Source organism: Desmodus rotundus, chromosome 3 (genome assembly GCF_022682495.2).
Source record: "Desmodus rotundus isolate HL8 chromosome 3, HLdesRot8A.1, whole genome shotgun sequence".
NCBI lineage: Eukaryota > Metazoa > Chordata > Mammalia > Chiroptera > Phyllostomidae > Desmodus > Desmodus rotundus.
In genome coordinates, this window is record NC_071389.1 from 95,094,251 (window position 1) to 95,238,429 (window position 144,179).

At 40.2% G+C, this 144,179-nt stretch overlaps 1 protein-coding gene across 1 annotated transcript; it reads left to right on the plus strand.

Moving 5' to 3' along the window:
* Positions 1-16,888: 16,888 nt before the first annotated feature.
* Positions 16,889-104,006, plus strand: ST6GAL2 (ST6 beta-galactoside alpha-2,6-sialyltransferase 2). Its single transcript, XM_053920817.1, has 6 exons — positions 16,889-16,941; positions 61,039-62,000; positions 72,476-72,573; positions 73,983-74,084; positions 77,647-77,821; positions 103,293-104,006. The coding sequence occupies exons 2-6, from the start codon at positions 61,094-61,096 to the stop codon at positions 103,547-103,549; spliced, it is 1,539 nt and encodes a 512-aa protein (XP_053776792.1). The 5' UTR covers positions 16,889-16,941; positions 61,039-61,093; the 3' UTR covers positions 103,550-104,006.
* Positions 104,007-144,179: the final 40,173 nt, after the last annotated feature.

Sequence of the window (144,179 nt, forward strand, 5' to 3'; positions counted from 1 at the left end):
GAGGGGAAGAATGGGGAGAAAAGGTATAAGGAATAAGAAGCATAATTGGTAGGTACAAAATAGACACGGAGAGGTTAAGAATAGTATAAGAAATGGAGAAACCAAAGAACTTATATTTGTGACCCATGGACATTAACTAAGGGAGAGGCAGAATGTTGGAGGGAAGGGTGCAGGGGGGAAGGGAATAAAGGGGAGAAAACAATGGACAACTATAATAACATAATCAATAAAATATACTAAAAAAGAATCTTAAAAACAGCCAGAGAGAAATGACATGTTACTAACAGGGTAAAAATAAATTCAAATAACAGAATTTCTGACCAGAAATCACGGTGGTCAGGAGGAAGTGAGACAACATCATTCAAAAGCTTAAAGAAAAGAAATTGATAGTTCTTTTCTTTAATAATTCAATTCCATAATTCAATATCTAGTGAAAATATCCTTTAGAAATAATGGGGAAATCCAGACATTCTCAGATGAAGGAAGAGTAAGAGAATTTATCACCAACAGATCTACCCTTTAAAAAAATGGTTAACAGAAGTTCTCTAAAGAGAAAGAAAATTATATGTAAAAGATAATCTTGGAACATCAGCATGGACAAAAGAAAGTGTAAGAGCAAAAATATAGATAAATACAATAGAATTTCTTTCCTTGCATTTTTTAAATTATATTGGCTAGTGGAAGCAAAACTTGTAACAATGTCTACAGTATGGTGTTCTAGTATGTAAAGGAAATGTTTAAGACAATTATAAATGGGGAAATACATGGATATAAAGGGAAATAAAGGTTATATACTTCATTCAATCTGATAAAATATCAATACCAGTATAGATAAATATGTACCTGTAATATAATATCTAAAGCAATCACTAAATAAGCTATGAGATACACTCAAAAACACTATATACAAGTAAAAATAAAATTCTAAAAAAGCACTGTAGTAGCTTTTTAGTAGTGAAAAAATGAAAGAGAAACAGAAATGAAAAACAGATAACAGAAAACAAAATATAAAATACCATACTTAAGCCTTCATGTATTAATAACTACACTAAATGAAAATAATCTAAAAACACCAGTTAAAAGTCAGAGATTGGCAGAGTGGATTAAAATGTGATGCAAAAATACATTGTCTATAAGAAACTCACTTCAAATATAATGACATACACAGTTTGAAAGTAAAAGGATGAATGTTTATATGCCCTGCCAACATTAAACAAAAGAAAGTAAAGGTGACTATATTAATATCAAATAAAGTAGCTTTCAGAGAAAAAAATTTATCAGAGAAAAAGAGGGCTATAAGATAATAAGAAAAAAGTCAACACATCAAGAATATACGATAATCCTAAAAGTCTGTGAATCAAACAAAAGAGCTCCAAAGTAAATGAGGTTAAGTGAAAGGAGAAACAGACAAATACACAATTATCACTGGAAATTTAAACAACTTTCTGTAATTGATAAACCTCTAAACAGAAAGTCAAAAAGGATTTGGAAGAATTCAACTATTCCATTAATCAACAGACTCTAACTGACATTTATAATACACTTTGCCTAACAATAGCAGAAAATATTATTTACAAGTACCCAAAGATCATATGTCAAGACGGATCATATCCTGGGCCATAAAACCAACTGCAACAAATTTAAAAGTATTAAAACCATGAGGAACATGTTCCCTGAATATAATGAAATCAAACTAGAAATCAATAACAGAGATATAACAGAAATAGTGTCAAATCCTAGAAACTAAATGAAATACTTCTAATAATCCACTAGCCAAAGAAGTCTCAAAAAATAAAATGAATACATAGAACTGAAAGAAAATGAACATACAACTTACCAAAAGTCATGACACGCAGCAAAAGCAATAGCAACATTAGTATAGACAAGACCAACATCCAAAAATCTGTTGTATTGCTCCATACTAGCAATGAACACATGGAATTTAAAAAATGAATGCATGATATTTAAAAAATAAAATTCTTAGAAATAAACCTAAAACAAAACCTGTCCTGAAAAACTTTATAATGTTGATTATAAAGCATTATGAACCAGATTCATAGATTAATGAAAGCTTCAACATGGTAAAGGAGTCATTTCAAAACGATGTACAGGTTTAACAAAATTCCTACCAAAATTTCAGGAATAATTTACGAGATATAAGTAAAATTATTTTAAAATGTATATGGAAATATGAAGGAGCTGGATTAACTAAAGTGATTCCGAAAATGGAAGCTAAAGTCGGAGGGACCACTAAATGCAATTTTAATGCTTGTAGAGCTGCAGAAATCCAAAGTGTGTGTGATTGGGGGTGGTCAAGACACACAGGCCGATGGCCTCAGTTAGAAAACCCAGAGATAACCCCACTCATTTATGACCAAATATTTGACAAAAGTGTAAAAAACAATTCGATAGAGGAAGGGCAGTTTTTCAACAGATTGTTGAAATAACTGGATAAAACAGGCAAAAACATGAACCTAGACCTAAACCTCACGATTTATACAAAAAATTAAGAGAGATTTAAATGTACAGCACAAAATTATTAAATTTTTAAAAACATAGGAGAAAATCTTTAGGACCTATGACTCAGTATAGAATTCTAAGATGACATTAAACCATAATCCATAAAAGAAAATAAATGTAAATTCAAATAAATCAAAATTTGAAAGTTTTGCTCAGTAAAAGACCCTGTCAAAATGATTTTTATAAAACAAGACAGTACTTGCAAATCATATGTGTGACAAAGGATTCAAATCTAGACTACATGAAGAAGCTTCAAATATCAATATTGAAAACATAATATGATTTAAAAATGGCTAAGGACTGGAGAGATAAACCCTCATATTGACAGCAAATAAGCACATGAAAAGTTGTTCAATATCATTAATCATATGAAAATGCAAATTAAGACCAGTATGTGATGTCCCTACACATTTATTCAAGCAGCTAAAATAAAAAATGATGACAATGTTGGCAAGGGTATGGAGAAACTGGATCACTTATACATTGCTGTTGGGAATAGCAAGTTGTAGAACAATCCTCAAACAGCATATGTTGTTTTTTTCTTTGCTTTTTTAAAGTCTTGGCCAGCATTTTTTTTACTTATTTTTAAAAATTTATTTATTTTTTTAAATTTTATTTATTTATTTTTATTCAGTTACGATTGTCTGCATTTTCTCCCCATCCCTCCACTCCACTCCAGCCAGTCCCACCTCCCTCCCCCACCCCTACCCTCCCCCTTGATTTTGTCCTTGTGTCCTTTATAGTAGCTCCTATAAACCCCTCTCCCCACTATGCCCTCCCCACTCCCCTCTGGCTATTGTTACAATGTTCTTAATTTCAATGACTTTTTTTTTTATTGTTGTTCAAGTACAATGGAATTGGAGAGCATTATGCTAAGTGAAGTGAGTCAGGCAGTGAAAGACAAATACCATATGATCTTACCTGTAAGTGGAACCTAATCAACAAAACAAACAAGTGAGCAAAATATAACAAGAGACACGGAAATAAAGAACAAACTGACAGTAAATGTGCTTTTGCATCTGAACTATTTATGTTATTATGCTGATTATAATTATTAATTAGTTAACAGTATATATAATTACTATTATTATATTAGTATGGTTGAAGAAGTTTGGAATGCTTCCAGATTAGGGTAATAAACATAATACTGCTACAAATATTCTTAATTTATTTGTTATTGGTACTTTCAGCCATTCTGGTATAGAGAATAATTACAGATTTAATTTGCATTTCTGTGATTACAGAGGAGGTTAAACACTTTTTCAGATATATTGGTCATTTGTATGTACTCTTTTACAAAGTATCTGTTTGATTCTCTTGTTTGTTTTCTACAGGGTTGCTATCTACTTATTACTCACTTGTAAGTGCATTGTACTTTCATTCTCTTAATAATGTCTTTGAATGAACCTCTTTTCATACAGCACACAGAAATTTCTTATGCCAAGGTTAGAGAGAGGCCAATAAGCTGTCTTGTTCCCATACAAAGGCATAGTCTGGGGTGAAGAATGAAGCCCATAAGGTAAGGAGCTGAGGTGCAGCTTAGGTGCACAGAAGCAGCAACAAGCAGTGGCCTCAAATTGTGCCAGCCCTGGATCCCGCAGCAGGCACCCAGCACTTGAGACACAAATAGTACTATACTCAGCAAGGACTGAAGCAAAGGAAAGATTTATTTTTTAATACAAATGAGATCTCACCCCTTCCTCCATTCCTCCAAATGTAGAAATCCTGGATATAAAATGTGAAAGACCATGAGACAATTTAGAGTGCCTAGCAATGGAGAACTAGAAAAAGAGCTGGCAAAATTCTAGTTGTTACTGTTGGTGGAACAAAGATATTGTGACTTGAGAAAAAAAGAAGGTAGGCAAAGAATAAAGTACTCCCCTGGATTTCAGTCACCAATCTCATCATTGAGGTGCATCCCTTTGTCCTGTGATGAGTAGCATTGTTACTGGACAGCAACCAGCCTGTAGTGGGTCTGCCTCAGGACAGCCTGTAGTGTGTGGCTTCTTGACCTCATGTAGGAAAGATAATACAACACAATTGCAGGTGATCTTCAGGCTGGAGACAGTGAAACAAAGCAAGGCCTTAGGGTAGAAGAAGCAACAGGAGAGAGCCTAGGTGGTGCTTGGCTTTGGCTTCCTGGAAATGTTACAGGAATGGAGTGAGCCAAGTCAGAGCTGCTTTGGCTCACTGGAAAGTCAGAGAAGAAAGGGTGCCTTGGAGACAAGATCAGGTGGTAAGCCCGGGGTGGAGCTGTCACTGCCTGCTGTCCCCCTGGCTGCAAGTCTTGTGGGGACCCTTAAACTTTAGGAGGAAGTAAAAAGTTCATGCCCTGGCAGGAGCATGGGCGAGCTCTATAGTGAGCCTGTCCTGATCTTGCCCTGAGTTTTGTCCTGAGGGCTTTTTATCTTTCTCCTGAGGGTGAGAATCTTAGGGGATGGTTTCAACAGAAGATCCATCTATTTTCTAGGTGCATTTTTAATATGCTGATGCATCAAGAGGAGTGCAAAGGTGTGTTTGGGAATATTCTTTGGTCTGCTGTACTGGTTTAGTTTTATTTTGGGTCTGTCTAGCTTTTAATGGGGTTTTTGTTATTTGCTCTCCTGACTTCATTTGTTCTTGGGTTTAGCTAACACAAATGACATTAATTGGGTCTCTGTTCTCCATTTCCCGGGCCAGGGAGATTTAAGCTATATATTCTCTGGTTAGAGAAGAGAGGTATGAACAATTTGCTCTTAAGTGTCCTTGTTTGACCTTGTTTAATTTCCTTGTCTCAGTTTTCCCATTTCACTTGCTTAGGGACTTTCCTAGCTTCTTATATCCTGTCACAGCATCAGGGTGTCACTAACACTTGGGATGTAGGAGCCAAAAGAGGAAGTGGCTAATGTTGGCTGGAGACACAAAGGAGGTATCAGAAAAGAAAAGATCACCAAATTGAGGTAGGAAAGAAAACTAAGATATCAATAACTTAGAGAGGAAAGAAGAGTAAAAACTGAAGATTCTGCTTTAGTTTATGGCATCCTCAGTGTCTCAGAAATTTTTCAAGGGCCTCTAAGCTAAAACAAATGTCTAATAGTTTAGTCCATTTATTAATTAATTGGGTCTAAATAACTTTAAAAGTAGGTGTGTTATAACAGCTTAATACAGCCCATCTTCATCACTCCTGGATTCCAAATTTGCAAATTCTGCCGGCTAAGATGTGTTTGTAACCCGGAAAGTAACACCCATGGCACTTTCATGGTCATTTGCAGATACACAGTTTTGAAAATTTTGAGTTATGTGATGAATACAGTTCCACTCGAGGTCAAACAAGGGGAAATTCTGCCTTCTTGTTTTAACTTTCATACTATAAACAAATGTCTTTTTGTGTTATATTAAATGCCATATTTCTCACACTTTTGTGCTTTTTGCTGGTGATTTCACTGTTTAGGACACCCTCAAGCATGGCGGTGAAAAGCTGTCTGTGTTCCTGAGCAGAGGAGGAAATTGTGCGTTAGATCAGCCTCCTTCAGGCATGTGTTACATACGATGCTGCCAGCTGTGAGTTCAGTGTTAATAAGCAACAGTTACATTAAGTAAGATGTCTTTAAACAGAAACACTATTAAAACAAGATTGTGACTTGGATAGTTGATGAAAATATGTGTCAGGAGCTTGCAAGATCCAATTCATTATTTTTCCTAGGAGCAATGATTCCATATTGCTAATTCACACTTTGAGGGAACATTCCAGAACATAACTGTTGCAAATAATGAGTTGACTGTAACTATTTTAAATACAAAATAACAAATTGAAGGAACAAAATACTATTACTTTGCTCTTAAATAACCAAAATTATTTAATAATGTGTGTGCCTGGCAAACATTGTACAATTTCTCAAACTCTGAATCAGATTGAACACTGCTGCCTTCATTCCTTGGCTCCACTTTGAGTTTCACATGGTGCTTTCAATCACAGCAGCTATCAGAAACACAATTTCAAAGAGATATGCTATAATCAATAATAATGTGGCATAGTCTAATGTTAAGACAGTCACACTACATTATTTCACAGGTATCAAGTACACTGTGTTTCCCTTGAAAACTTAAAATATCCTAGAGCATTTCAGTGAGTTTGCTGTGGCATCCTGGGCACTTTCACACACTGTCTGAGAACTATGGAGATAATTAAAGAAAGAAGAAAGGCAAAGTAAAAAAAAATTAAAGATATAACCAATTTGGTAATTTTTCTAATAGGGAAAAATTTCATGTTTTCTTTTTCTTCAGAAAATAAGGCTGGAAAATGAGGTTGAACTAGCAGGTGAATACTTTAAACACCAATTTAAAAGTGTTTAGCTTTTATTCTGAAGGCATTAAAGAGCCAGAGGCTTTAAAAAGGAGAAGGCAGACTGGCAAATCTGTATATAGATATGTTTATATGATTTGCAGATATATCTATGAACAGAGATAAACTCATTATATATTTACATTTATTTATCAATAACATATAGTATGTTGTAAATAAGTATATAAACAAATATATATAGGTGAATATGTATGTATGTACAAGTAGGTTTACACGTGTCCCTGTGGAAAATAATAGAATAAATAATAATAATAAACTCTGTGTTTCACATATTCACAACTGTAAATCTACTCTTTGCTGACCCTGTATTATGAACATATGTCTACATGTATGCATCTGTGTATTTATTTATTTATTTTTGGAATACAATATGGTGGCCATGATGGGTGGCTTGAATTGGGGAGAAATAGAGGTAGGAAGACCAAACTGTACAATAGTATTGGTGAGAGATAATAAGAATCTGACCCAAAGTGATACAAGTAGAAAGAAAGATTTTTAAGAGTTGGTGCAAGTATAGGAGTTAAGGAATATAATTAGCTATTCAGGATCAGGTGTGTATGTGCCTTTTTGACTTCCAGCTTCCTAGCAAGGGTAACCAGGTAGAAGGTAATGCTATTAAAAAAGCTCTATTCAAATTTGAGTTTAAAATTATTTTCAGTAGTGTTAGGTGAGAATAAAGCTCCACTGAAGTGCATGCCCCAGTTAATGTACAAGACTATGTTAGTGTGCATCACTGTTTCATTTTTCTGTCAACGCCAAACCATGTTGGGTCCTGATGGCCTGAAATGTTGCTGCTTTAGAACCTGAGAGTTCTACACCTGTACATTCCAGTCTATTTTCAGATTTTCTTTCTAAGTCAAGCTCTAATAAGTCAGACCTATGCCCCTTGGTAAATGTACCCAGGCAACACAAAGGTTACAATTATTATCTGTTTTCCCTTAGAACCACAAACACTGCCCATTAAACTAAAATAGTAGATAGGGCTTCTTAGGGAAGAAGTAGGCTAAGGGAATGGGGGTGATAGTTATACACTGAACATTTGTGTCGCCCCAAATCCATACGTCGAAACCCCTAATCCCCAGTGTGATCATGTTTGGTGGTTGGGTCATGTGGAAGAAATTAGGTTTAGATAAAGTCATGGGGGTACAGCCCCCATGAGGGGATTAGGTAAGGTCCATCTAAGAAGAGGAAGAGTCACCAGAGCTTCCTCACTCCACCATGTGAGGACACAGCAAGAAGGCCACTATTTGGAAGCCAGGGAGAGAGTCTTTATCAGGAACTGAATCTTCCAGCATGCTGATTTTAGACTTGAAGGCTCCAGAACTGTGAAAAATAAATTTCTTTTGCTAAGCCCCCAGTCTATGGTATTTGTGTGCCTTCTGAGTTGGTGCCTTCTGAGGATGAGGTTTGGTTTGCAGATGGCCGTCTTCTGGCTGTGTCCTCATACTCCTTTTTCTGTGAGAGTATTTCTGCTGTCTCCCTGTGTCCTAATCTCAACTTCTTATAGGGATACCAGTTGTGTTAGGGCCCACTTTAATGATTTCATTTTAACTTAATCATCCCTCAAAAAGTTCTAACTCTAAATAGTTATATTCTCAGGTAGAAGGTGTTAGGGCTTCAATATATGAATTTTAGGGGCATAATTTATCCCCTATCCATGGGCTAACTGGAAATGGTGCAGACTTTGTGGTTGGTCAGGGACTATATTTGAATTCATATGTATGGTTTTAGGTTGGAAGTGGGGCCAATTATACATAGACAGTGGTTTGGCTTCCTGTTCTGCTTGCTGTAGATTGTGGATCAGAATTTTATTGTCATATGTGGTCTGGCTGTTGCTGTTGATTTGTATATTCAGTCTCACCTGGGAAAAGTAGAAGGTGGTAGGAGCAAGGACCTGTTCTCTCATTGACTTCTATATCTTTAGATCCTAGAACTGAACCGCACAGGTAGCTGGCACTCAACAAATAGTTGATGAAGGAATGAATTCAGGGTCATAATGGTCCTCAGTAATAAATAGTCTTATGACCTCTCTTACCCTATATAAGTAGATTTTCTTATGTACAAATGGGCATACTCCAATTTTTTTAGTAACATATTATTTGTTGAATAATTACTATAGTTATGTGCCAATTAACAATAAGAAGCTGAGAAATTAGTCCTTAAGTGATTCCGTCATTGTGGGAACATAACAGACTGCACATACATAAACCTACATGGCATAGCCTATTGTTTGTAGGCTACAAGCCTGTGCAGCGTGTTACTGTACAAAACAACATGAGATTAAATCAAGCGCGACACAAAATGATACAATCAAGCCAGGCAGCAAACATAAGATGTATGAGGCTGCTGTCAGCACACTGTTTTACAGCAAACATTTTCTTATAAGTAGAAAAAGTATACTCCAAAATAATGATAAAAGTATAGTAAACACATAAACCAGTAACATAGTCATTTAGTATTATCAAGTATTATGTGCTGTACATAAGTGTATGTGCTATACTTTCATACAACTGGCAGCACAGTAGGTTACACAGTAGTTTACACCAGCATCAACACAGACACATGGGTAATGTCTTGCACTATAACATTAGGACAGCTACAGTGTCACTAGGTTTCAGCTCCATCATAACGTGTGGGACCACTGTCATACACAAGGTCAGTCATTCACTGAAACATCTTTATTTGGCACATTACTGTATGTTCAATTGGAGTAAACACTTTGAATTCACTTCCTCATTTAAGCCTGTGAAGTGCACTGTGACATGGATCATTGCTCTCATTTTACAGATGAAGAAACAGATTCTGAGTTATTATCTTGCCCAACTTACTTACAATTACTAGATGTGTGATCCAGGACAATTTGCTTCCTTTCTCTGTGACCCTACAGTTTCGTCTTCTTTAGAAAAAGGGTGATGAAAAGATTTGCATCAAGATCTTGTTATGAAATCAATAAATGGGGAAAAAGAAAAGGCCCTTTCTATGACAAAAGGCCAACCACTAAGTGTGAAGGAATAATGGGACTAGAAAATCATTATGATGAGAGCCATGGATGGAGGCTCAAACTAGGGAGTAAAGTTTCAGGAGAAACAGTATTCACATGGCTTCCAGGTATCTCCACACAGCTTACTATTTCATTATAAAGGAAGGAATATTAACTTCCTTTGTGGAGCAACTGGCAGACACCACCTTCACCAAGTAATAAAAGCTTACCAGTACTGAAAGAAAATAAACATAATGTATTATTTTGAAGTGATATACTGAGAAGGACATACAGCTGTGGTACTCCTAGCTAAAGGAAAAATGAAAAAAAGCATAACCAGAACCTAATCTGAATTTAATCACGAGGAAACAACAGACAAGCCCAAATTGTGGGCATTTAAGAAAATAAATAGTCTGAACTAATTAACAGTGTTAAGGTTATAGAAACTCTTTTTAATTCCAGATTAAAGAGACCAAAGAAACATGACAACTAAATATAACAGACAACCCGGGACTGGATCTGTAGCCTTATTATTTATTATCATCTTCTGTAATGGCCATTAGTGGAACAACTGGTGAAATTTAAGTAAAGTCTGAGATTTTAGATACTGGTATAACCAATGTTGTTTTCCTAATCATGGTAGTTGTATTCTGGTTATGCAAGAGAATGTCCCTGTTCTGAGGAAAATACAGTAAATTATTTAGGGGAGAAAGGGCTTGACATATGCAGCTCCAACAATTCAGGAAAAATCATAAACAGAGGGTAAAGGAATGATAAAGCGAACACAATAAAGGGTTAATATTTGTGGAATCTGGAGGAAGGAATTATTTATCCAATTCTTCTGTGAGTCTGAATCTATGTCAAATAAAAAAAAAGTTTAAAAAAACCCTTGTTATAAAGATTGAGTTAATACTTACAGAGGATTTAGAACTTGGGCCATAAAATATTGGTGTCAGGTATTATTATTAATACCACGCAATTAAGAAATAGCAGGACCACCTTTATATGGTGTTAATCCCCTCAAACCTTCACTTCATGATTCAGAGTTGGAGCAAATCCAATGAGATAGCAGACAGCAAAGCCTTTACATAAACTGTGAAGTGTTGTGCCTTGTGATTGTAAGCTTGTGATGTGAGCTCAGATTTTTGGAACTTACTATAAAATGGATTTATTTCATATATAAATTCACTAGGGGAACAAGGTCAGAACTAAATCCTAGTTCTCCTTGACTTCAGTCCTATCCTTAACATTAGATTATGAACTACAAGGAAGAGTTGAGAAAAGGAAATTTTCTCTCCTACCCTGACATGTTTTTGTCATGGTTGCCAATCTAAAGGTCAGGCTGTGATCCCCTGACCATTCCCTGAGATAGCTCTGTCTCACTGAGGGGCCGAGGGATGAGGTGTAAGACTGTGGGTCTCAGCAAGCTGAAGAGCAACTGATCACATCTGTGTCCTCTCTTCTGTATTTGATGCCAAAATGGCATCTTTCTTATATTTGATGCTAAAACTATTTCTTCTCTCCATTTGGAAATATTAAAGGAATAAAAGGGAGGTGGGAGGTCCTTACCTAGAATTCCAAATAGCTGAGGTTGTTGTTTCTCAATAATGATCTGTTTCCTTATTAACATTTCAAAAAACTAAATGGATTAATTTTTGTTGGGAACCATCCTGCCTGGTTTCAGAAGCTGTAACCTTGCTGGCAGGCAAAAAGGCCCCACAGCTAGGGGACTTTGAGACCATAAGCCACTAAGGAGACAAAGCTTATCCTCCTGGCAGGGGTGTAGCCTCTGCCACCTTTACTTCACCCTGGTTGGGCCCTGGGGGATGGCTGGGTAATCAATGACAAGTAAGATTCCTCAAGGAAGGAACAACCTAAGACAGGCACAGTCATGAAGGGACCATCAGGGAAGAATTTAGGGGATTACAGAGAAGGGGCAAAAGACCCGCAACCCTTGACTTTGACATGGCCTGAGTCCTCATGCTGTCTGTAAAATGTCTCCTAATCTCTTGGCTGCCTTGTTTCCCCCATCTGATTCAGGCTTGGAACAATGCTGAAGGGGGGTGCAGCCCTGTGTAGGGACAGCAGTTTCCAGGGGCAATCAGACCTGAGAAAGAATGCATAAAATCCTGTGAAACCTGCTTTGTTAAGAATGACCTCAATTTAAATGTTAAAGGTCCAAACACAAAATAAGTTTGTTTCCCCAGGTTTTATGCCCAATTGGCGTCTTTCTACCAGACACTGACTCAAAAGGATCCCCATGATCCCAGAAATATTATCTGTTAATCTTACCTCCTGTCTTTGATCATTAGTGTATGACATTGATTGATGAAGTTTATATGCATGCTATGTATATCTATGCAAATTAAACTCAATGAAAGTCCATTCAGAAAGAAGCTCAAGGCCCTTCTCCTCTGAGAGACTGGCCACTTTTCCTACCCAACCAGATCATGTCTTGGTAGATTTATTCTCATCTACAGTGGCCAGGAGAGCTCTGCTGAACAGAGTTCACCCACAAAATTTTTTAAATATCTATGAGTTAACCAGGAAACATACATTTCTTCCTAATCTTAGCATTGTATAATGAGTTCCAAACAAGGGAGTATTGGAAATTCACTTTTTACACTGACCTCATGCAAATATGTTTCACTGATTAATTAAGAAAAACACATCTATAAGTTATTTCCTTCCAGAAGATGCGAATTTCATTTACACAATGGCAATCTTAGGTAAATAGCACCAGAAGACATTATGCGTAGAGAATATAGTGCTAAAGACAGGAGCCCAGCAAAAAGAACACCCCCTTTTTTATTACAAAATCTTTTATTACAAAATCATAAGCATGTAATTCTGTAACATAACAATATCACACTCAAGCATACCATATGACATTTTAGGTGAAATGTTCAAATTAATACTATAAATTATTATATCCATATTATTACCCTACCAACCACACTTAAGCAGGTGTTACTTCTGCCAGAACCTGTATATCTGTTATCCTTAGTTTCCCTATCTATAAAATAAACTATGGATTTGTTATGAGAGTTGAAAGGCATAATAAAGAGTAGAGAAATATTTTCTATAAACAGTAGTTAAGTGAAAACAAATCCCCCAGATTCAACCATGGTACAGTTAGAAAGTGTTTTCTCTTCATTCCCTACCCAAACCCAAACACTTTTCAGCTGGAAGACTCACTGAGTTTTACCAATGATAAATTCCTGAAAATGGAAAGAATGTTCCCTGTGAAACATAGCCCACTGGTCAACAATGAACATGAGAAAGGACAAGGAAGAATCTCAAGTTTAAAAACAGAAAAGGAAGTTCATGTTACCCTGAACAAATGGATAACTGCAACCACATTGTGGTGTTTTCTATTTCTAGGAATGCTTATTCTGTTTTGTTTTGTTTTGTTTAAGGTAAGTGCCAGAAGAGCCCAGGAAGTTTTCACAAATCTGTAGACTAATAAAAAAAAGTAAATAACATGCTCCTATCTGGATTGCCTCGAAGCAGTTAAAGTAAAGGATGTCAAATATTTTATTTATCATTATACTTTGACAGAAATAATCATCAGGTGATAGCTTTATGCATGTCAACTGGCTCTCTGATTTCTTTAGGAAGCAAGAGATTAAGTCAGTTTAGCCCCACTTTATGTGTTACCCCAACCATAAATAATAAACGCAATCCACTTAAAATCTTACAACAATGGCTTGCATATTTACCTTCAGGTGGTAATATTTTTACAAGCGTAAAGTTAATTGTTATTTGGTCACTCATTTAATTTCCTATTAAATCTTCTAGGGTTGTCAAGACATCAACTTTTGCAACGCTTATACAAAAGAAACAAAAAGTGTATAAAATACAAATATACTATAAGAAATGTCTAAAAATTATTTTTATTTCACAGTTAAAGTGTTTAAATAATAGCTACTATTATTTATTAATTACTACAATTTATTAAGTGTCACATTCCAGGCACTAGGGCAGAGGCTTTTAACGTGTGAACTCTACTTTTTAAGACGAACTCTAACGGTAGGTAGTGTTATATACAGGAGAAAAACAAAGCCAATTGTGTTTGCAACCTGCTCAGGGCTCCTCAGCTACCATGGGAGCAAATTTTTCTGCATATCTTTGTGGAGGAAAAAGGAACTACATACTAAACCTGACAAACTCAGAGACCTAAAGTAACTACATAGGTTGGTGTAGGACTTCTTAACTAAAAGAGAATTGTGGCAGGGAGACATGTCCTAGGCCTCTATCTTCCTTGACAAAAGTCAGTCTTACCTTACCTGAGCCTGTCTGTTGTCTTTTTGCACCTCCGGTAACATGCTTTTGGAATGTCAGAGTAATCCCCTTTTTCCAGACCCCTCAGGACACAGACTCCTGCCACAGCAGAGACCACAAAGACCCTTACTGTTACCTTGTTCCCGGTACACCATCTCTATGTGCTGTAAATGTTAACTGTTGACTATCCTATACCCACCAATGTAAAAGTATGTGTCTATCCGTTTTATTTTTTATTCAATTTCAGAGATTTCCCTGCTTTGTTTTCTCCCACCTCCTTAATCTACCACAAATGCATTTCATGTAACCCCTCTTATGTATTCTCCTTGGATTCTAATGTATAAAATAAGGTGCAAAACTGCCATTCTCCAGAGCATTTTCTTAATGCATTGAGATTTTGCTTCCTGGCCATTGTTGTCAGTTTGGCTCAAATAAACTCATAAAAATTCTTAGAGGTTTGAACATTCTTATAGCGACAGCTTCCTTCTCCTAACCCTACTAGCCCTGGGACTCTAACATGTCATTTCTTTAGAAACTTATTGTACTTTTAGCAACTAAACATATTTCACATTTCTGAAGTACAGTTGTTTTTTTAAACAGGTATGACACATTGTCCCTTCATGCAGTTCTGCAGAATTCTGGGTGTCAGATGCAGTTAACAGGATTGGGGAAACAGAGTAAGCAGTAAGTGTTTCTGGCCCACAAGTAATTGAGGACAGTGAATTTTACCAGATCAGTTTTAGTTGAGCCCCTCTGATATTGGTTTAGCATTTAAATCTAAATAAAACAGATTAATAAGAGGAAAGAACCACATTTAATTACATACGTAGTATGGGAACTCACATACACGAGACCGTCAGAGATCTCAGAAAGAAAGAGAAAATGAGGTATATATGGCATTCTGACTTGAGGATGAGGTCCTTACCTCATCACTTTGGGGCTTTAGAGGGGTGGAAGGTTGGTTGCAGGGTGAAAAGAAGAACAGATGTTCAGTAATTAGTATTTTGCCCTGCCCTGTGGCTAGGCCATAAGACGTTATTTCTGGTGATAGCTCTTACTATGGGCAAGGTCTCTAATTTAAATTCTTTAAGGGAGGGGGAAATTTTCTCATGAGCCAATAGGGTCTCCATTGCCTTCAGCTCAAAATACTACACATACCAAGTGGCCCATCTTGGAGAGGCCTGGTCTGAATCCCTTCACATATTTACCGTAGAACCCAGAGTCCCCAGAACACAGATATCTAGTGAATCGGGTATTCAGTTATTTTTTTTCCTTAAAAGCCTCAATTAGTTAAATGAACTTATATTCGAATTTTAAAATATAGATTTAGTGAACGGTTTGTGTCTCCAAAATTTTAGACACTGGGATGATTGGGGCTGGGGACAGGAGGCAGGTAACTTCTTTCCCCTCTGAGATGGGCACTACTCAACCTTGCTCCACTTGGGGGCTCCCCCTACACCTGAGTTCTCTGTGATCCTAAGGACCACCCGGTAGGGAGACAAGGTCCCACCCCACCGCCACCTTAGCACACGCTGGGAGCGATGTTAAACTTAAAAGGAGCGTGTTTATCTGCAAAAGGCAGCGTGGTCTCGGGCCCAGGACCAGCTGTGGCCGCCTGGGAAGAGCAAGAGAGAGCCACATTGACAAATGGACATTCACTCTAGCAGACAGAAACCCCTTGTGCGGCCCCTGGCGGCCGCTACCGCCAGCTCCAGCTATCCTCGCGCAGCTGGTTCTCTCCAAGCTACCGGAGAGCAGCCTCCGACAGCACCATCCCGAGAATTTTCCCGTCTCTCTGGAGCTAGGGGCGGGCAGGTGGGGGCCTCTGTGGAATTTTTTCACTCGGTTCGGCGAGAGACCTTCCCCAAATGGAAGGTGGCCCCTCTCAAGTCCAACCCTGACCATCTGCCGCCTCGGAGAAGCTCCCGGGAACGAAGGCCAGGGGGCAGCGCGGAGCCTGAGGAGGTGGACGAACAAAGAGAACCAGCGGGCCTGGTTGGATGCTGCGCTCCCCTGCGCCCACCCGGCAAGCTCGCGGGCGCTGCCTCGTGGGCGCTGCCTCGCGAGCAGGTAGCTCGGTCTTGAGCGCTGCAGAAGAGTGTTGAATGAGGTACACAAAGACTCACTTTCTCTGGGCCAGGCGTCCAGTCTCCCCTTCTCGTCACCCACAGTACATTTATATTTCTGCATCCCTGCCGCCTCTGAGACCTGAGTGCCCGCTGCGCCCAGCTGCTAGGCGCGGTGCCAGGCGGGGCCCGTGCAGGTAACCTTTGGGGAAACAAGGGCGGGCTGCCAGCAGCGGCTGGGAGAGGCATGCCTTTATAGGCAGCAACGCAACCCCACGCAGCCTAAGTCTGCAATCACTCTGTGCCAGAGGCAGGGCTCAGAGCGCCGCCGGGGAGTGCCTCGCCGTGCACCCCGCCTGTGCTGGCCAGCTGCTGGCCAGCAGGGAGCCGGTCTCCAAGAGCTGACAGCGGATAACGCAACTTCCTGGTGCCCTGCGCTCGCCAGCTTAGGTGAACCCAGGCAAGTGAGGTGAGGATGTCGGCGATGGCGTAGAGAGAGGGAGTCCGCGCTGGGCGGAGGGAACGCAAGGAGCTCCGGGCAGGGCGGAGCGCGCAGGCTCTGCTTGGGGATTTAAAGCCCCTCTGCCTAGCCCCGCCGCTTCCTTTCGCCGCTCGCACCATCCCGCGCTGCTGGGAACAATGAGGCTCGCGGTGCGGTGTGGACTGCAGCCCGCGATCGGTCCAGAGGCGGCGCGAACCCGCGACCCAGCGGCTGGCGCCAGGCTCCAAGCAGCTCTGGCCCCTAGGAGGTGATCCCGCACGCCGCTCGAGACGCGAGCGCGGTCGCTCAGGGCTCGGGAGGTAGCACTAGGAGGCTCTCCGAGCGGGAAGGGGCGGCCTCCAGAAGGAGAATCTCAGCAGCTCCCTGGCGTCCGCGGCCTCCAGGTTCCGAGGCGCGCGTCCAGCGACCTGGGGCCGGCGTCCCCAGCTCCAGTGGTGTTCGTGTGAGTGTGAGAGCGCGTGGCGCGCGCGCGCCCGAGCGGCTGCCAGAGAATAAAATGTGACACACACATCCGGGATTGCAGCGCCGCGCGCCAGGGAGCGCCTAGCTCCGCTGTGCCGGGCGCTTCGAGGCACCGTTTCGGGAGAAGGTTGGTGAGGGAGGGCACAGGGGTCGCAAGGTTGGGCGACGTCTTCCTCGGTGTCGCCGCAGTCTGTGTGGTGTTCAATATGGAGTTAGACTCGGTGACGAGGAGCCTGACCTGTGTGTATGGAGAGAATGTTCAAGGTGATTTGGGGGGAGAAAAAGGAATTCGCAAAGGGTGAGCTAACTGGAGGGTGTGCACTATGGGAAGGGGCTGTTTTGCCCCTGTGGCTCATTCATGGTGATTTTTATTTTATTTTGGCTCTGGAAAGGAATCTAGATTTTTAATTGTATTTCTCGACCCCACAGCCTTGCGAAAGGGCACTTCGTAAAAAAGCTTAAAGTGCGTTCTATGATTTCTTGTTTTCTTTCAGCTCTACGGGTTTAGGGACAGAAGGGGCCTTGAGGATCCTAAACACCAGGTTTTTCATTTTTACGCATTTGCACGGGGACACTCCTGCTTTTGAGATGTTTTACTTTCCACCGTTGTAGAGAGAGGACCGTTAAGGCATTTGGGTAAGGAGAGGAACATCCACCACCTTCCCATTTGACGGTGCCAGGGAACCAAGTGAAGTGCAAGCCGCGGCTCCCAGCAAGTGCTGCCTTCCAGAGCCAGCGGCGTGCTTTCTAGGAATTCAAGTGAGACTTTTATGACTGCCTCCCAGGTCTCTCTAGCACCCTGTTTGGTCAGGCCAAACTTTCAAAACTGTTTTGTAATTTGAGAAACATTGTAAGAGAAAATTAGTGCCTGGCCGGATTTTCGTGAGCTTATTTTTGTTGGTCACGCTGAAAATCGGGCGAGAGGCAAATGGTATTTTGAAATCTTTGTTTTCCGCCGTGCTGTTGTCATTCTAACCCAGAAGGTGCTCGCGGAGACTCAGGGCACTGGAGGACTCTGCTGGCGTGAGGGTGGCGTTGGTGAGCAAGAAACATGTTGGGTGTTTTAAGTACTTTCTGCAGGTTTAAAAAGCTTTGGGCAAATGACTGGATACTTAAATATTTTTTAAGCTTTGATCAACGTATTTTGCCCTTTTGAAATAAAATTTGTGACTAATAAGAATTTCAGTAAGTTAAAATGCTATATGTCATTCACTTGTTGTGAAGTTAATATCAACACTTCTTTTAAAAGAAAAAGAATGGTCTTGAAACTATTTTTTACCTACTCTCCTTTCCGCATTATTTTCTGCAATGCAACCCATAACCCAAATGTTTACACCTGAAGATTTCCATTCCCTACCAATGAATTAGAAAAAACTGTTGACAATAGTACATGGATATTGTGATCAAAATGGAGATAAACCAAAGATATTCAATAATGGTGAATTGCCTTGAATTTTATAGCTAGGTTTTAAAAAGGCACTCAGACATGTTGAATTCTTGATTCAGTTTGTATTGCGATTGATAAAATTGTAGCATTTTACCTTTTGCTTGGTGCACTAGAAGCTTCTGGAGTTTGGAGCTCAGTCTCTTGTAGAGATTGTGATAATATAAGCCTCAGCTCCTAATGGAGTTGTGAACCCCAGAGAGGAGGTGGAGACTGTGGAGAGTTCAGAGCTCAGACCAGCAGTGGGTGAGTCTATTATGTGTTGTACACAATCCAAGAAGTCTTGATAAAGAAAGGATACTGAGACTGGAGGGTTCAAGACTGAGATAATTTAATATTTGAAAATATATAAATGGATCTATTATGCAGAGAAGAGTAATCAACCATGCTTGGTTTCTGATGAGGGTAACTAAGAGGGAAAGAGTTTCCTCTAGGGTGAAGACTTAAATTGTGTCTGGGGAGGATTTGTAGCCAGCCAGGGAGATTAGTTAATTCGGGAAGTGGTTGCTGAGAAATTCCTGTAGATACTTGTTCCTGAATTTTTTTCTACGATTCTTTTCTTTCTAAGATGTTTTAAGTATGTGAGTCTCTGATCATGTTTACAGTAACTGAAATTTTATACTCTTGGCCTAGAATTTATACAAGCATTTCTCAAGTGCTTAAGTCTTCTCTAAAGTGACTATCTTATTCCTAGGCTTCTTCAACTTCTGTTTAGGGTTCCTTTCCAAATAATGAGTTTCTTCCCAAAAGTTAGAGATATGTGTCCTTTGAGACATTTTTAATTACTTTGCAGATTTGGTATCTCACTTGATATTTCTGAATAAAAATATCTTACACATGATGATAGTCTTTTTTTAACATATGCATCTTCTCTTTAAGTATGCTTGTTCCTCCCACTCCCAGATCTTCTGTTTCATGATCCTAAATTTAATTGTTTAAATTAAATGAAGTACTTTATTTGACTTGCTTAAATGTCTAAGCAAAAGATATTGTCCTCATGGTAGGTGTTTGTTAGGTTTTGAGTTTTTAAGCCCTGAAAGCTTCTCCTTAAAAAGATCTATGAGGTGAAATTCACAACTGACTATAAGAAAAATAATTACATAGACTCAGATACTAATTTTGGAACCCAGAAGGTACACATTTACACAGAAATTTTAAATGTTCTTAGGTTGATGCCAAGGTCCAGGACAGTGTGTGGTGCAGATGGCCAGCTCTGTTAGCGAATAAACATCAGACTTTCAATTTAACACATCTACCATTTTTCTGAAAGCCCTCCTTTCTCTTTTTGAGATATCTGTTCATAAACATCATTAAGTACATAAGGCACAGACAGAAGCATCAGAAAAACATGGACTTATTTTGCCTCTTACTAAATCCCATCCTGACCTGAAATTACAAGTGGCTGGGGCTCCCCCACCCCAGAATTGATAGGGAGCAGTAGTAATTCAAATGCTTGGAACCCACCTAGCCTGTGACAAAATGGCAGCCATACCTTTAAAGGGTGTGAGGTAGGAATTGGGCCATCATAAGGTTTTGCAGAAGCTGGTGGTTTGATCCTAGTATTTGTCCTAGACCTGACACTTGGGAAAAGCTGGGCCCCAGCAGTAACCCAGCAACTGTCTTCATTTGGCCACCCGCAGGCTCCACAATATCAAGTGCCTCCTGCTGCTTCGTGTGTGGAAATACCATCAAAGAAATGCATCTCATTCTTGGGGAGTTTGTTTGCACAGAACTGTGCATGGCCCTTCTGGTTTCTGCTGCTCCTGTGGTCTTCTCTAGGAAAGAATTCTGAACTCAAGGCAGACATTGGCTTTCATAAGCTAAGAGGTATGGAGGGTAGGTTTGCAGTTTGCACTGGGCTTTCTCATAGAACACAGCATCAAGGAAAGCTCCTGGCAGGCCTGAGTCCCAGGGAGTGTGGCTCCTGCAGGAACCAGTGCTGAAGAAGTCTAGGCCTCACCAGGGCTCAACTTCAGGGCTATAAAATGAGGACTTCAATTATATTCTCTCCAATGGTGGTGGGGTGCCATGAAACATATAATTATATAATCTGACACAATGCAAAGCTAATTTCTATACTCAAAAAAGAATTAACCTTTAGTTAACATGCTGGACATCCCTTCAAACACCATACAGTACAGGTAAGAGTAGTAGCTCAGAGAACAATAGCAACTGATTCAAACTTCCTATGCACTGCACCCTGCCATTTGCTCAACTAATTTATCCAAGTACATCTTAGCCACAACCCTGGGACATATTATCATCCCCTTTTTACAGGTGAGGAGACAGCCTTAGTAAGGTGAAGTGCCTTCCTTAAAAGCCTCATGGTAAGAAAGTGGCAAAGCTGTGATTTGAACCTGGGTTCCTTTGTCTCCAAAGTCCATGCTGTCAGACTGAGACCTGAGTCTACAGAGAACAGGAATGACTACTCCTGTCTTTATGTCAGAGCCAGAGAACAACTGTAACTGTGAGCTTTCACTTGTTCATAGCATGGCCAAGCCTACTGGATCAGGAAGATTGTACAGGATGGAAGGGGATGGCAGGGGGGCCATGTAGACAGAATGCCTACATATCTACCAGAAACTGGAAGCTGAAAGAGGCTTGAGTAGCAACTTAAAAATGGCCCCTGAAATTTGGAATATCCAGGCAGTCAGTACTAGAATGAAATTCAGGTTCATATGAATGGTCTCATAGCAAGTGAAATTTCCAAGGAAAAATTTAAGGTAAGATTTGAGAAAACTATCCTTATGCTTTGACTTATTGGATTGGCAAAGAGAGCAAACTCAGAAAGTAGTCTCTTTGGACACTGAGAAATACATTGGCTAAATCATTGGGGAAAACACTGCAAAGAAAAGTCCCGAATATCTTGATTACAAGTCTCTGTTTTCAGAAGTTTATAATTCACACATTAAATTCTACTCTAGGCTGCTTCTAGTGTTTGAACCTGAGGGAAAAAAATTAAAACAATTGGTTTTCTATGTTCAAATTATACAAATTTTTCAAGTGGAGGTATTTGCATGTTGGTAATTGTCATGGTTTCCAAAATTACTTAGCTTTAAATTAAACTTGGGAAAGAGTAAATGTCTTAGATAATCAAGTAGCTTTCACTATTCAGTAATATTTAAGAAATAGTTTCCTTGAAAGTATGTGATGCTTTTTCTGAAATATAAGTCTATATTTAACATATGACTATTCTATATGTTAAAAACGTCTATTTGTACCTCTGACCACAAATAGGTAGAAAAAAATACAGTTAATGTGGGCTGTTTTCTAAATGAAACAGTTAACCCATTTACAATATGAAACTATAGGTGCATGATTAAATGAATGAATTTGATTCTACAATTAGAAATAAGGATCTGGCTATGTGAATTATATTTTAAAATCATAAAAACTATATCTCATAAGAAATCCCAATATGAAAAGGAAGACTGTCTTTAAAAATAACATGTATTCTATCTCTCTCTCTCTTATACACACACACACACACACTCACAAATACAAGAGGGATATGCACTAATATGTTTTTACATTCGTGATTAGGAGTAAGAACTTGAATTATGATACCAAAACATTAGCTGTTGGGGTTCCCATTTGTTTGTAACAAAATCAAAACCAGACCACTGACCTCTGAGAGAATTATATGTTCTATATTATATGTGGTTTGTGAGAAGATAATCGAAGATATTTGGGGCTTAAACTTAAATCTTAATTTAATATAAATAGGAGATATATATATATAGAGAGAGAGAACACTTTTATTAATGTGTGTATCTATGTGTGTGTATTTATCAATGTTCTTTATAACAGCAGCATTTTCAGGATACCTTCGGCGGTTTCCAGAATGACTGAATCCAGTATTAGTTAGCTATTCAGTGGAATTGAGAGAGGTTGAGTCTTCCTAGATGTTTCAAGTCAACCTGAATTTGACCAAATACTGTAGGTGAATCAATATCTCTGATGGAGAACAGTTTACTATTTGAAGTTGCCCTGAATTATGGGGTTCTCAAATCACTTTATTCTTTAGGTAAAAGAATTAAGACAATAAGCTCCAGAGTTTTATTTTATTATACCTTCTAATTCCCAAGAAATTTTTTTAGTAATTTATGACTAAATGGGAACCTGACAAGTACAACATGGTTTACTTTATTTATGTGTGTATATAAATATGCATATAATGTGTGTAGGTACAATATATAATTTCCATTTTACGAAGGGCAGTTTTCCCTCTTTGAGTCCCTGTGTAGTTACAAACTATATTCCTCTGCCCGGTGTTCAAAATTAGTAGCTAGGAGAATTGAACTAATTAATTAATTGGCCTGGCTCAATACTTGGTGCTTTATAGTAACATTCAGAGGTGCCACTAAATAGATTATATCATTATTTCAGGTGGGAGAGTTTCAGAAACTGCCTGGATGGGAATAGGAAAATGTCTGTAAGGTGTGGCTTTAAAATAATGTGATTGCTTCCATAAGTTAAACCCAAATATTTTTTGTACTTTTTTCACCCTACACTTTCCACCACTTAATTAAAACATATCATACTGTATTACAGTCATGCCCCAGTCATACCCCACGTATCACCGTTTGATACATATGAAAAAAGAGCATGATGAATCTTTTTGGTTTGTGGTTTATTTGGGGTTTGTTGTTGCTGCTGTTGTTCATGACTGATAAGCATAGTATTAGATTTAAAACTAGAAGTGGTCAAAAGAAAAGCTTCAGATTACATTAAATGATGTGCCTTTTAAGGGCTATCACAAGGATCCTAGACTAAGGAGCCTTCGTTGTTCCTACAAGGTCTGTCTATAAACCAATTATAATTGAAGTTTTGTGCATATAATCAAAGCATGATGTGCATGGTTTACTGGCAAAACTAAACTCACCTGAGATCTCCTCCCTGGGACCTGCTGCCTTCCAGATGTCCAATTTAAATCTATCTTAAACTTACCACACCATATTTGAAGATGAAAGGTGAGTTTAGAGTGTAAATATATATAAACTGATCCTGCATAATGGCCAGCACTTTTGGTCCAGATGGTGCACAGCTGACCCCTAAATGCTCCATGTGATCCTTGTAGAAGGCAGCAGGAGGCGCTGTCTGCCAGGTGCCTGCTCCACTCAGACCCTAGCAGCTTGGTAGGAGGGCCATTCCTTAGAATTCCTTCCTTCTTGGCTGGACTGAAATGCATACCTAGATTGGTTAATTTGCCCACCTATTCTTTTCTTGGAAGTAAAAATTCAAGTCATGTGAGGGGATGGGGGCAAGGGAGAGGTGAGCATAGGACAGGATTATAGGAGGAATGTCATGTGTGTTTTTGTTTCCTTTATATATTTTTTTGTATTGTGCATAAGAAACAAGGACTGGTCATGCAATTCTGTATTTAAACAGTCCCGTGGTTTATCCTGTGTAGTTTGTAAGCTCATCTATTTTTTTGGAGATAAGGTGAAAAATCCCTTGGGAGTTGATTTGCCTGCATACACCAGAATGACCTCTTTATTTGGTGTAGATTGTTTATAGGGTAGAGGAAAAGCAGGGATGAGTCGTGGACTCCACTGTTTCTCCTGGTAGAATGTTGGGAGGTAGATGTTCAAATTTACCAAAAGAAACTCCTGCCACAGCATTTGTTGAACTCCAGGTGCTTGGAGGAGGGATATCATTGAACAAAATAAGTCTGGAGCATGTCTTTTGTTTTCAACTGTATTTTTTTTTAATTCACAAAACTGTATTTACCTTCATGTAACATAATTCTTTTCAGTTACATGTATGCTCACATAATAGATTTCATCAACCTCAAATACAAAAGATAGAGGTAGAACAAAGCCCCCAAACCACCTTCTGGAATCTCAGAAGGATGCAGAGAAGCAAACTTAGCTATCCCCAGCCTGCTAATCAAAGATGCTGTATGAGGATTTACTAACTCATCTCAGGCTGGTGCACAAGTCAGGAAGATAGGCAGGCCTGTGTCCTGCCTTTCCCCGGTAGTCCACCAACTAGAAGCGAATGATGTCCAAGGGAATCTGAGAGGAGAAAAGAGGTGCATGGGAACAGGCCATCCTCACCCTCCCTACCCTACACGCCCCCCCCCAGCCTCCAGTTCTTTTTCCCACCAGCAAGTCTATAAATTTTAGTGTCTTCTTCATTCTCTCTAAACATGTCTGTATCAATTATGGGCGTCTTGTGTCCATGTATATAGAGAGGAAGTAGTGTCACTCTATCCAAGGTTCAGTTTTACTCTGGTTTTTGGGCAACTACTTTAGGTATCCTGTTTCCTTCAACTATATTTCTAAACCAGACGATTGCTACACTAGATCCTTCTCTAATGACAACTGTGCACAGATCGTATGTGTAAAGTTTGATGAATTTTTATAAACCAAATATACCTGTGTAACTAGCTAGGGTCAAAAAACAAATATTACCATCATCTCAGAAGTCCCTTCTGGTCAGTTTTCCTCCAAAGGTAACTGCTGACTGATTTCTAATAGAATACATTAGTTCTGTTTCACTTGCTTCCGTTCAAGTTCAAACAAAATAAGGGTTAAGGCAGAATTAGTCAGGTATGAAAACGACTGTGCTCTTAAAGTAGAAAAGTTTGATATTTATTCACCATTGGAACTTTCATGCTGCATGTGCTGTATGAAAACTAAACGTAAGTGCTTAGTTTTGCCAATGGTTGGATGCGATAGCACTCCCTTTCAGTTCACTACAGCCACAGAATCAAAAATAAATTTTAAAATGTACTAAAAGCTAGTACATTATGCTGTAAATCTTGAAGACATATTTTAATATATTCCAGTTTATTTAAAAAAGTAGACTGAACATACAACATTTATATGAAAAATATACACTTTAAATTTTCTTTACTAATGGAATTTATTTTCACTTTGCAACTTCTATCTTTTGGATTATGAATTTAGAATATATTAATATTGCAAGTGGACACTGATACATAAATAGTTCTACAAGATATATTATATAGTTGGGTTTTCTTAGGAGATGTTTTTAAGGAACTAGCTGCTAGAAAAATTCAGCAGAACATGGAAGATTAAAGTCATGTGTATTCTTTAGAGTTTCCATCCTCATAGAGAATTTCTGCATTGCAATTTGGAAGTAATGAATAAAAATGTAAAAGCTAAAATCTAAAACGTCAGTCTAGGCTATCAGTTGCCTGGTAGTTGGAGTACACTAACCAGCTTTGAGGGAGATTTCCACTGTATCAAAAACTAAAGTTCAAAAGGACATAATGAAAAGCTGGAAAGTATTTAAAATTTAGTAGATAGGAGGAAAGTAAGAAATGGAAATGTGATTTAAAAAATAAAAAGGATAACAGCCAGATTACTTAATAAAGATACAATGTACTCAGATTATTTGTATAAATTCAGAATTTTACTAAAATCAAAGAAGTTGGCTTAAACCCAAAGCCAGACACAAATGGAACCAAGTGGTACGGAGCTGCAGGCTTGACAGACGTGGTTCACACATAGCATTGAGAGTATCATGACTCAGTTTCTGTATCCTCACAAGGAAACTGTATCTCTCAGCTACCCCTAACAAAGTGTCTTTTCTGCAACATACCCTTGCCGGATGCTATGTAAGTGGCTTTAAAATATGCATTTATACTTCCTGTGCCTGTCCAGGCTCTTTCCTGATGGAGACAAGGACAGTTACAGTTCTTGGAGGGCAAGTTGTTGCTTGGGCTTCAGCTACTAGTGTTTATCATATACTTAACAGAAAAAAAATGGAGGGAAGCCCTGCACCATTAGAAGCCAGAGGGACATTTTATACAAGAAATTTGTCTTCTAGATGTCTCCATCTACTCTTGTTCACCTCCTGAAACCCCACCCATTCTCCCTACTGGCAGACAGTCATCATCCCACACCTTGAGCTTGTTCATCTGACGTGTGTTCCCCTTGGATGATCCAGCCACCCTCCACTACATACAGGACACAGTCTGGCCGTAGAACATCATGCGATTCTGCACTGGGCCTCAGTTTATTGTTTCTACTTTCCCATATTCAAGCTCTTTTCTGACCATATCAGACTGAATCTAAGGATGAACCTGGTTCCTTTTCCCTCTGTCAGCAACACTCTTCTGCTCAAACACACACGCACACATGCACGCACACACACACACACGTGCGCACGTGGTAAGTTAATGGTCTTCTTCTGTGCCAAAACATCATACCTCCATTGTTGCACTTACTACTGTATATTGTAACGGACTGTTTGCTTCTCTCTCATCCCTGTGCCTTAGCTCCTTAGCATACCTCAAGACACTAGAGGCTTGATGAGTGTTGAATCAATGAAGCTAAGAGTACTATGAGACTTAAATGACTATTCCACTCCCCAAATAAAGGGAGAGGGAAGGTCTTTTCTGCATTTCTGTTGACTTGAATTCCCATCTATACATTTCCCCCAATTCTAGTGATCCATTTATAAACAGGACATTCTAAAGACCAGGGAGCATGGACCAGATGACCTACTCTGTAGCTATGTTACCTTTAGAATTGTGAACAATCACTTTGGAGAAACATATTTATAGCAGGTCCTCTAATATCCTCATTTCATTCAACGTGCTTTGTTATAACATTGATGGGATGCTGTAAGAAATGAACTCTTGTTCATATAATTCACCTGTGGTAAAATTGGCTGCACATTTAACTTTGACTACCTAACTGCTAGTACAGTAAATCCTCAGTGTCATCCGTAGGTTCTGCAGTTTGAAGTGCTTGAAGTCACAGAATCTATCAAATCAAAGTTAAACAATTCATTGTCATTTGTGAATCTCACCAAGAAAACCTAAAATTCACATTTCCTATCATAATTATTACAAATGTGGTTGGGCATCTTTGTTCATGTCTTAAAGCATTCAGAAGTGAGGTGTACATGTAATTGGTAAGTAATTAGTAAGTAAATTAGGTAGGATCTGTCTTGGGAGAGTTTATAAAAACACTTTGTCTTGGGTTCATAAAAGTTTATCAAATTCTAATAGTTAGAGATACATACATTGTCAGCACAAGTGTGATAATTAAGACCCGTCCACAGTGAATAGTCTCAGCAGCATTTTGTTGTGCTGCCTTCTTTTCTGCCTGCCCACAAATCACCTATGAATAGACACTAAAATTTAGAAAGGCGCTTGTAGACCAGGGAGAATACGAAATATTAACTCTGCAGGAAGAATTGTAAATGCAATGCCTTGGCCCAACGTGCAGGTGGGGAAGCTCACACACACCGTCAGTTGAAAGCCTAGGGAAGGAGCTGTGCCTCCCTTCAGTGTGGTGTCTTGATATGACAGTGACCTCCTTCTCCCAGTGCTTTCTGCAGCAGACAGTTTTCAGGGCTGAGATGGACCTTCCAAGGACAGAGGAGGGTCAGCTTGTGTTTGGGGTCATCAGACTTTATGTGGAACTTTGTGCATTTTCAAGTACCTTCCTGGATTCACATCCTCTGGAGTGCTAAATGCTGTGTATATCTCCCCACAATCTAAGAGAGTTTTCTTTTAATGTTGTGGTCTTCCAAAAAGGTTGAGTTAGAGATAGGGACATGTCTGGGTTGTGTCTATAACTAAAGGGACTTTTGCCCTTGCTCTGAATCCATAGTAGAATAGAATTTTTTTAAATGTTACCCGTGGTTGAAGTTAGGGAACTTTAGTGATTCTCAGTGGTAAATAGAACATTGCAGGAATTTAATGAAAGCACGCCAAGTTCAAATACATATCAAACAGTTTTATAAAAGATTTTGTTTATTTACTTTCAGAGAGAGTGAAAGGGAGAGAGAAAGAGAGAGAGAGAAATATCAGTGTGTGAGATAAATACATCGATCCGTCACCTCATCCCCAACCAGGGACCCGGCCACAACCCAAACATGTGCACTGACCGGGAACTGAACCCACGACCTTTCTGTTCACAGGCCAGAGTTTAATCCACTGAGCCACACCAGCCAGGGCTGTATCAAACAATTTTATTGCTCTGTTTACATATGCATAAGATACCAGGGACAGCTTGGGAGTGAAGAGAGAACCTAACTGGATTTCTTCTTACCCATGGAAATAATTTTAAATCACTGTCATAATCAAGTTAAGTGGATTTTAATGACTTTGTGTGTGTGGCTATTCACAGTTGTGCTGCTGACAGTGATGCTCTGGCAGTTCTGTCCCATGACCCACTGCCTCCCAGGTTGTGGGGGGTCTCCACATCAGCACTGGCTCACCTGCATCGCTGGGTCACACACTAGGCAAAGGAACCTCTTTAAGTCAGAAAACTCAGTCTACTGTGACAAGTCAGGCTTGGGTCCCAGGGCATCAGGGTATTGTTGGTACTTATACTACATTTTGAAAATCTGTGAAAATTATTTCATTTTTTTTTAATTACTGTAGATCTCTGCATGCCCTCAAGCCCTTTTAATTTTCCTTATGAGTCCTGCTATGTTAGCTTAATAAGGTTTGTATTGTCCATTGGTTTTTCTGTACTTTTTAATTATGTTGTCCTGGACAAGGTTTTTGATAACTGGATGTGGTTAGAAAATTCCATTATTATGTTTTAGAATTCTCTTGCCAGCCAGGAAGGCCTAATTCTGTGATAAAACCAACCCACCAATTTATGCTGTACTTTTCAGGAAACTCATAATCCTCAGGTATAGGAACTGGTTTCAAATGGATCCCAAGCTTTTGGGAGGGAGGTAAATTTGGTCTGGGCCTACAGTAATAGTGTTGGTGTTTTGCTTGTTTATTTGTTTGGTTTTCTTTTCTTTGACTGCTTTAGACTCTTTGAAGGTTTACTCTCTGGCAATTCTGTGATTTCCCAGAAACCGGTAACAAATAATAAGGATCTAATAAGAAATCTTACAGTTACCTTTTTTACATGTCATGAATGTCTGAAGTAGTTAGAAGTTTTAACATTTCAGGCCATGCTGGTGAATTACTACCAAGCATTCAGTTTTCACACCAAAATAATTGTCCTTATTCTTACTTTGGAAAGAAAGCCCTTCTCTTGGGGCCCCTAAGAAGGGAGACTACCATCCTTCAAGGTGATATGCCTAATGCCTTCAACTGTCCCAACCAAATGAAAAGTAGGGAAGATCTCACTATGTGCTGATGGGAAAAGTCCCTTGTGCAAACAATGGCTGAGAACAGTGCCCCCCCCCATGTGACTGTCTATACAGAGCTCGCTCTCCCTGCCTTCCTTTCACTGGCTGTTTTGCAGACAGGCCTCCCCGCAGTCACTCCAGGACCCTGTATTGGTCAGCCCAGTAAAAGTGAGACATGGCTCAACACACACGTCTGCTTGAGTATAGTCTCACAAATGAATAACGAAAGGAAAATTTGTCCCCCAGGCTCAAAGGTGAGCGGCCTCCTGCCTGGGCCCTCAACCTCAGCCTGGGATTCCTTCATTGCTGAATGCAGTGTGCACGTCAGCTATCAGTTAAGTTAATGAGAAGGACTTAAAACCAAATTCTTTCTTACCTCCCCAGGGTTCTTCATCGTTCTGGAAAATCCTGATGGACAGTGTTGAAGACCCCACTTTTGACCAGAGATCCAAGACACTGGGAAGTGAGATCTTCCCACCTTTCACTTGGAGGGAAGAGTTGAAGGCATTATGCCTGTCACCATGAAGGGTGGTAGTATGCACTTTGTGTCTGTCTGACCCATCCCTCCCAGACCTGGAAAACAGGATGGGGGTCCGTCTGCTCCTAATCTCAGCAGGATTTCTAGGACAGGAACAGTTCCTCTTGAGTTCAAAAGGCAGTTGTTGTTTGGGGACTTCTGGAGGAAAGATGAAATGATGTTTTCTGCTTGCTGGAGGAAATTAACAAAGTCCTCCAAGTTTCATTTTTCCTGCAATATCTGAGTGAAAGAGGTAAAGCTCTGTACCATAGGAACCAGCCAGAGTCCGATGCCTTTCCCCTTGTTCACTGGCTGCACTTGGTGAAAGGTGCCCTTCCAGATGGCTCAATCTGTTGAGTCTGGAGATCCCTCACCTGGACCTCCTCAGTGCTGTTTTTATCTCCTAGGATACCTGTCTTGTATTTGTGAATATTCTGGTTATCACCCCTAAATCCTCTCCAACACTTCTTCCCAAATTCTTACATCTGGGAGCTTATCTAATTCACCTTTGTGTCCCCATAGGCTAGCAGATTCCTTCCTTAGATATTTGTTGAATGAAAGAAACTTATTGCATGGTAGTCACAGATTTGTGGCAACCTAGCAATGGGTTACCAGCCATCTACTTTTTTGTCTGACTACTAACTATCGCAGAATGTAATGGAACTCCTTCAACAAACAGTGTATTTAATAGGGCTTTTTAATTGCACTTTCTTTTCGTGTTCTTACGCCATAACTAACATACATAGAACCAGAAATTTATAGAAGGAACATTCTGAGATTAGAAATTTCCTTCTTAAGAATGAAAGCAAGTTGGCTTATTATAATTGTCACATAAGCTCCCAAACTCTACATTGATACTAGATTGATGACATTTTTTTAAAACATTGGATTCTCTCCTCACCTTTCTTTCTTCAGCATCCAGTCTCCCATCCCTTTCTCTGCACATGTATGCATGTGACCATTAGCAGCAAGTACTAGTGAAGCACTGCCCAAGGTTTTCAGGACAGTTCTTTTTCCTTTAGGAATTGTACACAGATGTTTATTTTATTATTTCAGATGCTAAAAATTTATGACCTATGCAAAGTTTATTTTCAGTGTAACTGAGGTCAGAATTAGAAATTTAATCTGAAGTCCATATGGCTCTGAGTTGTACAACAGGTGAAAACTCTTTGTAAACTGCAAAAGGCAGCCTGAGAAGAGACATGGGCTCCAGAGTCAACAGACTGGAATTTCAGGGCCTCCACTTTGAGAAGATTTGTGTGACTTATTCTTTCTCTCTTTTTCTTCCCTTTTTTTAATTAAAACTTTTAGAGGGATTTTAGGTTCATAGCAAAATTGAGCAAAGCATGTAGAGATTTCCCACATACCTTCTGCCCCCACACATGGACAGTTTTCCATCTAACAACATCCCCACCAGAAAGTGGTGCATTTGTTACAAAGCCCATGGTTTACCTTAGGGTTCACTTATTGTTCCATATTCTCTGGGTTTGGACAAATGTCTAATGACTTGTGTCCATCATTATAATATCATACAGAGTATTTCCACTTGCCTAAACATCGTCTGTGCTCAACTATTCATCCCTTCCCTCCACGGCTCCCCCAACCACTGATCTCTCACTGTCTCTATAGTTTTCCTTTTCCAGAATGTCATATAGTTGGAATCATGCAATATGTAAGCTTTTAGATGGGCTTCTTTCACTTAGTGATATGCACTTAAGTTTCCTCCATGTCTTTTCATGGCTTGATAGCTAGCTCTTTTCTTTTTAGCATGAATAATATTCCATTCTCTTGATTTGGTCTCTTGATACACTCTAGTTTATTTATGCATCCACCTACTTAAAGACATCCTGATTGCTTCCAAGGTTTGGCAATAATGAATAAGGTTTCTATAAATACCTGTGTGCAAACTTTTGTGTGACATGAATTTTCAACTCCTTTGGATGAATACCAAGGAGTATGACTGGTGGATTAGAGTTTTATAAGAGGATGTTTAGTTTTGTAAGAAACCAACAAACTATCTTCCAAAGTAGCTTTACCATTTTGCATTCCCTCTAGCACTGAAAGAGGAGAGCTCCTTTAGCATCACAATTTGGCTGCCTTTGGTGTTGTCAATGTTCTGAATTTAAGTAATTCTAATAGGTGTGTAGTGATATTGCATTGTTTTCATTCGCATTTCCCTAATGAAGTATGATGTGGAATGCCTTTTCTATGTGCTTATTTGCCACTCATTTATTTTCTTTGATGAGGTGTCTGTTGAGATCTTGGCCATTTTTCAATCAGGTTGTTTTCTGATTGTTGAGTTTTAAGAGGTCTTTACACATTTTTGATAACAGTCCTTTACCAGATGTGTCTTTTCCAAACTTTTTTTCCAGTCTGTGGCTTGTCTTCTCATTCTCTTGACATTGTCTTTCAGAGGGCAGAAGTTTTTAGTTTTAATGAAGTCCAAGTTATCAGTTATTTCTTTCATGGATCATGCCTTTAGTGTTGTATCTAAAAAGTGTTCCCAAAGTCATCTAGGTTTTCTACTATGTTATCTTTGTTAAACATAAATTTTAACTTCCAGGACTGAAAGTATTTTTAAAAGAAAGGATTTATTAGGACATTGCTAGCAAGAAAATGACTTGGGACATAAAGTCTAAGCCACCAGCACATGGCAAGGTGAAAAGACAAGCATGCCGCTATCCTGGAGTTGGAGAGAACTCTTATACATCAAGTAAGTAAAGGGAAAGAGTTGTAAGTTATTTAGAAAGAATTTATATTATCAATAAATAACGGAGTGGGTGAAGGTGCAGCAGAGCTAGTTCTGGGGTAGGTGCACTCTGTAAGGAAGAGTGCTTGCTTGCTCCTTAGGATTTGTTGTGGGCAACAGTCTGGACAGTTTGAGTGTAAGCAAGAAGCAGAAGCACCTGGGATGCAATGGTGTCTGGTCATTCTCTTTAGATAATTTTGGAAGTAGCCACCTGGGAGTTAATCCAAAGTTCTACAGTAGGAATGTGAGTACCTCTTGCCAGTTTGCGCAGAGCTGTTAACAGGCTAACTGTTCTTTCTCTCACTTTCCAGCAGGCATCATTTAATGTTAAACATCTCAGACATTTTTCTTGTCATCTTCTAGAAGTTTTATAGTTTTGCATTTTACATTTAGGTCTGTGATTTTTTTTCCTTCTTTTTGCTTTAACAAAATGAGAAAAAGTTAACCATATTCTAGGTTTCAGTTTCCTCCTCTGTAAAATGAGAGTAAATGATCTGGTTCTTTTTTTTTTTTTGACAAACTATTTTTATGTACTAAGCACATCTGTGCTTGGCTCAACGGTGGCATTTGTATTCAATAGCTATTATTATTAGAACACAACACAGTCATTGAAGGAAATGGACTTGCTACATTTCTAGCAATGTTTTTTGGCCCTTCTTTTTAGTGGTCCTTATAAATGCTTGTTTGTTACTGCTTACCTTCTTCTATAATACCGTGTTCCTTGAAGTGACTTATTGTTGATATAAACCACACAGAATTTTAATCTGTTGCTTCTAGTCCATGGCTTGGCATTCAACTGCAAGCCCTCTTTGAAATAGAATGCCTGCTTAGCGGCCACATGCTCATTTTATCCCTCTTTTTTTCTTCCTAGAGAGTCCACACTTTCAAAGATTACACCTACTATATATGGTTATAGAGGTAATTAAGCATTGCGGAAAGAAGCTGAAAACTTTCAATTTACATAAAACTCATCATTTATTTGTTATTATTAAGGATTTTAGAAATAACTTAGCCACTTGTTGTCTCTCAAATTGTAGGCTTTGCCGATATACTGTTGGGTAACAGAGTTACATATTTCTGGCACCAAGGAAGAATACTTAGTGAATGGAGACAATACAGCTTAAATGATTAAGAGAAAGCAAAAAAAAAAAAAACAAGAAAAGTCAAAGGGAATAAACAATTAATTGTCAGGTATCTAGATTGCTGACAGCAGAATAATGACAAAATTGTTCTGAAACTATGTGAACCCTGTTGCTTTAAAAGGGAGGCTGAATCAGATGGTGTCAAAGCAAAGGCACTTTGCAGTCAGCCTGGGTTCAGGTGCTGATTCTGCCACTAACAAGCTGTGTGGCACCCAGGACTGGTTGAAGGACCCTAGGCAAAACTAAAATAGGCCTAGTGTTCAAAAAGCAGGAATAAAAATACTCTTAGTGGTAATAAACAAAATGCTTTTCCCTTTCTTTTTTTTTTCTTGATTATGTTGTTTTCAACGTTGTCCTAAGAAAATAAAAAAGAAAAATTAATTATTAGCATGCATTTTACTGTTCATCCTTATATTGGGCTAAGCTGGTTATAAAAACAAATATAAGAGCACTTAACTCCCATGAAGAATCACCAAAGTTACACAATATGCACTTCATAGCTGGCACATGCCTATGTATTTTGTTCTCAGCAGAACAGTGGAACGACGGCTCAAAACTAACTCAGCTCTTTTTATCATATTTCATGATATATGCGCATTCTACAGACACTCGATCTTCATCTTCTGATAAGGAGGGACTTTCCTTCTAAGTCATCATTTTCAAGCATATGTGGATCGCTAACAGGGAAATGAAAAAAGACACCATCGGGATCCTTCGTTGAGTGTATTTATGAAAACACCATTGCCCTCTTTTTTCTTTTTCTTTTTTATTTATTTATTTATTTGCTGGCTTTGGAAGCAAGTTCTGGTCCTAACAGAAAGCATGGCCCCTGGGGGCTATCAGATCTCCCACTTGGCTGCAGAGGAATATGCTCAGTGTCCTCACGCTGACTCCTGCTGAACTCCCATGCACTATGGGTTCACTGGAATTCTATTCTCATGGACTATCCCAAATGCTGTAGCTATATGTGGACGGGGCATTAAAGAGTGGTGGACACCATACTGCATATATATCATACATATCTGCTGTGCTTACACACAGGCTTCATTGTCCCATAGGACTTCACTTATAACACAGACTCAAAGAGCGGCAGGAAAGCCTTAAACCAAGAGTGTCCCTGCTGACTGTGGGGTCCTGTGAGACTGTGTAAGTCACATGCACCTGCTGGCCCTAGCGATGTCTAATGGCTTCTTACCTCAGGGAGCCTCTGTTTCTCATCATTAAATTCAGGCAACACTGTTACCAGACTCACAGGTTGTTCTTATGTTTAAATGAACCCCTAAAACGTCCTTCCTACACTTCCACTACTGAGCAAGTCTTCAAACGAGGCACCTCTGTTGTTGGAAAGACAACCTAGTGCAGATGCAAGCCAGAGTCATTAAATCTCACTTCCAGAATTGAGCAGGATGCAAACCAAATTTTGTAAGTCACAAATATCTTACTATCTTTTGGAAATCAGTCTGTGTCTGTACAAGTGAGTAAGCTAATAAAATACTGTATAGTATTTTAAGGGCTTTGAAGAGCAAAGTGGTTTCTTAAAAGTATAAGTCATAGCATCCGGTCCGCGTCTCTTTACTTACAGCCAACTTAATGTCTTCCTCTCAATCTCAATTTCTTCATGTGTAAAGTGGGAGTGTCAGATGTCTGACATGGATACTCGACATTGTCACATCTTAGCCTGATGTCTTATAACTAGAATGAACCTAAAATAAAAAACAAAGACATGCAAATGTATACGATAATGGCATCCCGGAGAGGAGAGCTGCAATAAATCAGTTTCACTGTCGCCGCTCACTTGGCTGGGTGTGGGTAGCACACGGAGCACTACGGACCTTGCACTCCACAGCCAAGGCTGTTGTCGAGCAGGACTGTGCACACACGTGCTGTGTGCTATGTGCCATGCAGACGTGGGCTGTTCTATTTTCATAGAACTTTCATAGACTTTCACCCTTGTAGAAAGTCTGAGTACATACTTTCTGCATCTTTTCAAAGGGTCCTGCAGAAGAATTTCTCTAATCAGGCCGGAAAACCATAGGCCCTCAAATTATACCCTTGTATAGTCAGCATTTTCTCAATGGGGTGAGATATAGTGATGTGTTGAGCTGGCTTGTAAGTTTTCAGGAATTTTGTGGGCCAATTATCAAATTATATTAAGAATCAAGGCAGTAAATTCTCAAAAAACATAACTACGTAATTATTTTATTACATTTTGTTCTGTTGTCTTCATATTGTCCCCATATACTGTGTCTGTGTGGTGCAAATATGGTGGTATGATGGGCTTCTGCTCATCTCTCCCCAATTAATTCTGTGTTTAGCTTCATCACATTGGTAGTTTGAACTGGCCTGGATGGAACTATTTACACCATGGAAATGCATAAAGGCTAAAAATCAGTTCTCCTCCCCCCACCCCCTTCCCTGAGAGCCAATTGTAAAACATTTATCAACAAAGAACCGAGTAGGAATGAAATTTCATGTAGAGGTTCCTTTTGGAAGATTTGTTACAAGCTGTGGCTATTGTAGGCCGTTACAGAACTCATTAGAATGTATGAAAAAAGAAAAACAGAAGAGAATGAACGTTCTTCATATCTGTGGCTGGCAATACATTAATTGACTTTCATGTACAGGTTAATGAAAATTCTCTTAAAGTCTGGCTAAGCAGCATGATATTACCTCAGTCTTGCAGTGAAACTTATCTGTGGTTTAATAACTTGCCCACTTTGCTACAGCTAAAAAATGAAGAAACTTATGTTTAAGTTTCTTAAACATAAACTTATGTGATACTATATTTTTTCTTTCACTCATTTTTTTGTACATCAAGCATTTAAAGTCAAATACGTGCCAGTCATTGGTCATTTAAAGGTTCTACCTGAAGGAGGGATAGGTATGTAAGCAGTGATGAGACAGTCTAGGAAATGACCAGGGAATGCCAGAGGAGGATACTAAGCTGGTTCTTTTTTTTTTCCTTATTTATTTATTTATTTATTTATTTATTTATTTATTTATTTATTTTAGAGAGGGGGAAGGGAGGAGAAAGAGAAGAAGAGAAACATCAATCAGTTGCCTCTCCCAAGGCCCCAACCAGGGACCTGGCCTGCAAACCAAGAATGTGCCCTGACCGGGAAACAAACCAGCAACATTTTGGTTTGCAGGATGATGTCCAACCTACTGAGCCACACCAGGGCTAAGCTGGTTCATCATGAGCGATAGCTCCAGTTTTTGCATAGAGAACACAGCCCTGGCAGGGCTTGTCCACATGTGCCCAGCATTGCGTGCGCTCTCAAGAGAGTAACGTGTGGTGGAGATTGGCTCGGTAGAGGTGACAGGAATGAGGACGTTATGGTCAGATGGCATCTGTGGCCAGTCTGAGGGTTCCTGCCACACTGCTACCTGAGGCACATGTTGAAGGCAGTGTCCGTTCTCACTAATGTCTGCTTTTTACTCATTTAGTAGCAGCCCTTTCAAGGCCACACAGTCAGAAGGAAGCTTCTATGGTGCTTGCTTATGGGCCCTGCCCCTCAGGTTTTGTTCAGCATGTCTGGGGTAGACCCCAGGAAGTTGCATTTTTCATACATCCGTAAAGGTTCAGAGGCAACACCAGATACCACACACTGAAAAATGTTATTGTTCTCTAGCTTCTGTGCTATCTTCACCAGTGGGAAGAAAGGACACATACATAATCATACTAGCTATTCCGAGCTGTACACCACCTTATACTCAGTGTCTCTCCTTCCCCACAATTACCCTGTGAGATGTTCAGAGTAATTACTTTTCTCATTTTACAGTCGAGGGAACTGAGGATGGCAGAGGTTAATTAAGTAGCACCAGGTCCCAGTGCTGGCAAATGGAGGACCCAGATTTCCGGCATTTGCCAGTGTATTTCCTGTGCATGCACAGTGCCCATGGGGAGTGCTGCCCACATGTCCAGGATGCCAATCATGGTGATCTGCCCTGGGGCCACCCTCAGCAACATTGTGCTTTAAACAGAGAACCACCTATGCTCCTCAAATTTTTTAACTTTATTGGAATAATTCTATATACTCTACAATGGAAAATAATAATTTTATTCTTAAGGCCTCCCATTCTTAATTTCTACAGGGTTTTGTTCAGCTACAGAACTTTAAAATACAAGTAAAATCCATGATCTAATCTAGTTAGTATCATTAGATAACAAGGAGGATATTGCCAGTAAACTATGTTTCTATAAGATTTTAAATATTCAGTCTCTTTCCATCACTGAATGAGGAAAACAAGACAGAACCAGAGAGGGAGCTTTGGCCAGGAAACCTATATTCTCATTCTGTGTCTGTCTCTAACCAGTCTCATAAGCACAGTAGCACACTTTCATTCCCCAGACTCTGGGCTCTTCATTGGTCTGTCCCAGCTCTGACTAGGGCTCCCAAGTCTCCAGGGTGGAGGGAGGAAATGTTACCACTGATTTCATGTCTTTGGCTTTTCAAAGACAAATAGAACATGTTTACATTGTGAGCAATGAACATATGACTCTAGTATTATATCCCTTTATTTCAGGTTTAGAGAAATAGATTTTACCCAACAAATTAGTTAGATTTAAAATAGTTCAACTTCGTGTTTTCTCTAGTGTTCAGTCACTTCTCCCAAATGCTGAGCATCTAGAAATGTGTTTTTCATATATAACCTGCCTGCGTTGAATGCTAGGGTCAAAAAGTAACACATAGTAAAATTACATTCATCTTGGCACGTGCTTCTCAGTTGTTTTCCTTTAGAAGTGATATCTTGGGTCATTGTAGAATTGGTGCTAAAAGTTTTACTAAAATGAGAAGGGCAACAGTGTCAGAAATGCTTCTTTAGGCCACAGTGCAGTGGAAACACAGTAACTGTATATGGCTTAACTTCAAAACAGAACATATGGTAGAGTGTATTCTTTTCTTTTGACTTCAAAGTAATAACTGCACTGTTCAGAAATAAATTCCAGCTAGATATTTTTAATCAAACCCATCTGACATTTTAAATAATTTTAGACTAATGAATTTAGTGTTTCTGAGATAGAGATCATAAACATTTTCTTCATTCAAAATGCAGTGTGGAGAGTGTATATTTGTACTGTAGTTAATGCTGTGCTAAGTCAGTGTGATGTAGCTGCTGCAAACATTTGTAGAGCAAAGGGAAAAAAGCTTTTATTTAAATTTACCAGGAGCAGAAATAAAGTGAGCAAATGCACACTGGAGTGAGAGGCAACATAAAGATGAGCACTATTTTACCACTGCGGTACGATAGCCTGTCATTAACAGCATGTAATAAATAAATGGCGTGGTCACTAATATATTTAGGTCTGAACGTGTGCCTCATGAGAGATGTTTGGTGAGTGAATAAATATGGGATCAGTGATTTTTTTCTGTTACAGGATTTTCACTTACTGAGCATGAAAATGAGATACAGATACTTTAATTATAATATTTGAATATTTACATGACTAAGAAATATGAATAATGAATATCAATTTGATTTAATTATAGAGTATTCCTGGCTGACACAATTACCACAAAGACAACTTTAATAGGTATTTCCACTGCTAAATATTAGAATCATGAAAGATAAGATTGTTGTATTGTTCTTTTAAATCACTCCATCTGACACAGTGCCTGGACATTTAGCAAATGCTTGATACATATGTTTTATGTGTGTGTGTGTGTGTGTGTGTGTATATACCCATCAAGGGGAAGTGAGCATTTTATATGCCCTGACTCATTTACAAATTAGACAGAAGAGCTTTTTGCAGTCCAGATAGAAATTAGAGCAGTAAGGAAAAGGGGATGGGGTCAGCTGGGCTGGGGAGGTAAACAGAGAGTTGTGTAATATAGATTTTTTTATTGTTTATTATAGATGCACCCATTTCCCCCACCCTTTTCCTTCCTCCAACAAGCCACCTCCTCCCTAGCCCTCATCACATTGTTATTTGTGTCCTGGACCGTGTGTGTGTGTGTGTGTGTGTGTATGCATATGTGTTCTTTGGCTTAACTCTTCCAGTCTCCCACACCTGCCTTTCCTCTGAGATCTGTCAGTCTGTTCCATGTTTCCATTCCTCTGGTTTTATTTTGTTCTTCAGTTTATCTTTTTATTATATTCTACATATGTATGAGATCATATGGAATTTGTCTTTCTCTGGCTTACTTTGCTTGGCATAGTATTCTACAGGTACATCCTTGCTGTTGCAAAAGGTAAGAGTTCCTTCCTTCTTTTTTACAGATGCATAGAATTTCATTGTGTAAATGCACCACAGCTTTTTTATCCAGTCATCTACTGATGGGCACTTGGGCTGTTTCCAAATCTTGGATATTGTAAATAATGCTGCAATGAACATAATGTGTATATATTCTTTCTAATTAGTGCTTTAGGATTATTAGAATACATTCCCATAAGTGAAATCACTAGGTCAAAAGGCAGTTCTATTTTTAATTTTTTGAGGAAATTCTACAGTTTTCCACAGTGGCTGCACCAGTCTGCATTCCCACCAATAGTACAAAAGGGTTCCCTTTTCTCCACCACCTCGCCAGCACTTGTTGTTTGTTAATTTATTGATGGCACAGCCATGCTGACAGTTGTGGAGTGATATCTCATCTGGTTTTAGTTTTCACGTCTCCGATGATTTGTGACACTGAGCATTTTTTCATGTCTGTTGGCCATCTGAATGTCCTCTTTGGAAAAGTGTCTGCTTAGAATTGTTTATCTTCCTAGTATTAAGTTGTATAAGTTCTTTATATATTTTGGAAATGAACCCCTTATCAGAAGTATCATTGACACATATGTCCTCCTATAGAGTGGATTCCCTTCTATTTTGTTGATGGTTTATTTCATTGTGAAGTTTTTTAGTTTGATACAGTCTCATCTGTTTATCTTTTCCTTTATTTCCCTTGCCCTAGGAGATGTCTCAGCAAAGAAATTGCTACAAGAGATGTCTGAGATTTTATGGCCTACGATTTCTTCTGGGATGTTTGTGGTTTTGCAACTTAACTTAAGTCTTTTACCTATTTTGAGTTTATCTTTGTTTGTGGTGTAAGTTGGTGGTCTAGTTTCATTTTTTTACATGTAGCTGTCCAATTTTCCCAACACCATTTATTGAAGAAACTGTCTTTACTCCATGGTATGCTCTTGCCTTCCTTGTCAAATATTAATTATCATAAAGATGTGGGTTGATTTCTGGACTCTCTATTCTCTCCATTCACCTATATGTCTAGTTTTAATGCCACTACCAGCCCGTTCTGATTACAGTGGCCTTGTAGTCAATTTTGATATCAGGCATTTCCATACCTTTAACTTTGTTCTTCTTTCTCAAGATTGCTGAAATTATTTGGGGTCTTCTTGGTTCCCAACTTTGGAATATTTGTTCTAAGTCTATGAAATATGTCAAATGTATTTTAATAGGAATGATGTTGTATCTATAGATTGCTATGGGCAATATGAACATTTTAATGATGTTAATTCTTCCAATCCATGAACACAATATATGCTTCCACTTCTTTATATCTTTTTCAATATCTTTAATGTTCTTTAATGTTCTATAATTTTCCAAGAACAGGTCTTTTACCTTGTTGGTTAAATTTATTCCTATGTAACTTATTGTTACTTTTGTTGTTGCAATAGCAAATGTGATGGTTTTTAGTTTCTCTTTCTAATAGTTCATTATTAGTGTATAAATACCACTGATTTCTGAATATTAACTTTGTATCTTGCTACTTTGATAAATTCATTTATTAGATCTAATAGTTTTTTGGTGGAATCTTCAGGGTTTTTTTATGTACACTATCATGTCATTTGTAAATAATGACAGTTTTACTTCTGCCTTTCCAATTTGGATGCTTTTTATTTCTTCTTCTTGTCTGACTGCTATGGCGAGAGTTCCCAGTACTGTGTTGAATAAGAGTGGTAAAAGTAGACATCCCTGTCTTGTTCCTGATCTTAAGGGAAATGTTTTTTAGTTTTTTCCCATTAAGCATGATGTTGACTGTATGTTTTTCATATATGGCCTTTATTATGTTGAGGAATAATCCCTCTATTCCCACTTTTCTGAGATTTTTTATCATGAACAGGTACTGAATTTTATCAAATGTTCTTTCTGCATGTATCGATATGATCATGTGATTTTTATTTTTCATTTCCTTTCTGTGATGTATCATATTTATTGATTTCAGAATAGTGTAACAGTCTTGCATCCCCCAAATAAATTCTACTTGTCATGGTGTATGATCTTTCCAATGTATTATTGGATCCGATTTGCTAATATTTTGTTGAGGATTTTAGTATCTATGTTCATCAGGGATATTGGTCTATAATTTTCTTTCTTTATAGTGTCTTTATCTAGTTATGGAATAGGATAATGCTCACCTCATAAAAAATAGTTTAGAAGTCTTCCTTCCTCTTGAGCTTTTTTTGGAATAGTTTAAGGATAGGGGTTAGTTCTTCTTTAAATGGTAAAATTTGCCTGTGAAGCCAACCAGCCTAGGATGTTTGTTTGCTACGAGTTTTTGATTACTATTTCAGTTTCATGAGTTGTTTTTAGTCTATTCAGATTATGTGACTCTTCCTGATTTAGTTTTGGAAGATTGTATGTTTCTAGAAATTTATCCATTTTTCCCAGTTGTCTAATTTCTTGTCATTTAGTTATTCATAGTATTTTCTTGCAATCATTTATATTTCTATGGTATCAATTGTTACTTCTCTTTCATTTCTGATTTTATTTATTTAGATCCTCTCTCTTTTTTCCTTGATGATTTTGGTTAAAGGTTAGTTAATTCTTATTTATCTTTTTTAAAAATTTGTATTGTGTTTTTTAGTCTCTATGTCGTTTATTTCCACTCTGATTTTTATCATTTCCTTCCTTCTATTTACTCTGGGCTTTGTTTTTTTGTCATGTATCTAGTTATTTTAGGCGTAGGGCTAGATTGTTTATTTGAGATTTTTCTTGCTTCTTGAGGTAGGCCTGTAATGCTATGAACTTCCCTCTCAGGGCGGCTTTCGCTGTGTTCTATAGATTTAGGGTTGTTGTGTGTTCATTTTCATTTGTTTCCAGGTAATTTTTTATTTCTTCCTTGATCTCATTGATAACCCATTCATTATTTAATAACATGCTATTTAACCTCCATGTATTTGAATGCTTTTGAGTGTTTTTAATGAAAATGATTTCTAGTTTCATGCCATTGTGATTTGAGAAAATGTTTGATATGCTTTTTGTTAAGACTTATATTGTGTTCTAACATGTGGTCTGTCTTTGAGACTGTTTCATGTGCTCTTGAGAAGAATGACTGTTCTGCTGCCTTGGGATGGGATGTTCTGTAAATATCAATTAAATCCATCTGATCTAGTTTGTCATCTAAGGTTGCTGTTTCCATGTTGATTTTTTATCTGGATGATCTATCCATTGATGGCAGGAGGGTATTAAAATCCCCTAATATGGTTGTATTACTGTATTGTATTTGATTGTATCCAATGTAGATGCTCCCATATTGGGTGCATATATGTTTACAAGGGTTATATCCTCTTGTTAGGTCAATCCCTTTAGTATTACGTAATGACCTTCTTTGTCTCTTATTATGGGCTTTGTTTTGAGGTGTATTTTTTCTGATGTAAGTATTGTTTCCCCATCTCTTTTTTGTTTCCATTTTCATGGAATACTTTTTTCCATCCTTTCACTTTCAGCCTCTGCATATCTTTTGTTCCAGGGTTAGTCCCTTGTAGCCAGTATACATATGGGTCATGTTTTCTTATTCATTCAGTTACCCTATTTCTTTTGACTAAAGCATTTAATCCACTTACATTTAAGGTTAGTATTAAAAGGAACTTATCTATTGCCATTTTTTTCTCTATGCCTATGTTCCACTCTCTCCTATTTCTTCTTCTTCTTCTTCTTCTTGAATGAGATCATTTAACATTTCTCGCAATACTGGTTTGGTGATAATGAACTCCTTTAGGTACTATTTGGGAAGTTCTTTACTTCTTCAATTTTAAATGATAGCCTTGGTAGGTAGAGTAGTCTTGATTGCAGGTCCCTGCTTTTCTTCACTTTGAATATATCATGCCACTCCCTTCTGGCCTGAAGTGTGTTTTTTTCCCCTTTTTTGAGAAATCAGCTGACAGTCTTATGGAAACTCACTTGTAGGTAAGTAACTATCTCTCTCCTGCTGCCTTTAGAGTCTCTCTTTGTCTTTAAGCTTTGACATTTGAATTATGATGAGTGTTAATGTGGGTCTCTTTGGGTTCATGTTTTTAGGACCCTCTGTGCTTCCTCAACATCTGTGGCTTTTCCTTCACCAAGTTAAGGAAGTTTTCTTCCAGTATTTCTTCTAACAGTTTATCTGTCCCTTGCTTACTTTCTTCTCTTTCTGGCACCCCTATAATGTGGATGTTGTTACATTTCATGTTTTCCCCAACTTCTTAAAGTAAACTATCCCCAAAGTTCCCTTAAAGTAAACTATCCTCATTATTTTTAAGTCTTTTTTTCTTTCTGCTGCTCTTATTGGGTGTTCTTCTCTTCCTTGTCTTCCAAATTGCTGATGCAGTCCTCTGCATCATCCAGCCTACTTCTTGTCTTTTCCAGTATATTCTTGATTGCAGATATGCTATTCTTCATTTCCAACTGGTCCTTTTTCATGGTTTCTATGTCCTTTTTCATGTTATTGTAATTCTCAGTAAGTTCCTTGTGCATCCATATAACCATTACTTTGAACTCCGTGTCTGATAAATTGTTTATCTTCATTTTATTTAGCTCTTTTTCTGGAGATTTCTCCTGTTCTTTCATTTGGGGCCCTTTTTTTTGTCTCTTCATTTTGGGTGTCACTTTAAGCTTGTTTCTGTGTATTAGATTCTCTATGACACCCAGTCTTCGTGGGGTGGCTTTATGTAGTAGGTGTTCTATGGGACCCAGTCATCTGATCTCCTTGATCTTCTGAACTGGATGCTCTAGAAATATCTCTTGTTTGGGGTTTTGTTGACCCTCCTATTGTAATTGAGTCTTGATTGCTATTTGCCCGTTCATGCATGGGATCGACCCTCAGGCTGGCTGACTATGAGATAACCACACACAGCTTCTTTGTGTGTGTTGAATCAAAGAAGGAAAACAGCAAGATAGAAAAAAAATAAATAATAATATATAAAAAACATTAAAAATAAATATAAAAATATAAATAAAAAGAAATAATAAAAATTTAAATTTAAAAAGTGAAAGAATAAGAAATGCAGAAAGGAAAAAACAAGAAAAGAGAAAGGAAAACAAAAAATGGAAAATGGAAAATAAAATAAAATATATATTGAAAAGAGAGAAGCAAAAAATTTAAAATTTTGCAAAAGAGAAAAACAATTCCACTTTGCAGACTTTGGTGCCTTCTGCAATCTCTCTTTGGATATGCTGTTTTTAAAGTTTGTTGGATCTCACTCCATTGCTGTCTGGCACTGGCCTCTTTATGTGTTGGTTCTGGGCCCTTAGGGTGGGACTCTGGCACAGGCCAATGCCAGACACACTGTCCATGCCTTGCCCTCAGCAACTTACTTGAAGCTACAAGCATTCCACAGTTTGTGGCTGCCTCTCCTGGACCTGCTGCACTTGGGAAGGACCAAACTGCTCTCCAAGGCTGGCTTTTACCAATATGAAGCCTCAGGATGGGCCAAACATCCCAAGGTACCCAGGGGTCTGCCTCCATCTGCCTCCACTGGCCTGCCAGCTGTCTTCTAGGTTTATTCATTAAGAGAGCCTCTGGCAGAATTCACAGGATAGTGCTAATGGGTCTCTCATGAGGGGTAAGTGCTGCTCAGGCTTCAGGGAAATTGAACAGCACCCCACCCCAGAGCCACTGAGTCTGTTCTGGATTTTGCCCTCACTTTGGCAGGGCTGAACCCCTTGTATTCAGATGGGTGGGGCCCCCGAGTCCACAGGTTGGGTTTGACAAATACCATGAGGGTGTTTCTATCGAATCTTTCATGAGGGGAGTAGTGCCAGTCAGGTTCATGGGAAATTGGGGAAAATAAACCCTCCCCACAGCCAGTTACTAATTCTCCTAAAGTTCTCTACTGCAGCATTTATGAATAATTCAGCACCAAGATCCTGGTGACTATTCTCCCAAGTCTCTCCCCAGAGCCAACCCCCATCCCCCGACTGTCCTTAGGAGACTCCAGGCTGCAATGCCTTCCCTCTGCCAGCACCCAGGGTGAGTGGCTATGAATGAAGTTTTATGCATCGTCCCTTTAAGAGGGTGCTTGTGCTTCTAAAGAACTCTACCTGTCCTTGGTGGGTGGAAACCTCATACTTCTTCCTGCCCAGTGCTATGTGGACTCTCTTCCCAGCTCTAGTGCTCTGGGCTGGGAAGCCTGTGCTGGGGTTTAGACCCTGTGCCTCTCAGGAGGAACCCTGCACAGCTGACCTCCAGCACCCCAGCCACAGTCTGTAAGAGCAGGGCCAGGCCCTTTCACTTCTCTGCTCTTCCTACCAGTCTTCATGTGGCTTCTTTTACAGCTCTTTGGTTCTAAATCTCCTCTTCTGTTAGTGTTTAGTTGGTCATTCAAGGTAATGTTTCCCCAATTTAGTTGAATTTCCAGTTTGGTTTTGGGTGGAGGTAAATGCAAGATCCACCAACTCCACCTCCATCTTGAAAAACCCCCTTAGCATAGGTGTTGAACCAGAATTCAACAGAACAATTTATGATTCATGGCATCATCTCAGAAACACAGTTTTCAGACAACATCTTCCATCTCCTTTGATGTGCTATTTTCCTGTGTCATCCTGGTTAGCTGTAAGTTCAACTTCTGATGATATAGACACAACTATGGTTTCACCTTTCTATCCATCCTTTAATTTCTGTCTCTGACATTTTAAGAATTGGGCTAGTCACTCTCAAGAGCAGGTCTGAGTTTCCAACATTTGGCATAAGTGCCTTCTCAGTGTGTCGACTATAAACATTTGGCTCAGCAGAAGCCCTGAAAAAGTATGTGCAATCATTTAAAGCTGGGTGGTTGTGTATATATCATTATTCTTACTTTTCTCTCCTCTTCCGAGCCTAGAAATAAAGTTTCAGAAATCACACTGTTTACCAGACAGCTTCCACACTGGGGGCTGGCCCTGCCTCTGCCTCGTCCAGGACCTTTTGTGTGTCAGGCAACCTCCAGGTCTTTGACTCACCCAGGAAAGATTTTAAAGATGAATCAGAATGAAAATAAAGCAATTTGTATTCAGGTAGAGAAAAAGAAAGAGGCCAGGCCATGGGTGCAGTGACGAAAGAAGCAAAAAGTACACATCCGAGTGGACACACGCCAACTCAAGACTGAGTTATAAGCATGATCAGTTAGTCTTGGGATTTTATGTGTTTCCAAGAGGTAAAGGTTTGTGGTGAAAAAACCAATTAAGACAGCGCAATATGCTGCAAGATTTGAATACTTAATTTCTATTTTTCCCACATCACTGTAAGCTCAAAGGGGGGAGAAGTTATATTTGATTTGCTCAGCATTGTATACCTAGAATCAATACGTAGTAGGTGTCCAAATATCTATAAAATTAGTGAATAAGTAAAGTAATGGGTAAGTGTATAATACAATATCACTACCGTCCTCATACGTAAAAATGCAAACAGACACACAAAATATTTTGCTGCTGTTCAAATAGGAATTGTGACTCAGTGACTGGCCATAACTAGGGTTTGTTGGCAATTCGATGGTATTATAAGGGTAAGCTAATTCTCAGAGTTAGAAACTTTAGAAATTATTTCATAATCTGGTAACATTTTACTGGCTTTGAGAAATGAAAATTGGAGAAGCAGACTAGAGAAAAAATACCTGAACTATTTCTAGGTTACTCTAAAGTCCACTGGGGAACCAGGAGGGGGGCTTTTTCTTGAGTCTCACCCCAGCTGCTCAAATTTTTTATAGGGGAATCTCTGAGGATAGAGAAGAACATTCAGATTTGAAAGGGCAGAGGGCAGAGTTGAAAGCTCCACAGTGAGAAATTTCTTTGAAATCTTATGTTTTATATTAAATCTTCAAGTTGTTTTTGTATTTGACTCCATAACATATGTCTATATGTGTTTCAATATAAAAATTAGTGTTATTTTTCCCATCCCAATTCTTCTATTGATAATAGTACCCCAAGAAGACATGGCTGGTTTATCTTCTTCTGTTGCAAACGTAAGGAATATGATGTTGGGTCATTTAACAAATTGAAATTTTATCTTAGTATGGTTTTAAAATTTCCATCTAAAAACCAAACCTCAGAAGGGTTAAGGCTGTATTACTAATGCCACTAAACAGCCTTGTGAAACAAACTACCACCATCTTTACTTGCCCAGAATCATGGTCATCTGTATACAGTTCTCCCTGGTACCTTTCCATTTGCCAGAGTTATTTTTTAATGTATACTGAGATCAACTTTTTACTTACCCTTATTTCATGAAACAAACAATCAACTAAGATTACTTTTTCATGACAATTAGATCTAAATATTGATACTCATATCATAAAAAGTGAATTAATTTGTAGGCCGTCTAAATTTACTAATATATTTTTTCTTGACTATTTTCAACATCCCTGGGAGGTAAGGAGAGCATACATTCACACCCTCCTCATTTTGATTGACTACAAATATGCCAGGTGCTATCCAAGCTCCAACACGTATTTACAGTGGGACTTTTAGGTAACCTCACTGTGACTCTTGTTTTTCATCCATAGATTGGGCATCCAGATCTTTCCCAGATCATAGACTTGAAGGACACTGAAATAACTGCTTGGCACTTCAGTTGGTACTATGCCTGTCAGACAGGTGGAAACTAAAATGATATCTGTTAAAGTCATGCACAGCCTGGCTGTGAGAACAAACTGGATTGCTAGTCTTCCTCTTTTTTCCCCAGACACTGGGGAAAAATCTATGTTTTGGGTTAACTTAGCTTGGGTCAACAGGAATCCATGCCATGATTGGACTGGGGACTCCTTTTCTGTGCAGAGGATTAAGAAGTGGAAACAAAGGCCAGATGTGTTACTCTAAAGATATCCCTCAATATGGAAGCATAAGACTAGATAAGACTCAATCTTCCCAGACAGTTGGGGGTTAACAAGATGTCACTCATAAATGCTTTACTCAGAGCCTGCAACCACCAGCCTAGATGATATTTCTGGTACTAACAATAGGTACTTTATTTGCATTTTCTCATTTAAAATATGTTGTCCTATTACAACCCTTTAAAATCAGGATTATCTGCATTTTACAGAAGATGAAGCTGAGTCTCCAACAGGAAAAGTATCTTGCTCAAATTCACATGGATATAGTTAAGAGTCGAAGACAGAATCCTGTTCTACTGTAGCTCAGGACTCTTCTATGCCTTCATAAATCACTGTGGCTCTGTTATTCTTTTCTAGACTGATAATGTGGTCACATGAAAGTTTTCATCAAAGCTATAACTCAGTGTAAAATGTTAGATTTATATTTTATGTTAATGTATTAGGAATTATTACCCAAAGAGGTAAGGAAATAGAGATGTAGATATTAACACAATTAATAATTTCTCTTTCTTATTTTTGCAACTTTTATTATTTTTACAACTTTTGTTATGTTTAAAATTATAAATGATTTATATTTTTGTGTCAAATGGGGAAAATAATATATTAAGTGAGTTTACATATAAGATTTCATGCAAGTTAGTATTTTCTCATTTGATTCAGTTCTTTTCTTTATAAGAAAGTAAATATTTTAGCAATGACACAAACATCCTCCCTTCTTTTCACTCAACCTAATCTCTTTCCTCCTCCTTCAGAAGTGGCTACTAACTGAAGTGTACACTGGTGTTTTAAAATTTGACATAAATGGTACAACTCCATGGGTTTGCCTCTACATTGTCTTTCCCTTAGCATTACACTTGAGATTTACTCCGGCTGATACATGAAGACGAAGCCAATGCATTTAGCTATGTTTTTTAAGATGTGACTCTTGCTACATGAAACAATTTCTTTTTTAATAATTTTTTTACTTTTCAATTACAGTTGACAAAAAAACACTTTCTTTCTGATGGAGAAACCAGTGCCTCACAGGGACTCAAGTCTTCTGAAACAGGAAAGCAGGTCTCCTAAGTACACTTTCTTCTCCGGGATTTTGTCAGAGATCTTATTGTCTCGACTAAAGAGATTTTGGAAGTTGAATCTACTGTGTACTTTTTGTCCATTCTTTTGTTACTCAAAATTTTCATTTTAATTTTCCCAAGAACTTAATCCTGTTCCTCAAGGGCAAAGTGTCAAATAATATATATTCAGCTTTACGTTAGGCTTACTAAATATTTGTTGCATAAATTATAATAAGTTGATTTACACAATGAGGCCATTAGAAGATACTTATTGGGCACTGCACCCATGACAGGTTTACTTTTTTTGATGGAAATACCAGAGAGAATCTTTGTTCAGGCAGGGTTTATTTAGTGTTGATTAGCTTGAGTCAGGCGTTAGTGTTCATCTAAACCGGAGCTCTTCAACTGGGGTCACTGAAAGAGAGGAATGCCTATTGGGAAAGTGTCAAGTATATACATGTGATGCAGTGAAATCCATGCTTGTCACACCACTTCTTAAGTTTTACAGAATTTCAAAATTTGGACTGAAAAATCCTATCCACTAAGCTCCCCATTTGGGCCCAGGCACCATGCCAGTCACATTACTTACAATAACCTCATTCATTCAACTCATAAAGCAGTGATGATTTAGGCAGTGCCGTGACTCACATTGGATGAGGAAAACTGAGGCTCAAAGGATTTCTCCAAAATCACACAGCTAATAAGGATCTGAACAGGCTGTCTGACCACAGGGCTTTCTGGTCAACCATTTATCACCTTAACTCCTCCTAATAAATAGTCCTCTGTCTCAATCTATTACCCTCATATATAGGCCAGAGATGGTGGCCCTGACTTGCCACCTGCCAGGTGCCAGTTGGGTGCCATCATGTGCCCATCAGTGTGGCCCACATTGATGCTCAGTGCCCCTCTTGGGCTATGACAGAGAGGCATGCTTTTCCTAAAAGAAGGTGGCTTCTGCTGATACAGAGGTGTCCTTGTAAGAGCCACCTGCCAACCACCTATACTTTTACGAAACCTATTTCCGTTTGAGAAATCAGAGTACAACTTTCAAATCACAATGACAGTTATACAATCTTCCATCTTTTTGACTATTAAGCGTTAGTGCTAAAGCTAATTTACAGCTTCATTCATGAGCCTTGGCACATTATTGGTATAAAGTGTAAATATTTGAATGCTAATTATTGTAAAACAAACAGGCCACTGTGTCTAAAGCAGATGGATGCTGATTCCAGGAGCCAGCAGACCCTGGCCAGAAGGCAGCTCTGTTGTCCCTATGCAACCAATAATAGATGTCTGGAAGCATTCCCACCTTCCCCTGCCCCAGCAACACCTGCCATGTCATTGCAGAAAGTTCTGAAAGCTAAAAGCTACCCAGAGTGGCTCTCATTTGTGAGTCTGCCTTTGAAATTATTTTCGATCTGCCCTGCCACTCTAGGAGAAATCTTATACAGCTGAAATTATTTGCCCAGAAATTAATGTCATCTTCTTAATAATAGTAGCCCACCCTTATCCAGCTTGAGCCCATCACTGTTAGTCACCAGTCTGTGTACCATATTCTTCATATTCTCATCTCAGGCAGACCTGGCTCAGGTGTTCCACCAGCTGGAAGTGACTATCTCCCTTCCATATTGATGTGTCCTTCAATGTCCAACTCTAGTATCCCTCCTCCAAGATTACTTTAATCCACATCACTCCTTTGTACATTCACCTATCCTGGGGGAGAGAAACAAAGGAATCAGAATTGTTTTGCCTTTCTACCTAGATAACAAACTCCTTGAGATCATGGCCCTTCAACCCCTATAGCTTCTCTGGAAATATCAGTGAATTGGCAGCTCTTTCTGACTGGCAAAAGCCACTTGGTGGTTGTGCCAAGGCTAAGCTCTCCTGGGGGAAGAGAGCCAAGCATGGGGAGGTGTTGATTCTGGATTCTGAGGCCTAACTTGGAAGATTAGTTTCTCCAACAAACAATTACACAGGTATTAGGGGAAATGGGATGTTAGGGAATCACTTCGTCTAGTCAATTGAAAGAGCTAGCCTGAAATTCAGTGTTGTACTTTGTGGCAAAGAGAAAAAAAATATCTCATTAAGTTTTCAGGCATGGTGCAACCTGTCCTGGTTTTGTGGTATAGTGCAAGAAGATGGGGTTTTATAACAGCCTACAAGAGGGGGACCACATAGAGCTTCGGGGTTTTTTTATATGTTGGAAGAGAATAATGTTTCTGAAGGATTGCTGTAAAGATTAAACAGAGAATGGAAAATTAAAATGAGAGTAAATTTGAGGTGCGAGGTATAGTGCCTGCAGATACAAAGCAGGCATCTGGTAAATGGCAGGGTCTGATGGGACTGCTTGTTAGTTCCCTTCACTGCACTGGCTGCTGCTGTGACCAACATTCATGACACAAACTTAACCATACAGCAACTGGCTCCCTGTGCTTGCAGCTGCCCAGACACTCCCAGTGGCCTGGTAGCACAGCAAGCATTGCATCCCTCCCTCCTCATTTAGCCAAGAGCCCCATCCAGGCTAGCCGTTCATTTCATTTACTTCAGAAATATTAATTGGGAACCTTCTGAAACAGGGTGCAGCCAAGAGGAGGGCCCCAAACAGGGATTTGTAATGGAGTCCAGAACTCAAGATGTCCAGGAAATATTAGAAAAATGTATGTAGGATGTCCTCACCCCCACAAGCCTGAGCTGGGGGATGGGACACATGGAGCAGGGCCATTCAGAGCTGTTTTGTACAGCAACAGCTTTGCAGCTAACCATTGGCAAGGTCATTTAACATATGTATAACTTTTAACTGGTTTCATAGATATGTTAAATGGCTGTGGCCATACTTTGAGCCAGGGGGATGGGAGTGACTTCCACCCAAGATATAACTGGGAGGCAACCCCCCCTGGTTACAGGACCTGTGTGAGAGCTTGGAGAAGATTGGCTTCACGCCATGGGGCCACACCTGCCCAGACTTACTATGGCAGCCCAGTGAAGCTGGAAGAATAAGGAATGCTGGCAGGTATAACTGATTGTAGGAGGAGTCGGAAATGGGGCTGCAGAGGAAGACTGGCACTGGGATTTAAACCTAGGCATGGTAGCCATAGAGAAAGAGACCACGTGGTTTCGAAGGAGGAGAGAGGCATGCAGTTTTGAAGGAGAGGAGGGAGGACCATGTGGTTTTGGGGGAGAAGCGAGGGGACCATGTGGTTTTGGGGTGCTCCTTTTTGCCACGCGGCTTAGGCAGCAGGAGAGACTTTGCCGGGAAGGAAAGGGGAAAAAGGACTCTTGCTGGTGGGCGGTGAGAAGGTGCCACTTGGCTTTGGATTAACTGGAGATCGCAGCAGCCACACAGCTGATGGTGCCGGGAGCCTGAATCATGGACTTCTACCCCAGACTGGGCAGAGGGAGAGGAAAGGACTGTGCATCTGTGGGTATTCTAAAGGACTTTAGTATTTTAATGAGGACATTAAATAATGACTTAATTACTTCATTACTCTATGTCTGTGTAACTTTTAAATGAATAATTTCTTTCCTTTTCACCAGTCTCTGGCACTGAGAGACATCTTTCCTCTGTGTGAACCTAGTAGGTGTGTGTGGGGGGGAACCCCCAGAGAGAGAAAGGGGGGATCCTTTCCATAATAGTATATTGTGAACCTTCCCCCGTCTGTTCTTTAACACTTTCATGGAACAACCTACTTTGTTTTCATTAGGAAACAGAGCAATAATGTGGTCCCGCCTTCAAGAAGCTTACCCTCTTCCCCACTGAGATGGCTCAAACATCCAAATTTTAAATTAACGGGAAGCCCTGGCACATGTTTTTTTTAAACTCATGTCTTTGCCAAGCAAGCTCACCTGAGTCCGCCAGCCCTAGCAAAGTCCTTCCTCACACGTGAGGTTCTACCTCCATTCTGGAGTCAAGAGGCTCCTGGTGACAGAGAGACTTGGCCTGAGCCTGGAGGAGCTGCCTGGCCCTCAGGGCTCACACCACTGGCAGTGGGGCTGCTCTTCCAGGACCATGAATTGGCAGTTCTGCCCTCCTCCTTACCCCTGCCTGAGAAAGGGTGGTGCCCTCTCATCATCAAGCTCTACTGGACAGGAGTTGACCTTTTCCTTTCTGCTTTTCCGGACATTAGCTTAAGAATGGGCTGGGATCAGAGAGGGAATGAATTAGGGAGTGGACCTTTAGTGTCATGCGTTTCGCAGTCTGGAGGCTTTCTTTGTTTTATAAAAACTGAAAAAGGGAAAGGAAAGGGGTCATTTGTAAAAGGAGCCTTTGTGGTTGTGAAGACAGTGGTACCTTCCTCTTTTATGCAGACTGACTGTTTTCTTGGCTACGTGACAACAACTAATTTTAGAAGATGATTTTTAAGAAAATGACTCCTGAAGGCTACTAAGATACATGAGTGTCTCACTGTTCACAGACTAAATTTACTTTATTATCTCAAAGTTAAAATAAATATGTAGATTTAAGTTCAGTTCAGACAACTTATACACACAGACAAAAAAGCATGAATGTTTCTCATGACACAGAAAACCTGGCCAGAAGGCTGTTGTAGCAAACACATCAATGAAAGTGTATTAAAAATAAAAAATACTCTCCATTCAAGAAAACTGGTGATCAAAGCTTGTCAACCTCAGGGCTTACAAGCAACATCATTAAGTGGAAAACCAGGAATCCACTTCTCTCTACCCTTGAACAAAGCGAAAAGGCAGCTGTGTTTACCCCAAGCTGTGCTGTAATGTCCATCTGCCGCAGTACTTACACTTCATGGTTTCATCTGCAACTGGTAACAAATTGTGTCTTTTGGAAGATGTGATTTTTTTTGAACAATTTGAAGGAGAAATTAGATGTTCTTTTGTACTATTTTAAATATCCATGTGCAAATGTGATGCATTTCTTTGTTTAAGAATATTAGTATCTAAGATACAGACACCAAAATTCCTGAGCAGGTATTTTGATTATTAATCAGAATAATTTCTGGTAGTAGGTCATTGCTTGTTTTATTTTGCCTGTAATCATTGCCTTCATGTTACCAGGCAAGTTTCCTAGAAGCTTGGCTATACAGGCAACAAAAAGTGGGAGAAGGGTGGAAATGGAGAAATGCAGTTCAAATAGGCAGAGAACATCCACTTTCAGCTTAAACCTAACACAGCCAGGCGATAAGGTCGGAATCACCACGGAAAACGAGAGAAAGCCACACCACACAAACTATGCATATAATCTTCCCAAGTCAAAACTGGCAAGAACTCAGCAGCCACAGTCACTTGGAGACCATCCCCAACAAAGCACACAGATGTATGATGAGGGAGCACTAACTTATTGGTGCCTGGGACGGATAATTTCCCTGATGTGCCACTTATATGTCCTCGATGCAATGTATATCACACTAGCTAGTGATGGGACACAGCAGCAAGTAGTACTGAACCACTTCGTTTAATAACAGATGTACTGTATTAGAGAAAAATGTGTATTTTTCCCCCACTGCTTAGATAAACATTTCTTCCTCTTAGGCTGTGTGGATCATTCTACAGAAGAGAATGATCTTAGGCTGTGATGTTCATCCTATCCTCTACTTCTCTAACCTGGATTTTTATAACTACGCTGATGACAGGGACTCAGGATACATGCAGTGATTTTTGTAGCATTTTACTAGCAGAGAATTTACTGTTGCCTTGAGATTGAATCATTTTTGAGCATGTTCCTGTAATTGGTAGCAGCAGGTCAGCAGTGACAGAAGTTGCAGGAGAGCTTTTGGATCACTAAAAGTTAAAGCCTAAGCATGAGGTGAGGCCTGGCCCCACGACTGTCTCTCATTACTGTAGATGGGGAGCCACATCGGTCTTACCAAGTGAAAACCCTCATTCATTGCATTGCAATATTTAACTCCTTTCACGGTGCCCAGACAGCTTCAAAAATCCCACCCTTTGTACTTTCCAGAGAAGAAGGCGGCGAGCACAAAATCTTTCCCAGGGTCCTGGCCTCACAGCAGCTCCCTCTACCCAGCTGGGCTTTCCCTGAACTTACTTTGTGTCCAAAGACTTCCTCCCATTCTTCTCCTTCCCTTTCTTGTCTGTATTCTCCCCATGGGGGGAGAAAAAGACTTTATATGTCTTGGGTTGGGAACTAGATGTTTCTGTGTAATATATACACACACACACACACACATCTGATGCTCTGTTCTGGACGTGAAATTGATCATGTTCACCTTCTCAGCTCTTGTTTCTGTGGCTTGATTCTGCTGAACTGAAGCAGCTAAGGGCCATCTGGCATGCAGGACACAGGTCCTCAGCCCCAGTTCCCAAGGTCATAGGTTTCTAGTTTCTCCCCAACCTATCAAGGTTTCCTGTTCATTGTTTCATCTACTGCAATTATATGCACATACTTTTTTGACCTTGTATTTTAAAAATAGTCTCTTAAGCAAATGCTGAAGGAAGGAGCCTCCATTTCCCATTATATATTTTTTTAAAGTTTTAATCCTCACTAGAGGATATGTTTTTATTCAGAGACAGAGAGAGAGAGACATCGATGTGAAGGAGAAACAGTAATCTGTTGTCTCCCATATGCACCCCAACCTGGGATCGAACACGCAACCTAGGTATGTGCTCTGACTGGGGATCAAACCTGCAACCTCTTAGTGCACTGGATGATGCCCCAACCAACTGAGCCACTCGGCCAGAGCTCCAGTTTCCATTTATTAGTAATCCACCAGAATAAGTCCCCAGAGCTGTTGCAGGGCAACCCGGAGACAATGATTTCCACCAGAAGCAGAAAGACTGCCTTTTAAATTAACTACTGGAGTTTATGGTAGTTCAATCTATTGTCTGGTATTTGTCCTGGACCCCTGGAATGGAGTTTCTAAAACCCTGACATTTTCCTCAGTGATAGGAGTGTCTTTATTATGCTAATGTGGTGAATCTTACTGGGCCTCTAGATAGTGTCAGAATGGGGGCTGCTCAGCAGAAAGACTTACCCTGTGATTAGAGGGCAGGGGACTTTGGGCCAACCTGACCTCTGGGGAGAGGAGAGGACTGGAAATTGAGTTCAATCACATGGCCGATGATTCTTTGTTTTATTTGTTTCTAATGTTATTTTATTTTTTTCTTTTTTCTTTTTTATTGTTGTTGAATTACAGCTGTTCCCACTTTTCTCCCATTGCTCTCCCCTGCCCTACCCACCCCCCCTCCCACATTCAATCCTCCTCCCCACTGTCCTCGTCCATGGGTCCTTATACATGTTCCTTGACTTGACCCCTACCTTTCACCCCCTCCTCCCCTCTGGTCGCTGTCAGTTTGTTCTTTTTTTCCGTGTTTCTGGTTCTATTTTGCTCACTTGTTTGTTTTGCTGATTAGGTTCCACTTCTAGGTGAGATCATATGGTATTTGTCTTCCACTGCCTGGCTCATTTCACTTAGCATAATGCTCTCCAGTTCCATCACATGCTGGTGATTCAGTCAGTCATGCCTATCTAATGGAGCCCCAATAAAAACTCTGAATGCCCAGGCTCAGTGGATATTCATGATTGTAAACACATAGATGCCCCAAGAGGATGATGCTGCCTGACCATGGAGAGTGGACATGGAAGCATGGAATCTCTCTCCATTTGGTACACACACACACACACACACACACACACCTTGAACTACATATATCCCTTCAAAAAACAAAACTTTAATTATTAGTATAGTATAGCTTTCCTGAGTTCTGTAAGTCATTCTAGCAAATTATCCAACCTGAAGGGCATTGTGGGGACCTCCCAGACTGGTTGCCAAATGGTGAGAAGTGAAGGTGGCTTTGGGGATATAAATTAAGGCTGGTGTCTAAAGTGGGGATGGTCTTGTGGGGCTGTGCCGACCCTGGTGGCTAGACTTAGAATTGTGTTGCAATGTGCTCAGTGGGAGTGGAGCAGAATAGCTGTTATTAAGGATACTTTTCTGATTTCTAATACAAATGTTGAAATACTGGCATCAGTTTTAGATCTTCCTGTTGGGCATTACAACTTGAAGCACTATCTCCTGAGTGGGCAGGTTTAGAAAGATCATTTAGCAGATTCTCCTCCAAGTGTGGCATCCATAAACTGGTCTCAGTTCCGGATTGAAATATGCATAAAATGATGGTAAGCATCTAGACCCTAGGACACTGCCATGACATTCGGGAATGGGAATATGAAATCATCAGACTGTGACAGTTTGCAGGAAAAAATCCCTCTCCACTGATAGTTTAATATGATTTAGAAAATAACGCTTCAGTTGGTATGATCAGATAGAATCAGAAATTAGGGTCAAAAGTATCAAGAGCCCCAAAGCCAAGCAGATGGGTTTGCATGCACTATCTGTTACTTTGGGCAGGTTACTTAGTCTCTCTGAGGTTCAGTTTTTCATCTCTAAAATGGACATAGCAGTATTTCCTACCTTATTAGGTGCTTAGAAGCTAAGTGAGATAATCCACAGAAAGTGCTAAGCACAGGGTCTGGCACATAGGAAGTTAGCTGCTGGTATTATTTCTTCTGTGTTCATTTCTTGGCATCAGAGTCTCTGGTTTGGTGAAAGCACATTCTGTGTATGTGTATTTAATTTATGACTGTACATGAAGTATACACATACATGTTTGCTTTCATGTGAAGACAAAGTAAAGCAAACACTTTTTGAAAAGCCACAATTTATGCATTTGAATGAATGTTGCATTTTATATAATCCCTCTGAGAGACTACACTCTCACCTATCTCAAAGACGCCACAATTGTTGGACTCATCCTGGGCACTTCTCATTTGGCATTTTTATTAGAGCCTGTTCTAATAAACTGTTCCGATCTAACAAATCACCTCAAAATGCGGTGGCTTGGAACAACAATCTGTCATTAGCATTCGTGGTTCTGTGGGTTGGCTGGCTCAGCTGGGCTCTTACTTGGGGTCTTCCATGAGGGTATAGTCAGAGGTGGCCAAGACCAGAAACATCTGAAAGCTCTACTGGGCTGGCCATCCAAGATGGGGCAGGGAAGGCTGCAATAGCTCAGGGAAGGCTGGACATCTACCTCTCAGTCCATGTGGGCTTTCCACATGGCTAGCTTGGGCTTCCTCAATGCATGGTGGGCTCAAGTTACAGAGACATCTTTGTGGGTGTCTGGCTTCCACTAGAGTGAGCTGTTTGAGAGACAGAAAGTGGCATCAGCTAGATCTAGGCCTGATAACAGCTCAAATAAGTCACAGACCTCCCCTGACCCTTATTCAAGGGGAGAAGGCATAGACCCCATCTCTCCACAGGAAAAGAGTCAAAGGATTTGTGTCCATCTTTAAGGCAAATGTGTTTTCTTACTTTGGCTTTTTTTTTCCACCAGAGGCAGTGTATAGCTTCTCATGGTGACTACCCTTACATAGGCATGAGGGAATTTTTATTTGTGTTTATCTGAGTAAAAACCCCAGCATTGTGGTATATTGCAGCCACCCTTCACATGCCTAGGTGTTGTAGTGGTGGGCAGCCTATGTTAGAGAAGTATGACACGGGTCACTGATTCCCCCATGAGCTCCTCCCAACAGCCCTGTCTGATCTATACTAATGATCTCCTCTTAACACACCTCCCTGCCCTGCCTTGCCTGCTACAATGTCATCTTCCTAAAGCCCAGGCAAGCAGCATGCATGCCCTTGCTCTTAGAACTTCACTCCTCCCATGTCTCAAACAGCCCAGACATCCAGGTAGGCCCTTGAGATTCCCGATGGCTTGGAAGGGCCTAGCTTTCCAGTTGTTTTCACCAAATGGTCTCCTTACTTCTTTCAACAGTGTCCCCCAAAGACACAGCCATGCATGTTTGCAAATGCTGACACGCACACACACAGCCTCACGTCATTCCTTCAGCTCACATTAATTCAGTGTCTGCTGGTGTTGGGCTCTGTGCTCTCTGCTTTAAGTGTAGCAAGCTCAATTATTATTGTGCAAACATGCTGTATATTTTTGCCTTTCTGGTGCTTGGCTTACATTCCTGAAGCTTAGGTACATTTCTTATTAATGTCTTATTGTTTCTCTTAATACCAAGCACTGTACCACCCAGGTATCAATGTAACAATAAACATGGTTGCAATACGGTATGGAGAGGTTCCTTCTCCCTTACATTCCATCTTACACTTCTCATCTCTGCCCCCTTTGTCACCCTTTCTTGGTTGAAGGCTCATCTAGAATCAGCCAGCTCTCTCCTCATCTCCTCCCTCATGTAAAATCTTAATACACTTCCTTCTTATTTCCTAAGAGACTCAAGGTGAGGAAGAAGTAGGTAGGCATTATTTGAGGCACTACTGAAGTCCACAGACATTTCGGCATAGCATCCCCTTGTAGCAACATACACCGAAGCATTGCCAATCAGAACCATGGGTGGATTTCTGGTGTGTTTCAGGCAGCCTCCCAGGCCTGTGGGAGACCACAGGAAATCAGATATGGTTATCACCCCTTAGGAATACACAGCAATATTGCTGTACAATAGATGAGCTTTGAGCTTTTGGCCGTCTGATAAGCAGGTAAGAGTTGGCAAACTCTGCTCAACTCTCCTGCTTTGTTTCATCAAATTATAATTCCATAAACCCAGTTTCAGGGAGAGGTTGTTGGGATGGTCCCTATTTTAAGCAGCTGTAAAAGTGGGAAGACAAACCTGTCACTGAGTGACCTGGAGAGGGTTTCCAAATACACATCCACTCCACTCCCTCTCTCCCCAGATTCTCAGCTGAGATGGTGGGACCCTTTGCAGAAGTTAGAAGTTGGGGGAAATATGACAGCAGAATTTAGCAAAAGCGTCCCAATGATCCTGGTTTCTGGTGCCCATTCTGACCCTCCTCAACAGGAACACGGAAAAGATAGTCAGCAGTGATGTCTGGCAGATGTCCACACTGGCTAACCTTAAACATAACTGTTTTACAGGTTCATTCTCCCCTTGCTGCTTTAGGACGCCAGCTGCTGACCCCGGAGCCCTGCCATGAAACCTCACTTGAAGCAGTGGAGACGACGAACGCTTTGTGGGATATTTGCTTGGGGGGTCCTCTTCCTGGTGATTTTCATTTACTTCACTGACAGCAACCCTGCTGAGCCTGCACCCAGCTCCTTTGCCTTCCTGGAGACCAGGAGGCTCCTGCCCATGCAGGGGAAGCAGCGGGTCATCATGGGTGCCATGCAGGAGCCCTCCTTGCCAGAAAGCATGGAGGCAAACAAGGGGCTGCTGGATGGACACACCATGGGGCCTCGCGACTGGCAGAAATGGGCCCAGGTGCAGAGTGGAGTTGAAAATAAAGACGAGTTCTTTTCATCCCAGATTGGGAGAAAATCTCAAAGTACTTTCTACCCGGAGGACGACGACTACTTTTTTGCTGCTGGTCAGCGAGGGCCTCACAGCCATACTCAGGGGACATGGGGGTCGCTTTCCCCCAGGCACCCTGGCCGGCGGGAGGGGTTTTCGACGATGAAGAAAAGGCACCTGCATCAAAGGAGCAGCCATTTGCTGGAGGAGGGCGACGATGGAGACAGGCTCTATTCCTCCATGTCTAGGGCCTTCCTGCACCGGCTGTGGAAGGGAAACGTCTCCTCCAAGATGCTCAACCCACGCCTGCAGAAGGCTATGAGGGACTACGTGACCGCTAACAAGCACGGCGTGAGCTTCCGCGGGAGGCGCGCCGCGGGGCGGAGCCGGGCGGCTCTGCTATGCGCGCTGCGGCGCCGGGTGCAAGTGCGCACGCTGGACGGCACCGAGCCCCCTTTCTCTGCGCTGGGCTGGCGGGCACTGGTCCCCGCCGTGCCACTCAGCCAGCTACACCCGCGCGGCTTGCGCTCCTGCGCGGTAGTCATGTCTGCCGGCGCCATCCTCAACTCCTCCTTGGGGAAGGAGATAGGTGGGTGTGGTCGTGGGGATTCTGTGTGTCCTTAGAGCTGGCTGTGTCTCCGCCTTCCTCTGGTTCTCACTGGCAGGGCACACTTGAGGCTTAGTGCTGGATGTTCTGGACATTAGCTGAAGAGTGCTTTTTTTCTTTTTTCTTTTTCTTCTTCTTTTTTTAGTTGGGTCTGAAAGATGCTGTTTGGGATCCCATCAGAGGTATCCTTTGGGGCAGGCAGTTTTAGAGCAGAGGTGTGCTCCCCATTGCTGGGTACCAGGAGGCGTGGAAGACCAGCACCCCTGCCTTTTGCAGCCGCGACCTTCCTGGCTTCCCAGTCTCTGGATTCAGCTCCCTTAGAAGCCATGTTCTGAGTTGATAGTCACCCAGCCTGGTCCTCAAAAGTCTGGTCTTCAAAAGTCTGATGAACCTGTGGTGTGGGAGAGTTCTGGGACATACATGAGAGGGTGAGAAAGGAACGCAAATAACCACGGGGCGAAGGCAGTTAGGTTTGCCACCTCCAAAGAGAAGTATTCATGGTGATTGTAGTTGGGCGCTAAGCCGACGTGTGGGCTTTGAGAAGAGCCCGATTACTGTTGAGAGAACAGCTTTCCTATTGCAACAATGAGTTCTGACCTTCGACCGGTTGGTACCAATCTCACCTTTGGTCATAGCTGGTGCACCTAGCAGGGATCTTCTCTCAAATGATAAATAACAGGACCGCATTCCCAGACTCCCATCTTCAAATCCATGTCAAGAGCCTTGAGGGCAGTCTGCTTCAAAGTTCCTGTAATTAAGCCTGTCCAGAGAAACAGACTGATGGGATATATATGTAGAAAGAAAGAGATTTATTCTAAGGACTTGTTCTTGTGATTGTTGGGACTGATAATTCTGTAATTTGTAGGGCAAGCAGGTGGTCTGGAAATTCATGTAAGAGTTGATGTCTGGAGCCCAAAATCTGCAGGCCAGGCTGGCAGGTGGGAAACTCAGAGTTACAGTCTCGACGTAGAATTCCTTCTTTGGGACACTTCAGTCTTTGCTCTAAGGACTTTGGCTCCCCTCCATTCCCAGGCTAATTCTGTTCCTGTACCAGTGAGCAAGCAGCTTGGCCCTTTAGGCCCATTCACTCAGTTAACAAACAAGTATTTAGCCCCTACTATGTGCCAGTTTCTGTGCTCGGGGCCAAAGGATAACTGTGAATCAGACATAGCCTCAGCCGGAAGTGCCAATGTAAAACAACCGAGTCTAATACATTCTCACAATAGACAGTGTTCCTTGTAACTAATCTGGAAGTGACATTCCGGGAGCATCCCCTACTTGTTAGAAAGGAATGCTTGTTGTTTCCCGGACCCATTAGCTGTTCCGTGTCCTTTAGGAGTGGTTGATATTCTGAATATCAACCGTTTTTAGATGGAGGGGTGACATCCTAATCAGGCTTCATAACCCAGATCCCATCTCAGATGTTCTTGGGAATGAGACTGAAGGTGAAATATTTTAAAAGTAAAAAAAAAAAAGGATGCAAGTCTAGACTTGAGGTCTGGAGTCCCAGTATCCCTGTGCTGACATTGCAGCAGTCTTACGATAACACTGTCCATGTGTCACAAAAACACGTGGCCAAAGCTGGAGCAGAGCAGCCTGCATTGATGAGGAAAAGCAGTGGTTTAGAGGTCCCCAGAGTGAAGTAATACCACAGTTCTTTCTCGTTTCCAGGACCATTGTTAATAATGTAAGAAGCAGTTTAAGTATTATGCTGTGAAGCAGGCAATAACTGGCTTCTGGTTTTGTTTCACAGTGTTTTAAACACCTCTGAATTGTAGCTGCAGATCTGGATTGCTCTTGCGTGTCAGTGAGAATTGCCCTGCTCTTCATTCTGCCACAGATGACTCTGACCAGAGTCTCATAAACTCTTTGCAGAATTTGGAATAGAGTGTGAAAGACACTGAGCACTAAATGCTTTGGAGGAGTGGGAAGTGCCACTTACATCTCTGTTAATTTCTAGTATCCAAATTTAATTTATATTGTATGCACTGTCATGGGGCTTTGTGATTAGAATTGTAGAATCTTAACTGAAAAACACAAGTATTCACAATTTTCTGTTGTTTTGCTTAGGTTCCTTTGAATCCAGTTTTGTACCTACCATTTTAAGAATATGTTATCACAGCATAATATAGTTTGTTAAAACGGAAACTCCTTCACTTTCATAAGATAGTATCTCTTAGCATCAGCACTTGCTCATGTGAGGTGGTGAGTTTCTCCTTCCTACTCACCTGAATCTGTACATGCTTATTAACATATAGTTGTTAATGGTTCTCTTAATAAACACAAAGTCACCAGTAGATTCCTCCACTGGCATGCTGTACTATTTACCTAAATTCATCTTGACTGCTAAAAATCTCTTGTGGATTGGCAAGTGAAGATCAAAAGACTTAACATAGTCTTATTAAGAAAAATTGAGGGCAGAGCTTGGAAAGTACGTGGGGCTAGCTAGCTCCATGTCAGTACAGCCACGAGGCGCCCTGCAGGCGAGCTGCCCCTGAATACTTAGCAATCACCATCCCTCACCCACAGAGGAAGACTCCGTTGCCCACCGGCTTCTGTATTGGCTGTCTTCCCTCCAGCTCCCTCTGCTGGTTCTATTGGCAGTGCAGTCCTGTTTCCCAGTTCCCTTAGGCTGAGTCATGCTCTATAATTGTTTTTAAAAACATTGTAGCAGTTGTCAACACCTCTACTTTGAATATGTTACTGAAAAGCAAACTGAACTGTTTTGGAAATGTGAGACATTCTTTCCTAGAATCAGTGAGATCTTTTTTTCACCCATACATATAAACAATAATTTGGTAGTGAGTTCATCTGCCAGCAGGCCTGTGGAAACACACTGCAGAGAACTGTTTACTCTGATCTAACAGTGGTGGCCTTGCTATGGGAGATCAGAACCTGTGTACTTGAAACTCAAATTCTGGAAAGTGACAAAAGGGGAGAGGGAGTGTGTAAGGAGTGGAACATACAGTACTCCCCAGGGGGCAGAGTGTGGATTTGCCATCTCCTGTTACAAAAATAAACCAACCAACAAATAAATAAAAGCAAGAAAGATCATATAGTCATTCAACAAGCATTGAGTATTTATTGATCCCCATCTGAGGCCTGATAACTATGCTAGTGATTAGTGACCCAAAGATGAACAGGGAACACATAAACCTCAAATCCTCCATAGTCTAGTGGGGAAAACAGACTGAGAACAGGCAGTGGAAATACCTGGTTAGGAGAAGGAATGAGAGAGATATAAACTGACAAAGAAGACAGCAGAATCCTAACCCACAGTAAGGGCTGGTGCCTGGGGGGAGAGAGGAGGTTAGCAAACTCTGCCTAGAAGAGGGGAATCCAGGGCACAGATACAGCATTCAGGTGAAGAGAGCTGGAGGGGCAGCATGAGGCCGGGAGGAGAGAGGGAAGAAAGCTGGATAAGTGGGCTGGAGGTCAGCTCCCAGATGTGCTTGTGCATCCTTCTCCAGAAGTTAGACTTCACTCGGTGATTGTAATCTTAGGTAGGGTGTTACAGTACCAAATGCTTTTCTGTGGTAACTGCTGGAGTCTTGCAAACCTAAGTAATAGATTGATTATTCCTATCTTATGGATAAGGAAATGTAGGCACCTAGAAGGCCCAGTGCCTGGCTCCTGGATTTCATCCAACCCCAGTCTGGGTCTCCAAAATCTCTAGCTCTGATGATGCAGATCCTGGCCAGCAGGATCCTGTGTTGTGGCAGCAGTAGACAAATACACAGGGACTACAGAAATCCTGTGGAGATAAAGGGACGTCATGGCTACTCTCTCAGTGAGAGAGGGCGAGAGGGCTAGGGAGAGCCCAAGAGAGAGCTGACCCCTGCCTGGACAGGCTTTTATTGCTTTTCTGGGCACATTACATGAGGATGGTCCTCATTTACTATGCACAGGTTCACCACAGTTGATTACCTTTTACAGACAACAAAGGAAGGAATGCTGCTAATTACTTCAGAGAAAAGGATGTTACAGATCAAGGGGGAAAGTGGTTGATCTGGTTACACTCCATACTTGGGTGGTTTAACACAGACTTTAGGAAGTTAAAGATACTCAGTAAACATTTGCTGCCTCAATTCAGGGTGAGGGAGTTTTAGCAAAAGCAAGTCTCATAGCAGCCTCGGTACAATGCAGGCCTGATTCCCCATGGGAGAACCTGTCCATGGGCGTGGGTCCTGCCCGCCAACCTTGCTCCCCACTGGCTTTTCCGAGTGGGGGCTGGGCCACATTTCCCACGTGTGGACCGGTTCCCCATACTCTGACCCTTGGGCTTATGATGAGAGGCATTGCAATCTCTGAAGCATTGGAGTGATGGGTCAACTTTTTATTTTAGAGCAATCACTCCAGAGCCTAGCTTTGATGGCATGAAGAAAGTAAGTCATACTGCAGGAGTCCCAGGGAAGGTGAGACAGACCAGGGTGGTGGAAGACAAATGACGGATGAATTCCCTAAGGACGACAGGCTTTTGCTTCCTTACTGTTGCAAATTTTTGATTTCTGGATGAGTATAGGAAAGGAGGGGAAGGGTGTGGGCACAGTGAAATAAATGCCTTTTCTGGAAATGGTGCTTTACTTTATTCCCCTTGTGCTTGCTGTCCCTTTTCTTCTTTTCTAGATGTGAATGGACAGCTTCATTTTTAAGGCTCATTATCAAGGTGGTGCACACACAGCCAGACATATGTTTACAAAAAAAGTGTATCTGATGGGCATACTCTCAGCTAGAACTCCCCACACTGCCCTCCTACCTTGCCAGAGTCTGCTCACGGACAGCCTTAAGAGCTTCCGTCTACCTCCATGCAGCCTCAGCTCTACCTCTCTGCCTCCGCCACAAAATTGGCCTTTTAACTCTTCAGACTTGTACCACTTCTAAAGGAGGTCAGCTAGATTACAGAAGTGCCTTGTGGTGTTGCTTGAAGGCCTACGACACACCTTAGTGTGAACTCTGGCATTTAAAAGCTGTGCAGTTTTCAGGAGTGATGCAATGAATTTGGAATTGCCTAATTAATTTGAAGTGCAGCCACTGCTTACGGTCCTCGGCTTGTTCCCCTTAGCCTTAGACAGAGCTGTGTCTGAGAGCAGCACGGTTTAGTGGGAGAACTGGCAGCACCTACATACTGCCTCTGAGTGCCTGCAGTTTCCCTCACCACTTGCAGCCTCTTCTCATGCGCTACCCTGTCAGACAGGGTTGCCTGAGGTCCGAGTTTACACAGTATGGTTTGCTTACACTTCGGGAGTCCAAGACCCTTTTATGGATTCACAAAGTGAAAATTATTTTTATAGTACTCAAAGGTTTTATTAACTGTTGACATTTGCGCTGATGTTACAAAAGCATTGGTGGATAAAACTGCTGCTTAGCACAAATCAAGGCAGCAGGACCCAACTCTACTAGGTATGGTATTTTTCACCTCCAAGAATATCAGCAAGGGAAAAAAGTGCCAGTTTCACTTACAGATGCCCTTGATGAAGCAGTAAAAGTTGTTGGTATCATTAAATCTCAGTCTGTGAGTACCCATGTTTTTAAAACAAAGGGGGAAATAACTTGAAAAGTACTCTGCACACCAACACACAATGGAAAAGCATTTGTGTGAGTTGTGAGCAGAACTAGCAATTTTTATCATGAAACACAAGTTTTACTTGAAACAAGTGACTGAGACTTTTATTCAGTCTTGGGCATTGGCAGATATTCTCTCAAAAAGGAATTAAGTGCATCTGTCACTTTTAGGAAAATAACTAACATAGTTTGTTGCCAATGATAAAATTCAGGCTTTCAAACAGGAGTTTGGTTTATTTTATAACAAGATACATCAATTTTGGGAGATCTGGTTCACTTATTGAACTGATAGTTCCAGATGATCACTGTACAGTGTTACAAAATTATAAATGTTTGAATTACCCCTTTTAAGAACAAGACAAACTAATGGACTTTGATGTAACAGTATGAAAAATGTGTTGATATTGTCACATTCCTCACTGCAACTACCTTTTACAAAACTAGCATTTACCAAGTTTTTGTGAAGAATCAGATAGATTCTTCATAAAGAAGAGATAATATAACTTCTGGCCAAGATGGAGGTGTAGGTAGACACACTGTGCCTCCTCACACAACCAAAAGAAGTACAACAAGAAGTTAAAAACAAAAAACAACCAGAACTGATAGAAAATCGAACTGTATGGAAGTCTGACAACCAAGGAGTTAAAGAAGAAACATTCATCCAGACCGGTAGGGGGACAGAGACAGGCAGCCAGGCAGAGAGGACTCGCAGCAAGGCTGTGGCTTCCAAGCCCAGCGAGGCAGCAGCTGGGGGAGCAGGTGGTCTCTCATTTGCGTACAGATAAACCAGTAGGAGCAACTGGGGAGCAAGACAAACCGCACAACCCAGGGCTGCAGCACAGGGAAATAAAGCCTCAAACCTCTGATTGAAAACATCTGTACGGGTTGAGGCAGTAGTGGGAGCAATTCCCAGCCTCAAAGGAGAGTTCGTTGGAGAAACCTACAGGGTCCTAGAATGCACACAAGCCCACCCACCCTGGAATCAGCACCAGAAGGGCCTAATTTGATTGTGGGTAGCCAGGGAAGTGACTGAAATCCAGCAGAGAGCAGAGCAAGTGCCATTGTTCCCTCTCTGACCCCTCCCCCACATACAGCATCACAGCGAAGTGAGGTGGGTTACCCCTCTCTGGTGAACGCATAAGGCTCCTCCCCTTACTACCTAACAGGCGGGCCGAGACAAAAAACAAAAAAAAAAAATGGCCCAAATGAAAGAATAGATCAAAGCTCCAGAAATAATTCAACTAAGCAGGGAACAGATAGCCAACCTATCAGATGCACAGTTCAAAATACTGGTAATCAAGAAGCTCACAGAATTGGTTGAATTTGGTCACAAATTAGGTGAAAAAATGAAAGCTATGCTAAGTGAAATAAAGGAAAATGTACAGGGAACCAATAGTGATGCGAAGGAAACTGGGACTCAAATCAACGGTGTGGACCAGAAGGAAAAAAGAAACATTCAACCAGAAAAAAATGAAGAAACAAGAATTCAGAAAAATGAGGAGAGGCTTAGGAACCTCCAGGACATCTTTAAACATTCCAACATCCGAATCATAGGGGTGCCAGAAGGAAAAGAGGAAGATCAAGAAATTGAAAACTTATTTGAACAAATAATGAAGGAGAACTTCCCCAATCCGGCAAAGGAAATAGACTTTCAGGATGTCCAGAAAGCCTGGAGGGTCCCAAAGAAGTTGGACCCAAGGAGGAACACACCAAGGCACATCATAATTACACTACCCAAGATTAAAAATAAGGAGAGAATCTTAGAAGCAGCAAGAGAAAAGGACACAGTTACCTACAAAAGAGTTCCATTTGTAGGGAAATCAGTCAGCTGATTTCTCAAAAAAGACCTTACAGGCAAGAAGGGGCTGGCAAGAAGTATTCCAAGTCATGAAAGGCAAGGACCTACATCCAAGATTACTGTATCCAGCAGAGCTTTCATTTAGAATGGAAGGGCAGATAAAGTGCTTCTTAGATAAGGTAAAGCTAAAGGGGTTCATCATCACCAAGCCCTTATTATATGAAATGTCAAAGGGATTTATCTAAGAAAAAGAAGATAAAAAATAGGAACAGTAAAATGAGAGCAAACTCACGGTTATTAACAACCACACCTAAAACAAAAACAAAAGCAAACTAAGTAAACAACTAGAACAGGAACAGAACCACAGAAATGGAGATCACATGGAGCGTTATCAATAAGGGAGTGGGAGGGGGAGAGAGGGAGAAAAGGTACAGAGAATAAGTAGCATAAATGGTAGGTAGAAAAATAGACAGGGGAAGGTTAAGAATAGTGTAGGAAATGTAGTAGTAAAAGAACTTATATATACAAGCCATGGTCATGAGCTAAAGTGGGGGAATGCGGGTGAGAGGGGGTGTGCAGGGTGGAGAGGAATAAAGGGGGGAAATGGGAGAACTGTAATAGCATAATCAATAAAATACATTTAAAAATTAAAAAAGTACAAAAAAAAGAAAGAAGAATTCCTAGTAATCTGGAAAGACTTCAAATATTCCTTCAATTTTCAGTGATACATCTGAGTCTTCGTATACTTCAACTAAAGCAATACATTGCAGCAGATTGGATGCAGAAGCAACTGAGAGAAATCAACAGTCTTCTAAAAAGTCACTCATTAATGTGTTTTAATAACAAATGTTATTTTAAATTATAAACCTTTCAATTGTTTTTTTACACTCTAATATAGTATATATTGATAGATACCATCCAAATAAATGTAATGTCTTTGAGTTGTCATATATTTTCAAGAATGTAAAAGGGTCCTGAAAACAAAAAATAAGAATCTGGAGAGTGGCAAGCTTCTTGTTTTTAAGAGACAGGTGGTGAATGTTTTAGGCTCTTTGAGCCATAGGGTCTCACAACTCAAATCAGCCTTTAGAGACAATAGATAAATAAATGAATGTATCTGTGTTACAGTACAGCTTTATTTACTAAAATTGGTGGCAGGTAATAGCTTGCTGACTGTTGCAAAATTTCCCCTTTTGACGACATAGCCAGGTATCCTGTATGCATTATTATGTGTCCCAGAAGTGTATCGATTTGGTGCTCAAATCTGGAATTTGAATTCTTCTGAGTTCAGTGCTTGTATAGAGAGGCACCTTTTGTAATGCAGTTTTAGTGGTGACACCCATGCCAAGCTTCTAGTACTTAGGGAGCAGCAAGATCTCTCACAAGGATGTGCCCCAGGAAGGGACAGCAGGACTCAAGTGCAAAAAGCAAACTGCTTTAGTGACTTGAGTGGAGTGTGGTCACCGTAAGTGTGGCATGTACCCACAGGGTTGTTTGGCAAATCACAAATGAATAATTTCACTTCTTATTCTCATAAATAAGTGTTTTCATTTCTCCAAGTTAAACTTGAAATGTACATAGAATTTTTAAAGCTAAACATACCCATGGGAATTCCCTTATTGCTGATTAACTCTGGTTTCAGGCTGGTTTTTGAGAAACCTATGAGCTGGTACAGGAAATTTCAAGACATATGTATTTATTGGGTTGACCAAAAGGTTTGTTTGGTTTTTTCCATAAGATGGCTGTAGTAGCACTTATTTCTCTTTAACTTCATTTGAAACAATTTCATTTGATTGTATTGTGACAGCTGTCATATCAGCATGCATTTAAAAAAAACTGAAGTTTTGTGTAGCCATTTTAATATTGAAGATGGAAGAAAATATGCAACATTTTCAGCATATTATGCTTCATTATTTCAAGAAAAGTAAAAGTGCAACTGAAAGACATAAAAAGATTTGTGCAGTGTACAAAGAAGGTGATGTGACTGATGGAATGTGTCAAAAGTGGTTTGCAAAGTTTTGTGCTGGAGATTTCTCCCAGGACGATGCTCCATAGGTGCATGAGCTGATGGTAATCAAATTCAGTCATAAATTGAGAGCAGCAGCATTATACCATGTGGGAGTAGCCAACATACTCAAAATACCCACATCAATAAAGGTATTGGTGAAAATAAAAAATATGTCTTTTATTTTGTGGAAAAAAACTAAACAGACTTTTTGGCCAACCTAATATGTAGACTGCTTTGTGGCAAGAGAACATATCTCCCATGTTCATCCCATAGTCAGGTGAGCCCGCTTCCCTCTTCCACTAGCTCTTGTCTCCCTTGTCAGCCTCCACAATATGAAGTCTTGTTTTCGGGACCTTGGAGAAGTTGAGAAACTTTGTCAAGTCAAATGAAGAGAGACATAGACTTAGGTTGCAGTTGAAAGTTTATAAACCAAGGTTGCCCTCATGGATCATAAATAAGCTTGGCAGCTGAACCATTGGTGGTTTCTCCCTTCCTCCTGTTGAGGCAGTAAGTCAGGCCATTGCTAGAAACAGAAAATGTCCTAAGATTGCTCTCACGTGGGTCTGCTTGGCATTGTCAGCAGCAGTATGTAAAGATGCACAGAAGTGGTAAAGTTGCATTGAAGGCTGGGGCTCTCACTGTGTGAGAGACGCACTTGATCTTGGTTCAGGCAGCATCATTAGAAGAACTAGGAGCAGCCTCCATCTAGAAGCAGTGAGAAGCCACCATCGAGCAGCCTGGTTATAGCATCCTTGCCTGTTCCCCTAGATTCCATCTTCAAAATGTTTTGGAATCATTAGGAGAATGGCTGCAAAAAGCACACCCCTTTTAAAAATTGTGAACCCCTGAGTATCTATATATAACTTAAATGATGTAGGATTGTTAGTGAGTCTCTCTGTATTTCCGTGTTGATTTGCCCATAGGCAGGATTTCATTCTAAACAAATAGAGTACTGAAAAACGAGTATGGATCTCTTAATTGTCGGTGTCTAATTAACTTCAGATATTGAAAGATTTGCTTTAAGATATTATGCTAGATTATGTTTATTCTACAGAAAAAAAAGTGAGTTTGTCACTTATGTGCCCTTAGACTCTCATGATGCAGTTTTGAGATTTAACGCTGCTCCTACACGTGGCTATGAGAAAGATGTTGGAAATAAAACCACTGTGCGCATCATTAATTCCCAGGTAAGATGGATGGAATGTTTCATGGGTGTGCATTCTATAGGTAAACAGTTTAACTAGATGACTGAAAAGAAATTACCCAACTGGGTAATGATCATGATCTTTATTTCTATGGGTCTTGTGATTATAAAGAATTAATGAAGAAAAAAGGTAGAGAAATGGGAATTCATGTGTGACGTGAACAGGAAAAATGAGTAAGATCAAAGGGAAAATCTGTATATATATATTCATATACATTCATATATATATTTATGTGTGTATGTGTGTGTAGGTATTCTTAGACTTATCATGTTTCATTCTGTGGACTTAAAAAGATGTTAAACTTAGAAGTTGTTGTGGCCATGAGAAGGCAGGGGGTGAAGGAGAGAAAAGCAAAGATACAAAATTTAAGGTCAATATGGTAGCTTGAAAACTTTAGTCTGTTATTTAAAAATTTTAAAAATTAAAATGGATTGCTGAATTGAAAATATCTTTATTCTTTGTATTCTTAATGTTTTCCAAACTTGTGGCAAAATTAAAACAAACTACGACAATTGCTAGAGTTTCAAAGTGTATAGAAAAATATGAGGTGATAAACGATTTATGATGAATTGCTTGCAGAACAAAAGATTAGATTTCTGCCTATTACCCTGATCCAAGCGGCATACAGCAAGGTAAAAAAAAGTTACTGTATTTCCTTATTTTATAGATGCCATTGATTATAAGATTCACCATTCATTTAATAACAGCTTTTCAGAGAGGAGATGATAAATCCCATCAAATTAAATAGATGTCACCTCTAAGATACACTTTAACTTAAGAGACATTAAAATATGAGGAAAAAACTGTAAAAAATTTCACCTTAAAACTGAGGAAGACAATACATAATTTTTTTCCCAAAATTGTACTTTAAAAAAAGATGATTGGCAGGTGAGATTGCAGAACTCATCCAGGACTAGATAGGACCACAGAGGGATAACAGTCATACCAGGGCTGACTCAGGTTGACTGGCTCACTGTGTCCCATTTGTCCCGAGGCTGGTGCTCTGGAGACACATTTGTAACTCAAGTTTGTCCCCACCTGCCACTCTCTCTCCAAATTACTTATGATGGCAGCTGCAGAGGTTGTGGGGGCCTAAATTAGCAGGGGGGTTATATATTTCAGGAGCTGATTTGAAACCATAGATATGAGTGCAGTGCTTGGTAAAAATGTTAAGAACTGGTAGATTTTTTAAAAATTTCATTTCCCCAAACATTTCTTTTAAGTGTGTTAGCAGGGGATGCCAGCCTCTCTTTCCTCCCCCAGAAGAAAACAAAGTCTGAGGAATGTTTTTAAAATGAGTCAGAACAAGGAAAAAAATTCCATTTGTTTTTAAAATATGATTTCGAAGAAACAAGCACTTGCTTTGAAATGATTTTTCTATGTGTTTGCAGATTTTGACCAACCCCAACCATCACTTCATTGAAAGTTCATTGTATAAAGATGTCATTTTGGTGGCCTGGGACCCCGCTCCTTATTCTGCAAATCTTAACCTGGTAAGTTTTCCTTTTGTTGCCTGTATCCTAACCCTAATGGTCAGAAGGTGCCTTTGACTAATTACTCAGGAAGGCAAGTCAAAGATTAAGCTTTGATAGAGATAATGAAACTGATTGTGATTGCTGTTTAAATACCCGTGTATCCACACCATCTTGATACCTACTCCCAGCAGCATACTTGGTGAACATTGTCTGTCTAAAGGGGGCTTTTGCTTTGCAGGGTATTTTTTTAATGTAAAATGTCCAAATGTCCAGAAATTCCTAGTTATGCTGGAGGTTGGGCTGATTCAACTGAAAATGTTCCCATTATGATCGGGTTACATCACCTTCCAAGAAGTTATAAGACCTTTTGAAATAAATTGGAAGTGCTTGGCAAGAAAAATCTAAAGCCTGTGTATCAACAGCTTATTATTATTTAAATGAATGTGTTACAGGCTTTCCTTGAGTGTGTCCCTCTTTGGCTCCAGCTTCTATACCTATTTAATCTCATGATAGAGCATAAACAAAATTATTCCTAGCCATCAAAATGTAAGCAAGTTATATGCATGACTTTCTGGTAAATCATTGCCTATCTAAACAAGCAGCTAATTACTTTTGGTGAAACCTTGGATGAAAAGCCAGTGTCAGTGGTTTTTTAAGAGGGCTGGGAAGATGGATGGTTATTTAGCCTTGTGAAAGATGCTGTCAGCTGTGCCAGTGAGAACTTTTCCAACTGTTCTGCTATGACTCGAGAGAATGCAGTCTTGTCAGGTGGAACCAATCGTGGCTCCAGCAAGAGGCAGCTTTCTAAGAGAGCTGTCCAAGGGTGAAAGGAGTGTTCTGTCTATGCTCACTTTAACACTGAGGTTGGGCCTTTACCTAGCTGATTACTAACCAGCTTTCACCAGGATTGCAAATCAAAACCACCTGCAGAGTATTTTTCAAATGTATCTGTCAAAGCCCCATTTCTAGAAATGTAGCATTCAGCATTAATGTATGTTTTTTGAGAAAGCCTGATTGATTCTCATATGTACCCTCTGTTGAGAATCAAGTATCAAATGGGTATTTGAACTTTTCAGCTTCCTTCCCAGCCTGAGATTCTCTGTCTTTAAGTTCTGATAGCTTTCTTACTGTTTGAGGACAGACCAAAAGCTTCTAGCTGTTGGAAGCATCCAAGCCCAAGGCCCAGAGCTGTCCAATCCCATGGGTGGTGGTGCTGAATCTGAGTGACAAGGCTACTGCCCTGTGGGGCCTGTCCTCCAATACCTCTGTGTCAGGCCTGGGAGGAATAGAGAAGCAAGTCCACACTCCTCTGGCTCCCTTCCCACTGCCTCAGTGGTTGGGGCCATAGTTCACTTAAGATGATCTGGCCAGTCATTCTCAACATTTTTAAAACAGAACACATTCAGTATTGGTATATTCCTTGGGACATTACAGGAGACTAGAGAATCTGTTTGAAGGGAGCAAATGGCCTGAGCCCTTCAAGCTGAACCTGTCCCCCGACACCTTCTCCAAATTCCATTTCATAGTGTCACCTGAGACATTTCTGCAAACATTTTTTAAAACCAACCTATAGTTTACTTTTTCATAACATAATTTATGTACAGTCAATGTAAGTATATGTTTTCATGAGTATTAGCAAATACATATAGTCATGTATCTACCACTACAATTAGGAAATAGACTTTTTAATCACTCCAGAGAGTTCCCTTGTGCCCCACCCATCAATCTTCCCAACCACAACCTCAGGCCTAGGCTTTAACAGATTTGTTTTGACACTATAGATTAGATTTGGAAAACATTATTTTTTAGCCCAGAGGTCAGCAAACTACAGCTATGAGCCAAATCTGACCCGGTTTTTTAAGTAAAGCTTGTTTTAAATTTATTTTTTAATATTTTATTTATTTACTTTCAGAGAGAGGGGAAAGGAGGGAGAAATAGAGGGAGAGAAACATCAGTTTGTGGCTGCCTTTTGTGCTCCCCCAACTGAGGACCTAGCCCGCAACCCAGGCATGTGCCCTAACTGGGAATCGAACCAGCAACCCTTTGATTCCTAGGCTGGCACTCAGTCCACTGAGCCACACCAGCCAGGGCAAAGCTTTTTTTTAAAAAATGTATTTTTTCCATTGCCATTTAATCCCATTCATCCCCTTCCCCCCTGATCACCACACTGTTGTCCATGTCCATGAGTCCTTCTTCCTTTTTGCTCAATCCCTCCACCCCCTAACCTCCCCCCACCAGAGCTGTCATCCTGATCTCCATCTATAAGTCTGCCCGTAATTTTCTTTTTAGTTCAGTTTCTTCATTAGATTCCACATATAAGTAAAATCTTATGGTATTTGTCTTTCCTGACTGACATATTTTACTTAGCATAATGTTATTCAGGTCCATCCATACTGTCGCAAAGGGTAAAAATTTCTTCTTTTTTTGCGGCTGAGTAGAGTTCCATTGTGTAAATGTCTCATAGTTGTTTTATCCATTCATCTACTGATGGACCCTTGGGCTGCTTCCATATTTTGGTGACTGTACATAATGCTTCAATGAACATAGGGGTGCTTATGTTCCTTCAAATTAGTGTTCTGGGTTTCTTTTGATATATTCCCAGAACTGGGATCACTTGATCAAAAGGCAGTTCCAATTTTAATTTTTTGAGATATCTCCATACTGCTTTCCACAGTGGCTGCACCAATCTGCATTCCCACCAACAGTGCAAAAGGTGGAAATTTCTCCACATCCTCACCAGCACTTGTTGTTTGTTGATTTATTGATGATAGCGATTCTGACAGGTGTGAGGTAATATCTCATTGCGGTTTTAATTTGCATTTCTCTTATGATTAGTGATGTTGAGCATCTCTTCATATATCTATTGGCCATCTGTATATACTCTTTGGAGAAGTGTCTATTCAAGTCCTTTGCCAATTTTTTAAATGAATTGTTTGTTTGGTGGTGTTTATAAATTTTGAATATTGATCCCTTATCAAATGTATGGCAAATATGTTCTCCCATTCCATGGGTTGTCTTTTTATTTTATTGATGATCTCCTTTGCTGTGCAAAAACTTTTTAGTTTAATGTAGTCTCATTAGTTTATTTTTTTGTTTGTTTCCCTTGCCTGGGGAGATATATCAGATAAAATATTGCTGTGAGCAATGTCTGAGATTTTACTATGTTTTCTTCTAGGATTTTTACGGTTTGGGGTCTAATATTTAAGTCTTTAATCCATCTTGAATTTTTTTGTGTGTAACGTGAGGTTTATTGGAACAAAGCCATGCCATTCATTTTGTATCTTGTGTGGCTGCTTTCCCAGTACAAAGGCAGAGTTGAGTGTTGTCGCAGAGACTGTATACCCAAAAAGCCAAACGTGCTTATTATGTGGTCCTTTTCAGAAAGTCAGCTGACTGCTGCCTTAGCCCTCTCCCACACTTTACTAAAGAATAATGTCAGTCCCTTGGGGCTAGAACCCTGCTGCTCTCTTTGTACTCAATCCCTCCTCTACCTCTGAATCCCTCCCTCCTGGTTGCTGCCCTGTGCCCTTTTCACAGTGTGGTCCTCAGTACTTGATTGTGTTGATTTTTTTTCTCTTAGTGGTACAAGAAGCCAGATTACAACCTGTTCACTCCATATGTCCAGCATCGTCAGAGAAACCCAAATCAGCCATTTTACATTCTTCATCCTAAATTTATATGGCAGCTTTGGGACATTATCCAAGAGAACACTAAGGAGAAGATTCAGCCCAACCCACCATCTTCTGGCTTTATTGGTAGGTATATATGAAAATTGGGAAGATTGGGTACACAGGGAGGGTTAGGCCTGATACTTAATACACATTCATGTTATATAATAAGAGCAATTAATAAGTGGTTTTAGAGGGAAAATAGACTAACTAAAGAAACATTCTGTTCCAGTTTCTGTTGCTATGAACCTCCTATACCAAAATTCCAAGGTCTAAGCAAGAACTATTTTATTTTCTCTCATGATTTTGTGGGTCAGGATTGGCTTGTCTGGGCAATTCTATCGTTCCACAGACATTGATGGGGGTCACTTGGTTATATTCAGCTGTGTCAGTGGATGGCTTCACTCCCACATCTGGCCCCTTGGCAGGGACAGCCAGGAGGCTCAGCACAACTGGGACTCTCCACCTGTGGATGCATATGGTCTCTTATATGGTGGTCTCAGAGTAACTGGACTGATTACATGGTCTCCTGGCAAGTGTTCCAAAGATAGGAAATAGAAGCTGCCAATTTCTTAAGGCGAAGCCTGGAGACGTGCATAGCATCACTGTGCTGTGCTCTGTGGGTCAGAGCGTTTAAGGTCCTATTAGATCCAAGGCGGGGACACATAGACCCCACCTCAGCCATCTCTGTGCACATTGCCGATGTGAAGCCAGGCTGGACAGCTGAGTATGTGGCCACAGCATAGTGCCAGGTTTGTCGGTCTAGGCTTTGACAAGACCAATTCTAGCACCTTATACGCTCTCACCACTAGAGTATTCCAGAAATAGATTTTACGTAACAAGATTATTGTAATAATGTGACTTTTTTGCAGAATTCAAGACAGAATTTACATTATGACTCTGCATATTATTTTCCTTAAGCATGGCTCCCCCCTCTTGATTTTCAAAGTCATGCCTTTGACACTCTTTATTTCTAAATCACTATTTTAAAATCTTAAGCTCTTTATCTTTTGTGCAGTTCCATTGCATCCTGTTGATTTGGGGGGCGGGGGGGGGGGCAGGATAATCTAGTTTATCAACAAAGGGTAAACAGACTAGAATAATGTAATGCTTAGACAGCATAATAGGATATGACAAGTTTGTAAATCTTTTTTCTTATTGTTGCCTTCTCATGAAGTCATTTGGCTAGTATTTGTTAGAGCAAAAGTTTTAGGGCACAGTGAGGGCCTGATAGATATACTTATTATGATGTCATTTGAAATATTCAGGTTAGTTAGTCATAGCTGGAGGAAAATTTGTCCCATTTGTTTTTGTTGAAACTAATCATGCCATCGTGTATATAAAGCCAGCTTCCTTCCATAGCTATTTACTGAGAATTCAGAATTTTCAGAGCTGATACTTGCCTTTAAGGCTTCTTATACATGGAAAAGGGGGATTGTAGTTTGATGCTTTATAAGAATGTCATTGGGTTGGACAGATTGAGTGTGAATTCTTCTCTACCATTTACTAGCTTCCTTATTATGAGCAAGTTGCTTAATCCTGTGAGCCTCCATATGCTCATGTGAGAAATGCAAGTAATAAAACCTTTGAAAAGATAAGTTAGTGGACCAATCTGCAGTTGTTATTATTTTGTAGCAATATGCTATCCCGCATGACAGCCATTAGCCATAAATGCCTATATGCATTTAAATCAATTAGGACTGAATAAGAGGAAAGCTTCAATTCCTCAGAGTCACTAGCCTCATTTCAGGTTTCAGGGCCATGTGCTCCCAGTGGTTGCTGTATTGGGAGTGCAGACAGAGAACATCTCCATCATCACAGAAAGTTCTGCATGCAGCACTGTTAAATTTGCTACTCATAAAGGAATGAAAAAGAGAGAGTTGATAAGGCATCATTAAGTTCCCACTGGGCAAGCTGGGGTCTGTGGGGATGCATGTGTGTAGAAGGCATGGCCTGACATCACTAACATCACATGCCACTCTTGTCCCAGTCATATCTCGCTGTGAGCCCCTCACTGAAGATGGGCAGGAGATACAGCCTGAGCAAGCTGTGTCCAGCAGAGCTCCGTCATCCTCTGACTCTCCTGCTGATGTTACAACCTTTCTACCTCTTCGTTGATCTTGTTCAGAAACATGCCAGAACCAGAGTCCATTCTATAATTTATCTGACATTCTCATGTATTAGTAAAATGATGTCACCTGCATCTTAATGTATCTGCCAGAAGAATATTTAAAGATCAATGAATCTTTTTTCTTTTATCAAAAAGTGTTCTCCAAATGTCCCTTCGTGTTCTAAGGTCATGTTGAAAAGCTGTTGACTTGTTGTCTCACCACCTCATCATTTCCAAACAGTCTAACCGGTGATGTCAGTTACTGAACAAAAGATGCCATCATCGAGCCCATCGGCGAGGTTCGGCTGTTTTCCTGTGCATGGTTGGGGGTTTGGCCAGGTGCATGGTCAGGTCAGCAGACACTCATCATCAGAGAAGAGCTCCGTGGCAGCCCCTTGACTTTCTGCTTTGCTGATTAGCACAGGGCTCCACCTAGAAACAAAGCAGATAACTCCTTTTCTTCATTGAAGTGCTGCTCATTCAGCTGTGAAACTGTCTCCCATTTAATCTTATGTCTCTAAACCCACTGCACACATTTTCCCAGTACAAGTTTATGAACCTGCATGTGCAGAGTAGAGGGATTCTAAAAGGGACTAGAGGGACTGTTCTGAATACAAAAAAACATTTCTTTTTATGGAAATTTAGCCAGTGGCTGTTAGATTCCCAGGGGGACACACCTGGCCCCTTAAATGTAATGTTAGGTACTATTTAGAGGTCTGATCCTGGGGCCTGAATTCATTGTGTAGGAGGAAGGCAGTGAAGGTGGAGGGGAAACAGCATCCACAAGTGGGTATTAGTTGAACACCTCCTATGTGCCAAGCACAGGCTGGGTCCCAGGGCTATGGTTGTGAGGAAGCCAGGCAAGGGTCTTGCCTCCCACAACTGACGGTGCAGTGGGTGGCAGACATTATGTAGGTGCATGCGCATAAATACACAAACCATGATAAGTGCAGTAAAGGAAAAGAGCAGAAGACGTGGAGATCTAGGTTCCTGCTCTTTGTCTGGCACACACAGTAAGTACAAAAAAATTACTATTTGGAGAATGAATGAATGTTCTAGCTCAGTGGTTCTCAGAGTTTAGCACTTACCACAATCAGCCAGAGGGATTATATATTAGTTACCTAATGCTGCGAAGCAAATTACCCCCCAACTCAGATACTGAAAAGAACAATAAGCATTTATCTCACACAGTTTCAGTGGGTTAGTAATTTGAGAGCAGATTGGCTGGATAACTTGGCTTAGTATCTCAGGACAGTTGTAGTCAAGCTATTTATTTAGCCTTGGGCCAGCCAGCCTGCTTTCAAGGTGGCTTGCTTATACAATGTCTGTTGGCCAGAGGCCACATGGACCTGACCACAGGGCTGCTTGAATGTTTGAGTCTCCTCACAACATGGCAGTTGGCTGCCTAGAGCAAGGGATCCAAGAGAGAGAGCAAGGGTGGAGGAGGCCACAGTACTTTTCATGGTGTTATAAACTATCACATTGGCTACTTTCTGTTTGCTGTCCAAGTCAGCCTCATTATTCTGACATGGAACTACACAAAGATGTGAATACCAGGTACTGATCATTGGGGGCCATGCCGGTTGCTGACTACCACATTTTTTAAAAGGGATGCCTGAGTCTGGCCAAGTAGCTCTGTTGGTTAGAGTGTCCTCTTCATATGCGAAGGTTGCAGGTTTCATCCCCAGTCAGGGCATGTACAAGAAGCAACCAATGAATGCATAAATAAGTGGAACAACAAATCGATCTTTCCCGCTCTCTCAAAAAAAAAGGGGGGGAGGGATCACCTGCGCCCACCCCTAAAATTTCTGAGTAGTTGGAGGTGGCAAGAATTTTTATTTCTGACAGCTTTTTAAGTCATGCTAACTGATGGAACTGCACTTTGAGATCCACTCTTCTGACTTTTTAGAGTCTTAAAGTTGGAGGGAATTTCAGAAATCTAGTCCACAGGATCTGTACTGATAGATGTATCATTCAGGTGATAGGCACTTGGCTCACTGGGCGAACCCAGAATTCTACCTTTATCCTTTTTGTTTCTTTGAAAAGATAGCCACAAAATTTACTCCCATGATGGACTCATTTTATCTCTTAAAAACTTAGTGTAAATGGCATATGTAATGGCTGACTGTAAATACCTTCTTAAAAGTGGATTTTTGCCCTGGCTGGTGTGGCTCAGTTGGTTGGAGTGTTGTCCTGTGCACTGGGGGGTTGGGAGTTCAATTCCAGGTTGGGGCACATGCCTGGGTTGCAGATTTGATCCCTGTTCTGGGCACATGTAGGGGGCAGCCTGTTGATGTTTCCCGCTCTCACCAATGTTTCTTCTCTCTCTCTTTCTCTCTCTCTCTCTCTTTCTCTCTCTCTCTCTCTTTCTCTCTCTCCTCCACCCCTGGCCTCTCTTTTTAGAATCAATGAAAATATTTTTTTTACAGTGGATTTTTGTTGGTTTGGTGGTTGGTTACTTCTATCTTGGGAACCAAGTTCTTGGATATATTGATTAGTGGGGTATAAGTTTGGGAAACAGAAAGCAAGCTCTCAACTCTTCATGGATTTCAGGAAATCAGCCTCTCACTAGTATTTGAGCAGATGGTTCAGCAAGTGCCTTTTGTTCAGGAAGTATAACATCCTTTTGCACCTTCATTAGTAACCTGCAGCCTGGCACCAGCATACTCCTTGATGGCACACAAATCTTGTGGTCTTGCCTTGTTGGGTAGAAACTGGGGTGGAGGGTGGTGTGCTGGGAAAGGGAAGCAATTAATATTGAAGGGAAGATGAGTCTACAAGTAGTTTCTGTTCAGTGCACCTTTCTGAGTGTGTTTTTAGTGAGAGTGGGCCTGGAGATGCTTCTGCAGCAGCAATGTCTTGGTCACAGTGCCTGACTCACAGTGCTTTGCTTTTCTTGGGTTCTGTGGGATCTATGTATTTTGAGTTCCTATGGAGAAGACGTCTTTTGAGCAAAATGTCCTAGAACAATCAGATTTGGGTACAAATATTTGCAGCTAAATAAATTATTCTTGTTTTATCTACAAACGCAAAGACTACTCTCATAGAGAAAGGGCAACAAATTGTAGGATTTGATGAACATGTTGACCTAGCACTGAAGTAAGAACCTCATAATTTACTATGCTTTTTTATAATGGAACTTAATTAGAAATACATAATAATATTTATGTTGATGCAATATAAATACATTTTAATATTAAATGAATTAAACTATACTTTCATATCAAGCCTATTTAATGTTAATACAATCTTATTAGTTTTAATATCTATGATGCACACTGAAATTAGTCATCTCAAATTTCTAAATGAATATTTTTAAATCATGTTTTCTACCTTTTCAACACCATATTATCACAAACAATTTTATCAAACAAAATATTTTGAAGAATTATTATTAAAGGGATGAATATTTACTGCAATTAAAAAAGAAACCAAACTCAGTTGCACACTGATTACTGAATTATTTTCAAAGCATTTTAATATAACTGTGTAAATACATTTTGACTTTGGGTAACAAGGTCATTATATGGAAATTAGTGAAAACTTGACTTTTTAAGAAATCTCACTTTATTTACATAGGCACATCAAATGAGATCTAGATAGATTATTTCTCCTGACATAGCTATTGGTGAAAATCTTTCCATAAACCTTAAAAGAGAGAGTGACCCTGTCTTGCTTTATAAGATGTTTCTTTGCAACTTTTTTTTGAAGATTCTCCTTTGCAGGACCTCTAAGAAGGGGAGAACTCCATTATAATCAAATATTTAAACATCTTTTTTAAAATACCAAATAACTCCCCCACTCTCAGTAGGACATCCTGATTTTATTTTAGTCTATACTCTTCCAAATTTTGACCTTATCTAGATTTAGGTATCCTAAACGTTGTTGTAATCAATGAGGCTCCTTCGATTCATGGCACAACAGGTGCACCAGAGATGCTAGTTAGCTTTATGGATGCAGGGAGGAACAAAAGAATGGGAAGCTGTAACTTATGTCATCTTACAGACCCTCACCTACACTTCATCTGGTCTCCCATGTAAAAGGATACCCAACTCCTTCTGTGCTATTTTATGTGTGGTTAAAACCTTAGGTTTTGCAGAGACCAGAATCAAGTCACAGCTCAAACAGCCAACTACACATGTGATCTTAAGCAAGTTACTGAATGTATCCAAGCCTCAGTTTTTTCTACTAGAAAATGAAGATACTAATAATCTTTGGAGTATCATGTGCCTAGTACAATAGCTACAGATATTTTTATAGAAGGTCGGTGAGCTCACCAGGAGTCACAAAGCATGGCTGGGTTTGGTTGCCACCTGCATGAAGTAGGGCATTCAGCCAAGCCAGGAGGCACCAGCTTTACTCCCCAGGCTCATAGGCTGAGTGAGCACCATCAGGCAGACAGGCCTGGAGCTCAGGACTCGACCAGCAGTGCTGAGATGGGCTCACTGAAAATCTACCATTGACAGTATTTTTATTGTAGAAACCACCATCACCTCCCCCCACCCTTTTAAAAGGCAGCCACTATTGATTATAAGTACTATGTCTAAAATTCATAGAGCCCTGCCTGGTATGGCACAGGAGGTTCGATGTCATCCTGCAAACCAAAAGGTCACAGGTGCAATCCCCAGTCAGGGCACATGCCTGGGTTGTGGGCCAGATCCCCACTTGGGGGTGTGCGAGAGGCAGCTGATTGATGTTTCTCTTGTACATCCATACTTCTCTTCTTCTTCTTCTGCCTCCGTTCCCCTCTCTAAAAATAAATAATAAAATCTTTAGAAAATAAAATAAAATTTATAGATGTGAATACTATAATTTCAGCCTATTTAATATATGCACAAGAATAATATGCTTAACAGGTCATAGCTTCCTTTCTTTTTTCTGTTGTATGCTGCATTTGGGGTTCTGAGTTTTCAATATATCATTGAAACTCATGACTAACACAAAATAATAAGCCACAGAACATCCATATTTACGATTGTGTAAAATGTATCACAGTTATGTTGGCTAGAAAACTTCTTGCATTTCCCTATAAACAATGAATTGTGAATATGTTACCATCAAACAAATGAGCTAAAAATTGTCCTTCAAGTATTATTTTTCTCATTATGTAATTTTATTTAGTATAGTAGATGCTTCTTAAATTATTTTTTTATTACATGAGGTTTAAATTTCCAAACAACCTTTTAATTACTGATGTTTTGAGGCAATCTCACTCAAAAAAATACTTTTGTTCCTTAAATAGTCTTAAATATAGTTCTCATAAGTTTCCATTTTAAAATGAATTTATGGAGAAACCACAAAACTGCTGTTAGATTTCCATTAGACTGGCATATTCAGCACCCATAGGCTTTCACCCTCACCACTCATTGAGAAATATGTTTGCAGAGTCCTATTGGTCAATCTCAGAAATTCCTAATTTACCTGATATAAAATTTACATTCAGTAGTTACTGGAAGTAATAGAAGCCACTATTTTTTTAGTCACCAGCTTTATGTTCTATTTATAAATAGCTTATTTCACATGTTGAAAAAGTATGTTCATCAAGGAGAAAATTCTATTTTTTCTTTATTTTTGTTGTTTACACTATTATGGATGCCCTCATTTCGTCTCCATCTTGTCTCCTGTCCTCTTCTCACCTTCCCTGTGGCCATCACCACAATGTTGTCTGTGTCCATGGTTTATACATATATGATCTTCAACTAATCCCTTCACCTTCTTTTATCCAGTCCCCATCCCCCAACAGCTGTCAGTGTGTTCCATGTATCCATGTCTCTGGTTCTATTTTGTTCCTCAGTTTATTTTGTTCACTAGATTCCACAAATAAGTGAGATCATATGGTATTTGTCAAAGGGAAAATTCTATTATTTTTAACAATTTTGGCTATTACGTTAAATATTGCTAGCTAAAAGCAAGATAATTTTAGTGTAATCACAGTAAAGAAAGTTAAAGGCTAAATTATTATTTTTAAAATATATTTATTGATTATGCTATTACAGTTGTCCCATCCCCCCCTCACTCCACTCCATCCTGCACACCCCCTCCCTCCCACATTCCCCCCTATAGTTCATGTCCATGGGTCATACTTATAAGTTCTTTGGCTTCTACATTTCCTATACTATTCTTACCCTCCCCCTGTCTATTTTCTACCTACTATTTATGCTACTTATTCTCTGTACCTTTACCTCCTCTCTCCCCCTCCCACTCCCCTATTGATAACCCTCCATGTGATCTCCATCTCTATGGTTCTGTTCCTGTTCTAGTTGTTTGCTTAGTTTGCTTTTGTTTTTGTTTTAGGTGTGGTTGTTAATAACTGTGAGTTTGCTCTCATTTTTACTGTTCATGTTTTTTTATCTTCTTTTTCGTAGGTAAATCCCTTCAACATTTCCTATAATAAAGGCTTGGTGATAATAAACTCCTTTAACTTGACCTTATCTGAGAAGCACATTATCTGCCCTTCCATTCTAAATGATAGGTTTGCTGGATACAATAATCTTGGATGTAGGCCCTTGCCTTTCATGACTTGGAATACTTCTTGCCAGCCCCTTCTTGCCTGTAAGGTCTCTTTGGAGAAATCAGCTGATAGTCTTATGGGAACTCCTTTGTAGGTAACTATGTTCTTTTCTCTTGCTGCTTCTAAGAGTCTCTCCTTCTGTTTCATCTTGGCTAATGTAATTACGATGTGCCTTGGTGTGTTCCTCCTTGGGTCCAGCTTCTTTGGGACTCTCTGAGCTTCCTGGACTTCCTGAAAGTCTATTTCCTTTGCCAGATGAGGGAAGTTCTCCTTCATTATTTGTTCAAATAAGTTTTCAATTTTTTGTTCTTCCTATTCTCCTTCTGGCACCCCTATAATTCAATGTTGGAACGTTTCAAGATGTCCTGGAGGTTCCCAAGCCTCTCCTCATTTTTTTGAATTCTTGTTTCTTCATTCTTTTCTGGTTGGATGTTTCTTTCTTCCTTCTGGTCCACACCGTTGATTTGATTCCCAGTTTCCTTCCCATCTATTGGTTCCCTGTACATTTTCGTTTGTTTCTCTTAGCATAGCCTTCATTGTTTCATCTAATTTGTGACCAAATTCAACCAATTCTTTGAGCATCCTGATTACCAGTGTTTTGAACTGTGCATCTGAGAGGTTGTCTATCTCTTCGTTGCTTAGTTGTATTTTTTCTGGAGCTTTGATCTGTTCTTCATTTGGGCCTTTTTTTTTTTTTTAGTCTTGGCACACCTGTTACATAGGGGCGGAGCCTTAGGTGTTCACCAGGGCAGGGTAATGCTGGTCGCTGCACTTTGACGCTGTACGTGGGGGAGGGGCCGAGGGAGCAATGGCACCTGCTCCACTCTCTGCCGGATTTCAGTCACTTCCTCCGCTACCCACAATCAAACCGGGCCCCTCTGGTGCTTGTTCCTGAGTGGGCGGGCTTGTGCACACTCTACGCCCCTGGGGGTCTCTCCAACAAACTCTCCTGTGAGGCTGGGTGTTTCTATTGCTGCTGCCTCAACCCCCATGGGTGTTTTCAATCAGAGGTTTGAGGCTTTATTTCCCCGAGCTGGAGCCCTGGGTTGGGCAGTCTGTTTCACTCCCCCACTGTTCCACCTGGTTTATCTGTGTGCGAATGTGGGGCCATAGGGTCTGCTGGTGGTCACGCTGCCTGCCCTGTTCGTTCCACAATCTGCCATGTCTCTGGGTCCGGCCCCGTTGCCATGAGTCCCCTCCGCCCCAGCTGCCTGTCTCCGTCCCTCCTGCTGGTCTGGATGAATGTTTCTTCTATATTTCCTTGGTTGTTGGACTTCCGTGTGGTTCGATTTTCTGTCAGTTCTGGTTATTTTTTGTTTTTAAATTGTTGTTGTCCTTCTTTTGGTTGTGCAAGGAGGAGCATGTGTCTATCTACGCCTCCATCTTGGCCGGAACTCCAAGGCTAAATTATTAAACTATACTAGACTCTGAAAACACATCAAATACATCGATACATGCAAAGTAGAGTTTTGTAGAAGGAACCTCATTCATTCTGAATTTGTGATAATCAGAACATGGGATGAAGCTTGCTTTTTATCCACATTGTGGAGCAAATAAGTATATATACTGCTTGTTATGCTGAGTTATATAATGTGACATTTTATTAAGACCGGTTGAAATGCTTTTAAAATGGTTTGATAATTATACTGCATTATACAATATTTTAAAACATGCAGTTTGGCACATGAATGCCTCTTGAGTCATAATTGCCTGGAAAAATTTATACTTTTTTTTTCCCTTAAATGAATCCCTAGTATGGACTCATTTGTAAAATCTGGCCAAAGAAATATAACATTAATTGAATTATGTTTAATTATTATGAAAAACTGGCCATCTGCCCATTTGACTGGTTTGTAAAAGTACATGAAAAGGTGTCTAAATATTAATCTGCCCGTCAAAAACTACAGCTCCACATAAAAGCAGTAAAATTTTATTATTGATGAAAGCAGTTTCTTTTTGGCAGCCAATAAACAAAATTATTTCACATAAAATTTCTTTAAGTAGTTTTGAAAAAATTATTTACTGAATAGCACAGCATTAGGTGATTTGTATTCTTATTTTGGGAGGAATCCTGAGCAGTTAGTTATAAGAGAAGAAATGAAAAAAATAGTATTAACATATTAGCATAACCAGATGTGAATTCCCCATGTTGATCTAGCATGGGGAAATTATTACAAAGTAACATGATATTTTGAATTTATACATATATGGTATCTGTGCAGAAAAACCTGACATGATAGGCCTGCCTGCTGATGCTTAGGAAGGCCTGCTTCCAAGGTTGACATCTGGGAACTTGGACATGGGAAGGGTTTCCACTCCGGTAACTGATCAGATAAGAGTGGTTCACTGTGTCTAGACTGTTTATTTAAGCAATGTGGCTTATACTGAGCACCTGCTTTCCTTATGGGAGTCTGGATTTGGTTTATGCCAGACAAAGACTGCCTATGTGACCAGCTCCCAGTGAAAATCTTGAGTACTGAGTCTCTAAGAAGCTTTCTTGGTTGGCAGCATTTCACATGTGTTCCTGCGGTAATTAAGTAAACCCGTGGGGATTCTGGAAGCTTGCTCCTGGTTCCCCTGAACTTTTCTCCCCACGTGACTTTTCCTTTGCTGATATTGCCTTGTATACTTTTGCCATAATAAATCATAGCTGAGTATGATTATGTGCTTATATAGTCATCACACCCAATCATAAATCCTAGGGTTGGTTGGGGACTCCCAACATGGGACCCTATTGGTGGTATTTCAGAGACCATCTGAAAACCATGTGTTGTTGGTAGTTGTACCATTTGTGAGTGTCAGGGCTCAGCACCATAGCACTTCAGCAGAGAGGCTATTTAAACCCAAACATTTTTCTCAGTACAATATTTAACATACTTCCTTCAAGTCACCCTAAGAATTTTACCTTATATGCTTAGCCTCTGTTTTTAAATTTAAAGGTTAATTCTTTAGTATAATTTGTTAATTGTTTCTTTTTAATTTAAACATTAGGAGATGTTTAAATTAAATTTTAAATTAAATGTTTAAATTTTCTAAATGTAGAGTGGTCTTTACAGAAAGAGCATATTATTGCATCCCCCATTTTCTCTCCAACATTGTTCTTTTTAAAAATTTTTATTTCTACTGTTGTTTACAGTTGTCCCCATTTTTCCCCCATTGCTCTCCCCTGCCCTGCTCACATCCCCTCCCACATTCAATCCTCCCCACCACTGTCCTTGTCCATGGGTCCTTTTTACATGTTCCTTGACTTGACCCTTCCCCATCTTTCCCCTGGTAGCCCCATACCACTCCCTTCTGGTCACTGTGAAGTTTGTTCTTTATTTCCAAGACTATTGTTCTATTTTGCTCCCTTGTATGCTTTGTTGATGAGATTCCACATATAGGTGAGATCATATGGTATTTGTCTTTTGCCACCTGGCTTATTTCACATAGCATAATACTCTCCAGTTCTATCCATGCTGTCACAAAAGGTAAGAGTTCCTTTTTTCTTTCTGCTGCATAGTATTCCACCGTGTAAATGTACTACAGTTTTTTGATCTACTCATTTACTGATGGGCACTTAGGCTGTTTCTAACACTCAGCTATTGTAAATAATGCTGCTAAGAACATTGAGGTACATAGGTTCTTTTGAATTAGTGTTTCAGAATTCTTAGAACATAATCCCAGCAGTGAAATTTCCAGGTCAAAAGGCAGTTCTATTTTTAGTTTTTTGAGGAAATTCCACACTGTTTTCTACAGTGGCTGCACCAGTCTGCATTCCCACCAACAGTGCACTAGGGTTCCCTTTTCTCTACAGCCTCACCAGCACTTATTGTTTGTTGATTTGTTTATGTTGGCCATTCTGACTGGTGTGAAGTGGTTTCTCATTGTGGTTTTAATTTGCATATCTCTGATGGCTAGTGATGCTGAGCATCTTTTCATATGTCTCTAGGAACTCTGTATGTCCTCCTTGGAGAAGTGTCTCTTCAGATCCTTTGCCCATTTTTTAACTGTATTGTCTGTCTTCCTCGTGTGGAGTCGTATGAGTTTTTTCTATATTTTAGAAATCAAACCCTTGTCCATGGTATCATTGGCAAATATGCTTTCCCGTATGGTTTGTTCCCTTTTCATTTTACTGATGTTTTCTTTAGCTGTGCAGAGCTTTTTAATTTGATGCAGTACCATTTGTTTATTTGTTCTTCTTCCTCAAAATTGCTGAAGCTATCCACAGTTGCTTATGGTTCCATATATATTTTTGAAATATTTGTTTGATATCTGTGAAATATGTCATTGGTATTTTAATAGTGATTGCATTGAATCTATAAATTGCTTTGGGTAGTATGGACATTTTAATGATGTTAATTATTCCAGTCCATGAACATGGTATATGCTTCCCTTTATTTGTGTCTTCCTTAATTTCTTTCTTCACTGTTCTGTAGTTTTCTAGAAGGTTTCTGAGTACAGGTCTTTTACCTCCTTGGTTAGGTTTATTCCCAGGTACTTTATTTTTCTTCTTTCTATAATAAACAAGATTTTTTTCCTAATTTCTGTTTCTGATATTTCATTGTTGGTATCAAAAATGCCTTTGATTTCTGAATATTGACTTTGTATCCTGCCATTTTGCCCAATTCACTTACTAGGTGGAGTAGTTTTTTAATGGAGTCTATAGGGTTTTCTATGTACACCATCTGTCATCTGCAAACAATGACAGTTTTACTTCCTTCTTTGCAATTTGGATGTCTTTTATTTCTTTTTCTTTTCTGTGGCTAGAACTTCTAATACTATGTTGAAGAGAAGTAGTGAAAGTCGTCACCCTTGTCTTGTACCTCGTCTTTGGGGGAAAGCCCGTTGAGTATGATGTTGTTTGGAGGTTTCTCATGTATGGCCTTTATTATATTGAGGTGTGCTCCCTCTACTCCCACTTTGCTGAGTGTTTTTTAATCATAAACAGGTGCTGTACCTTATCAAATGCTTTTTCATATTATGTTTATTGATTTAGAAATATTGTGCCATCCTTGTATCCCTGGAATGAATCCCACTTGATCATGTTGTACGATCTTTTTAATGTATAGCTGGATGCAGTTTGTCAGTATTTTTTTTCAGGATTTTAGCGTCTATCTTCATCAGCGATATTGGACTGTAGTTTTGTTTCTTTCTTCTGCCTTTATCTCATTTTGGGATTAAGAAGATGCTGGCTTCATAAAAAGAGTTTGGTAGTCTTTCTTTTTCTTGGATTTTTTTGGAATAGTTTGAGAAGAATAGGGGTTAGCTCTTCCTTAAATGTCTTGTGAAATTCTCCTGTTAAATAGTCCAGTCCCCGGCTTTTGTATGCTGGGAGTTTTTTGATTACTGCTTCAATATCACTAGCTGTTATTGGTCTGTTCAGACTTTCTGCTTCTTCTTCCTTCAGGTTTGGAAGACTATATGTTTCTAGAAATTTGTCCATTTCATCCCACTTTTCAAATCTCTTGGCATATAGTTGTTCATAGTAATTTCTTATAATCCTTTGTGTTTCTGTGGTATCAATTGTAATTTCTCCTCTTCACTTCTGATTCACTTGTCTATTTCATTTATCTTTTGAAAATACCAGCTCCTGGATTTATTGATCCTTTGAATTGTTCTTTTAGTCTCTATGTCATTTATTTCTACTCTGATCTTGATTATTTCCTTCCTTCTACTCACTGTGGGCTTTGTTTTTGTTCCTCCATTTTTTGTAGATGTAGGGTTGATGCAGTCATCAGCAAGCAGTGTCCATGGCATTGTGGCTGAGACAAGACAAATTCACATGAACTATCGAGTCCTGTGGAGGAAAAGGGATGGCACAGTCACTCTCTCAAGGGGAGGGTGCCTGGGAGCACCTTGGCCACTCTTGCTAGAGGAGAGCACCCCAACCCTTGCCTTGACAGGCTTTTACTGGCTTAATTTGCATAGGAATACAGGGCGTATACGTAAAGCTCATCAACCATTATCAGGCAGTAATAATAAAATAGATTACATTCAAAGAACTCTGAGGGCTTATTTTGAGTCAGGGTTAGATAGCTAAAGGACCATAAAACTTTGGGGAAACAAACTCATTTCATGCTTGGACCCTTATTTAAATTGAGGGTATTAGCAAGGCAAGTTTCACAGGATTTTATGCATTCTTTCTCAGGCCTGATCGCCCCGGGGAACCCACCCTTTCCAGCACAGGGCCACACCCACCTCCAGCATCTTTCAGGCTTAGGTCAAGCAGGGGAAGTAAGGCAGCCAAGAGATTAGGAGACTTCTTGCAGACAGAGTGAGAACTCAGGCCATGTCAAAGCTGAGGGGCAAGGGTCCATCACCCCCTTTCTCTATAGCCCCCCAAGTCCTTCCCTGAGGGCCCCCTTATGACTGTGCCTGTCTTAGGTCGTCCCTCCCTTGAGGAATCCTACCCATCATTGGCTAACCAGTCATGCACTGGGGCCAGGCAGGGTGAAGAAAAGTGGGCAGAGGTGGTGCACCTGCCAGGGAGATAAGCTTTATCTCCTTAGTGGCTTAGGGTCCCAAGGTCTCTCACTCAGCCTTAGCCATTGGGGGTTACAGTCTCTGAAACCAGGCAGGGCAGTTCCCAACATACAGTTAGGTTGTTTATATGAAAGTTTTCTATCTTTTTTGGTAGGCCTGTATTGCTGTGAGTTTCCCTCTCAGGACTGCCTTCACTGAGTTCCATAAGTTTAGGGCTGTTGTGTGTTCATTTTCATTTGTTTCCACAACCTTTTTGTTTATTTCCTTGGTCTCATTGTTAACCCACTCACTCATCGTTTAATAACATGTTATTCAGTCTCCATGAACTTAACTGGTGTTGAGTTTTTTCCTTTAGGTTGGTTTCTACTTTCAAGCCACTGTGGTCTGAGAAAATGCTTGATGTGATTTCATTTGTCTTGAATTTGTTGAGGCTTGTTTTGTGTCCTATCATGTGGTCTATTTTTGAAAATGTTCCACATGCATTTGAAAAACAATGTGTATTTTGCTTATTTGAGGTAAAAGGTTCTGTACATCAATTAAGTCCATTTGATATAGTGCATCCATCAGTGCCACAATATCCTTGTTGCTTCTTTCTTTGGAAGATCTGTCCATTGTTGACAGTGGGGTGTTAAAATCTCCTACTATAAGTGTGTTGCTATCTATATCTTTCTTTAGTCCTTCAAGATTTCCTTATATATTTGGGTGCTCCTATGTTTGGTGCATATATGTTTATAATGTTTATATATTCTTGATGGATTCTACCCTTGAGTATTATTAAGGGTCCTTCTGTGTCTGTTTTTATGGCCTTTGATTTGAAATCCATTTTGTCTCATATAAGTATTGCAACCCCAGCTTTTATTTCCTGTCCATTTTCTTGGAAAATTTTCTTCCAACCCTTCACTTTCAGTCTGTGTAGGTCCTTTGTTCTGAGATGGGTCTCTTGTAGGCAGCATGTGTGGGGGGCAGGTTTTCTTATCCATTCAACTAACCTATGTCTTTTGATTGGAGCATTTAATAATAACATTTAAGGTTATTATTAATAGGTATTCACTGCCATTTTTCCCCTTTGTACCTGTGTTCTCTCTCACTCGTTTTCTTCATCTTCTTAAAGCAGTCCCTTTAGCATGCCTTGAAATTTGGTTTGGTGGATATGTATTCTTTTAGCCTTCTTTTGTTAGAGAAACTTTATATTTTGCCTTCCATTTTAAATGAGAGCTTTGCAAGCCTTTGGCAAGCCTTTGCTTTTCATTACTTGGAATATTTCTTACCATTCTCTTCTGGTTTCTACTGTTTCTGTTGAGAAATCAGCTGCTAGCCTTATTAGAGCTCCCTTGTATATTAATATCTGTTTCTCCTGTGCTGCCCTTAAGTTCTCTTTTTGTCTTTGAAATTTTCCATTTTTTTAAAGACTTCATTTATTTATTTTTGGAGAGAGGGAAAGGGAGAGAGAAAGAGAGGGAGAGAAACCATAATGTGTCATTGCTTCTCACGTGCCCCCTACTGGGGACCTGGCCCGCAACCCAGGCATGTGCTCCAGACTGGGAATAGAACCAGTTGCCCTTTGATCCACAGGCTTGTGCTCAACCACTGAGCCATACCAGCCAGGGTAAAGTTTGCCATTTGAATTATGATGTGTCTTAAAGTGGGCCTCTTTGAGTTCATTTTGATTGAAACGTTCTGGGCTTCCTGGACTTGCAAGACTTTTTCTTTCATCAAGTTAGGGAAATTTTCCATCATTACTTTTTCAAACAGGTTTTCTATCCCTTTCTCATCCTTTTCTCCTTCTGGAATCCCTATAATAAAGATATTATCAAGTTTCATGTTGTCCTGCAGCTCCTTTAACCCCTCTTTGTTATTTTTGATTCTTTTTTTCCTCTGTCTAGGAATTTTTTTCTACCTTGTGCTCCAGTTTGTTGATTTGATTGTCTGCCTGCTTTTAATCCTTATATTGTGTTCTTCAGTTCAGAAATTGTATTCTTCATTTCCTCCTACCTCTTATCGATGATTTCTTATTTCCTTTTCATGCTGATGTAGTTCACAGTAAGTTCCTTATAGCTTCCCTGTAGTTCTTTCTAATTCTCACTGAGCTCATTAAGCATCCTTATAACCATTGTTTTGAACTCAATGTCTGATAGTTTACTTAACTCTATTTTATTTAGCACTCTTTCTAGGTATTACTCCTTTCCTTTTGATTGGGTGTTGTTTCTTTCTCTCACCATTTTAGGGGAGACTCTTCCTGTTTGTTCTGTTCTCAAATTGATATACTTTGACTCCCTGTCTTTGTGGTGTGAACTTCTATGGTAGGAAACCTGTGGAGTTCAGTGGTGTAATCTCCTTTATCTCCTGAACTTGATAGCCTTAGGATGCCCTTTATGCTCTTTATGTTGCCTCTCTGGAATGTAATTGGGTTTTGATGCTGCATCATTCTTTGTTGGGTCTTTCCCTCTAGCTGGCTGACTGAGAGTCACTCCACTCACCATGTCTTATATGCTGTTGTGCAGAGAAAACAGAACAAAACCACACAGCCCAAGAAACAAACCCATATCTGCAAAAATAACTCCCACCCACAGTCCCACTATCAACAACAAATGAATCATTATTAATAAGGATATAAAGACATTAAGAGTATTATAAGAAAGAAGCAGCAAATATGAGACGACTGAAAGAAAAATGATTTTGAGAGGGTAACAGGAGGAGCACTAGTAAGAGTAGGGAAGCAGAGCAATGCAAAGAGAGAAAGTAAAAGTTATATCATAAATAAAGAAGGGAATTAAGAAGGCAGAATGGAGTAAGAGAAGGGAAGCATATAGTATTAGGTTTAAAAAGAAAATTTAAAAAAATAATGTGAGAGAGGGAATAAAAAAAAAAAGTAAATTAAAAAAGTAGGAATTGAATTGGAGAAAAAGATCCACCACAGCATTATCAACAACAAATGAATTAACATTAATGTAGGTGGGGTGGGAATAAGAGGGAAAAAAGAAAGAAAAACTTAAAAGATGTCTAGAGGAAAAGGAAGTGATTTGAGATGATAGGGAGAGAGGAAATACTAAGAGTCAGGAATGAAAACCAGGCTAAGACAGGAAAAAATTAAAATTTGAGACAAAAAAACAAAAGAGCTAGATGAAAGAAAAATATAGAGAAAAAAAAACAGATTAAGACAGTGAAAAGTTAAAATATGACACAAAAAAAGAACAGGTAGAATGAACGCTGAATGAAGTAGGAGAGAGGAATAGCAACATTTGAGATTTGAAATACAAGAATGGTGAAGATCTGGAGATAAAATTGAAAAATGCAACCACAGCTACCCTCTCCACAATGCAACGAGCAAAAATTACTGGAGGTGGAGAAAGAACACAGGTATTTTAAGAGCAGGAAAAAGAATGTAAGATGTCCATTGATAAGAAAATTGGTTTTGAGAGGCTCGACAGGGAGAAATAGTAAGAGTGTGAAAGTTCTAGCAAGAGAGAAAAGAAAATTTAAAATGAAAATGATACGAGGAAAGAAGAAGGTAAAACAGGATAAGAGAAGGGAAGAGCAAAATATGAGAAGTGAAGTAAACTATAATATAAAGTCTAGTGACTTAATATTTACAAACTTGAAGGACAAAAAATGAATGTTAAAAAACTATATAGGAAACAAAACATCGCCAATCATGGGGAAGACCACAGTGGATTTTGTCTAGTAGCATCTAGAATTTACCACTGTTTTTTTTCTTTCTGGATCTGTCTCTGTTGATGTCAGATGGTGTCCCAGTCTGGCCTTAGGCAACCTGTTTGAGACTACCAGGGATCTACTGTCTGTGGCTGAGTCCTTCAGTTGTTAATCTAGTCACTCTGTACTCTGCAGTCAGGCTTAAACTCTACAGGGAGGGGCATAGTATCTCCGGGGGTGGAGCTACTGCTTCCCTTCAGGCTGATGCCACTCGGAAGGGAGTGGTCTGCCTGAGCAAGATGGCTCCTCCAGTATGGGGGATGACTCAGCACTGGGGTCCTGGCAGCTGCTCTCTCAGTTCTTTCCCCAAAACCACCATCCCCAGTCTCTCCTCAAGCATCTCTAGTCCACTCTGGCCCCCTTTGTTGGAGCTCAGGGTAAGTGGCTGCATATGAAAATTTTGTTTTGGTCCTTTAAATGGTTCTTTGCATCTCCAGCCATCCATCTCTGACAGAGAGAAACCCTGCTGCTTTTTGCAGCTGGATGTTATCTGTGTAGTTTTTCAGCACTGGTGCTATAGGCTGGGGAGCCCAGATTCAAGTTTAGACCCCACACTTCTCAAGGGGATCCCCCCAGCTGCTGAAATATCCCTCCAGCACTTCCCACCACACTCCCTGCCAGTTACATTGTATGAAAGCTGTTTCTTCTGTCTGTCCATGGTTATAAGGCTTCTCTCTCACTATTGTTCAGTTGTTTATTCAGCATGATTTTTCCAATTTAGTTGTAATTCCATATTGGTCCTGAGAAGATGTTAGTGTGACTTCCACTCATTCTTCCACCATCTTGGATCCTAATTGCTTTTATTAAAGAAACATTTTCTAGCCCTGGTTGGGTGGTTCAGTCAATTGGAGCATCATCCTATACACCAAGTTGTGGGCTTGATCCCCAGTTGGGGTGCATAGAGGATGCAAAGAATTGATGTCTCTCTCTCTAAATATATATATATACATATATATATATATATATGTATATATATATACACACACACACACACACACAATAAGAAATCAAAAAAATATCCTGGGTGAGGATTAAAAAAGAAGAAAAAATAAATATTTTCTAAATTCCCGATCATTAGCCCAGTTTAATAAATGTTGGATTTAATTGAAGAGGTCTCCAACAGTACTTGAAGGCTCTGGTCTTTCCTAATCCTGTCCTATCCCTGCCTCCCTGCAGTATTTACTCCCCACACCCCCATACCCTAATATACATACTCAGAACTGTGCCAGAGAAGAAATTTCATCTGGAAGATTTTATGTATTTCCAAGCGCTGTTAATAATTCTTAAGAAAACTAATGTATAGATTTATCCACATTTAAGAATGATTTTTAGTATTTATTATATGATAAAGTCTGCATCTAAACTCAAATTTATGTGTAATAATGGCCTGAATAAATTAAAAAGTAGAGTATGCATATACTAAAAGAAATGACTGTGCTGTCTGAAAAATAGTTTAAAATAATAAATAAATTCTCTACCTTTGGTACCATAAATCTTGTTCATTTTTCACATGTACCCAATGAGCTATAAATTGATTTTCTTTTTGAAGGTACTACCATACTAATTTTGCTATCATTTGACTGCTATTTAAATACTTAGAGCAGATTCTGCTACTACTTAAATTTTAGGATATTTGGCCAAGGCTTGTGGTTATAGGAAGCCACACATTCATATAAGAGCACAAAATGATGTGGGAAACCATTGTTGCTAATTCTGTTTCAGATAGGCAGAAATCAGGAGGAATTATACAGATAACTCAAGATGAGAAGCCACACTTTCTTACCCTCTGTTGGCCTTCATTTTGGACTATCATGAAGTAACTGACAAGTTCCTATATTTCTGAAGCTGTAACAGGGGTGACCAACCTTTTGGCATCTATGGGCCACACTGGAAGAAGACTTGTTTTGGGTCACACAGGAAATACATTGCAACATGTAATCACATACACAAAATATCTCATAATATTTTAAGTAAATTTACGATTTTGTGTTGGTCTGCATTCATAGCCATCCTGGGCCACATGCAGCCCGTGGTCTATGGGTTGGACACCCCTGCTCTAGAAGTTATTTTAAAATATAAAATATTTATGAAATTGCTCAAATGTACCTATTTACTTACAGAAAAACCATAACTTTTTTGCCTAGACTTATAACAATAGCTATATTCTATATTTAGCATATACATGATTTTAAATGCAATTAACTAGCAGGAAGAGTAAAAATTTTCTCTGGAAAACTTAAAAAAAGATCAGATTCAGGCATCTAATAGACCTCTGAGACCAAGATAACAGACATCAAGGATGTCTAGGGAAACCACCCAGAGTTCTTGGGTGTGTTAGCTGTCTATCACATAGAATGTCTAGCTACTTTGAGGCAGCCTGGTGACCCCTTCCGGCAGAGTTTTTCAAAGAGTATGTGTATTAGGCCAGCATGGCCCTCCAAACATGGTCAGTGGGCCAGCATTGGGCCAGGAATGCTTGTTATTGGTCTACAACGAGATCAGTATAGAAATTGAAAGTATTTAGAAATCTCTATAGAAATTTGACAAAGAATGTCATCCAAATATGTGATAATTTCTCTAATAATTAATTGTTTTGTATTTTACAAAAGCATTGCTCTGTGATGGATTAAAATTTTCTTAAGCGGGCTTTCACCACAGATAGTTTAGGAGTGCTTGTTAAAAATTCAGTTTCCTGGACACCAACATAAGCCAATGGGATCTAAATCTCTGGGAATGGGGACAAGTCCCAGGAATCTTCATTTTAACAAGCTGCCCAAGTCATTAATTTCAGGCTGAAGTTTGAGAACTGCTTTAGGAGGAGGAACAACAAACTCACTAACATATTTCTTAAGTATAACAATACCTTTTAAAGGCTATCCACTTTAAGAACCAGAGTTTCAAAGAAAGCAGCTCATATACAATTGACTGCAATCCCCATGGACTATATCTTAGTACAGTTCCACTGCTAGTTTATGAGATAGATGCCTTTGTGCCAAACACCCTTGAGGCCTCTTCAGGCAAATGGTAATAATGTACTGGTGCATAATGTGCTGGACTTGACCCCATCCTAGGATCCTTGACCTCCTTTTTCAGAACTGGCACAAGTACACACCAGACACAGGGGAGGGAAGCAGTCAGTGCTGGACCATGACCAAGAACTTGTTACGTAGCTCTTCTTAGGAAACACTGAAGCCATTCTCCCTCCACAGACACAGATCCTGATCCCCTCATGGAGAGTGAATGTACACATCACAGGGATTCTTGTTTGTTGCAGTTTAAAGTAACCGGGAATAAAAGGAGAATTTAATTCTCCCTGGACACTTAGCTTTCTCATTCTCTGTGTCAATTCTTTATAGATGATTTTGTGAGGAATAGAAAAAATGTTCATAGAGCAGTAATTGCTTCTCAGAAGGAGGTATTTCTGCCTTCTGTTTTGTTCTTCGGTTGCTGCAGTTGCTGTTGCCCCTTTTATCCTGGCTCTACTAGTTTGAAGTCAATACAAACGATTACTACAAGAAGTTTGAAGAACTTGAATTAAGCGCCAGCTCTTCTGAGTTCTGGGCTAGAGGCTGGGCTATAGCTGTTTGAGACACTCACGGGCGCTGTTTGGAACTGCAGCCTAGAGGAGTTCTGGCCAAGATGAAGACCTAGATACAAATGTTTTGCTTCCTCACACAACCAAAAGAAGGATAACAACCAATTTAAAAACAATAAACAACCAGAAGTGCCAGAAAATCAAACTGCATGAAACTCCACATCCAAGGAGTTAAAGAAACATTCATCCAGACCAGTAGGAGGGTCAGAAATAGGAGACGGGCAGCCAAGCAGAGAAGAAGCATGGCAAGGAGGTGGACCCAGCAGGCAAGGTGGGGCTGGCTAAACAGGAAACTAAAGACTAAAACCTCTAGCTGTAAACTACTGCAGGGGTTGCGATGGCAAGAGAAACTCCCAGTCTCACAGAAAAGTTCATTGGAAAGTTCCAGCAAAGCTATCATTTAGAATGGAAGGGCTAGCTCAGAGCAAGCCAGTGACATTGTTCCCTCTCTGACCCCTCCCCCACAGACAGCACCACAACGCAGCAAAGAGGGTTGCCATGCCCTGGTAAATACCTAAGGATCCGCCCCCTTACAACATAACAGGTATGCCTAGACAAAGAAATATGGCCCAAATGAAAGAACAGATCAAAACTCCAGAAATAGAGCTAAGTGACGAGGAGATAGCCAACCTATCTGATGCAGAGTTCAAAACACTGGTAATCAGGATGCTCACAGAACTTACTGATCTTGGTTGCATAATGAAGGAAGAAACGAAGGCTACCCAAAGTGAAATAAAGCAAAATATGCAGGGAACCAAAAGTGAAAGGAAGGAAACCAGGACTCAAATCAACGATTTGGAACAAAAGGAAGAAATAATCATCCAACCAGAACAGAATGAACAAACAAGAATTCAAAAAAAAAAAGGATGAGAGGCTTAGGAACCTATGGGACAACTTTTAAGTACTCTACCATCCAAATCATAGGGGTGTTAGAAGGAGAAGAGGAAGAGCAAGAAATTGAAAATGTATTGGAAAAAATAATGAAGGAGAACTTCCCCAGTTTGGTGAAGGAAATAGACTTTCAGGAAGTCCAGGAAGCTCAGAGAGTCCCAAAGAAGTTGGACCCAAGGAAGCACATACCAAGGCACATCATAATTACATTACCCAAGATTAAAGATAAGGAGAGAATCTTAAAAGCAGCAAGAGGAAAGGAGAGAGTTACCCACAAAGTAGTTCCCATTAGCTTATCAGCTGATTTCTCAAAAGAAACCTTGCAGGCAGGAAGGGGGCTGGAAAGTATTCCAAGTCATGAAAGGCAAGGACCTACATCCAAGATTACTCTATCCAGCAAAGCTATCATTTAGAATGGAAGGGCAAATAAAGTGTTTTCCAGATAAGGTAAAGTTAAAGGAGTACATTATTAGCCCTTATTATGTGAAATGTTAAGGGAACTTATCTAAGAAATAGATCAAAAACTATAAACAGTAGGATGACAACAAATTTATAACTATCAACAACTAAACCTAAAAAACAAAAACTAAGCAAAAACCTAGAACAGGAACAGAACCAGAGAAATGGCGATCATATGGATGGTTATCATTGCAGATGGGGAGGGGGGAAAGGGGAGGAAGGTATAGGGAATAAGAAGTATAATTGGTGGGCATAAAATAGATGGGGGGAGGTTAAGAACAGTATAGGAAACAAGAAAGCCAAAGAACTTATATGTACAACCCATGGACATGAACTAAGGGGGTGGGGGAATGCTGGAGGGCAGGTGAGTGCAGGGCAAAGGGGGGATAAAAGGGAGAAAAAAAATGGGAAAACTGTAATAGCATAATCAATAAAATATACTTTAAAAAAACGAGGGAATTCTTTTTAGCCTGTGCTGCATACTCAGGTACCCACTCTCGGTGTGACTTCAAAACCGGTGTCCTTGGTGGTCTCTCTGGGCCCCACCTGAGTCACTATCACATTTGGCGAGCTCAAGGAAGGGGCTGTAGCTGGGCAATAAGTCAGCCATGGAAGAAGAGGAGGAAGCCAGTAGAATGGAGAGGAACTGACCAATAACTGGGAGTTTTGACATTAGCTTTTGGGAACAACTTTACTTCATGGATTTGAACAGAATAACCTTCTCTTTGTTAGGAATATGTTTTACTCTCAGCCACAGTACCTGTATCATGGCTGTCAGTCACATTTTCTAAAGTATTCTAACCAAGATACCATTGTTGTCTCTGGAACAGCTCCCTTTCTCCGGCTTCCCTTCCACCCCTTGTCTTTCAGGCTACCCTTTTAGGGTCAGGCCTCCCCTCCTCTGGGCAAGCTTTCTGGATCTCCTGTGCAAAATCAGGATCCTCTCTCTTAGGCCCCCTCTTTCTATTCTCATTTGGTATCCCTCATGCAGGACTTTCTCTGCTTGTGGGATTTTCATGATGCAAACAGGGTTAATTAATTAGAAACATGATCATCCTCTGCAGACAAATATTGCCTATAATAGGAACTAACTACGTGACTTTGTTTTTCCATAACAAGGGATACCTTTTTAATTAAAGGGATGTGCACATTTTTTTTAATGTTTAAAGGGTGTTAACAAGGTGGTGCTAGGAAAAGAAAGCCCGTTAGCCTAGATCACAAACTAGATTTGCTCAATGATGATTACATGTTATAGCTATCTATTTGAAACATTAAAATAAAGCAATTAAAGCAACTTTAATACAGCTCCAGTGAGAAAAGTAATTGTGTTAATATGAATCTTAAAAACTCTATGTTTACAACTCCATTTCTTTACATTCAGACAACTATATTATATTTAATTTATAGTCAGGCAATTATTTTATAATCAATTTTTTAACATGTTTTTTTGGAACAAAGCAGTTCTACCATTGCAAATCAGATGGAACCTGAGTGTAGAACGTGATACGTGATATTCTAACTCGGCAGATGAAAATCTGTCACTCACTAGATAGCAGGTCTTTAAGTTAAGTAACTGTGTCTTTTATTTTCTGTCCCACAGTAATCAACTGAACAAGTACATAGGCTAGCATTACATCTTAATGTGCCCCACGCCCCATGAACCAGTACACCCACTTACTGGAAGTTGGGACCCTGAAGTTGTAAAGATAAGAGTGCAGAGCAAGGGTTTTTTGCTACTGTCATTGCCCGCTACCACCATCCCAACATTCCCTTCCCATTTGGAGTTCATCAGGTTCCACTTTTCTCTTCACCTCAGGAATCCTCGTCATGATGTCCTTGTGCAGTGAGGTGCATGTGTATGAGTACATCCCATCCGTCAGGCAGACAGAGCTCTGCCACTACCATGAGCCCTACTACGACGCAGCCTGCACGCTGGGAGCATACCATCCACTGCTCTACGAGAAGCTGCTGGTGCAGCGCCTGAACACGGGTGCCGGGGCTGACTTGCGCCATAAAGGGAAGGTGGTCCTGCCGGGGCTGCGGGCTGTGCACTGCCCCACCCCCAGCTCGTGAAAAGGGACTCTTGGGAACCAATGTGCAATAAGGTACTACTGTTGTGCTGTAAGTCACAAAACAATACTTGAAGAATGTATTTTAGGAAATGTAGTCTTGTGACTTTTAAACTGCAATTTAGTGATGGCCACAAGAATTCTTCTTTATCTAAGCCATTGAGTATTTATTGCTGTTTTGAATATAATAATGGAATTACAAAGAAAAAATAGATCAAGAAAGATGCAAAAAAAGAAAAATAATAGCTGAAAAAAGGAGTATGTGTAAGAAAAATGTTAAGCTTTTCTTATGCCATGGACACTGCTTATCTGGGTCAGTTTCAGTGATACATCTAATATGAAGAAATGGTTTCTACCACAAAACAGTGACACTGAGGTACAGTATAACATCTGGTGTGTCACCTGTATGGGCATTCATCATTAAGGAGCCTAGAGTTTATGATGACTGTCTGAATTAGCACTCAGATGTATTCATTTTAACAGCAAAAATCTTTAGGATATCCTATGAGGTGCTTGTGTTTCCAAACCATTGCATTCACCATCTGTGCTTCCTAGTCCCCACTGAGTGATCTGCTCTTTGTATCAGGACACGTTTCTAAAATCACAGAGCACCCATGTTGAACAGTCCAAGAGCAAGCCAACCCTAGATTAGCACCTCTGAGGGGCCACTTGGTTTTCCTGCAGAATTTCCTTACTCAACTAGGAGTATCACCCAGGCAGAAAGCAACGTCACTGTCAAGTAACACAGTCATGAGGCTACAGGGTGGCCCTGGACAAGATGGTTCCAACTCCAGCATTCCCACCTTGTACCTTCTGCTCTGCCAGTCCTCCCCACGGCCTTCATAGTTACACACACTAAAGAGGACAACACTCCTGTGGGAGAGGGCTCCTTCCAGTCCAGAAGGAAAGGTTGCAGAGCAGTAACCCGGTGCTTCTGGGGATGCACACTTATGTCATTTATAAGGATTTCTTGCAGGTCAATATCAGCTATTGGAAACCCGGCATTAATTCTTCCTACAGTTGGACATTGAGGAACCCCATCCTTGTTTTCACAGATATGTTTTTTTTGTCAGCAATATAACAAAGCCATATAATTAAATAAAATTGTGGGAAAGCGTGGCCCTTCAACAACAAGGACAACACATATCTGCTTCAGAGGGAAAGGCAGATAGAGGGGAAATTGTCATCCCAATGCATTAGCTATATATAGTTTTGGGAGTTTTTTATCTTAATTTTTGTCACTGATACATTGAAAGAATTTTTGATATGAACATAGTGAAACAAAAACATCTGAAATACCTTAATTAAGAAAGGTATTATTTTAATATATAACCAAAACACATTTCAGTGGTCTGGTTAACATTCCTCACAATGACCATAGCAGCTTAATTAAATATGCTCCCCCTCAAAAGTGTGTGAATGTCAGAAGAGTTTATGGAAAGTTTTCTTGGCCCAGGATTATTTTTTTCCTGAGTTCTCTAAGGACTGCTTTCTGGAGCAAGAGTGATTTACACAAACTGACAGCCATTTGATTAGTTTACACAGCAGAAATTCAGTTGGATAACAGACATCTCCTATGGCTTATTATAATAATGAAGTTGGAGTAACTGAAAAAGTTTTTAACATGGCAGTGTCCACTAAAAGCCTATTTTGAGAGTTTTGTTTCTAGATCTATGAGAAAGGATGAATAATTTTGTCCTATACATTAGCTTATGTCTGAGCAGACATGGTCAAGCCACTTTTCTTTCTTATCTCCTGGAAGAGCTTAGTCTTGTCTGCGTGTTTAGTGGGTACTAAGTTCAGTACTTCTGAATGCTGGTGAGGTAGCTGTGATGCAGGGTGAGCACTCTTCTTACAGTCCTGCTTCTCCCTGGGCCTTCCAGGCTCTACCTTCAAATGCCCACAGCATTGAAATCTCTTTGGTAGTCATCCTAGTGGATTCCTTTACCACATCCTTATCACCCAGGACAACCTCCCCTTTGATGACATTAGAAATTGGTTCAAGGAAAATTCATTGGGGAAAGTGTAAACATGCAAGTTCAAAAGCTCCAGAAAACACTACAAAGATTTTTAAATTTCATAATGTTGTAATGCATATACTTTTAAAAATACTTTCAGTCTCACTGAAATTATAAGACTGAAGAGCATAGAAAAAAATTTAATTAAAATGTTTGAATTTGTTACAGTCTTAAAGACTCTTGGGAATCAGGATTTGTTAAATATTCCAGAAATATGGCACATATATATTAACAGAACACAGGCTGGGCATTCTTCTATTTAAAAGTTTAAATTGCTTAGCCTATCAAAATAGGCAGTTAGTGTTACTATGATGACTGCTTTGAGGATTAGACAAATTTGGCATTATTTGGCCAGACATTAATTAAGTCCTTATATGGTACATATGCTGAACTGCAGTAAACACACAGGCCTTTTGTGACATAGTTAATGATAAATGGTGCCCCACTGCATTTCTTCCAGGCTCTGCCCCTTCTCATACCCTTCATCATCTTCTGTGAAGGGACACTGGTAAAGTCCTTACAGAGAAACCACAAGCCATCAGGTGTCTCTTTTCTTCACTCTCAGGACTAACAAAGGTCACATTGCTGTATATTTCAAGATAAATTTCACTTGATAATTTTTTTGTTCTCATTATTGTAATCACAAAGAAACAAATGTTGGCCAAGAATGACAACTCATCTTCATCTAGATTCTTCCTAACTCCTTTCACCAATCCCTCCTCCAGGTACAAGGATAAGGTGTACTAGATATATGTAGCTATCTCACTGTCCCATGGAATACAGTGCTGGCCCTGTGTATCTAACGCTCCCCATAAGTCCTTATAGGCCTGCTTTTCTCAAGAACTACACACAGGGCCAAGATGTGGTCAATCAAAAGTTGTATGTGAGCATTAGGCAACACCAGGGGTATGCATTAAGATGGGCCATGTGAAGGACTTTTCCACATCTTTCAATTACTGGGTCTCTCTCTTGTCTGCCAGGACACACAGCTCAAGGAACCCAGCATCAGCACAAGCACCTCCTGTGTGTCTCAGGCAGACAGTTGATACTGGACTCTCTGGTAATCATGTGTCCTTGTAGCCATAGCATCTGGACAAAACAGTGCTGAAGTAATCATTAGCATTTTCAGAGCTGGGAAATAAAAGTAGCTGAAGCTACCACGGGGTCCCTTTGTTACATGTTTATGAGCCAGGTCATTCTAGTGGAACAGATTAATACTTTGTGTTGTAGGTGGCAGCACTTCCAGCCACTGAACTAATTAGGCCCAGTTGGGCCACATTAAGTGGGATCAATTTCACATGTGTCACGAGATGAAAGAATTTAGTGTGCACAAATGACAATATTCAAGTTCTCTTTCCAGCCTTTCTTAGAGATCATGGCACAGTGCATGTCTGGCTGGTGGCCAAAGTGACCTGGTCTCATTACTGCTTAGCTGTGGAAAGAAATAGGGAAAGGAGGTGGGAGGATTATCGAGAAATACAAAACTAAATATATAGGCCAAATAGTCTAAGAATATATTCTATCATACTGTCTGTTTTGACTTCTCACCTTCTGATAGTTTAGAATTCTACCCGGTGGTTACATAGCTGAAGTAGGTATCTACATTTGCAAATGAATTGCTTACATAAAATGTTCCTGAGTTCAGATTTGTGTTTTATATTCTGGGTGTTTCCATTGTGAAAATAATCTGCATGTTTCTGTCACTGGGGCATAATCTTCACAATTGGTAAATGAAAGGTATTTCTCTGTCCATTCAAGAAAAATATGTGCTGATTCTTGTTTCATTAAATTAATGAAGCCTTTTAGTAAAAAAAAAAAAAAAAACAAAAAAAAAAAAAACCAGAATCCAGCATATACCTCTACAAGTTTGGGCTAGTAGAATTTAAGGATTGATGTAGTTCTCACTCTTGACATAGAAAGCATGCATATAGTTATATATTGTATATACACATATATATACAAATAGTTGATTTTTTTATTGTCTTTTTTCATCAAACTTTGTTTCTGAAACCTTTATGATACACTTTAATTATACAAACACCAATTTTTAAAAGAAAGAAGTACCGTGTTTTGCCATGTATAATGCATACCCATGTTTTTGGCCCAAACTTTCAGGAAAAAAATATTTTGTTTTAATTTTTTAATTCAATTATTTATTTATTTATATTTAGATACTTGGTTTTTGTATTATAAAGGAATTTTAGCATTTATTTTTGAACATATGGATATCCTTATTGCTCTCTAGGTTTATACTTTTAATGCATAAGCATAAAGAAAGAATTAAAAACATTTATATAGATACAGAATTAGTACTACCCATGTATAATGAGCATCCCTATTTTTTCCTCAAAAATTTGGGCAAAAAAGAAAAGTACACATTATACACGGCTAAATACGGTAAATGTTATATGTCTTTCCGTTAAAAATATACTCTTGCACACACTCATCTTTTACACGTCCTGGTTGCATTAACGAGCATATCAGACATATTTAAAAGTCACTATGAAGGTGGACCAACTACCTGAAGATAGCCTAACTGCACTCTAAGTTTTGATGAGAAATTTATAGCTCATGGCTCTTACAAGATTAGGGGAAGAAATATTTATTGGTTCTATGGAAAAGAGTCTTTTTACTAGGTAAGTTTAAAGAAAATTAACTGCATTGGTAGCATTAAGACCTAACATTTATAATATCACACATCCTGTCTTATCTTAGATAAAAATACTTATGAATTTTTTCCAGTGGAAACCAGTGAACTTTTTAAATAGCTTTGGGAATTCTTTTGTATGATAATTTTTAAAATAAAATGTGTACTATTATAACTAATTAAGTCTTGAGGTTTTCCAGCAATCACATTTTAAAAGTGTTTGTACACCTTTTAACATTTTGATATTTTCTATTTTGGTTTTGTATATTTTATGTACATATAGTGTACAGACTTTTTCTTATAAATAAAACATGTTTTCATTTGTCTAAAAGTTTCTCTGTTTTAATTTGTAGAAGTTGCAAGTACAGATAACTGAGCGGCAAAATAAGGATCACCCCTAGAAAAAAAGGCACAAAGCTGGAATCTAATTAGAAGTCTGTAGAAGAAATAGCAACAACATGCCTTCCAATTATGAGTACGGACACACCTGGGTTTCCTCCTTGGATTAGTTGCCACTCACAGGAAAATGGCAGTGACAAAACCAGCAGAAAAGGCATAGATAGGCTAACATATCTTGATGTTGACTTAGCCTAGCATTGTGATTAATTTACTGCACTGGGAGACTTTCTCAGTTCCACAGGCCTTTAGGTCAGAAAATATGAATAAGTTATTAGAGGACAGCCTAGAGACAGTGAAATTACCTCCAACCACTGCCATGTCAAATTAGCCTTGCTATTTTCATGCTTGCCATGTGAGGGGAAATCAGGTAATTAGGACCCTAAAAAGAAATTCCAGGTGTTTGTACTTCTTGGTTAGAATGTGCAGGGATCCCTGAAGGCATGCATTAAGGTGTTTGATGTGAGGACTGATCAGAGCAGCTGGGGAATTGGGGAGATGTAAATCACCTCTGACAGTTGTGCTGAAGCAGAGAGGATTACCCCCACCTTCAAGTTATTTTTCTTTCCCTGGAAGACGGCTGCTTGCCTCTAGATAATTAAAACACAGGCTCTGTGTGGCCTCATTAGGGAAGGACCAGAGGTGGAACTCAGAGAACAGCCTGGGAGGAGCCTGCCTGGACACGGAGTACACGCAGCCGGGAAGTCTCTGATATCAAATGGAAGCCCCTGATATCAAATGGAAGCCCTTCAGGTAGCGCTCAAAGACATGAAGTAGGAGCAATGGTAAGGTACAAGGGTGAGGGGGGTGAGTGAAGGACCCAGTAGGGAAAATGGGGTGAGATAGAGTAAAAATTAGTGCCATTTGCATATCAAAATCATCAATTCAGATACAAAACTGCTTCAAGACTAAAGGCTCATCTGTTGACTCAGCTCTATACACTGAAGTTCGCTGTCCAGGAAAGCATGGTATACAGGTCTAGGGGGGTGGGGGAGGCTCTCCTGCACTAAGCTTCCACTGGCTCCCCACTGCCTGTGGCAGGGGTTGGCAATTCATACCCCTAGCCTATTTTTGTAAATAAAGTTTTATTGGCAAGCAGCTACACTCATTTGTTTACATGCTGTCTGTGACTACTACATAAAGGCAGAGTCAAATAGTTGTGACAGAGACCTTAGACTCATAGGGGTGTCCAACCCGCAGCCCAGGAAGGCTATGAATGCGACCAACACAAAACCATAAATTTACTTAGAACCTTTTTTTGCTCATCAGTTTTTTTTAGTGTTTGTGTATTTAATATGTGGCCCAAGATAACTCTTCTTCTTTCAGTGTGCCCCAGAGACACTAAAAGGTTGAACACCCCTTTTAGAGCCTGCCAAGCTTAAAATATTTATTATCTGGCCTTTTGTTATTATCTGGCCTTTCGCAGAGAAGGTATACTGACCCTCGAGTACAATTTACCAAGCACTATTGTGTCGTGTTTTCTGGTAGTGTGCATGCTGTCCTCACAAAGCTATTGTCAAGGTAGACACTTATATTAGCTCCAGGGAAGATGGGGTCAGAAAGGGTGGTCAATTCATCAGCCTGCAATCACACCGCTGGGAAATGACAGAGCCAAGTTTGCAGTCCTTGTGTGACTTCAAAGCTCATTCATGGAACCACTAAGTTAGGCTTTTTAAAGCAGCCCCTCCCTTGACACTACTTTGATTTCAAAAACCCCATACCCCACCATTCTCCAAGGGCTCAGTTTGGGAGGATAATTGCACTTTTTTAAAAAATTTTTATTGTTATTCAATTACAGTTGTATGCCTTTATATTTATAAAAATAGTGTTTTGAAATCTATTGAGATTAAAAGAGGACCCAGGCTGTTCAGGTTTTTTAAATTCCCAGGACATTAAAATGCGTCTGAATTACATGTGTCAATCAAGTACAATTTTATTCTGTTATTAGAAGCCAGTCTCCCGTCACAATCCGATGTGAAAAGTACTGCTGACAAGGCATGGAGAAAGCAGACGTGAAGGACGTAGGCTGTTCATAAGCATTCTCCCTAGCTGCTGTCCTCACCACACTGTATCCTGCTGGAGACAACAGTACTGAAGTTGAAAAACGAGGCACCAGCTGAGAAACTGATCACAAAACTCAAAGTAAAAGAAAAATCAATAACTTTGCAAAATACATCTTCTCTTTGTCATTGCTGACTTCCAAATATTCACAGAGTGGACTTAGAATAGCAACATGCCCCTTGGCTATTTTGAAAACCATTCTGACACAAGAGGTTGTGGAGGGTTCTTTGAACTGCTCTTATTCTCGTTTATGAAAGCTGTTTGTGAGAGCCCAGACGAACACTAGGAAACCTAGAGGAAGACATGCAGAGGCCCTGGCAGTCGCTGGGCCCCGGTAGATGAGCCAGTAGCAATGGTGCGGCTGCTGCTGCAATGTAGGAGTCAGAGAGTGACTCACAGAGCTTATCTGAGAAGACTGAGCCAGCAGTGGTGTTCTGGAGGATTCTCATCTAAACTACATCGCAGGGATGAGTAAGAAATGTGACTGAATTTTTTCAATAACTAAACTTAATTTTTATCTTGAATTCCCTTTCCAGCACAAAGTAAAAACTATCATAGTTCATCCAATCTAAGACACCATTAGGAATAAGATGCACCCTTCTGTTTGTGTACCATCACAAAAAAAAAATGCTCTAATGAAACTATAATGTGAGTCTTACATCTCACTTAGGTGTACATCATTGAACATTCTAGCCACAGCCACATGTGAATATTGAACACTTGGAATGTGGCTCCTCAGATTGAGATGTGCAGTGTGTATATACTCCCTGGCTTTCTAGGAACTAGTATAAAAACATGAATGTAAAATATCTCCATAATTTTTATATTGATAAGTTGAAATGATATTTTAGATATATTGGTTTAAATAAAAATTATTGTTAAAATTAATTTCACCTTCTTTTCACATTTTTAACATTCTTAGTAGATTTAAAATGTTATCTATGCTCATCTTTCCAGTAAACAATAGTAACTTAAAAATATTACATTTGTTAAAAAAGATAATTTAGACACAAATTTTTATTACATACCACCTTTGTATATACAGAAAAGGAAAATATAAGTGAAACAAATCATTTAGTGTATTCTTAAAACATTCATATTCAAGGCTTCAGCTTCTTATTAATCACTTTTTCATTGAGTCATTAATTTCTATGTTTTTTTCCACCCCAAATTGCCCTCTGCACTATCAGAAACAATAGTGATATACCACTTTTCAAATAGTGCTTTACTGTTGTCTCCAGGATTTCTTCTAAGGTACCGACACACTGAACAATTTTAATGTCCACAAGTATACAATAACAAATTTCTCAGGACTGCTAACAGGCAAGTAGTGAATGCAACAAGCATTTCAACTTCAGAGAAATAAAATATGAAGAAAAAATAAATCTTTGTATTAATGAAAAGCAATATTTCTAATCGAGCCTGGGTTTAACCATTTTTTCTCCAGAGTTGTGTTTAAATTCTGAACTGCAGAAAAATACTTCTGAAATGGCAGAGTAAGGCCTTCCAGAGTAATGCTACTACCTGCATAAAAACAAGGACACTGGCATAAACTGTTAAAATTAAATTTTTCAGACATTAGGAAATTAACTATGGGCTTGTAACAATCCAAGAAGTATGTATTTTTTTAAAAATGGTTAAATGTCAGGAAGAACCATGAGCTTTGTCGCCTTTTAACTTGCCTCGTCTCTTTTCCCCAGGTCCATGTGAGGCTTGAACAAGTCTCACAAGTGTTGTAGCTTGAAAACCAGAATGCTAGCAGCCACTGCAGGATGCAAACAGCTTCTGAGCTTGTTCAAAACCTCAGAGAAGCATCCTGATTTGACCTTTCTTGCAGCTTACTGAAAGGCTCCATTCTCAGAGATTATAGTTATTTTACCTGATTCAGAGACATTTTGAATCAGAGTATTTGTTGAAAACAACCAACAACAATTGCTTAAAACACTGGATCTGCTTGAGACAGCCTATCAGTTGGGGCTAAGAAGAGACTGACAAAAACCTTATAAACAAAAACTGGGGAAGAGATGCCTGTAACAGGCTTTGTAAAGGTCTGATATATTCCTGTGAATCTGGAAGGCCATTCAGGCAAGTGTGCACACACAGAAAATACCTGAGAAGGCCCAAATCTCTCACATGTGGCCAACCTGAGGGTCAGGTATTGACGACATGCTTCAACACACACATAGACCCTTCAACAAACGCTAAGTGACTTGTTAGTTCAAGGCATTTAAGGAAATCACTGTCCAATCATTAGCTGAACACTAAGCTAATTGATCAGAGTGTTCAAAGGTTGCATGCAATGAGTAATACAGCATTTACATAATTAGTCCAGAAAAGTCACTAAACACACAAATAGCAAAAGCAAGCAACCATGGTAAAGAGGGGAGAATCTGACTTCCAGGATTGCCATGTTATTTAAAATGTCCAGTTTTTGACAAAAAATTATGAGACATAAAGTGAAGAGGAAATTGTAGCCCAAATACAGGAGAAAAAAAATCCATGAGGAAGACAGATTTTGGACTTAGTAAATTCTTTAAGTCAGCTATTAGAAATATGTTTAAAAAACCAAAGATAACCATGTCTAAATAATGAAAATGTGAGAGCAGTTGTTCCCAAAATAGATAACAGCAACACAGATATAGGTATTATAAAGTAAACCAAATATAATTATTGAGTATAATATCTAAAATAAAAAATTTGCTAAAAGAGCTCAACAGCAGATTTTTACAAGCAGAAGAAATAATAAGTTTGAAAATATATAAACTGTATTTCATCAAATTAAAAGCTTTTGTGCTTCAAAGGACGTGAAGAAAGTGAAAAAACACACCACAAAAAGGATTTGAGCAGATATTTCTACAAAGATTAACAAATGGAATTACGCCCATGAAAAATGCTCAAAATCATTAGTCATTAGGGAAATGCAAATCAAAACCATGTGATAGCCCTCACACCCACACCCACACCCAGAATGGCTATAATAAAATTTTTTAAAAAGACAGTAAGTGTTAATGAAAATGTAGGAAAATTGGAACCTTCATATATTTCTAGCGGGGATGTAAAATGGTATATCTGCTTAGTAAACCAGTTTGGTAATTCCTCAAAAATTAAAGATACAGTGACCAAAAAACTTCAGTAATTCCATCCTATGTATATACCATCCTATGATAGGCTGAATAATTGCCCCCTAAAGATCTCTATGTCTTAATCTCTGGAACTTGTGACTATGTTATGTTAAATTGCACAGGGTATTATGGTTACAGATGAAATTAAGGTTGCTTCTCAGCCGACTTTAAAATAGGAAGTTTATCCTGGGTGATTGTGGTGGGCATAATGTAACCATAGGGATATTAAAAGAGAGGAAGATATGAATAAGAAAAAACAGTGAGATGGCTTTGTGCAAAGCTCTGTCCAGTTTCTGTCTTGATGGTAAGAAGAAAGCGATGAAGCAAAGTATACGGGCAGCCTTAGAGCTGGGAAGGGCCAGGAGCAGAGAACTTCCAGGAAGGAGTGAAGTTCTCCTGACACCTGGCTTTTAGACCAGTGAGATCCATTTTAAACTTCTAAACTATGCAACTGTAAGACAATACTTTTTTTTGCTTTAAGTCATTGTTTATATTAATTTGTTGTAGCAGCCATAGAAAACTAATGTGATGCCCCAAATAATTATAAACATTTATCCACACAAAAATTTGTACATGAATGTCCATGACATTCACAATATTATTCATAATAGCCAAAAAGTATAGATAATCCAAATGTTAATGTTGACAAATGGATAAAGAAAATGTGATAGATCTGTTCAATGAATTTTTTTGCCACAATAAAGAATGTAGTAATAGATGCTACAACATGGATAAACCTTAAAAACAATGTGTTATAAAAGAAATCAGTCACAGAAGAATAAATATTGTATGTTTCCATTTATATGAAATATGCATAATTAGGCAAATTCATAGAGACAGAAAGTAGATTAGTGGTTCCTAGAAACTAGGGGGAGGGAGAAATAGAGCTGACCATAATAGGTATGGGATTTCTTTTGTGGATGATGGGAACGTTCTGGAATTAGATAATGGTAATGGTTACACAAGCCTGTGAATATATTCAAAACCACTGAATTGTGCACCTTAAAGAGTGCATTGCATGGTATTTGAATTATAGGTCAACAAAGTATAAATAAATATATTCAGTTTCAAAGGATTATATTCAAGTGTAATGATACTCAAAACTAAAAACAAAGTTTTATTAAAATAAAATATTCAGCTATGTGAGGAGCAGCTGCATATGGTGTGTGAGGCACAAGGAGGAATTCTCTGGGCCTCGGCCATCACCCATCCATGCTGAAATGTCCACATTGCTACTTAGAGTGCGGCTATAGGCCAATCCAAGCTGATTTGCTGCCTCCTTGCTCCCTGCAGTCTTGAGGCCTCTGAAGTCTGGTTCCCTCAAAAACTATTTGTTTTCCCCTTTGGGACTCACCATTCCCAGCTGTGACTCATTGGAGCACTGGGACACCCAGGGAGTCTCCTGGCTCAGCGCTCACAGTCACGTTTGCTGTGCCAGGCCACTGGTTGTGGGTCAGTGCTGATATCCTGCTGCCTCCTGCAGTTCCCCAGGACAAGCCTGCCCTGTGTTCTCTACGGGGATCTTCAAACCCACCTTGGAGTTCTCTATTATCCTAACCTTGGACTTAGCCTGGGTTTGGGAGGGACCACCAGTGTCTAACTCTCTTGATTCCTCTCCAGCTTTTCTTTTACCCCAGTATGAAGACTCTTTAGCCACTCTGGACATAGATAAAAACTATAATAACATTCTTCCCAGTCTTTTGCCTTAAAACCCAACTATGGGTAATGGACATCTATCTTTATATTTTGCATAGTTATATTACTTCTCTGAGGAAGTATGGTAACATGTGTTAACTCCCTAAGCTGAGGGCAGAGCCAAGGGCATTGGGGCTTTTGGAGGACAACTTTACATTACTAGTTCCTATCATCCTCACCACACACCAAATTTGCAGGTTGGCAAATTCTTGGGCATGACGCAAATCAGAAACTCTTGGTTTGCGGATTTGCTCTTCATGCATATCATGCTTTAACTTAATGATTGTGCAACACCTGAAGGTTTTGTGAATTTTAAAATAATGGTATGCTAAAATCATCTCATATTCTACAAGAATTTCCTTTCTTCAGAAAACGTGTCTCCCATATATGTTCAATATAAAATTATAACTGTGGGCATACCTGAAAGCAGTAAAACAAATTGCTGAGCGAAGAATGACAATGTATCCCTTAAGTTTGCAATTCATCCTCCTGTGCTACTTGTTTATTTGTTTTGTCAGTTGCTGACTTCATTAGCAGACAAACAATACTTGGTTCAATACCACAGGTTCAAGAGAAAATTTCTGTGGAAATGACATATTTTACATTGAGGGAAGTCTATCAATAAATGCAGTTTTCCCCTGTAAATTAGGGAATGACTGTGATATTAGTAAAGCAGGTTGTAGCTAAGACAACTCCCAAATATCAGATTAGCTCCTTAGGGTGTTTGGCCAACATCCTTCCATGTGGTGAAAAGGGTCACCGGCTTCTCCAACTTGAGGCCCTTCATACATTGTGGGTTTCAGACCCTCCCACACACCTCTACGTGTGCTCCCAGGATGACAGGAGACAGCTGGCTGGCTCTATCTCATGTGACATTTTAGAGGCCAGGTAGTGAGATGGTATCTATTACTTCTGCCCACAGTCCCCTGACCTGCAATCAGTCACAAGTCCAGACAAATCACAGGGGCCTGGGAAACAGCCTAGTTGTGGGCCTGCAAGAAAAAAGAAGCATTGCGATATCTTCACTTCAACAGCTATTAATTGAAATTGAATTCCATTGTGTATATATACCATAGTTTTGGGATGGTATATATACACAATGGAATTCTACGCAGCAGAGAGAAAGAAGGAGCTTCTACCCTTTGCAACAGCATGCATGGAACTGGAGAGCATTATGCTAAGTGAAATAAGCCAGGCGGTGAGGGACAAATACCATATGATCTCACCTTTAACTGGAACATAAGCAATAGAAGAAAAAAGCAAACAAAATATAACCAGAGACATTGAAGTTAAGAACAATTTAACAATAGCCAGGGGGGAGTGGGGTGGGGACAGTGGGAAGAGGGGATTACAGGAACTAGTATAAAGGACACACAGACAAAATCAAGGGGGAGGGTGGAGGTGGGGGTGGGAGGTGGGTTCAGCTGGGGTGGGGTGGAGGGATGGGGAGAAAAGGCATACAACTGTAATTGAATAACAATAAAAATTAAAAAAAAAAAAGAAATTGAATTACCAGCCTTTTGAACATCAGCATTTTAGGGACTGCAGTTTAAGAAACACTGAATACACCAAAAACTCTAAGCAGACCAGACAGAAAAGAAACTATAACAACTCATTGAATCTAAGAAGCCAAGTAAAGTGGCCACTGACATTGAAAACTCAGCACATGTGCACTAACCAAACAGAGATCAATGAATGATTGTCACCGTGACCAACTCTATGGACATGAGACCTTAAAGGGCAGTACATCTCAAACTTTTCACATGGAGAAAGGCACAGAGCACTTTCATCTTCACCCAAGGACATTTTTTTCATTGCTTTTAGAGAGAGAGGAAGGGAGAGAAGAAAGGTAAGAGAGAAATATCATTGGTTGCCTCCCATATACACCCAGACCAGAGATCATATGTGCAACCCAGGTTTGTTCTCTGACCAGAATCGAACCCACGAACCCTTTTGATAACAGGATGACACTCCAATGGAGTCACACCAGCCAAGCTGACACAGAACACCTTTCAAAAAAAAATTCTCCTAGACCCCCACTGCCACCTCAAAATCTCCTTAGTATAATAATTATGTGATGTGCCCCAATATAATACCAGGTAAAAGCTCAAGATGCTAGGAGCTTTCATACAAGTATACAACAAAAACATTTTTAAATTCAACAGAAATAAGCATCAAATGAATTAAATTTATATTAACAACATTAATGTGACAGATAATGCTGTTTTGTTGAAGCTGAATCACATAAATAAAGTACGACTGCTATGGGACAGATTCGTTTAAAATTATTTTTATTTTTTAAATAATTTTTTTAAAATTTCCAATTAAAGTTGATATACATTATTATATTAGTTTCAGGTATATGATTAGACATTTATTTAACTTATAAGGTGACTGCCAGATAAAATTCGAATCCATCTGGCACAATACATAGTTACTACAATATTATTGACTATATTCTTTATGCTGTACTTTACATCCCCATGATTAGTTTTGCAACTGCCAATCTGTACTTTCTTTTGTTTTTTGTTTTTTAAGTATATTTTGTTGATCATGCTATTACAGTTGTCCCATTTTTTTCTCCCCTTTATTTCCCTCTACCTTGCACCCCTCCTTCCACCAGCATTCCCCCACCCTTGGTCCATGGGTCATACATATAAGTTCTTTGGCTACTCCATGTCCCATTCTATTCTTAACCTCCCCTGGTCTATTTTGTACCTTTCTTTTGTTCTTTAAAAGCATATTTTATTGATTATGCTCTTACAATAGTCCCAATTTTTTTTCTCCCCTTTATCCCCCCTCCACCCTGCACCATGCACACAAACCAGCATTCCCCCTCCTTAGTTCATGTCCATGGTTTGTACATGTAAATTCTTTGGCTTCTCTACTTCCGATACTATTCTTAACCTATCTCTGTCTATTTTATGCCTACCAGTCATGCTTCTTATTCCCTGTACCTTTTCCCCCCATTCTCCCCCTCCCCCTCCCCACTGATAATCCTCTATGTGATCTCCATTTCTGTGATTATGTTCCTGTTCTAGTTGTTTGCTTAGTATTTCTTTTTGTTTTTTAGGTTCATTTGTTGATAATTGTGAGTTTGTTGTCATTTTACTGTTCATAGTTTTTGATCTTCTTCTATTTCTCAGATAAGTCCCTTTAACATTTCACATAATAAGGGTTTGGTAATGATGAACTCCTTTCACTTGACCTTATCTGGGAAGCACTGTATCTGCCCTTCCATTTTAAATGATAGTTTTGCTGGGTAGAGTAATCTTGGATGTAGGTCCTTGCCTTTCATGACTTCAAATACTTCTTTCCATCCCCTTCCTGCCTGTAAGGTTTCTTTTGAGGAAACAGCTAATAGTCTTATGGGTACTCTTTGTAGGTAACTCTCTCCTTTACTCTTGCTGCTTTTAAGATTCTCTCTTTATCTTTAATCTTGGGTAATGTAATTATGATGTGTCTTGGTGTGTTCCTCCTTGGCAGAAATAAAGCCTCAAAAACTCTGGCTGTAAAAAGTTGTGGAGGCTGCAACAGCAGGAAAAACTCCCAGCCTCACAGGAGAGTTTGTTGGAGAGACCCACAGGGTCCTAGAATGTACACAAACCCACCCTCCTGGTAATCAGCAGGAGAAGGGCCCAATTTGCTTGTGGATTATGGGGGAAGTGACTTAAAGCTGGTGGAGAACTGAGCAAGTGGCATTGTTCCCTCTCAGATCCCTCCCCCACATATAGCACCACAATGCAGCCAAGTGGGTTGCCCCACACTGGCAAATACCTAAGGCTCCACTCCTTATAATGTAACAGGCACACTGAGACAAAGAAATATGGCCCAAATGAAAGAACAGATCAAAGCTCCAAAAATAGAACCAAGTGATAAAGAGATAGCTTATCAGATGCAGAGTACAGAACACTGGAAATCAGAATGCTCACAGAAATGGTTGAGTATGGTTGGAAAATAGAGGAAAAATTGAAGGTTATGCAAAGTGAAATAGAGAAAAATATACAGGGAACCAACAGTGAAGGGAAGGAAACTGGGACTCAAACCAATGATTTGGAGCAGAAGGAAGAAATAAACATTCAACCAGAGCAGAATGAAGAAACAAGAATTCAGAAAGATGAGAAGAGGCTTAGGAACTTCTGGGAAAACTTTAAACCTTCCAACATCCATATCATAAGGATGCCAGAAAGAGATGGGGAAGAGCAAGAAATTGAAAACTTATTTGAACAAATAATGAAGGAGAACTTCCCCAATCTGGCAAAGGAAATCCAGGAAGTCCAGGAAGCTCAGAGAGTCCCAAGAAAAATTGCATCTAAGAAGAAACACACCAACACACATCATAATTAAGTTACCCAAGGTTAAAGATAAGGAGAAAACCTTAAAAGCAGCAAGAGAGAGTTCTGGCCAAGATGGAGGCATAGGTAGAAACCCTTCACTTCCTCGCACAACCAAAAAGAGGATAACAACAAATCTAAAATCAATAAACAACCAGAAGTGCCAGAAAATCAAACCACATGGAACTCCAACAACCACGGAATTAAACATGGACAAAACCAAGGGGGAGGGTGGAGGTGGGGGAGGGGGAGGTGGGTTCAGCTGGGGAGGGGTGGAGTGATGGGGAGAAAAGGCATACAACTGTAATTGAATAACAATAAAAATTTAAAAAATAATTAAGAAACAAACAGAACAACCAGACTGGTAAGGTGGTGGACGGAGAGAAACCACAGTGAGTCTGGCTGTGGTGAAGTGGCAGGCTGTGCAGGAGGGGCTGACTTAAGGGGAAGTTGAGACTCAGAGGTAGCTTTGGACTACAGAGAAACTCCTAGTCTCACATGAGAGTCTACTGAAAAGTGTGTTAGAGAGCATTATGCTAAGTGAAATAAGCCAGGTGTCTGAGGAACAAATACCATATGATCTCACCTTTAACTGGAACATAATCAACAAAAGAAAAAAGCAAACAAAATATAACCAGAGACATTGAAATTAAGAACAATGTAACAATAGCCAGAAGGGAGTGGGGAGGGGATAGTGCGGTGAGAGGTTTACAGGAGCTACTATCAAGGACACATGGACAAAATCAAATGGGAGGGTAGAGGTAGGGGAGGGAGGTGGGATTGGCTGGGGTGGGGTGGAGGGATGGGGAGAAAATGCAGACAACTGTAATTGAATAACAATAAAAATTTTTAAAAATAAAATAAATAATTTTTTTTAAAGTGTGCTAGAGACAAGCAGGTGAGCTGCATTGTTTCCTCTCTGGTCCCACCCCACAGGCAGCACTGCAGCACAGCAAGGAGGTTTGCCCTGCCTGGGTGAACACCTAAGGCCCGGCCCCCTTACAATTTAACAAGGGCCCCAAACAAAGAAATAGGGCCAAAATGAAAGAACAGAACAAAACCTTCGGAAGAGACCTAAGCGATGAGGATATAGCCAACCTATTTGATGGAGAATTTAAAGCCCTGATAATCAAAATGCTCACAGAACTGATTGAGCTTGGTCAAAAAATGAAAGAACAAGTGAAAGATACACAAAATGAAATAAAGAAAAATATGCAGGGAACCAAGAGTGACAGGAAGAAAACAAAGACTCAAATCAGTGATTTGGAACAAAAGGAAGAAATAAACATCCAACTGGAACAAAATGAAGAAACAAGAATTCAAAAAAGTGAAGAGAGTCTTATAAACCTCTGGGACAACCTGAAATGTTCCAATATCCAAATTATAGGGGTGCCAGAAGGAGAAGAAAAACAGCAAGAAATTGAAAACTTATTTGAACGAATAATGAAGGAAAATTCCCACAATCTGGTGAAGGAAATAGACTTTCAGGAAGTCCAGGAAGCCCAGAGAGTCCCAAAGAAGTTGGACCCAAAGAGGAACACACCAAAGCACATCATTATTAAGTTACCCAAGATTAATGATAAGAAGAGAATCTCAAAAGAAGCAAGAGAAAAGAAGAGAGTTATCTACTAAGGAGTGCCCATAAGGCTATGAGCTGATTTCTCAAAAGAAACCTTAAGGGCAAGAAGGGGCTGGAAAGAAGTCTTTGAAGTCATGAAAAGCAAGGACCTACATCCAAGAATACTCTATCCAGCAAAGTTATCATTTAGACTGAAAAGGGAGATAAAGCGCCCCCCAGATGAGGTCAAATTAAAGGTGTTCATCATCACCAAGCCATTATTATATGAAATGTTAAAGGGAGTTATCTAAGAAAAGGAAGATCAAAACCATGAATAGTAAAATGACAACAAACTCACAACTATCAACAAATGAACTTAAAAAAATAAAAGAAAAAGACAATGAAAACAAAAACTAAGCAAACAACTAGAACAGGAACAGAATTAGGGAAATGGACATCACATGGAGGGTTTTCAGTGGGAAGGGGAGGGGAGGAATGGGGGAACAGGTACAAGGAAGAAGCAAAATTGGTAGGCATTAAATAGAGTGGGAGAGGTAAAAAATGGTATAGGAAACAGAGAACTCAAAGAACTTATATGTACAACCCATGGGCATGAACTAAGGGGGGAAGCTGGAGGGTTGTGGGGTGCAGGGGGGAGGGAGGATAAAGGGGGAAAATTTTGGAAAACTGTAATAGCATAATGAATAAAATATACTTTTTTTAAAAAAAGCAGCAAGAGAGAAGGAGACAGTTATATACAAAGGAGTTCCCATAAGACTATCAGCTGATTTCTCAAAAGAAACCTTGCAGGCAACAAGGGGCTGGAAAGAAGTATTCAAAGTCAGGAAAGATAAGGACCTACATCCAAGATTACTCTATCCAGCAAAGCCATCATTTGGAATGGAAAGGCAGATATAGTGCTTCCCAGATAAGGAGTTCATCATCCCCAATCCCTTATTATATGAAATGTTAAAGGGACTTACCTAAGAAATAGAAGATCAAAAGCTATGAATAGTAAAAGGAAAACAAACTCATAATTATCACTAATGAACCTAAAAAACAAAAAGAAATACTAAGCAAACAACTAGAACAGGAACAGAATCACAGAAATGGAGATCACATGGAGGGTTATCAGTGGGGAGGTGAAGGAGGAGAATGGGGGGAAAAGGTACAGGGAATAAGAAGCATAATTGGTAGGCACAAAATAGACAGGGGGAGGTTAATAATAGTATAGGAGGGGCCAAAGACCTTATATGTACAACCCATGGACATGAACCAAGGGGGGAGGGAATGTAAGAGGGTGAGGTGGGTGCAGGGCAGAGGGGGATAAATGGAAGAAAAAAATTGGGACAACTGTAATAGCATAATCAATAAAATATACTTAAAAAATAAAAGAAAAAAGAAATAAAGACATGGAGATACCTTAAATGAATATCACTAAGTGAAAGAAGTCAATCTAAAAAGGTAGCATACCGTTTTATTTCAACTACTTGACATTGTGGAAAACTATGGAGACAGCAAAATGTAAAGTGATTGCTAGGGATTGGGAACAGGGAGAGAGATTGATAGGTAGAACACAGAGAATTATTAGGACCATGAAAATACTCGGTATGATATCATAATGAAGGATACATAACATTTTACATTTGTTCAAACCCATTCCATGTAAAACACCAAGATTGATTCACAATGTAAACTATGGTCTTTGTTGATAATGATGTGTCAATCTAAGTTCACTGATTGAAATATACCACTCTCATGGAGGATGTTAATAATAGAGGAAGTTGTGCATACGTGGGGGGTGGGGGTAATGAGAAACCTTTCTACCTTCCTCTCAATTTTTCTGTAAACCTAAAACTGCTCTAAAACATAAAGTTAAAAAATACGAGGGTGGCATTCTAGTCAAGATGACAGGGTAGATAAATGCTGTGGTATTCTGTTATCACAACCACATCAAAATTATAACTAAATTATAAAACAAACAACATGAAGGACAGTCTGAAGACAGCTGAACAGAAGTCCTATAACTAAAGATATATAGAGAAGTCACACTGATATTGGTAGGAAGGGCAGAGAGGTGAAACAGGCTGGACACACACCTACAGGTGGCAGTTGAGTTTTGGGGAAAATATCTCAGCCACAGAAGCTCCCCCATGAGGATCAAGAGGTCCCAGCCCCACACAAGTCTCCCCAGTATGGAGAACCAATGCTAGGAAGAGCAGCCCCACAATTGCTGGCTCTGAAATTCATCAGGGAGTCGGTCCATCTGGCTGAGATGGAAGGTTGCTGGAAATCCAGGTATCCTCTTATAAGGATGTAGGCACAGATGTAATTGCTCTCAGTCACTCACCTTTGGCTCTAGAGGAAGTGTAGAGGCTTAAGGGATAACAGACACACACAGGGAGAAACTGAGTTGTGTGGATTCAGGGCAAGTGCTGGAGGGATAGACAACATTGTTCCCGTGTTGAGCCCTCCTACACATGGCCAAATCTGAATGTGCATTAACTTGGTGAACACAACTCACCCCACAAGGGTGACTCCCTGAGACCCCACCAAAGGCTCTTACAGAAGCTAAGCCTTACAAAACAGCAGGCAGCTGGTGGCACACTAGCCTTGGGGTGCCCTGTGCCTTTTACTAAGTGGTCCCAGGCATGGTACAGGCGCAGCCAGACTTGGTTCACAACATGGACTCTCCTACACACATCCAGGCCCATCAAAAGCAGGTACCAATAGTGGATTGTTTTGTAGTACATACCAGATATCCCCAGAATGGTCAGAGGCAGTGTTTGATGCTGGTCTGCAGCTGAGCCAATCCCAAGAGACCCCAGAACCAACACACTTAGTGATGACAACAGAGCACCGTGTAATTATCTCTATAAGATGCAAACCTAAAAGGTAGTCTCAGCAGGCACCAGAGCACATTGGGCAAAAACCAGTTCAGTTGGGTCAGTCACTGCACAGCAACAGCTCATATGGTATGGTTGTGGCCAATTCTCACAGCCAGTCACCTGAAGGACTATCCCACTCACTGATGTACCAACAGCAAACATGGCTCAACTAAAACAGGAGGGCATACACAACACAAGGGACTCTTTGGGAGCACCCAGCTCAGGTGGTCAGGGAGACAGTACCACTGGTCCCACAAGTCACCTACTACATAAGGCCATCCTGACAAAACTGGGAAATATGGCAGATGTACACTACCATATTTTGCTGTGTATAATGGGCACGTTTTTTGCCCAAGTTTTTGAGGGAAAAATAAGGATGAACATTATTCATGGGTAGTACCTGAAATACCTTGTATCTGTTCTTGTGTTTTGTAATTATTTGTTGCATAAAATTTCTTGTACCATAATATGTTAAAAAATAATTGCTAAAATTCCTTTATAATATAAAAACAAGACTTTAAATATATATAAATAAGTAAATAATTGAATTTAAAAATTAAAACAAAAGATTTTTTTCCTGAAAGTTTGGGCCAAAAGTGTGAGTACACATTATATACAGAAAAATATGGTAATACAATTCTGGAAAATAGCGGTGAGATAGGTGGGAGCGGAGTCCACTTCCCCTTGCACACAGGTGGAACACCTAGCCAATCTTCTGAGGAAGAGAGTGAATGGCCAACGGTATCCCAGCATATATGAAAATTGGAGGCCAAAAGTGTAGAAGACTGAAAAATCAGATGGTAAGGAGAGTGTTTTGGGACAATAAGGTCCCTGGGACCAGCGTGGGGACCAGGGCCGTTGCAGAGCCAGTCCTGGTGCCCACTGGGTCTGACGCAGAATTCTTGGGAGAAAGCCAGGTCAACAGCTCCCTCCCCTGCCAAACAAGGTTTGAGCAGCACCAGGATGGCCCTGGATGCTTGAAGTCACTGGGGGAATAAGGATGAGGTGACAAACACCTAGGGGCAGTGTACACCAGCTGAGACTGTGGATGTCGGCTGGGAAGAGTTGGGCTGTGATGGGCCCTGACCCGGATAGTCCCAGGTCTTGTAGGAGAGTTGGGCTGTGTGAGAGGCCAGGTGCTTGTTTGGATGAGCAGGCTTAAGCAAGAGGAATTTTTCAAAAAGAAAAACAGGCACTCAGAGGCTGTTTGGAGAATTCTCCTACAGCAACTGCCCCCACCTTCCCCGGTGCTTGCAGCCTCCACAGTCTCAGTGGTGGGCCCATCTCTGCTTCCATGACCATGACTGTGCCACTACACTCAGCAGGGGAGGGTGCCCAACTGCACCCACAACCCCCGAGCGTGCCACCGACCCACCCACCTACCACCCTGCCATGGCTGATGCCGCAGCAGCAGAAGGCCGGCACGTGCCCAGCACTGTCACCCTGCCAGCGGAGGCTCAGTGCTCATGCCTGAAGCCTCAGGGATAGAGTGTGCCTGACTCTGCCACCCTGGGCACAGCAGCAGAGAAGGTTCCTGCCTGCATCTGCAGCCACAGTGGACCTCTGCCCAGCAGGAATGACTGGCTCTCTAAGAGGAAGGCAGAGATGCCCCTGCAGAGGAGAGCAGCAGGGCTCAGGGAGTCAGCAATCCCCAGAAAGACTTAATTCAGTAAGGGGATGAACTACCCTGAAGAGACTCTGAGAGTCCCTAGCATCTAGGACAACAAAGAGTGAGATGGTGGTTGTATGAGTTGCCCCTAATTGGTGCACCTCAAGGACAGTGAAGCTATTGGACTGAAGGCTTAGGCCAGGCACAGAAGGGCACTGGGGGACTGGCAGCAAAATGAGGAACTGGGCTGGAGGCTGGGCAACTGGGAAGAGTGAAGCTCAGACCTGGCCCCCATTCCCACAAAAGCACAGGAAGGGAGAAAAGAGAAACCAATCCCTCCCCAGCTTGCTGCAGCCAGGAAGACCAGCAGAACTGGCCTGGACGGTTTAAAGCCAGCAGGAGGCTTTCATTTTTTTTAATGCTTCTTTCTTTCTTTCTTTCTTTCTTTCTTTCTTTCTTTCTTTCTTTCTTTCTTTCTTTCTTTCTTTCTTTCTTTCTTTCTTTCTTTCTCTCTCTCTCTCTCTCTCTCTCTCTCTCTCTCTTTCTTTCTTTCTTTCTTTCTTTCTTTCTTTCTTTTTCTTCCTTCCTTCCTTCCTTCCTTCTTCCTTCCTCCCTTCCTTTTTTTTTTAATTCCCACAAGTGAGACAATAAAACCTGGAGCTCTGAACGCAGCAGAGTTAGACCCAAAGAAGGGCCATCCCAACAACCGAGACACTGAGACAAATTTCACATTGCTATGCCAGAGAATTTGCAAGATATTGTATACTTGTATTATTTTTTTTCACTATTTTTACATCTTTTATTTTATTAGTATTTTCTATTTCTCTTCTTTCCATTTAGTCTTCACTTGGTTGTTTAAATTGCATTGTTTGGCTGGGCCCCCTTGTTCTCTCTTTCATAGTGTATTTTTAATTTTCTGTCTTTCACTTCACTTATGTTCCAATAGCACACTACTCTATATCCTGTAGTTCCTATTCTTGTTATTTAGGCCACATAGATACTGTCATATGACTGTTGCTCCATTACTATTGTAAATAATTGCTGTTCCATACAATTGTAAATATGACACAGTAGTCCTCTTGGATCTCAGCTCACTTCACTGTTTCTGGCACTTTATTACTGTGGTAGTTGACACTACACAGTGTCACACTACAACTATTTTATATCCTTTACTCTCACTTTACTCATAATCTGACCTGAACAAGCTCACTGCTCTCTAGATCTAACTCACAAAACGTCCCTCACTAAAAATAGTCTTACCTTTTTCCCGCCCTTTCTAAGAAGTGGCTAGTTGGGTGAATTATCACAGTTAACACTATATATATATATCCAAAGGATCTCCTATCTCTTTTCTAAGGGCTGGTACTTTAAATACCATAGAATACACTCCAGCTGTCTTAAACCATTTTGCCTTCCCCCTCCAACTGATCACAAGAAAGAGTAGGTGAGAGCTATGAACACCAGAATACCTGCTGGAAGACAAAACCCACCAACAAAGGAACACCAAGAGATAACAACAGAAGAAGGTGAAGGAGCAAGTGGAAGACACACTAACCTCAACCCAGGACAGATCCAGAAATACAACTAAAGCTGGAGAAATTACCCAGAACAAACAACTGAACATGAGTGAGAGAGAAGCCTCAAAACCTCATACACGCAGAAGAACCACCTCCAACACAACCTGTCCACACCTGCACAACAGAATAAAAGACGTGGTGGACAGAGTGACCCTCAGTTAACCAGCTGGAGGGGAGGACCCACCAAACAAACACCGAACAAGAATCAAAACCCAAAGATATATAGAGAACCAAAACAAATGACAGCTCAAGAGATGAAGGAGACTGATAAACTCAGAAAGAATGAAAAGGGGTTAAGGGAAAGGCAAGACAACATGAAACATAATAATATCCATACAATAGGGATACAAGAGGGGGAAAGAAGAAGAAAAAGAAGAAGGAGAAGGAGAAGAAGGAAGAGAAGGAGGAGAAGGAGAAAGAGAAGAAGAAGAGCAAGGGATAGAAACCTTGTTTGAAAAAGTAATGATGGAAAACTTCTCTACTTTCATGAGAGAAAAAGTCACACAAATCCAGGAAACACAGAGAGTCCCAATCAGGAGGAACTGAAGAGGCACACCTCAAGACACACCATAATTAAAATGGCAAAATTCCAAGACAAAGAGAGAATCTTAAAGGCAGCAAAGGAGAAACAAGAAGTAACATACAATGGAGCCCCGATAAGGCTAGCAGCTGAGTTCTCATTGGAAACACTCCAAGCCAGAATGGAATACCAAGAAATATTCCACATAACGAAAACCAAAGGACTGCAATTGAAACTACTCTATACAGAAAGGCTCTCAATTAAAATGGAAGGCCAAATAAGGAGCTTCCTGGAAAAAAAGAAACCTCAAAGCATATACCTCCTCCAAACCAGCTCCACAAGACATGCTAAAGGGTCTGCTTTAAGAACAGGAAAGAAAAACAGTGAGAGATAAAGAGAGGAACACAGGTATGAAAAAATGGCAATGAATAAGTACCTATCAATAATAACCTGAATGTAAGTGGATTAAATGCCCCAATCAAAAGACGAATAATATTCTGGCCAGGATGGAGGCATAGGTGGACATACTGTGCCTCCTCCCACAACCAAAAGAGAGACAACAACAATTAAAAAAAAAAAAAAAAACTACCAGAACTCACAGAAAATAGAACTGTATGGAGGTCCGACTACCAAGGAGATGAAGAAGAGACATTCATCCAGGCTGGTAGGAGGGGTGGAGTCAGGCAGCCAGGGTGGAGAGGACTCGTGGTGGGGAAGTGGCTCAAAGATCCAGTGAGGTGGTGGATTTTGGAGTGGGGCAGGCCAGGCTGCAGCTAGCAGACCCAACAGGGTGGTGGCTGGCAGACTCTGCAGCCCCACATTCGCACATGGCTGGACCAGGAGGAATGGCGAGGGAGCAAGGCAAACCCCTCAGCCCAGGTCTCCAGCACGGGGAAATGAGGCCTCAGACCTCTGATTGAGAACACCCATGGGAGGTCGGGTGGCAGCAGGAGAGGCTCCCAGCATCACGGGAGAGTTTGTTGGGGAGACACATGGGGGCCTGGAGTGTGCACAGGCCCGCCCACTGGGGAATCAGCACCAGAGGGGCCCGATTTGGTTGTGGGTAGCAGAGGAAGTGACTGGGGTCTGGCAGAGAGTGGGGCAGGACCAATAGCTCCCTCTTGACCCCTCCCCCATGTATAGTGTCACAGTGCAATGACCAGTGTTACCCTGCCCTGGTGAACACCTAAAGCTCCACCCTTTATGTAACAGGTGTGCCAAGAGGAAAAAAAAAAAAAGGCCAAATGAAGAACAGATCAAAGCTCCAGAAAAAATACAACTAAGCAATGAAGAGATAGACAACCTCTCAGATGCACAGTTCAAAACACTGCTAATCAGGAAGATCACAGAATTGGTGGAATTTGGTCGCAAATTAGATGAAAAAATGAAGGCCATGCCAAGAGAAACAAAGGAAAACGTACAGGGAACCAATAGTGATGGGAAGGAAACTGGGGCTCAAATCAACGGTGTGGACCAGAAGGAAGAAAGAAACAACCAACCAGAAAAGAATGAAGAAACAAGAATTCAAAAAAAATGAGGAGAGGCTTAGGAACCTCCAGGACAACTTTAAACGTTCCAACATCAGAATCATAGGGGTACCAGATGGAGAAGAGGAAGAACAAAAATTTGAAAACTTACTTGAACAAATAATGAAGGAGAACTTCCCTAATCTGGCAAAGGAAATAGACTTCCAGGAAGTCCAGGAAGCTCAGAGAGTCCCAAAGAAGTAGGACCCAAGGAGGAGCACACCAAGGTGCATCATAATTAATTACCTAAGATTAAACAGAAAGAGAGAAGTTTAGAAACAGCAAGAGATAAGGGCACAGTTACCTACAAAGGAGTTCCCATCAGAGTGTCAGCTGATTTCTCAAAAGAGACCTTACAGGCAAGAAGGGGCTGCCAAGAAGTATTCCAAATCATGAAAGGCAAGGACCTACATCCAAGATTACTCTACCCAGCAAAGCTATCATTTAGAATGGAAGGGTGGATAAAGTGCTTCTCAGATAAGGTCAAGTTCAAGGAGTTCATCATCACCAAGCCCTTATTATATGAAATGTTAAAGGGACTTATCTAAGAAAAAGAAGATAAAAAATAGGAACAGTAAAAAGGACAGCAAACTCACAGTCATTAACAACCACACCTAAAACAAAAACACAAGCAAACTAAGCAAACAACTAGAACAGAAACAGAACCACAGAAATGGAGATCACATGGAGGGTTATCAATAGGGGAGCAGGAGGGGGAGAGAGGGGGAAAGGTACAGAGAATAAGTAGCATAAATAATAGGTGGAAAATAGACAGGGGGAGGGTAAGAATAGTATAGCAAATATAGAAGCCAAAGAACTTATAAGTATGACCCATGTACATGAACTATAGGGGGGGAATGTGGGAGGGAGGGGGGGCAGGATGGAGTGGAGTAAAGGGGGAGAAATGGGGCAACTGTAATAGCATAATCAATAAATATATTTTTAAAAACACAAAAAATAGCTGTATGGATAAGAAAGCATGACCTACACATATGCTCCCTATAAAGAGATCTACCTCAGAACAAAAGACCTACACAGACTGAAAGTGAAGGGCTGGAAACAAATTTTCCAAGCAAACGGACAGGAAAAAAAAAAAAAGCAGGGGTAGCAATACTCATATCAGACAAAATAGACTTCCAAAAAAGAGCTATAAAAAGAGACCTAGAAAGTCACTTTTTAAAAAAGCAAAATACACATTCTTTTCAAAAGCCCATGGAACATTGTCAAAGATAGGCCACATGATAGGAAATAAAACAAGCCTCAAGAAAAATAAAAAAATTAAACTCATATCAAGTATTTTCTCTGACCACAAGGGACTGCAACTAGAAACCAACCTCAAGGAAAAAACAAACAAACAAACAAACAAAAACACTCAAACTCACGGAGATTGAATAGCATGCTACTAAACAATGAATGAAACAAAAATGAGATTAAGGAAGAAATCAAATAGTTTCTGGAACAAATGAAAATCAACTCATAACAACCTTTGTAGGTCATTGCAAAGGCTGTCCTGAGAGGGAACTTCATAGTGATACAGGCCTATCAAAAAAAGATAGAAACATTTCAAATAAACAACCTAACAATATGCCTATAAAAAGTCAAGGAACAACAACAAAGACAACCCAGAGCAAGTAGAAGGAAGGAAATAACCAAGATCAGAGCACAATTAAATGATATAGAGACTAAAAGCACAATTCTAAGGATCAATAAATCCAGGAGCTGGTTCTTTGAAAAGATAAACAACATCAACAAGACTTTAAGCAGACTCATCAACAAAAAAAAGACAGAGGACCCAAATAAACATAATCAGAAATGAAAGAGGAGAAATTACAACTGATACCACAGAAATACAAAGGATTGTGAGAAATTACTATGAAGAACTATATACCAAGAAATTTGAAAACCTAGATGAAATGGACAAATTTCTAGAAAAATTTAATCTTCCAAAACTCAGTGGAGAGGAAGCAGAAAGACTGAACAGACCAATAACACCTGATGAAATTGAAACAGTAGTCAAAACTTCCGACACACAAAAGCCCTGGACTAGACAATTTCACAGGAGAATTTTACAAAACAATTAAGGGAGAGCTAAGTCCTATCCTCCACAGACTATTCCAAAAACTTTAAGAAAATGGAAGACTCCCAAACTCGTTTTATGAAGCCAGCATCATCCTAATCCCAAAACTAGATAAAGACATAACTAAGAAAGAAAACTTCACATCAATATCACAGATGAACATAGATGCTAAAATCCTCAACAAAATATTGGCAAACTGCATCCAGCATACGTTAAAAATATCATAAACTATGATCAAGTGGGATTCATACCAGGGATTCAAGGATGGTACAATATTCACAAATTAATAATTGTAATACATCACTTAAACAAAACAAAAGACAAAAGTCATATGATCATATCAATAGGTATGGAAAATGCATTTGCTAACATACAGCAGCCATATATGATTAAAAAAACACTTAGCAAAGTGGGAATGGAGGGAGCATTCCTCAATATAATAAAGGCCATATATGACAGACATATAGCCAACATCATATTCAACTGGCAAAACCTTAGAGCTTTCCCACTAAGATCAGGAACGATAAGTATGCCCGCTTTCACCACTCCTATTCAACATAGTATTGGAAGTCCTGGCCACACCAATGACAAAAAAAAAAAAAGAAAGAAAGAAAAGCTATCCAAATTGGAAAGGAGGAAGCAAAACTGTCGTTGTTGCAGATGACGTGATAGTGTACATAGAATCCTATAGACTCCACCAAAAAACTGCTTGACCTAATACATGAACTTGGCAAAACAGCAGGATAAAAGTCAATACTCAGAAATCAAAGGCATTCCTGTATATCAACAATGAAACAGCAGAAACAGAAATCACGAAAAAAATCCCACTTGATATAGCAACAATAAAAATAAAGTACCTAGGAATAAACCTAACCAAGGAGGTAAAAGACCTGTACTCAGAAAACTACACAACACTGAACAAAGAAATTAAGGAAGACACAAACAAATGGAAGTATGTACCATGCTCATGGATTGGAAGGATTAACATCATCAAAATGGCCATACTACCCAAAGCAATATATAGATTCAATGCAATCTCTATTAAAGTACCAATGACATATTTCACAGATATAGAACAAACTCAGAAATTTATATGGAACCATAAATGACCCTGAATAGCTGCAGCAATTTTGAGAAAGAAGAACAAAGCAGGAGGGATCACAATACCTGATATCAAACTGTATTACAAGGCCACTGTAATCAAAACAGCCTGGTACTGGGGTAAAAACAGGCACATAGACCAATGGAACAGAACAGAGAGCCCAGAAATAAACTCAAGTCTATACGGTCAATTAATATTTGACAAAGGAGGCAGGAGCATAAAATGGAGCAAAAACAGCCTCTTCAACAGATGGTGTTGGGAGATCTGGACAGCTACGTGCAAAAAAATGAAACTCGATCCAACTTACGCCATACACGAAAATAAACTCAAGATGGATAAAAGACTTAAATATAAGTTGTAACACCATAAAAGTCCTCGAGGAAAACATTGGCAGGAAAATCTCAGACATTCCACACAGCAACATCCTCACAGACACGTCCCCTAAAGCAAGGGACATAAAGGAAAGAATAAAAAAATGGGACCTCATCAAACTAAAAAGCTTCTGCATGGCTAAAGAAAAGAGCACCAAATTACAAAGAGAACCAACAGAATGGGAAAACATATTTGCCAATGATACCTCAGACAAGGGCCTGATCTCCAAAATATATAAAGAACTCACACGACTCCACTCCAGGAAGACAAACAACCCAATTAAAAAATGGGCAAAGGACTTGAACAGACACTTCTCCAAGGAAGACATACAGAGGGCCCAGAGACATATGAAAAGATGCTCAGCATCACTAGCCATCAGAGAGATGCAAATCAAAACCACAATGAGGTATCATCTCACACCAGTCAGAGTGGCCAACATAAACAAATCCACAAACAAATGTTGGAGAGGATGTGGAGAAAAGGGAACCCTAGTGCACTGTTGGTGGGAATGCAGACTGGTGAGGCCACTGTGGAAAACAATATGGAATTTCCTCAGAAAACTAAAAATGGAACTGCCCTTTGACCCAGCAATTCCGCTGCTGGGATTATACCCTAAGAACCCTGAAACACCAATCCAAAAGATCCTGTGCACCCCAATGTTCATAGCAGCACAATTTACAATAGCTAAGTACTGGAAGCAACCGAAGTGCCCATCAGCAAATGAGTGGATCCAAAAACTATGGTATATTTACACAATGGAATTCTACGCAGCAGAGAGAAAGAAGGAGCTTATACCCTTTGCAACAGCATGGATGAAACTGGAGAGCATTATGCTAAGTGAAATAAGCCAGGCGGTGAGGGACAAATACCATATGATCTCACCTTTAACTGGAACATAATCAATAGAAGAAAAAACCTAACAAAATATAACCAGAGACATTGAAGTTAAGAACAATCTAAGAATAGCCAGCGGGGGGGGGGGGGGGGGGGCGGGGGGCGGGGACAGTGGGAAGAGGGGATTACAGGAACTACTATAGAGGACACATGGACAAAACCAAGGGGGAGGGTGGAGGTGGTGGAGGGAGGTGGGTTCACCTGGGGTGGGGTGGAGGGATGGGGAGAAAAGGCATACATCTGTAATTGAATAACAATAAAAAAAAAGAAAAAAAAAAAAGTACCACACTCAGGTGTGTCAGGTGGGGGTCACTGGTGGCAGCTTACATAAACTTTACTCACATAGTTCTTCCAAAAGTCTTTGTAAGCCATTATTTCCCTACATTAAAGCCACTAACTTCCCTGACCCGTGTGGCTCAGTGGGTTCAGTTCTTGGTTGGGGCATGTGCAAGGAGGCAACTTATTGATGTTTCTCTCCCACATTGATGTTTCTCTCCCTCTCTTTCTCCTTCCCTTCCACTCTCTAAAAATTAATAAATGAAATAAACTCCAACTAAACACTCAAATATAAGGTCTGTCCTAAAAAAAGTCCAGCCATTATTAACATAATGAGAACAGTTTGCATGATATCCATGTAACCTGGCAGCCAAGGAGAGTGGACTGGAATGCGCATGCATGTACAATGATGACTTCAATGTATGAGTCACTGGAGGTGGTAGACACCATTGAGTGAGCGTGTGTCCTGTGTGGCCCTCGCATTAAAAATGACTGAGCAAGTAGAGCAACAAATTTGCATCAAATTTTGCATTAAGCTTGAACATTCCTCCATGGAAACTATTTGGAAGATTCAGAAGGCTGCAGCTATGGGCAACTGGAAATTGGCAGCTTCATCTCAACAAGGCACTTGCTCATGCATCATGTCTCATGTAGAGTTTTTAGTGAAACATCAAATCACCCAAGTGACTCAGCCCCCCGATAGCACAGATTTGATGCCCTGTGACTTCTGGCTTTTCCCAAAACTAAAATCACCTTTGATAAGGAAGCAATTTCAGACCAGCAGTGAGATTCATGAAAATATGACTGGGTAGCTGATGACTGTTGGGAGAACTGTGTGAGATCCCAATGTGCCTGCTTTGAAGGGGACTAAGGCATCATTGTCCTGTGTACAATGTTTTTTGTATCTTGTATCTACTTCAAGAAATGGCTCTATTTTTCATAATACATGGCTGGATACTTTCTGGACAGACCTCATAAATGATATTTTAAAAGATTTGAAACAATTGTGCAATGGTGTTGCTGATACCATGGAGCCTTAATGCCTAGATTCATAATTGAAGAAAATACAAAACTTCAGTTATCATTTGTGAAAATTAAGATGTAATTTTTTTCCACCCGAGATAGGCAGAATAACAGCCCTGTCCCAAAGATGTCCACATCCTAATCCCAAAAACCTATGAATATGTTACCTTAAATAGCAAAAGAAAATTTGGCTGATGTGATTAAGTTAAAGGTTTTGAGATGGGGAGATTATCCTGCAGCCAATGTAATACAAGCATTCATATAAGAGGGGCACAAGAGTGTCAGAGTCAGAGGAGATGTGACAACAGAAGCAGTGGTTGGATTAACACAGCCATGAGCTGTATCCAAAAACTGGAAAAGGCAAGAAAATGACTTCTCCAGGAGAAACACAGCCCTACCAACACCTTGACTTTGGACTTCTGACTGCCTGAGCTGTAAGACAACATAAATTTATGTTATTTTAAGCCAAAAAGTTTGTAGTATTTTAGAACAACAGCAATAAAAAATTAATACACCACCCAAGTTCATATATCCTTAAATTCTGCCCCCTGTCCTTGTGCATTCATAGACCTCAGGTTAAGAACTTTTTCACAGAGACTAATTCCTTTGAAAGGATCTCAATTCCTTCACCTACAAAATAATAGTGGTTTATCCTAATGACATGTATGGCCTTTCTTGCTACTTGACTTACTAATTTTAGTGTCATTTGTCCTGGAAAGTGTGATACCTAGTACTAGAACTACAAATGTGAGATAAATTTCCTCCACTAACTGTTGCTTGCACCCCTAACCAGAGAATACAGGCATTCTCAGCCAGGAAGACAGGGGAAGCTAGAAAGACTGGGGGTTAAGTCTTGGTGTATACTAGTTAGATGGTTGGGAACCAAGTAAGGCAGCTAGGGAGAGTAGGTTGGATTTGAGCAATGTTGGCCCTAGTGATATGGAAATAATCAATGGGAAATAATAAACCTCTTACTCATCAAAAGCATATTCAGTCACTCAGTGATATCGATTTCTGTTAAAGGATCTTATAATACAGTCAGAGAGAAATGACAAACACACAGAGACAAAGCAAACAATTGTTCCCTAAGAGTCAAACTGTGGTTGGCATAGAGTGCTCTAGGATTTTAGAGGAGAAAAGAATCAACATAGGGTACTCCTAGAGAGGTTCATGGAGGAGGTGGAAATTGAGCTTGTTTTTAGTAAATGGTTAGTGTTTGAACAACTGAAGAGATAAACAAAGGAAAGGCATTGTGTGGATACGAAGCAACACAAACCAAAGCGTAGAGGATTGAAGAGGGTTGTGTGCTTATTTCAGCTAATCATAATGAACTAAAACCATTAATTCAGAATTGTTCCCTCTGCCCAGCACTGGAGCTGCCATGTGATCTCTACCCTCGAGTTGCCCACGAATGGCACAGGAGGACAAACATTAGAGGAATGAGCACAGCCCTGCTCTCTGAAATGGTTTTCTACCAGTGTACCAAGAGTCCTAAGAATAAAGGCTGCTTTGGGGGGTGGGACTGAAAAGGCTTTGTGGAGGGAGGGATGCTCAGGTTTGGACAGTGTTTTTCAGATGAATAGAGTGGGAGAGTGGCATTGGAGCACCGTGACTAGTGGAGGATAAGCCACAAGAACTCTGCTGAGTACCTGCACCTACACCAGCTACATAGTGGAGAAGCAGGAAGGCAGACTATAGGAGGAGGTCAGCCTTCACTTGTGTCCCTCCCAGACAAGTACAGCCTTCACTTCTGTAATCCCCCAGAAGTACAGGCAGGTAGAGAGAAGATAAACCAGAGAAATATGCTAAATTCCAGACCTGCCACTGTACTGTAATAATCCTTCAGAAAACAGAAGCAAAAAGGAGATAAGTGCATGAATTCTTCAAACCAGAGCTCCTACAAACAAATCCTTTCCACATTCTTTGTCCAAGTACTTTGGTGAGTGATTTGGGATATAAGGATTTATCTGTTTTTATCTCATTTTTCCCAAGTACTTTTGACTCAAGTGTTAAAGATGGGTTGAGAGAATAATTTAAGCTTGACAGACATCAGAAAGACCAAGAGAAGCTCATTTCATTCCTTCTCTAAAGAGAACCAATTTAACTCTAATGTGAGGCAGAAACATTTTAAGTAGTTCAGACTTTTAAATACACAGAATTTTTCAGAATAAGATCCAGTTAGCAGCTGTGTTATTGGTGATCCTAAACAGTAAAATTGGAAAACAATTAGGGTCACTAGATCAGAGAAGCATTGTTCTAGGTGTACATGGAGGCCTGAGTGTTTATTCCTAATGTCCATTCCATCTTCACATCTCCTCAACTATGCCTTTAGAGAAAGACTGTGTCCATGTGAGGGAGCATGTCAGAGCCACAGAGGCCAGGGCCTCAGCTGGGGGCCCCTGGACAAGAGCACAGAGGTGAGATCTGTTCTATCTCTTGTGCAATGAGATGAAAGGTCTGGAGTACAGCTGAGGAACCTCAGTCCCATGACAGTGCTTCTCTACAATGAGCTTGGAAGAGTGGAGAAGGTATTTGGACTGCCTGTGTATAGCACTGGCAACATTTGCCTGATTTAGGGCCCAGAGCCCTTGAGGGAAGGAGCTTTAGTGGACCAAGTTACTGTCTTCTATGGATTGAGCTGAGTCCCAGTTTAATATGTTGAAGCCCTCTAACATGATTACTTGTTTAAGCCATCCAGCCCATGGTATTTTGTTATGTAAGCCCCAGCTGACTAATACCCATTAGTCCCTTGGGACTTCCAGCTCAAGAGAACGGGCACCTACTTGGTTCCCCTCAGGCCCATAACCTTGGATGACAGCTTGCCTGTGGCTGGTTTGTCAACTGCTGGCTCTGAGGAGTGAAAATTGCCCTGTCTCTCAACAATGGCCAGTTTTTCAGGAGACAGTAACAGCTGAGACTCTATTAATTGGGGATTGTATCCAGCTGTGAATAATAGAAACTGATCTAGGGTGCCTTAAACAAATTAGGGGTCATTGTTATATTTTTTCACCTGTAATGAGAAGTCCAGAGAGCATTCCAATGTTGGTATAGCAAATTCACGATGTCATCAGACACTCAGGTTCTTTCTGTCCTGCTGCTGTACCTAGATGGCACATTTGTCCCTTTTTGGTTACAAGATGGCTTTTCAACCTCCAGTAGCAAGTGCCCATTGCAGACTTGAAGAAAGAGCAGGAAAGATAGCACATGTCAGCCGATTCTGCCCATTCAGTGACTTCCATTTAAATCTCATTAGCCAAGACTGTGTCACTCCCACCTGAAAACATGATGGTAAATTTGATGTTTTTAGGGTATACATAGTGCCCCCAACAAAGTGAGAATTAGAAAGAAGTGGAAGAGGACACAAGGAAGGTGAAATCGGTCCCTGATGCACAGAATTCTCAGAGCCAAAAGTAGGCAAAAGGAAAACAAAACACAAAACCAAAAATAGCCTCACTTATGCAGCCTTGACTATCAGAGGGGTGAAGACAGAGCAAAACACTTAGAATAGGGGCTTCCACTCCAATTTAAGAGTTAAAAGAATCAACACTGTAACAATAACAAAAAAAGGAATAAGATAAATTCAGGGGATTCAATTAGGTCCAAAGAGTGCTTTCTAGAACTGACAGTTAATTTGTAACTTAAATAACTTATTTGACAAAATCCTGGAAAGAATTGTAATTCTTGAGAATCAAACGAATTGCCTAAATAATCAAACAAAAGGAAAATATCAACACATAGATGAGAAAATATGAAGACATTGAAATTATGAGCAAAGGGATAAGTTACTTGAAGGACCTGCCTGGAAGATCTGACATGAGAAGCTTGAGTGTTTCAGAGAGAAAAGGGAAGATTGGGGTTTGGATTGGGAAAGGGCTTATCAAGTCCCAGGCAGGAAGAATTACTTTAGGAAATCCTGAATTCCAAGAATAAAAAAGTAAATTTTACAAAACCAAGACCTGGGCCAAAAAAAGTTACTTATAAGGAAAATGACCTTAGGGTGGCATCAGGCTTCCCATGTGCCTGAAAGGAAGCCAAAACACAGTGGGTTCGCACTTCCTGACCATCACCTCCTGATGGCATGAATGAGGAGAGCTTTTGCACATGTGAGAGGATTCTGAGGGGCATTAGTTGTCTCAGGATTACATTTGAGAAAGTATCCTAATCAGGTCAACTCACTGCTTTCAGAAATTATGAAGATGGTGAGGTTAAACTAGCAGTTAAAAATAAATCTACTATGCAGCTGTAAAAAAAGAAGGAATACTTATCTTTTGAGACAGCAGGGATGGACCTGGAGATAAGTATGCTAGTGAAATAAGCTAGTTGGTGAAAGACAAATACCATATGATCTCACTTATAGGTGGAATCTAATGAACAAAATAAACTGATGAACAAAACAAAAGCAGAGGCATGGATACACAGAACAGAATGACAGCTGTCAGAGGAGAGAAAGGAGGGAGACTACATAAAAGAAGGTGAAGGAATTAGTTAAAGAACATATATTCTTAGCCCATGGACACAGACAACAGTGTGGTGACAGCCAGAGGGAAGGGTGGGTGAGGGCAGGGGTGAGGGGGATGTGAGCAAAGGAGGGGAAAATGTGGACATCTATAATACTGTAAACAATAAAAATAAAGTGAAAAAAAGTAAATCTAGGAAAATCTTCAGAGATTTCTGTTGATTATTCAAAGGGAAATCAAGTGGAAAATCCAGTATTGCTCTGTGATATTTTACAACCAATTCAGTTTCAGGCTTCCCAACTAAATCAATGCTCAGATAAGAATGCTAGGGACTCACTGTGACAAAGACTTAAACATAAAAATAGACCTCAGAATTGGTGTTGATTAAATGAGCCCTCAATTGCTGAGGCTTATGGGAGAAAATGCAAATATAGAATTTAAACTAGATAAAAGATATAAGGGAGAAGCAGATAGGCATCTGTTATAGGATTATCTGCTGATGTTCCTCCAAGGCCATGTGAGCCTGGGGTGGGCAGGAAGGAAGATGTTGAGGGGCAGGGAAAGGTAGGGCTTGTTGGTTGCTGATCATCCTTGAGTCTGGATTGGAGGTTCCATTTGTGGACTTGTATCTAGGAGTTGAGAAGTTACTTCTTTTAGGACTGTGGTTTCAGAAAACAAAAGGAAAGGGAAATGGAGAAAAAGGAAGGAGAAGGGAAGGGACTGGAAGAGAAGGGAAGGGAGTGGAAGAGAAGGAAGTCCTAAGTGAGAAATAAGAAAAGGCTGATTATGATTGGTGAACCAAGTTAAGGGGGCCCAAGTGGCATGTTTCATGCCCAGAACATTGATAGCGAGGGTGCTTCTATGCAGGGGCTTAAGGGTCAATTATTCACATTCAAGGGCTATGTTGTTGTAAGGGGAATCCTTTATCTGAATTCCAAGAAGATAGAACTGAGAGCCCAGAGAGAAAAGGACTATGCTTTTCCAAAGAACAAAAGCATTTAACTAAAAAGAAACAGGTTAATATTGGACTTGAGGGTGAAAAAAAAGAGGTGAGTTGTTACCAGAAATAATGGTAATTCCAAGAGTTAGGGCCACAGGTGGCTGTCAAGAGGGATGTGGACAACTGAGTCTGAGAAAAGCTTTTGGACTAGACTCAGAGAAGCAAAAGCCTGAACCCTATGCACAGACACACCAGAATTTGCTGGCACTGCTAAAAATATCTAATTCACTAAATTATCATGATCCTTTAGGTCAAGGCATTGAGGACCTTCCAACATAAATCCCGGGAAGTATATTTCCCAGGTCTCCTTGCCTTCTAGATTGCTGGTAAGTTCAGCCAATAAGAAGTATGTGCAAATACCACATGATCTCACCTTTAACTGGAACATAATCAACAAAAGAAAAAACCAAACAAAATATAACCAGAGACATTGAAGTTAAGAACAATCTAACAATAGCCAGAGGGGAGTGGAGAGGGGCCAGTGGGGAGAGGGGATTACAGGAACTACTATAAAGGACAGATGGACAAAATCAAGGGGGAGCGTGGAGGCGGGGGAGGAAGGTGGGTTTGGCTGAGGTGGGGTGGAGGGGTGAGGAGAAAATGCAGACAACTGTAGTTGAACAACAATTTAAAAAAAAAAAAAACAGATGTGCCCAAGATTGGAGGGCAAGCAGAAGGAAGAGGCCAGGGTACTTTTACCCCTCTGCAGTGACCAAGTCCCCTTGGTAAACCCATGCTCCCCTGAAGAAACACCCCCTCTGTGGACTCACTTCCCACCAGGATGGCCTACACCAGTTCATGCTTCTGGTGGCTGGCCCAAGGTCCTGGATCCACTGGTACCACTGCCTCTCTCTTTCCCTTTGGCCCTAGGAGGAAGAACCTCTGGTTTGCTTACCTCCCCCTCTTTTTTTTTGCAGGGTCTACAAATAATTTTATTGAAGCTGAATAAATAACACAGCAACCCCTCCCCTACACCATTTCCCAGGATCTTAAAGCACAGAGCTTGCATAGTAAGGAATTACAAAAAAACTCATTTGTACATAGAAATCAGACTCTGCCCCAACATCATGGGCTAGACTATTTATAAATTTTCACATTTAAGTATCTCTTTGATGTCCTTACCTAGGGGCTCCAGTCCTTTCACCTGACTGATCCTAAAGGACAGGCATACTATAGGTGAAGGGGTGGTAGGCTCAGAGCTATTGGCACTAGCCCTAGGGTGCTTTCCCTCACCACAGGGTGGCAGATGGTCTCCTCCCAGTAGGTGGGGAAGGGGTGTTAGTGCAAAGGAAAAGGAGATCAGGGGGAGAAGGTAGGTTGGTGCAGGTCCCTGTGGGAACAGGCATCCATAGCCCATCCTGATTCCCTCCTATGCCCTCTCAACTGTGGAGTGGCAGGGGGGCAGGATGACAACAAGGGGCAACAACTAATTGCAGTGGGGAGGAATCAGCCCAGTCCTGGGTAGAGGGAGAAGCCTCCCACACCTGTCAATACTCCTATTAACAGCCAGCAAACTGTCCATCCATCTAGGGGTAAGAACACATGGGTAGGTAGGTAGGAAGAATCAGGTTTGCGTAGCCCCCAGGCTCTGTCCAACAGAGGAGGACTCAAGGTAGTGGCTGAAATGCTCCAAGAAGGGGTAAAGGAAGTGAGGGAAAGGAAGTTCCCACTTGTATACAGCTCCCACAGCCCAGGGGCTGGAGGGAAGCAGACATTACTTGTAAAGCAGCCCTGCCACTAGCAGGGCTGGGCATAGGCAATCTTGGAAGAAAGGCCAGGCTAGGTCAGAGGTACCAGGCATTCCCCATCAGCATATGCCCTGCCATGCTCCTTGTAGGGATTTGATAAGGTGGGCTGCTAACTCTGCTATTAGCCCTCACCAGCCACCAGCAACCTCTTGTCTGCAGACAAACCAGCACCAAACCAAACTTGCAGGGCTTCCCTGCTCACAGCTGGAGGTTCCAGACCAATGGACTTTATACAGGGTTGTGGCTTTAGCTTAGGTTTCTCAGTGGAAGCCACACATTGAGCCTGGGATTTTTATGCTGAGGCAGCGGGTGTTTATGCCGGCCACTCCCAAGCTCACACCTCATAGAGGATCACAGGGAAACCCACATGATACATGGATCCAGCTTTAGGAGGTCCTGAAGAATCAGGTTCTTATGCCCCTGCCTCAGCTTGACCACTTCTGCATGTTCATGGTGATGATCGTCTTCTCTTAGAATTTGTGAGCCTGATCCCATCCCCTCCACATAACAGAGTTGCCTTGCATGAATAAGAAGGGACTGGACTCAGCCTCCTGGATGCACCAAAGCTGACTCAGAGACCATGGCCTCTCTGGTCCCTGCTAAGCTCTGGACCTGCCAGCATGCCCTGCCTGGACATCTGCTTGCAGGTGCCACTGTGGTGCTACAACCCCTTTTTATGTTCTCAGATATTTTACCACCCATGCCACCTAATCATGGAGTTAAATTTTTCCTATTTACAGTGACTTCTATGTTTCTGAATGACCCCTGCCCAATTTACCTTGTATAATTTCTACCCAGTCCAGATTCATTTTCCTGTCCCTACTCACTAGTAGGTGATATTCCATTATGTTCCAATATTGAGGTTATACACCTTTGGAGTTATGGGCCTAACAGCAGAGAAATGCATTATAGAAAACACTATAACAGAGGCTAGACTTCAGAAGAGACTTCTCCAACCCTGTTTTGACATTCCAGGTAGTGGCTCTGGACAGCTCCCTAAAACAGTGTCTGGAGTATCTCCCAATGAAAGTCTTCTGAAGACAGACTGTGCTGTCACTCTCCTGCCACTTGCCCAGGAAGTCTAGAATTTTAAGGACTTCTCTAAATTAACAGAGAGAACTATTAAAATCTAGAATGTACTGAGGGGAAAACATCACTCCTGTAACTGACCCTATTTTAAACATTTTGGAGATATGATAAAGTGTTGGGGACCATGGTGCCCACTCAGAATTGAGAACTGCCTCTCCTATCTCTCTCCCTCCACCTCCACACACTTACTCCAACACAGCTAACAAAGGGGGGACATCTAGACAGTCCTCAAATCCAGCTGGAAATTTTCACTCTAGATGAGTCCACGGAAAGCATGATAACCTTCTGGTATTGTTTTTCTTTCTGGGTCTCTACAGTGTTCCAGCTGTGTGGGGTAACTTCTCAGTGGGGTTCCAGACACTTCAAATTTTATTCATTTATATGAAGAAATGTGGTTTCTCCCATCCCTCAACACCCCTCTCATCTGGCAAGCATCAAAATGTTCTCTGTATCTATGAGGATTTTTGTTTGTTTGTTTATTTATTTTGGTTTCTTTAATTCCAATATTAGTGGAATCATATGGTATTTGTCTTTGTCTGATATATTTCACTTAGCAAAATACTATCCAGTCCAACCATGTTGTTGCAAATGGTAAGGATTCTTATATTTTATAGCTGAGTCATATTCCTTTGTACATATGCACCA

Excerpts from the sequence above, each read along its gene's own strand:
- ST6GAL2 (XM_053920817.1), top strand. The coding sequence starts at position 61,094 with ATGAAACCTCACTTGAAGCAGTGGAGACGACGAACGCTTTGTGGGATA. Across the intron at positions 62,001-72,475 it reads CTCCTTGGGGAAGGAGATAG|ACTCTCATGATGCAGTTTTG; the intron begins GTGGGTGTGGTC and ends ATGTGCCCTTAG. Across the intron at positions 72,574-73,982 it reads TGCGCATCATTAATTCCCAG|ATTTTGACCAACCCCAACCA; the intron begins GTAAGATGGATG and ends ATGTGTTTGCAG.